This window comes from Clavelina lepadiformis, chromosome 6 (assembly GCF_947623445.1).
Source record: "Clavelina lepadiformis chromosome 6, kaClaLepa1.1, whole genome shotgun sequence".
Taxonomy (NCBI): domain Eukaryota; kingdom Metazoa; phylum Chordata; class Ascidiacea; order Aplousobranchia; family Clavelinidae; genus Clavelina; species Clavelina lepadiformis.
The window spans coordinates 3,684,483-3,800,607 of NC_135245.1; the positions used below are offsets into that span (position 1 = coordinate 3,684,483).

Below are 116,125 nucleotides of genomic sequence, written 5' to 3' on the forward strand. Positions count from 1 at the left end.
CGTGTTAGAACGCCACTTTCCATAACACCTGTACCAACTTACTTTAAGTGATGGTGCGTGCTTTATCGGCGCAGCTTTGTTGTGGTTTTCAAAGCTCATTAAGCGTCCTGAACCAGGCAACAATCTACACGACTGCAATCTACTTGCTTCACGAATATCCTGATTAGATTAGAACGATAAGTGCATTACGTGACCCTGTTTTGAAAACATCACAAATGGAAAATTGAGATTGAAAATAAAAGGAAACACAGAAAAATAACGTTTCTTTTAACGATTTAACACTAATTGTAATACTTCTCCTCTTTTCAAAACACAAAACACAGTTGTGATGTGAATGCTGAAAAACAACTCCCAACACCACGTGATGCAATCATTTCGTAAATCTATAGGCGATGAATGTGACTTCATTTTAACAAAGTCAGGCAGAAGTATCCAGGGAAGCATTCAAGTCGGCCAGTCGTTCCCAGAGATCGAAAATAGAGGAAATTTATCTCGATAGTCTAATTGCCCAAGATAACGTCCAACATGGCGGAAATGGCGACTGTCAAAACCAATTTCACGATGTTTGAGCAATTTCCTTTCTATCGTGTTATCTTATAGAATAAATCGTTGTTGTGGTCTTTGTTGTGCTTATATACAAGCAGGTTTCTTTTTTATATGTAGCACATAAATTTGGAATGCTTTTACGAATCAGCCTGGAATATGAAATAATCGTTATACGGATTAACTACTTGATCGCTTTACCAGCTGGTGGTTGTTGTTGAAATGTTTGCTGAAACATAGCTAATCCGTTTTCCAAATATAATGCCCAGCGAAGCTGCAAGGGCATTTCCTGGCAAGCTTTGAAAGGTTTTCTGTGGCCTCGTCGGCCAAAATCTTAAAAGTCCACGTTCGACCTCAAAGAGGAATTTGTGCTCGTACCTTATTGCCACATTACGCAGGGGACCTCACCCAAAGGGTTGGGTTAATTTTTATATATCATTGATCTTTTGTACTCTATTCGCAGTGGTATGGTCCATTAGGAATTTGTACGGAATATCTTGGCAGGAAAAAGTCATAGATATTGAGACAAAGGGGTCACAGTTTATTTCAAACACCCATCGCAATGGCGACTGGTTAAACATGGGTTCACTCCATGATCTACGTATATTGTAACATGCTTAGACGGCTGCAGTAAAGTGCATTGTACATTTCAACTATACCGATTTGCTTTCCAAATAAAATGTACAGCGTTAGGAGATTTTGTATTCAGAAAGAAAATGCGTTTGGTTATGACTCACTGACGTCATGTATTTGCTTCTTTCTCTTTGCTTGTCTCGCTTCTCTGCGACTTGAGAGAAAAAAGCAGCGCAGATTCCAGGCTGAGGGTACGCGCCGACTTTAATTCCGAAGGCTTTGTCCTGATTAAAATGATATTTTTAAATCCGGTCGTGCATGGAATACGGATTTCAGGGATCTAGCGATAACACGTCGAAAAGGCTGCGATACGTCATAATCAATAAAAGCCTTAGCAGGAAGCGGTTCGGTCTTATTCAATTAAGCGCTTCGTAAAAATCGTTCATCAAGGTATAATAGATCAGATAGAATTGTAGACACTTAACAGTAAATGCTTGTAGGAATCAACAACTTAAGTGAAGCAAATGTAGCGTAGATGTCCATGCATACTGAGTTGTGGTTATGTTTCGGAATGAGATGAAGTTCTGAAGAAATCTGGATTTATTTTCGCCGTTTATAGAGTGCAAAGAATTATGACATCATGAACCGGCGGATATACTTCTTAACAACAATCATTTTAATTTGGCTATTACCGTCAGGTACCTATTTGGATTTGTTAATTACTTTGTTTATTTTAAGCGATTTTGACATGATTTGAAATTGAAATATTTTTTTTGAAATTTCCTATAAGCTATTTTTCGTCGCAGTTGGATCCAGAAAAACGGTAAAGGTTGCCCATTGAATGTGGACGGGCTACCACGTATGAGTTTGCAAAACTTTTCTACTGAATGCTTTCGCGCTCACTAAAAACGTCATTTACAACTGTGTACGGCGCATACTGCATAGCAGTCGATACATGTGAGCATACAGTTGTTAATTTGTCAACTCGCTGTTGGCTAAACAACTCTGTCGTAAAACTCGGCGTACACAAATGACAGATATATGAAGCAGTTGTTCTTTGTGAAACAAGTCCGTATAAAGTTAATCATTAGCGCGCTACCTTTCAACAATGTTGAATATCACAGTATGCGAGAACGTGAACATTGGCGACAGTTAAAATCAGCGAGATGAGCTCTTTTTGAACCTTGTCGTTATACTTTGCTCCGATGAATGAATCCCGAATTCGATCGATCATACAGCGCTCTTTGAATGTGTTAAAAAGCCATATGGTGATTAACGCCCAGAAAGCTGATACGTAATCAATTAGCGGCAACCATAAAAGGTCAAAGATATATTTGCTGTCTTTTATAAGTCCCTTAACACCAATTTGACAAAGATTGAAGATCAACGGTGTACAACATGCGACTATAGTCATGTAATATAAACAGCACACATCTTCAAGTTTAAGTTTACAATAGCTGAAGGAAAAAAAATGCTTACTTCCATAAATGCGTCTTATAGCAAATACAACCATACCGTAATAGGTATGGTTATATTTCATGGCAGCTATACACGACAATCGCATTACGATATGGAGCTGAAAAGTCCATAAAACACAGCGTATATTGTGACAGGGCTGTTATTGATCCAAGCATTCTTTTGCACTACATCCATAAATTACTCTTATTTGCGTTGCTATTGTAGACACATTTTTAGCAAAATCCCTTATAAGTTCGAACATATAGTTAGCTCTTTCCGTTGGGTTAACTGTGACTATACACAGAGCTATGTGGGGTCCGTTACCTGACCAATATTTACTTTCCCGCGTTTTTTGCATAATTTATTGACGAAAACAAATGTTTTGCCTCTATTTCGACTTAACCGAGCGTTAATATATAGACAACTCTTATTAATATTTGATACGTTTTGAAAGCTCCACTGAAGAACTTACTGTTTTGTCAATCTCTTTATGAAACAATTGTACACAATATGGATACTAGTCATGCAAAATTAATTTCACCATTCGATCACGTATAGGTCTATAGCTAGTCTATTGCGACAAAGTGCTCTAACTTAAATGGAACCGTTGACTTGACAAATATTGGGCGATAGAAAATGATTTGAAGAGACTTTCAACGTAAATTGGATGCCACAAAGAAATTAGCGCCAATATTCAGTTAGTTTCACATTTCGGACAAGAATGCCCGAATTTTACTTCAATTTCCTTCTTCAAAACAATTTACCATATTGAATTTCAACGGGAATTACCGTTCAACCCGGTTTCGGCTTCACACTAGAGTGGTTTAAGTCGCTCGTAATTGCAGTTTGTAAATTGTTTCACTTTCAGGCATTTTTGTTTCATTTGTCCGCTAACTTTGCGGCTCCATGAATGCACTTACACCTATTTTAACATTTTGTGCTGGTCGTTTGTTATAAAGCAGCAGCAGGATTGTTCCTGCGGCAACCAGAGTCTTATGGAGATTCGGTCTAAGTCTAGATGCGCCGTAACCATCTGCACAGCTAAAGTCAAGTTAATATTACAATGTGGCGAGGTGCCATAAACACGTCAATATGCTTTTTTGGTTGTTGCTCTAATCAACCCTAGTTCGTTTGTGACGTCTACATTCCGCAATAATAACTCCCGGGGGAACACGGGCAGCGACTGGCTTTTCAGTGACGTTTGTACACTTTTAATTATGAAGTCATAAGCGTGAAACAATGTGTCATTTGAGAAACAAAACGTTTTCATGAACCTTCCTATCTTGTGCGAAGTTAGCGAACGTGTCGTGAAGTTTTTTCAATTCGAGTTAAAATTTATTGTTATAAGCTTAGATTTTACAAAGCGACAAACCCTTATACTATAACAACATTCAATTATTACATGATAAAGGTCTTGTGGCCCAGTGACAAGTGTTTGGACTTGCCGAGTGTGGTCTCGGAGGCGAATGTTTGCGAATAAAGGCGATTTATGACGCTGTATTAAACAAACGAATGAAAAGCGAGTAAATATTGGTTGCGATCTTCAGCTTACGTGCGCTCTTTTCAAGCACAGTACTACAAAAATGCTTCGTTTGCTTCTATATGTATAAAATCTACGTGTTAATATTTATAACAAAATATCTCGGCCATGGCTTATATAAAAGAAATCATGCTGCATCGAAGTTTTGTAAATTTCGACAAAGACATGAATATTAAACCTGATGAATTTCAATTTCCTTTTAAACAGAACAAACCAGCGATAGATACGACATGGTATATCATCAACAACCGGTTGATCGAAAAATTGTTTCAAATTTTTGCTCGGTACGTGTTCTTTTGCGCGGTACCCCACAGAAGTTAACTAATTGCTTTCTTAACTACAACAAGTGTGAGAGATTGCAGTTAAGCTTACACCTCCAGGTGGTCGTTGGAGTGTACTTGTTGTCGAGTTAACACGAATCCTTTTGTAAACCGTTTACTTGTGGTCGAGCAGTATCATTTTCGACACTGTACAACAGGTGCCGGGATTCTTTCGCCAACAATTGGTCTAAAGTGCTTGACAAGCTTTCACGTGGGTCTCAGACTCCATAAATGACTGATGTTGTCATTAGCTGGTTGGACCCTTTTGACTGGTCAGTGATGCGAGCTGAAGGGCGCTTGGCTTGGAATTGTAACAATTTCGTCTTCTTGTGGAAAAGAATAAGATTTCGCTTGAAAGTGTCTTTGACAAGTTTTCAAGTGGAACAAGGGCACATTTAACCTGAAATACACAGTTAACGCGAATCAACAATGATCTTTCCTGCAGCATGCGATTGCCTAGCCCTAACCAAGGGCGGGGAAACTTTCTTAAGTCGACTGCTGCATTTCAGTTCGTTGGGATCTTGTTAGCCCGCAACTTAAAAGTACGCAAGACAGAATATTATATAAAGCTCGTTTTTCAATAACACAATAACTACAATCAGACTGTTTCTTATCACGTTACGCTGCGATGTTTGGTTCCAGAATCGTTAATTTTAGGATAAATTGGTCCTTCAGATGAAAGTCCGTTAAAATTCGCTAGAAAACAAATATACTTGTCAACAAAGAAATAGTTAAAAGGCCATCTTTAAGGTGGCACTTTCCCCACCCCTGGTCCAGCCCCATATTGTACAAGGACGTTGTGGTATTTGCTGGCATTCCTTGGAACGCCCTGTGGTTTCAAGAAGACCGTTCGTAACTACTGTAACTTAACATAAATTGACATTTACTAATTCTAACTACATATCATTTTGAACATGGCATTGAGAAAGCTCGTTTCAAATAGGCAGAAGAGTTGAATAACTTGAGCGCAATAGTTCATAATAAAATTGAAACCACATCGATGGTATGCGGCGGAGAATAGAAATGATTGTTTGCGACCAAAATTGATTTTCTTTGATGTCGATATTGTTATAGAACGTCTTAGGAATCCCAACTGACGTATCCGTTTCCACACGTGCTGAGTATCGCTATATTTAACGCAATCTGGCAACGCGCCAGCTTCATCGCTTTATCAAAATATTTAGAAGTCATTGTGATAAACTTATTAGGGTCGCAGGTGCCCAGGATTTTACAGGTAACAACACCGTCGTAAATTTGTGTACATAAGCAATGTCTTGAAATTAGCTTCTTTTCAAAACATATGCTTGCCAGACTATTAATAGTCGTCGACGTATGACGCGTTTTCATTATGACGACACAATAGGTAAAGCAGGCGGGATTTTGATTCTATTTCAAAGCAACAAAGCAAAATTTGGAGTTAACAGAAACAGGAAAACGAATAGGAAACCAACATTAGTTCACATCATTGCACATTGACCATGTTTTTAAATCGAAAAATGTCCCAAATCTTACCGGTATTTCGCGCAGCTCGCCTAAAAGTAATGAGATTTACTCAAAGAAACAGAAATTGGTTAAATCGGTAACTCAGGTCCCAAATGTTGCCCATGATTACCGTTTATCGTAGAAATCTCATACACATTCCCGAGAACAGAGTGTTGGAAATCGCGGGCTATTCGAAGAGTAAATACGATATTAGATCCCTGAAATTACAATTCATTTTATTTACAGGGGTTTCGTGTTATACTATCGAGTATGAGTATAACTAAAAACAATTAAGCGAGTATTTTCGTCCGTAATCATTACAAGTGTAGTTTCACGATTACGAAACAATTAGGTTGGTCTGAAAGTTTTTGCTGCACTACGATGCTCTGTAACTTCGTGCAGAGCGACTTCATTACGCTATGACCATGCGCTACGAAGTGGTCTTACGTTTGATAAGTCTATTCCCAGGCGACAAAAATCGTAAATCCTATTTGCGATGTGGTAAGTACCTAAATAAAGCAGGCGGCACTGTGGCCTGCTTTGTAAAGCAGCGGGTTGATTGTTCGTGTGTGTAGTGGTAAATTTATGCGATCGAGTTACCAGGTAACTTGTAAATGAGTAAAAATTAGGTTTCCTTCTTGGTAAGCCTTTGAAAGGAAGCGATGTTAGAACGGAAAGACTTTACAATAGGAAGCTTGTTTGTCGGCGCTTTCGCTTTCTGAATCGTCATAACAGCCGTTTATGACGTCACATTCGGACGTTGGTATGGCGCGCTGAGGTCATCCATAGTAACTGATGTGTCGACAACAAACAATCCCAAAACTCTCACGCCTCTAATTCAACTTCTTATCCATAAACTTATCACCGGTGAAGACAGCCCGATATTCATTCAAAGATGTTTTGTAAAAAGGTCAATTTGTGACCCAAACATAAACAACTTAATTGGCGTTGCTCTTTAAGCTTACTCAAAAGCTTTAGCAATAATGCAAGTTCGTACCCGTTTTATGCTGCGTTTTTTGCTGACAGTTACAGGAAATAGATAGACCTTTATACGGAAACGAAACTGTTGCATTTTCTTAACCTTTAGTGTTACAATTTAATAAATTTCGCAATAGAAACTCGTTTTTGCCGTGTAATAGCGTTATAGGAATGAATGGGCAATGATATTTGCAAATGTAAAATATTTCAAGTACTGCAAAGTATCATATATTTTGACATTGTTGTAGTCCATGTTTAATACTAAGTTCGGTGGCGTTATACCACTGCAGCCATGCCTTGGAATAATAATATTTATGGATGGATCTACGTTCAAGAGGCATTGTTTTGGTCGCTTTTCCTTTGTTTATAAGCAAATATTGTAAATTTTTTCAGCTTCCGCGGACAAAATTATCTCGGTCGACGTCGGACATACAGCGTCATTGCCTTGCAATCATACGTACAAGGAACCGGTACCGCCACACGTCATTGAGGTGTTACGTGAGGGTAACGATCTTCCCGTTTATATCAAAATAGGGAAATCTCCGCCCCACATACATCCCTATTTTAAAAGTAAGTCGAAATATTATACGATTTACTACATACCTTACAGTGTTTGTCTAAAAATTGAAATTTTGCTAACTATCCCCACTGTTACACGCTGCTTCATAAGAAATAATGGGCAGGGGAATAGATGGTAAGATTTGTTGTAAGATGTTTTCCTATACTTTGCATTTACGTGCTGTAAAATTAAAATTTCGTTGTTTTAGGTATTGAAGTGTTTTCATTGTAGCAGAAAGATTTGCTTATTTTTGAAAGCGAAAAGCTTAAAATTTCTGGAAATTATTTTGTTCATATAAGCATAGTGATTAGCAAAATATCAGTCATACAACGAATTTATATTTTCATTTTTGAATATGCAGTGCGTGAATGTCCCTGTGTTGCGTTTTGCGTAAAACCTACTATAACTAATGACCAGTTCATTTCATATTTTTGCCTTCAAAAAATGCTGCTAATAATTTTACAATTTTCCATGTAGATAGAATATCATTGCTGCACTCTACTTTCACCGTGCGGATACGAAAAGTAAAACTGACAGATACTGGCTGGTACTTTTGTAGAATTATTTTTCTACTTAACACCCAATCAGATGACGACGAAATACAAAACGGGGATCGGACGAAGCTGGTTGTCACTGGTGAGCAATTTTTCTGCAAATAAAACTGCGCTTCCGATTGGGGTGTCCGCACTCAGGGAATCTCCCGTTAATACAGGGGGTACTCCGTACAAAACAGGAGTACAAAACGAATCAGGAAGCACTGCATCAAAGTATGCGGAAAGTTGAGAATTGCGGCTTAAATGATGTAGTATTGAAGAAAAGATAGATTTAAAAATCCACAACGCAACTACATTTTGGGGGAAAATGACCATTGTAACTGTCATTCTTTGGATAGTGATCTCGTGTATTATTACTTTCCAATCTTGTTGTGGGTTAAAATCATGTTCCGTTGATTTACGTTTTCCTTTGAGTACGTGATCAATGAATTGTCTGATGCATTGTTTTCCGGCAAAGAGCACATGTTGCATTTTACAAACAAAGAAGTACAGGATTTTTTTTCACGCATTCATGGTTTTTAGCGTAATGAATATCCTTTTTTATAGCTTGAAACTTATACAACTTTCTAAGCAGAAATGAAAGCTTTTTTGTTGTAAGTCTTTCTGTGATCAGTTTGCTGTAAATGTTTAAGAATTGGGTTCGTTTCGCATCTAAGCAAGCAAAGTGCCCTTAACAGAGAATTATCTCTTTTTGTTTATGGGTCGCCAAAGGTAAATACTACAACGATTCGTTCGCCATTTGTGCTCGACGATTAGAAACTTAAGCACGAATCGTTATGGATATCAAAACGTTCCCTCTCAACACAGTGCACTCGAGACGTCCACTTACACGTCTGTCGAGGGTCGTCGGGACAGAATAAGTACTCGAAATCGTCACACCCAGGTTGCAACCCTGGCAACTTTGCTGTTGTCTACCCTCCTTGGAAAACTTTCAATTTAACTTTGAGTTGTTTTGCAGCGCCTTGAAGTGTTTTTTTTTTATGTTTTTTTTATGCGCTTTTGAGAGAACAACATTCGGCGTTAAGCGCATTCTGATAAAGGCGTTTCATATTAGAAAGATCTCGTACTTTAAACAGAGACAGAAACTGCTTTTGTAGAATTTTCCAGTTCGTTGTGTTTGCCGCGACTGACAAGCGTAAGATTATTTATATGAGATACGGTCAAGTTTTCGAAGCTCTATGCGCTCGCTACATTTGACGGGTTGTTTGGATTATGAAGTTTTTAATGCGCTCATGAAGGAATGTAGGCCTTGAAGCCGTGACCAAAATAACTTGCCGTATAAAGCATTGAAACCATAAAGTCTACATATTTGAGGTGGAAAAAATATTTCCAAACAAGAGTCCGCCATTTAAAAGGCTGGAAACGTGGTTTTCACTTTAATTGTTAAAAATCTTATCTTTTGAAAAAGTGTCTTGCCTTGATGTGGTGTCGTGGTATCTACGATAAACATCAACAAGCACGCTTTGAATCATATGAGCGTCATCGTTGCAATGTTGCGAGTTAAAACGCATAAACATACCGGTATAATGTGCACATTGGAGATTTTTTGCTGTTTTTTTTTGTGGACAAACGGGCTTTACGAATAACAAAAAACTAAGATATCTCGTGGGAATGTTAAAATTTTTTGTTAACTTTTCTCGTGGGCTCGATATAAGGATTCTGCTTTGAATATTTCCTGGAAATGCACAAAAACGTTTCGAGAATTTTCTCATTGGCAGGCTTAAGACCAAGGCGTGTATACATTAAGACCTGCTGGATAAGGGCCACAGGTGAAAGTGTTAGCTGCAACTAAACGATTTTCTTAGAAGGTGGTTTTCTCAAGCCAACGTTCTTGTTTTATGTAAACTGGGCAAGATAAGGCGGCGAACATAACTGCATTTTCAATCGCTGCTTACCGCATGTTTAGAACTTGGCAAATATTAAAGACAAGGCTGTATATTATCTTGTATAAACCCAGCAATTTCAAATGTTTGTTTTCGCATTGCGTCTTTTTAATCGAATGGTGCAACGCTGTTATCGGATCGAATACATCGTCAATATCTAGCATCTGCCAGGTTATTGAAAATGAGCTTTATTTTAATACCTTGTAACCGCGCTGGCCTTAAACCTTCCAAACCTATAATATTTTCTAAATTAAATCTTAATAAAAATAAGTAAAAGATGCTTTGGCACCATTGCGCCCGATTGCACCTACGTAATATCGCGTCATAAGCTAGGATTACGATTTCATAATTAAAATTGCTATGGTGATGAATGCCACACCTTTCTCCCTTGTTACTTACTCGCTTGTTGTCGGTTGCGGTATGCGCATTTAATTTTTACCAAGGTAGGTCTAATCTTGTCTCAATGTGCTTTGGCAACGACGCGAAGGCTGCATTTTTGATCTTAGCATAAAACCAAGACGCAATAGAGCACATATATCTCGGTGCCAGAGCCAGAAAAAATAGATATTTGATGAATATTAATTTTGACGGTAAAGAGAGAAACTTCATGACTGTATAAAATATTCTATGCACTGAAGATGTGCGTGAAAGGTTGTGAAAGGTCAGCCATTGACAGTGTTTTGAAGATTTAAAAAAATTTCTCTTTACATAGCAGTGTGCTCAAATTTCCTATTAAACTAAATTGTGTTGAAGTAACTTATTACAGAAACCAAGCTTATGTTACCTTAATGCACGACCTATAGGAAAAGACACGGGTTTAAGAAAATATCTTTCAAAAAATTCGGCAAGAATTTGCCCAATGTTTTTGAGCATAATATCGGCTTTGGTGTAAATGTTGTATTTGGATAAATAAATAAACGAAGCTACAAGGTCAGATTAGGTATTAGTCGTTTGGTTTTAAGAGACTTTATTACCGTCTCACAGTGAAATGATTGCCACGGCGACTTTCATCCGTATAAGATTACATGTGGTGACGTCAGCAAAGACATGCTTTTCACAGCTTGCGTTAAGTCGATTTGAGATTTTCCAACTTTCTGCAATAGAATCTAAGCAGCGCGGCAAATTTTTTCGGCTTGTTTAAATACCGCAACACATAACTTTACACAACGTATAGTTTGATTATCTCATTATGATTTTGCCACATAACAAAAAAAGGTTATTGTTTGGGATAGCGGCATTATGTTATATTTTCGCGCTCGTTGATGTCGTATTTTTCCCCTGAAAAAAAAAACAGCTTCAATAACTAAGTTGTCTGCGAAACAAAGACGAAACGCTTTTAAATCTATTGGCTATTTTTTAAACTTAGACTTTATCCACAACATATACCATCTTTTTAGAAGGAACTAAAGAAAAGTAGTTCAGTGGTATTCTGTATCTTATAATAGCCAGGAAACTTTTAGATGAAAGATTGCGCATTCTTACAAAGCGAACATCGAATTTCTTTTAGTTGTGCCTTGACCAATCACGCAAACAAAACTAGCTATTAAATGACGAGTTGTAAAAGAGGATAGACCTCCTTCATCCGAGACTTGTAGAAGTTGTAGCACTCACGACCTTTCAAAAAACCAGCCTTAGTTGTTTGGAACTCTTTGTCTTCTATTCGAAGCCTTTCTTAATTATTCACTCGGGCAGTTACAAGGGAGAGTTGATTAGTCTGGTTTCCAGAGTTTCCAAACGCTCGGTTCCGACTAATAAGAACAAGAGTGATTGGACAACGCGATCTTTTCGAACCCGACTTGCTGAATGCAGAGATGAAGCGAGTTTAGTGACAGCGGCAATGCGTTCAGAGAGCCATCGTGTTTGAAGTCCTGTTAAGGCAATTATAGTAGAGAAGGTATTTAGCGAAGAACATAAGTAGTCGTTTGATTTCTAGCCAGGGTCTCGGCAGCATAAAACAGTTTTGATTTCATGCCGTTTTTTTTAAATGACTCGGCAAAATAATTCACAGTAAACTTCATAGCAATGTTTTCATCTTAAGATTTTTTTATAAATCGTAACCATCTTTTTTTCGACTAAAACATTTCTCGTAAAATGGATCAGATGACGATTATAAATTCTAAAAACTTGTACGGGGCAAATCCGCGTCAACAAAATCATAAAAATGACGTTACGAGGAAGTTTATAAAAAAACATGAAGAGTGCAGTGACAATAGAAACAACGCAACAATCAATTGCGAAAGTCGAAGGGTGAAATAATTAGAAATGGCGTAAACATGATTTGCGCATTAACTAATAAATTTTGAGTCATCATGTTTCGTCGATAATTATTTTTCTAATGTTTGGGACGCACGCAAATTTTGCCCTGTCGATCATGTGGCCATGGTGATGTAAGTTTGAGGGCATTGTGATAAAGTTAAAGTGATCTATGTGACGACAATATAGAAACAATGACCTTGATTCCCTCAATCCATTAAAATGGTCCTTGCGTATAATCCCAGCGTTTTAAACTGGACGGAAAAAGAGATTCCAATATCGATCTGGTGAACGATCATCATCAATATTTTCATTGGGCGCCATGACTTAAACGTAAACTCATATCCTGCCGGTGTGATATCATAATGGTGATTGCTATTTCATAAAACTGCAAACTGTTTGAATGAAGAAATCGTTTCCAAGTAAAATTGTGTTGTTTAGTTAAATAATTTGTCAGCACGCAGAGCAAAATTGGGAGCTGGTTGTTAGGTTTAGTTAGACCAGCTTTTCTTGAAGTTTTTGAGAAAAAGTAGATTTAGCAGGTGCACATTACTGTAAAGTGGTGGCTAGTCCAAAAACAAGTGGACCTTAAATTAACATTTTACCGTTAATAGTTGTCAGTTAGTCGGCCTATCCGAGAAGGAAGTTTTCAATATTTCTGGTGATTATTAAGCAGTTACCGATATTTGCCGAAATGTGTTGCATATTTGCTGTTACTTATGAATGAGGTGGCGTTGATTATGACGTTATAATGCTTGAACATCAACATGCTTGATGGCTGCCATTTGAATCAAGTATGGTAGTACCGGTAGGGTGACTAAACCGTTTGCATGGAAAATAACTGCGCTGGTATACCATTGGCTGCAGTTTGGATGTTTATTTAAAGCATAAAATGTCACACTTGACAGTACATGTAGTCTACTAGTGGTAGTGGAGCATTGATGTCTTCACTATACCGGTGCAGAACTAAGCTAGCGCCAACAGCCAAAACTAAGCTCAATGAACTTTCAGCTTATCATCTATCTTCATCAGTATAAATACAGTACACAAATTTTAAGTAAGGTTAGGGTTAATTAATCTAAGATCTTACTGTTTCACACTTAAATTGAGCGTCAAGTCTAAAAACAAGTTGATCTTATATGAAAGAACACTATTAACTAAACATTCTGGTAAAATATTTTTGAAAAATAATTTGTGGTTCGGTAGTAATTAGCAAAAGATAATAGCACAAAGTCTCCGTTTTTGGCCTTGTATGTGACGTAGATAAAGGCTTTTGTTATGTCATACATTAGTGAAGTTGCTTGATAATATCGTGCTGTTGCTTTCCTTGCAAGGTAGTCAACTGAAGTCAGAAGTGTAGGTGTTTAGCCTATGTCCAATTAGGCGTCATGTAAAGAAATTAGCAATGTAAAGCATTGTATTTGAATACGTTTGTTTTAAACATAAAAAATCCGGTAGCCCAATCATTTGCGTCCGTGAAATTATGCTAACCTATGAACCGCACACAGGCTACCCGTCAAACCGGTACCTTAGGCCTACCGGTTGCCATGGTTGGGCTATAGGCTGCCACCTATCAAGCTGTTGGTAGTTAGAGCCGTCTATACAGCTGTAACAGATGCATACGTGATATACAGTTGGAGTATTTGCTAAAGTTATGAATTAGCAAATGCTGTGTGTATTACTGATGACATCACAAGAACCTTGATCTACGTCACAATTAAGGCCAATTTCGTGATTTTCTTTTGCTTATAATTATCTGACCAAGAATTGTTTTACCAGAACATTCAATGAGTAGTGTGCTTTCGTATAAGGTAAACTTGTTTTTGGACTTGCCCTTCACTTTGCGTACGCTTATTAACCATACTTATTTTTTGTTGCCCAATGCCCAAACGAATCGTTTTATCTCAAACAGCTCCGTCATGAAAATTTTTCATTTTTGACGTCATAATTCCCTCCACGTTTGTGATAATTTGCACCAAATTTTTTTTGCGACACAGGTTTAGGAGCAATTGCTTTACCACTAAATTTTATAGAAAAATTATTTGTCCGACATTCCGTATTTGATAACGTCAACTAGTTTTTGCACTTTTCTTTCACTTTAGAAAAAAATAAGGTCTGGAAATAGTTTTCGGCAAATATCAAGACTACTTGTATATATGAAAGAAACACTTCTATTGAAGATTGAAGTAAAATTTTAAACAGGGCTAGCACCGGTACCGACATTGTAGTCTACATCGTTTGAGTTGCAGGATAGCCCGTGAAATGTATGCTTGCTTAAAGCATGCTCAAGTTAGGTAGATGCGTTTTATTTCATAAATATGGTTTCATTGTCACTTGGAATTATAAGCTTATGCGTTAGGTTATTTATATCTGTATTGATTTAAAGGAGTTTTTATTTTGATAAGATACAATAATCAGCCTTAATTGCAAGTAAACCATTTAAAAAGGGTTAAGCTTAAAAAAAACGCTAACTTTGCTCCAAGGGTGCAATTCCATCCATACAAAGAAACGATACAAAAAAGTTATGTTCAGTTTCAAAATTTATGCAATTAGTAGCGAAAACTTTTGTTGTCGCTACTGTTTGAACTTCCAAATAAAAGTCGCTAAGCCAATAACGAGCTTAGTTCAAACAAAGCCGCATTATTTATTAATGTTGATCGGTTACAAAAACTCCGTTTTTCTTCTGACGAAGAAACGTTAGCTGTGGCAAACACTCAATAAATATTACATTGGGTAAAGATGTGTTAGTGACAGTCTGTTTTGTCTAACAAGTAGGAGGCATATACAAACGTATAAGATAGATCTATTTCAGGTAAGGTAATGAACCTACGTCGTTAGTAAATTTGCAGAAAATATTGTGAAACATTTCATCGCGTACATTCATGCATATATACGTAATACACTATTCCCAAAGGCAAACACACCACGGACGTGAACGTCCGAAAAAAATCATAATCAGCAATTCTAACGGATCGAAAGTTTGCGCCTATGTGACATTGCAATCAATCGCTCACTCGTGCAAGGTACAACTTTGACGTAATTAACGTAATCCTGAAAGTCCTGATACTGTTGCCTTTCGCTTGAGTCAGACTAGCAAAGTTTGAAGCCAAGCCTGCTGCAACATTTTGAGTTCCAGCTTTCTATATTCAATATGGTCAGCTAGTTAGAAGTAGCATTAGCCATCAGGATTTGTGGCATCTAAACCACTGAATAATGAGGAACAGACAGTGGTTACATAGACTCGCTCTTTTTTGGAAAGTTTATCTCCGCTATACAGACCAATGTAGATTGATTTAAGCTAAATCTTACTGAGCTTATGGAATTCCTAACGTCCTTAAGCTGTTTGTCAGCGAGGATGTATATGTAACAATCTATTATGTTAATATGATACATATGTGTTGTTTGTATTTGAGGCAGCTGGATATAGGAACGGTTTGCATTTTGCTGTAATTCTTTTCCCTTAAAATATGTCATCCATGATCTCCATTTCAACATGACGTCATTATTACTTACACCACTAATTTTATTGTTGTTTTCATCGCTGGTTTTCGGGCAGGAAGGTAAATATCATGTTATTACAATGGATAAATAGGCTACATTCTTGTTTGATATACATTAAGCGTGTGATACGATTAAGTGCATACGCTACGTATCCGTAATTCGAAGAGACTATCATAAAACCTGGAATTGTGAAATTTTTAGAATATTTTATTTCTCTGTTTGGCTATCTTGTTTTCGTCTGGACGTTGTAAGTATGTAGCGATGAATGTGGATGAACCGTAGCCTATGCCTATGCAGGCCTGCACTTTCACTCAATTTTTTCTAACGCTCTTATACCTGCCATTTGTGCGACATAAGCGATGAAATTGTAAAGAGCTTACGTTCATGTTTCAAGTGGCTTGGTGTATTTGTTTTTGGTTGATTAATTATTCTTCAAGTGACATATGCTGGTTAAGATTCTTAGAAGGCTCTCGACAGAAACGTCCAGGCCTATTAAAATTTCTCTCGCAAATTTCATCAGCAAATGCTGATTTGCTTTGATACCGGTGTAGAGATTAGTCTTGGGTTGGATTTTTAATGCTGAAAATTATGAACTTGGAATTTTTAAACTAACACGTTTGCGTCAGCTACGATGTATACATCTACCGATCGTATTGTTGTCGTTGAAAAAATGTTTTTCGGCATTTCTAGTTTTGTTTAGCTCTTCATGCATCTTGTCAGGGTTGAATCCAGGGTAGTCCAGGATTCCATTTTACAAAAACTTCAATAGCTTTCATTGTTCTGCCAAAGTTAATTCATCATTGTTACATCATTCTGTTTTCTCCAGCTCCTCCTGCGATTCGCCTCTCTTCCCCGCCATCCGTGACAGGCAGAGTGGGAGAATCTCTACTGCTCCGATGCTCGATCACCGGAGAGCCAAAACCAGAGATAACCTGGAGGAAATTTGGTCGTCCAATCAGCAACACTGAGGTAAAGTTCCCCTGGGAAGTTAAGGACGCCAGTGCTAGAGGGATCACGTCAATTGACCGTGAACAAATTCACCGGCGACAATTGGTCGTGGTCAACTGACCGGCACCAAATTGGCCGGCGACACAAATCAACCGCTACGCATTTTATTTTTATTTTTTACGCAAATTAGCATTGTTGTTTATTCAAATTATATGATTTAAGTGATAATATGATTTAAGGTCAGTTGGTTCTAGGTAAATTTACGTCACGGTCAGTTGTCCCCGGTGAGTTTGTTCGCGGTCAATTTCCCACGGTTAATTGTCGTGGAACCAGTGCTAGATTATGAAGTGATTGATGTGGCATGCTGTTGCATTGGGCAATGTACAACTTATGGCAATAATATTTGTATACAGCTTATTAGAGTATCGGGAACTTGACTGCGTCTTTCCTCCTCCTTTCAGTGAAATAATTTTCTTCGGCTTTGTATCAGATATTGTTAAACTTCAGTTAGATCGTCTACAATCTACATTACTAACGCAGTTATTCCGCATCGAAAAAAAATGACTGCAAATTCATACAGAAAACATTCCCCAACAAAAATACATATAGATATATACATATAACCTTCAATATAATCCTCACTTTATAACATGAATTGAATTTTTGTGATGAACTATTGCATTTGACCACAGGAAGGAATTCGAGTGAGTGGGGGTGAACTGACCATTGCCTCATTAAGTACAGCCGATAGAGGGAGCTATGAATGCCAAGGTCGAAACTCGAGAGGTCAAGTCGAACACACAACTACCGTTCATGTGAAAGGTTAGCATTGTGGTATTGCAAACAGTCTCTGCTAATTAATATCTTAGGCCTATACATTAACAAAACGAATTTAAAGTCCGATTTACGGTTGCTGCTTTATTCTGTATTTTTTTCATATTATTTACAATGTATAAGGCCTACTGTTTTGGAAGTTTGATGACATTAAGCTTTTTTAAAACCTAGCGCCTCCCGAATTTCGAATATCCCCAAAAAACGTCACAGTGAAAGAGGGGCAAACTGCATTTTTCAGCTGCAAAGCAACAGGTTATCCCACGCCCATCCGGTACAGGTTAGTTGCTTAAGTTGTAAGTATATGTGTTGAAATTGGTAGTAACCGGCTACCGTTACGTATAATTGTTGCTTGTATGAACGATGTCAATTTTACGGTTTCAGCAGCGGATTTATGAATCCATTCATTGCATAATTTATCGAGGTAATTTTTTCTTAGTTGGCTGTACAACGGACAACCAGTTAGGAAAGCTGCGCCAATCCGTGGACGTTACAGTGCTCGTGGTGATGGGACGTTGGTCATACGTAAGATCAGGAAAGGCGACAAAGCCCAAGTCACGTGCAAGGCTGACAACGGTTTCGGGACAGCCCCAAACGCGTCAGCGTTTCTCATCGTTCAATGTAAGATTGTAAAATTATTTTTTTAAGAATATTTTCGGATACGTTTTTTGCATGCTGTAAATTGCATATACAAGCGCTCAAGGTTGCGAATGAGTTTTTTAACCGTCAATAACTAATTCGCAGTAATGAAAATGGGCGATTTTAAACGAATTTTTTTTGTTCTGCCGACATCGATTTGAATCGGTAGAACTATTCAACCTTAGAGTTCTTCCCACCTAGAAGTGTTTTCTCTGTGCAACCGCGTAATCCTTAGCACTTAATATACCATACAATGTCACAGCTTATTGAGTTAATCTATATATAACGGGTCGAAGCAAATTATGGCGAAACACTGGAACGCACGTCATTGACCGTTTTGCAACAAATTTATTTTGACGGCACAACGGCCACAGCGAATTCGAAAATTAAATAAGAGATCGGGCAGCGGGCGCTTGCAACGTGGAACGTGTTTAATGAAAGCATTTGCGCATGTTCTATTGTTTGTGTTGATTTGGTTGTAAACAAATGCAAATGGTTTTAATGCTTCGTCATACCAGTGCTATGCCCATGACGTAATCTGCTGATCGTTAGCAGTGAGCTGCGATAAATAAGGCTGAGTTCAATTAAATAAATTGTTTTCGATAAATTAAAAAATACATAATAATATCATCCGTATGAGGACAGACGATAAACACTTACCAAGTTTTTTGTCAATAAAATATCGGGCTGTATTATACAATTCTTTTAAACAGTACTTTATTTATAAGGCGTCATCTTCTATGCCATAACACGGTGAAGATAGCCTATAGCGTTCTATAATGCGAGTTAAATGTTACACCGTACAAACGGATTTCACAAACAATTTTAACCGTCAAATGTAATTAATTGAACTCTGTCATGGTCGACGTAGTGACATTTAACTGTTGTGTTCATAACACTCGCTCTATGCAGGCAACGACATTAATATTTTATGAGATAGCTCGCAGTAATAAGCGCCGTCAGAGTAATTTGCTCTGACGCAAATATGTTTATCCAGCATGTTCGAGTCAGTTTTGAACATTTATCCGTCTAATTCCGAAATAATAATTTGACAGATAACGTCTTTCGGTGGTTTTTGGCAAGCGACCTCACGATTAAATAATTCATAACAATTGTCAGCTTCTTTTGACCAATAACTAATGTTCGCCTTGTCCTTATTAATTTTTCATTGTTTTTGCTTTTATTGAAGACGCGGCGCGTGTGACCAATATACCGGCGATAGTTTATGGCGGTCTGGGCCTGTCCACCGCTATACCCTGTCCATCCGAAGCAGAACCACCCGTCAATACTGTGACTTGGAGGAAGAATCGTCAAGTAATTTTGCCGCAACAGGTACTTTCCTCTTCCGGATGGATATTGCTTGTAATCTTATTAAGTCGCTGGTCATCCTGATTTTCTAATTACTGTGTATGCACTATACATACAAAAAGTAATGCATGTTAATTGCTATCAATGCGTTCCATTCGTCAAAATGACAATTTTATTCAATTTCAGACGGACAGGATCCGTGTTGATGCCAACGGTAGCTTACATATCAGCAACATTCGCTTTAACGACAAAGGCCAGTACACCTGTACTCCATACAATATCTTGGGTAATCAAGCAGAATCGCCTGAAGTTCGATTGGATATCAGAGAGCCCCCACGATTCGCCCTTAGACCTCAATCGGTGTTTGAAGTGGAAATTGGAAGGCCTCTTACAGCTAATTGTATTGGAATTGGTGACCCCAAACCAACTATTCGATGGCAAAAGGTAAAGTTGAAAGAACATTAAGGAGAGTTTAATAACCAGTTACAACATGTAATATTTAAGTTACAACTATTTAGTTTTTTTAAGTCAATCAGTTGTTGTAGCTAGTTAATTTGCCAAATAACCGTTAATCGACTGTCTATGATTGTTAAAAGTTTGAATTTAGCGACCCGCTAAGAAATCTTAAGAGGCCATTACTTTTAAAGACTATCTGCTAGTTCTCTGCTGTGGTTGCACAAGTATAGATTTTGAGAGACCGTTGGAGATATTTAAGAGACCTTTTTCGTCTCCAAAATCATCTTTAAAAACACTGATTACGACTATTGAACAATCAGATTGGTGGCTACGGCGAACGCTTACCAAACAGCCGTGTTTTTTGGGAAATTGGCAACGTTACCTTCAACTCAATTACAAAAGAAGATCACGGACTGTGGCAGTGTGTCGTGTCTAATGCGGTCACGGAAATTACCAGTGACGTAAAGATTAACGTAAAATGTAAGCACGTATAAACACTTGTTTTCTTTGTATTTAATCCATCGTATGACTTGCCTATGATAAGTAAATGTTTATCAAATAGTTATACTTGTGACTTATCCGAGTGAAAGATAGCTATGACAAACAAGGTCGCGTCTGTTTTTAAGTCTGTTTGCGATGGATTTGCAGGAAATAACAAAGTTGTTTTCAGACACGACTCCCCACCAGATTTCCAACATCACAGTAACAACTTCTCACCAAAGCGCCGAAATAGCTTGGGAGCCAGGCTACGACGGAGGATATCCGCAGCATTTTATGATATGGTGAGGGTGGCCGACATATCCGACTTCATTTATACACGCATCGTATTCAGCCAATGTTAACAATGGCATTTTGTTTAGGCATAAACGAGCGGACAAGGACGACAGCGGGTGGAAATCAGATTCATTCCACGGTGGCCATAAGATGGCAGTAATTAAGAGATTAGAGCCCGAGACTGTTTATGAATTCGCAATCCTTCCTGAAAACGTTTTGGGAAGTGGAAGTTTCTCGAAAACTGTTACTGCCAAGACAAAAAGTGCGTCACTTATTCGATTGTTAGTACTGATACCGGCACTGAAGTTATAAAAGTTCTTTAAATTGTGCCCAAAGTTGAAAATACTCATACCGAGAAATAATAAACAAAGCTACATCAACTCTCAGATTGAAAACAAAAACAGCTGTTGAACGAGAAATGTCAAATTTGTCTTTACAGTGATGCCCACCGCTCCCCCACCCATTCACGTGAATGACGTCATTCCTCTGCCTCCACGTCATTTCTCCTACACTCGGAAACCCGATGGCATCATCGCTCTGTCGTGGGACCCTCCGCTCTTCATTCTCGCATCCGACCTCCTTGGATACCTAGTCGAGTACAGGATTGCTCCGGAAAACATAAGAAGACAGCATCCGGCTCCGTCATTCCAGAACGCAGCGGAGCGCCCGGCTTCCCGGCACAGACGCGGACTTTTGACCAGAGTTAAACGGCGTTTGGCCGGCCGAGACATTGACCCAACATCGGGGCGTTCTCGTGGCGCTCTCGTTCAGGAAATGTGGCATGTCTTGGCATCATACCTGCCTAATACCACCACCTGCGAAGTACCAAATGACAGGATATACCGCGACCAGGTGTATGAATTCCGTGTTTTGATTGCGACATCCAACACATACAGCCTTCCAAGCACATCGGTCTTTGTCGACACAAAAGGTTTGGTTTTTGCTACTTATTAGAATGACATTAATAAAGGTGCATGTATAAAAGCTGAACTAAACTCAAATAGTTTTTTTTGAAAAGTAGGTCACGCTTGCTGAAGCCTGCACTTGCAGTATAGTAATATTACACTGAAGAAATATTGTTTAGTATATGTCATTATTTCAAAGGTATGACGTCATACCCCGTTCCTGCAAACATTTCCTCCGGAAACAAGATGGCGACCGGTACGTGGGCGGGCATCATCGTAGGCGTGCTGTTGGTTATTGTTGCCTTCGTAGCTGCCGCAGTGTTTTGCTATTGTCAGAAGGGAAGCCACAGTGAGTGAGATAAATTTTGTGCCAATAGTATTCAAGATTTTGTGTCATGCATCTTGATAAACATATTTGATCCAATTGACATCGAAACGCAACTGTTTCGAAGTGAAACTCTAACGTTTCGGCAGATAACGCAACTAATCACAACAATACTTTACTATATTGCTTTCTACACCAAAGCTCTTTTCAAACCATCGTCTCATGCTTGTTTGTTTAAACCAACAGGGTTCCAGCGAGGCAATTATCTGAAAGAAGACGGCACTGAAAGGTGAGATTTACAAAGAAAAGTTGTTTACCAATTTCCATCTCGCTGTTTTCATGCTGTCTGTGTAAACAGAGGAGTCTTTACGTTGCATTATTCTGCTCAATGGCGGTCTAATTTGGTCCCCTGTCGCTAATTACGAACGCAACGTAATTAGCTTTCAATTCAAATCCCCTGGCCATGTGTTTGCTTTTTTCGTTAAAGGGCAAATTTCTTTGAGACTTTGAGAAGCATTTTTACTTAATTCTAAAGGGCAGTTAAGTAATTGTTACGTCATTCTGGCGTGGTAGCTTTGAGGTGTAATTCCAAACCCGAGAAGGGACCTTATTATTTACGTCATAAAAAGAAAAAGAAAAGAAGGCTTATAGTGATATCCCCAAAAGGGTCGTAGAGATCTCATAAAACATGTCATCTGGTTGGTAGATTAAGAAAATTGTTTATCGATTCGAAGATTGTTGCAGAGCTGAAAGCATCAGATTTGAGTCAGTTTTGTACTTCTAACAGGATGCGGTGGAAATAGGGTCGCTTGTACGAATAATGAAAGCGGTAAAAGTTACAATTTGTAAAAATTGTACAAAGTATAAGTCCTATATTGAGACAAGATTATTATTGGTGTACAAATTACCTAAAACCCACACAAGAGCAAACCCTTTGTTGTGAGAAATAACTTAATCCAACTTTGTAAAAGCGATATGTTTTGTTGTTTATGAGTTTGAAAAACCAACTGCGCTTATGACAGACCCTCTGTGTTTTTCATGTAAGTCTCACTTAGCAGTGTGCGCCGGATTGGATTACACTTATATAAAAGAATAGGAGTAAACTGCGACAAGTTAAAGTAGGTTAAGTAAACCTTGTTGAAAATTATTCTTCGATTTTCCCCAACCAGTTTCAAGACCCAAAGGTCCTTAGACCTGTTATTATATCTGCGCAAGCGATTTGTAATACAACGAGTTGAGTGAGTGGAGGCTCTGCATAAGCCACAGCAATGTCGTTTGTAGTTCGTAAACTTAAAAGGTACGTTTAGAAACTCCGGTAATTTATTATCAACCAAAAGGCCGTTTTTGACACTTGTGCTGTTGTAACTGGCTTTGCTTATCTTAACGCTGAACATTTTAATGTTTTCAAATGTGTTAATGCGTGACCTAACCGAAGGTTATATCTTACAGCTTTCTTTCGAGTCAAAAGTCAGACACCGGTTCTTTCAAGAAAACCAACCCTGCGCACTCGTCAGATCTACCGCCAGGTAAGGCTGTCGTCTGGTTTTGCTGACGACACTGAAAATGAATAATTTATGAGCAATTAAACTTGGCCAACAGCTGACAAACGTGACGTATGGTAAACAATCAGAAAAAGTGTTCATTATACAGTTCTGATACATTTTCTTTCAGTGACCTTCACTAAAAGAGACCTTGAAGACGAGGTGCTGGTATCGAATAAAAACGGAGTTTTGCAAAGGTTAAGAACAAAGTTTGACAAAAGCAGTCGCGATGCTGATACCCAAAAACATCTTCTACTAAAAAACAACCTAGTCAGGAGAAGTAAAAGCGCCTCGCAAGGTAAGAAATATTATTTTTCAAGGATCAAGTATTCGGATATAAAGCATAACTGTTGCAAGGAAAGTTAAACGTTTTTTATGAACGTTGTTTTTCGGGTTAGCAACTTCCAGCTTTGCTATATAGACCTACATTAGACCAAAAGCTGATGCGGAATTTTAGTTTTTAACTATACACAAAAAATACAAAAATATGATAAGTAAAGTTATTAAAATATAGAAATGTAAATGCTGTTACTTTTCCTGTAACTCAGCGACGTCAAACTCGCAAATTGCATCAATCACACGTTCATCGGATGGAAAGTTTCGAGTCACGGCCAGCAACAGCCACTCTTCACAGGACAAACTCTCACGACATAAGAAAACGCCGAAACATTACGCCGAATCGGACTCGGAAGAAATCAGGCGATCCTGTATGCGGAGGAAGATCCACGAAAGGAAGTTGCGACCGGTGAGCGACTCCTTCGTCAAACAGGATTCGGCGGAAAAAGATGAAGAGCAAAATCAGCGCTGGCCTCCTCACGTTCCGGAGAATACCATAATAGAACGGGAGGAGGAAAGAGGTCCGCGTCTGGAGATAGATTGCAGTCAGAGCGACATCGAAGTCCGCTACGTTCGTAGGGACAGCCACGACTTTCGCGGGAGTCACCAAAGTTCATCCTTGCAGCAACGACAACAAAAAGAATCTTTTTCAAAAAACGTACCTACAGACCGTAATCCAGATGCTTATCAGCGCGCTATGACGTCAAACGCGACGGAGAGTTTACCCAGGCGTCTTCCATCGTACGAGAAACGGAATAGTCGCGATGATGGTTTGCAACCTTTGTGCCCAAGCGCCGAGTACGTTTATTTAAGAGATATTGGACTCCCCTGCCCTGAAACGCCTTTTTCTGACGCAAGAGGATTCAGTCCGGATGTTGTGGACGCAAATTATCAGCAGAATGCCGTTGCAAGTCAAAGTTGTCATTCGTTGAACGAACCTATGACCGAACAGTTACTGCGATTCTCCCCGGAAGCAGGCTCACCAAAAACCTCATCATCAGGAAGATGGAGAAGACGAGGATCTTCTCCAGACGTTTCGTCAAAATCCATGTTGTCCGGAGGATATAACTCCTTTAACGGATCAAGAGGAGATCATAACTGGGCCTCCAGTTTGGATAGACGAAGAAAATACAGTTTAACCCTGCCGGTTGTTGAAGAAGGTGATTGTATAACATCTATTGAGGAAGAGGATTTATCAAGAAGAAACAGTCAACTGAGACAGTCTCTACAATGCGATTCCTCCAGAAAAAGTCAACCTCCGAGCGTAAAAACTGCCAGGAAATTTAACACGCATTCATGTTCGCTCCCTTCTTTATCGTTGAATAAATCTCCTCCGCCTGTCCGGCCGGAAGTCCTCACGGAGGCTCGCGAATCAATGTACCAGAGATCCTACTCGGAAGAGGCGATTCTAAAAAGCGATACGGACTCAGAGCAGAGGTGCAGCTTTACATCAGGAAGCACGAGCACTGTGAGACGACTACATTCCAGAGACAGTAACCTCTCTGAAGTTGGAAGAATAGGAACAGGCGAAAGTGAGGCAAAGGCGTGTTTATACGTGTTTATCAAATACAGAAATTTCTCACCCAACCTAACTCTACAACAAATTTTGTTGTTGTGATGTGACTTCGGGTCTACGGTTATTAAGCAGTGAAGCATGTTAAAGTTTTTAATTTATTTTTCTTTAGACCATCTGGGATCTTGCGTTAGCAATAGTGGGAAAATCGAAGTCCTACCAAATCTGCAATCACCGACTTCCGAGATTAGTAGCTCTTCCCTTACTCCTCCGCTACAACCGGGAGGAGCAGGTAGCACTAGCGGGTACGACAGTCATTGCACGTCATCAGATACGTCATACGAGCCTGGAACCCGTTGTTTCGACTACGGGGATTTTCCAACTCAGCAGTTTCACTACGGTGGTGTCAATAGTTCATCGGTTTATCACGAAAATCAATGTAGCAATCATGTGAATAGTCCATCACGTAGTGAGTACCGTGATCAGCGCATGACAAATCTTGGCGTTGGATGCAATTTGCCTGGAGTAAGATGCAGCAATGCTTCATCAAGCGAGTCTAGGTCAGCGAATCTGCATGTGCTTTGTTTCGTGTTCTCATGTGTTTTGTCCCTTAAGCTTAGTAATTCCTCGCTGACATCATCTCACTTTTGAGTGTTTAATTCATCATTTTTCTCTTCAACTAGATTTTTTTTCAACTTTTTTTACGAATTCTTCACAGATCTCGAAAAGACAATTCGTCAGTGGACGACAAATATGAGTGGGATTCAGAATCTGCGATGGAGTCTGAAATCCTGGACACTCTAAAAAATTTTGAATCTCCCAAACGGGACAGCGTCGCCACTAAGGTAAAGTTGAAACGTCATATCGCATAGAACTTAGCGATCGTCAATCTACTATTTACTCTCATTTTCCCAATTAACTCTCTGTTTTCTCTTGTCGCTTCTGCATTTCCATTTTCAATGTTTCCAATGATTGCAGGGCCTGGTCCAAGACCTTCGCAAGTTCAGCGTCGACCGTAACCTTCCACAAAATTCTTCAAATGAAGCGGCTTGCTTTGCGTCTGGTTACGACTCCCGTGAAGTAAGCACTTGTATTAAGCTATGATGGCAACTGGGTTTGAGCGTTGAATTTCTTGTGGTTCTCTTTGCCAAGTTGACCTTCACTGCTTAGGGTTGTTAATGAACAAGTATTAACAGTTACCGGAATGCTGTTGCCGATGTTAAAAAGTTTTGGGTTAATAATGAACTTGTTTTGGGTTAATAATGAACTTCTACTTGTATCAGGGACTCCACGATCAATTCCTGTCGTTATCGTCTGCCGAAGATAATTACTCAAGAGATAAAGAACGAATGGAAAGAAGGTTAAATATAAATTTCAAAAAAAGAACTTTGTTTAAAGCTTTACACATAATTATTTATTAAATATTCTGTACAATACAAGAGCGTTTGATTTAGTTAGTTATTCAACATTTAGATGCGCCGCTCTCAAAGAAGAATACCAGCGATATCAAAGACGGCATCGGATTCAATTTGACGAGAGCTTATCTTACGACAGTTCATGTTAAACCTTGCCAAGTGTTTGGTTTTTCTTTCTAGTGACGTATACATACTCATGCGTCGCGAACACTATGTATGCAATCTGACGTTGTTGTTATACGAGCGAATTTATTGTTTTTCTTCGTTTTATTTTGCTATTATAAGAAAATTCTCTGTTGAAGGTCCTGCGACTTGAAACAAAATATAAGCTTGTTCATTGAGTCTTTCTTGTCACATTAAACTTCATCGAACATAACGAGAAAAGTCGTAACTAGCAATATTTATCGGTTATTTTCAAAATCCGTTAGTTAGACGAAGTACACCTATAGGTACGCCATGCAGGCTGACGAACACCTATATGTTATTTGCAGTCACATGTCTTCTTGTTGCAGATTTAATTACAAGGTGGATTCCGATCAGATAAAAAGGTTTTTTAGTTGTGTTGGTCGGTTCTTACCATATAAAGATATTAGAATACCGGATAAGGTTTGCAAAATCTTTCTCAAAGTGCTAAAACGACCACAGATAGACCAAAAAATTACCGATAAGTGGCGAAGACGATGATGCTTCTATCACTTTTTTGAATTTTTAGCCTACAATAGCTCGAATGTTATAAACTTTTTAAAAACTAAGTGTCTGTTTCGCCGTAAGCAGGCCACGTAAACCGTTGTTGCGGATCGTTAGGAGAACAAAATATAAGTTAAGGAAGAAATCGAGAACTTAAAGGAAAATGTCCAAAGCATGACGCCAGCCGCCACACTACTTCGCCCCCAGATAAGGCTTTTGCTGTAGGCGTCCCAACACGTCCGTCGACACTTTGCTCCACGCTCTGTCTGGCATGTTGTGACTCATCATTGGTTCTTGGCATTGCTTGGTCAAGTGTTAGTTGCAAGACGAAAATTGTGAAATAAATTCTCTCATGTGAGTAGCCATGTTTGGCCAAAACAGAACATCTTCAGCTTTGTTTAACGGTTCTGCGCCTAAGTGACTACAATGAATTGCGTTTAACATTTCTCTCTTCATTGATGTAAGAAAGATTACTTTTTGTTCTTTAAATAGAATACAGTACCTTCGCTGTGTGCGATGGATTCGCGGTAAGGCCAAAACTGGCGAATGCTTACCTGACAATCTTTTTTGACATCTGTCCATCCGTGTAAGACCGTGTTCTGAAGTGCGGCGGCGTTCTTAACCGGCGGCAATGCTACTTCTCGGGCGGTTCGTTTGCCTGTTTTGCAGAGCGTGTGTAGAATAATCAGTGTTATCTTTAGATTCTGTTGTAATGTGACGTAGTTGCTTTTGCATGTGCTCGTAAGTACGACATATTGACATACACTTGTTAAGATTAAGCTGAAGGTCATTTAACAATGGACCCCGAATATCGTTTTTATTTATTTCGAGTACAATTCTGTCTTTAATCAAGCTATCGAGCAAATTTCCGATTTCACAAGAGTTTCTTAATCCCATCAGCCTGCTAACGTAGGCCTACTCATCAATCGCCTCATGATTTTCTTGATAACGCAAATTGAACACATACCTTTCGTAGGTAAGATTTATCTCCGGTTTAAAGTGTTCTTTAACACCGTCCTTTATTGCTTGGATGTCTTCTTGTCCTGTGTCAAGGAAAGCTTCTGGAAACGTGATAGCATTTTTACCTATGATGACCAAAAACGTTACCACTCGAACTTCCGCTGTCTTCTGTTTCAACCCAGATGCAATTTCATAATTGTCCCACTTCTCTTGTATGTACAATTTTAAACTTTTCCAGTCGTCAGCATCGCTGCAGGAACCGGTGAATTGCTTGCTATTTCGTATTCTCTCGGCGTGTCGCTCGCAAAAGCTTATCGAATCAACAGTTTCCAAAACTGGCGGTTACGTTGGAGGCACAAGCAAGGTCACATACAAATGCCACGTTACCATGATAACTGTCACTTAACTCCTAACATAGAAATGCACTGTGAAGCAATCAGACTAACAGGCAGCAGCACATCAAAGATGAGGGATCTTTTTAGTTGCAAGGCTCCACAAAATAATAAGCAATTATTTCATCCTTGTCGGACGTTGAGGTTACAGACAATCGGGAGATCCTGTCAAAGTGCAAACTGACTCGGCGTTAATTCCGCACGTTCGATAGTTCCCGAGCTCACCAGTGTGGCCACTCTAAAAGTGTGACAAACATCCCAATCTTTCATAACAACCTTGCTGGACAAAGTCTTGTAGTCGAATGAAGGAAGCCTGTTAACAAACAACAGATCGAAGGTCAGCGTTAAAGGAGTAAGCCCACAAATAAATAAATAAATAAATAAACAGATAAATAACTCAATAAGTTATAGAGTAGCGGGTTGCTACAGTGTTAACAAAACTATAAACTTCATTAAAATTTATTTACCTACCTCTCTGTCACTATAACAAGTTATCTAATATTGAAATCAGTTTATAAGCAACAGCTTTTGTAGTTTTAATTTCAGAAAAACTGCCGTTTCTGCTCTAGCCTTCCATTTACTTCCAGCAGTAAGCTACACAAAGTTGCAGGCAACTACTTTTGGCATGCAGATGTCATAATATTATGTCATGTAATTAATAAACGTAGGGGAAGTCTCTCTCTAGGGTCTCATGCTCTCCGAGGTGCCATAATTTTCCACTAAGTATGGCGTATTGCTGACGCATTTCGTCAAATTTATAAGCCATTGCGAGCCATCGCGTCATGTTGTAAGATTTTTATGAACACATCTGTTTAGGTGGTTCCCCTTTAATTGGGCAATTTCCTGGAAACCAGTTAAGCGAAACTCGTCTCCCATTGAATAGTTTATTTCGGTATTGTTTGATTGTGTTGCCTGTCAATGGTAGAGCGTCACTTATAAGTATTCAAGGAATTCTCGCCGTCAAGTGCCAATTGGTGTTATTTTTCTTAATATAGGGACTTACTCTATATTAATATTCAAAAAATTCTAGTAAAGCATTAACAGCATATAATTTTTTTTTCTGTATAGCATTCAGTTTGTTGTACTGCTTTAGGCCAGTTATTGTACCATGTTTATTGGTATACTTTACTTCCATTTAAAAAAGTAATTAAATTCTTAGATATTTTAAAGCATTTTTGGCTAGCTTTACCAGTTCTGCAGCCAGGACTGGTTGACAGCCCGGTTCAGCCAGGTATAGGCAGTTTCAATATCCTCGTACTGCTGAGGACTTCTGTGTTAAAAGTAATTAAAGTCAGCCCTGAAATGGCAACAACAGAAAAATTAGTAGGAAAGTGGTATCAGACCTTTAAGAAAGCAACAGACTTTGATTCTTGGGGACAGCTTGTTGAAGCTTCTGATGAGTATGTAAAGTAAGTTTTTTCTGATATGGTTTACCGGCTGAGTTGCTTGCTTAATACAGACTAGGCCTACATGCCAGATTGGAAAATTTGTCGTTTGAGGAAAGATCCTCAGTCCAACAAGGATAAAAACTATGTATTGAAATCGTGTATACATTTAAAGTTTTCTCTAGATTTGAAAAACTTTCCAATCTAGCCAAACATGTTTAACTTTAGTTTGTAAAATTTATGACAAAAATAGAATGTTTTCTGGAAATAAATTATGGCACATTTCATGCTATTACTAAACCACAACAAATGACTAAACCTGATCCATGAACATGTAGCTTATAAAGCTACTTTGCCTTTTGTGTGCACAAAGCGTATTCCTTTTTTTGTACTTAGCATTCCAGTACAAATAATATTATTTCTTATTTCAAGGTTTTCGAGGCAGATTCGTGTATCACTAAATAATATGGAATGGAATGAAGACCAAAAAGTAAGCCTTTTGCCAATTGTTTCATTTTATTACTTGCAGGTTGTTCTTAGAATAATAATGAGCAGTATTTCAAGTCCTGCTGGTATGGTAGATAGATAGCTTGGTCATGATTTCGTATTTGCAGTTATTAAACTTTAATGACTTATAGGTAATTGGATAAACATTTACAAAAGTTTAGATGCATTATGCAATTTCTCCTATGAGCTGTTTTAATTAATAATGTACAAATTTCGTTTAGAAAACTTTGTCTCGCATAGCATCGAGTGCCGAATGTCGGTCTAAAACTTTGCAATCTGTTGATGGCAAAGAGGATTTGAGATTGGAAGACATGCGTAGACTGCATGCAGGTTAAGTATATAGTATAGTAGCTTTACATTAAAAATTCATGAATTCTCATAGCCAGGTATTCATGAATAACTTATTACTAAACAGTGTCGAGGCTATGGCCATGGTTGGAAATTTTATAACACTTTTATCGTAATATGCATGCAATTTTTTTTAATTTATGAAAATTATCTACTTTTCTAGCGCAATCTATTTAGTAAACCATTTTGCAGTTTTTACTTTTCATCATTCAGTTTAAGATGTTTGATTTGTCAGTTTTCATCGATAAGTTGCTTTGTTTTCATGCACTTCAGTTAACAAGTATTCTGTTATTGAATTTTCAAAATGTGTGCTTTAGTTTTAAAAAGCATCGCGTCTGCAACAGTTGAGGTAATACCCACCGACGTGAACGCTCGTATTGAACGAATAAGGTGAGAAAAACAGAACGTGCATGTAGCATGCATTTTCTTTATGTTTCTTTTTACGCTCTTTTGACTGCAGCCTGCTTTATTTTCTCGGTTTGTCTCAGCTGTGTTGGTAACATCTTAGAAATTATTCTTTTTTATTCAACAGAAAACGCAATGCTATGACCACTCCGTCCCCTGAACTCACCCAGGTTGAAGATTTGGAAGATGAAGAAGTTACATTCACCAGCAAATGTTTGCATACAATTTCACTTAATTGTGAGCCAAACTTGCAACAATGCTATTAATTTTATTGTGTTTTAGTTAATACCCTACTGCCAAAGCTGCCAGCCATTCACGGGAAAAGCTTAGTGACTGTGAGCATTGTGAAAATAGGCATGAAAGATGCTGCTGACTACATAGACCCATATTTCGTCGTGTCGAGCAAGGGTAAGGTTTAGTGCAGTCTGCTAAGTCGACTAAACAATGATCGCGTTCTCTGACGTAATAATGCGTGCTAGACAAGAGTGGACTTGACTTATGCCCGGCGCAAAACACTCCCACATCCACGTCACGAGACGACACTTACCTATTCTTTAACGTCAACGTTGAGCTTCAACTTGCATTGGAAGATATGATACGAGGTGCTCACTTTTCAACAAACCTTGTGTGGTTGCTTGTTACGCCGACAGTGCGATTACTACGATTTCGTCTTTGATAGGCAGTGCCGTGTTTTTCGAGATGAGATACTTCAAACAAAAGCGTAAAACTACGGTAACCAAGTGTTTCGCGTTCATGGAGATTGATGAATTGAAGGCTGGGCCTTGCGTAATAGAACTGTAAGTGCATCATTGTCACCACAGTGACGAGCTGATTCTAACTAACCGTTTTACTACAGGTACAAGAAGCCACTGGATTACAGACGAAAGAAACTGACCTTGCTAACTTCAAAACCACTTTACTTACACCTTGGGATTATCATAACTTCTGAGTAATCGATTGCTTTTAGTGTTATTTTTGTAATTTTTTGCTGCACTAATTTCATCATTCTTACGAGCTTTGATGCACTTTTGACTTGAAGCAGTATTTTAATGAGATTTTGTAAATAAATAACAACATCCGCCTTTCGGCAGTTGCCAACCAATTTTGCTAATACAAGACCAAACAAACATTCTACAAATCTATGAAGTCCAGCATTACTATTCACCAGCGATGCATAAATACACCAAGACGCTATTGCACACATTAACTACAGCGCGATGCATTTCTCCTAATGGACTAAACAAAGCTTCAAAGGGCTGACTTTGAGATTGCACTGGTCTAACATAATATTCGACAAGAAAAAAAGAAAGATTTTCAACCAAAGAAATTGGCACATAACGATCATGGCATGCCATCTCTGGACGGATGTAGATCATATCCACTCCTGTTCGGATCATTAGGAAGATTGCCATGTAGGTTCATAGGGTGGCTTCGAGATGGTGGTGGTGGGCGCATAGACGGCTGTGAGAAAGCAGTGGCCTTTAGTATTACTTGAACCTTAATTGATTCTGAATTTAAACTGCAGGCTTACCATTGGTTGCTCCATATACGGTGAAGACGTCATTGGTCCATGACTAGAACCTACAAAGTAACAAGGTTTGTAATTTAGCAGCTGAGAACTAAATTATGCTGGACACAAACTGGTTCAAGGTCAACACTATTTCCAAAAATTGCAATATCCCAAAAATTGTAAACCTCAATTTTACGAGAGGATTTTGCTTATGGTTGGGGGCATGAATCCAACAGGTATTGTCACCAGGGGAAATTGGTTTCAAGAAACGGTGGGGGAAAGGGTTAAATGGCTAAGAGCTTACCTGATCTTTGCAACCTTGGACCATCACGATGTGGTGGTATGTCGAACATTGGTGGTGGGGGCCCATCACGAACAAAAGGTGGTTCCATTCGCATTGGTGGACCAGCAAACATTGGAGGTCGTGCTCCACCCATCCTTGGAGGTGGTGGCCTACCCCTAGTTGGCGGTGGACCGTCAGGCGGATACAGTGGTGGCCCTGGTCTGCGTGGAGGACCATCCTGCATGAAACTGGGCATATCTCGTACAGGTGGAGTTTCACCCCGACGCGGGACAGCACCACTGAGCGAAGGGGGCCCACTTCTTATTGGGGGAGGACGAAATATCTTCGGTGGAGGTCCTTCTCCAAAATCAATATTACGTGAGGGATGTGATGGAGGTCGATCTGAAAAACCATGGCTGGGAGGACAATCAGGACCCCGCATGTCATCATGGATGCTGCCCGTAGCACTTCTTCTTCCGCTCAAAGGTCGATCTCTTGGAGTAGGTGACATGTCACGAGGTAAAGGCCCGTTACGTATTGGAACAGGGCTGCTGTTGTCAAAAGGGTCTAAGAAAAGTGAACTAAAGTGAGTTTTATTTTATAAAACACGGACAGGGAATGGAGCCAGTTACAATCCCCGATACAACCTTCGTGTAAAACGAACAAAAAACTAACTTCACTTTCTGCTTTACCCAAAAAATTAAAACATGGCCATGCCCAACTCAATCACCACGGTTTGCTGCTGATTGATAAAGTCAAGAAAAGATGGCTTCAGCAGAATCAAAGTTTAAAAAGCTTACCATGGGGTGGCCTAAACGGAGCACCAGGTGGAAGTGGTCTGGGTCGGATGAGAAAAGGTTCCCGATGTTCAGCATTTCGTAGTAGCTCACTCATTTCACTCAAGCTATGGGAGAAATAGAATGTTTAAATACAATGTTTTTTGCATGTAGCTTAAGTGTCAGCACATACTCCATTCGCAGTTGATTTATTTCACTGTTTGCTTCATCCAGCTTTCGTTCCGCTTCACGACTTGCTAGCTATAGGTGCATGAAAAAGATCTTGTAAAACATCATTAAAAAAGTTACTTAAAATCCAAGGGCAGCTCACATACCCAGTTCTGATGAACTTTTTTTTCATATTTCTTGATTTCATTCTTTCGTTGTTTCTCGCTCTCTTCATACTCCTGTTTGGCTTCAGCGTTCATCTTCTGGTACATTTCCAGTTTATCACGTAATTCCTCAGTATGGTCTCCTTGTTCAAGAATTAATGATTCTTGCATTTCACGAGTTGTTTGTTCCTTTCCAAGTTTTCTAAAAATAAAGACTAATATTGCAGATTCTCAATTGCTGTGCTGTTAATCAAACTTCTTTGCCTGTCTTATAGCTTGTTGTTACATTACCCTTGCATTTCAACTTCACGCTTGGTATAAAAATCTTGAAGGACGTTGAGTTTCGCTTCATGGACTTGAAGGTCACGCTCAGCCTTGCTTTTCAATGCTCGTACATTTTCACATTCAGCTTCAAGTTCACCAATTCGAGCTGACAACAAAAAAGATTAGTATCTAGAAGGCCGATGACACTTATCTGCATAATCAGCGTAGTAACATTTTCAAGCAAGATTTTTTCTCACCTTCAGTGCCTTCTCTTGATTTTTTTTCAGCTTCTAATTCAAAGATGATTCTGTTCTTATCAGTTTCAATATGTTTTACTTTTCGCTGCATCTGTGCCACGTCTATTAATGCTCTTAACTTTTCTTTCTGTGAAACGCAACATCCCATTTCTTTAAAAAGCACAGAAATTTCAACATCCATGTGAAAGGAGAAAACATTAAGTGGTAATTCATTAAAAAACAAACATGTCACCAGAAATGTAATTATTTTTGACAAATATTTTACGTATTATACCTGTTTTTCAGTAACCTCATCATCATCAAGATCTTCATCTCCATCTTCACGTAGAGATTCTTGTACACCCTTTGTGTTAAACATAGCAAGCATTACGCCATCATCACAACAATACCATTATATGGTGTCACACACTTTTCCCAAGTTTCCTATTCTGATGGTAAGGTAGATTTGCTGTAAAAATCCAACTAAACATACTCGAAATTGCAATAAACAGTCTTTCAAAACATCAGCTTCTTGTCTTGAAGTTTCCTTCTCATTTGTGATTTCATTAATTGCATCTTTCAATGATTTAATTTCTTCTTTCATTTCTCCAGCTTGTTTTTCCCATTCCTGCAGCTTCCTTAAATTTTTTCCTTGATTTTTCTCCTCCTTTTTGAGTTGTGACTGAGAGAGAGGAAAATGAGTAGGGATTAACATTTAAAAAATAAATAGATGATGCCGATCATGTCACACAAGTCCTGTTTTGCCAGACAAACCGCTGAAGCGCTCCCTTTACCTGGTGGTTGCTTATGCTATCTTCCAGTCGTTTATTTAGTTTTTGACATTCTTTTAATTCTTTGCGGATTTGTGCCAATGTCTTTTCTGATTCAGAGTATGCAGAATTTTTATCTTCAAGATTCTTTTCGAAATTTTTTGCCTAATGAGAGTAAAAACTAGTTATCCAGCCCTAAAAATTGCAATGATAATACAAAAGAAAACTGTCAAGTACCTTATCCATCAATTCACTTTTCTCTTTCTCAATTTGCTTTAGTTTAGCAGTAAATTTCGACAAATCCTTTTCTTTTGTTTGGTTTTCTGTTTGAAGGTGATCCGCTCTTTCCTAAAGCATATTTCTAATTTTATTGTTGAAAACTACCTAGACAAGTTTTGGAAGTTGTAACTCATACGCAGAATGAACACTAGAGCCGAAACTACAACCATTATCAATATAATGAAGTTAATGCAATTTTTATTCATATGGTTGTAACTTGTAATGTGGAGTATTGCAAATATTGTATGGTTAACAAGTATTTCACTGTATTAACTCTAGTGTTTGTTTTGCATAGACAAGCTGTGTTGCATAACTATGATCAAATGTCATGAGGACATGAGGCGCAGTTAGCATGATCCCTAACATGCTTTATCTACCTGCAGTCGATTGATTTCTTCTTGAGATTCAGTTATAGTTGCTTTTTCTTCATTAAGATTGGAAAATACTGTTTGCAACTGCAAAGCAAAAAGGGGTATCTAATACCTAATAATGTAACACAACTTAACTGAAAATTTGAAAACAATGCAGTTTGTAACCTCCGTTTGCGTGTTTTTTAGTTCTCTTTCCTTTTCGAGTTTCTCAGCCATTATGGTCTCTAACTGCGCTTTTAGTTCCTGGCTCATGCTAACAAGATCACGTTCTCTTGATATCTGCCTGCCCACACTTGAACGCCACATAATGATCCAAATAAGAAAAAATCCACTGACAAGAGAGACAAGGATGACGGACCAAGGCACACCGTATACATTTTCTTGATATTCTTCAGGTAAAAGTGAAAGCCACTGAAACACAAAAATAACTTATCATACACTATAGAATGTGTTACAGGAATATAACCACCATATCTTATCAATCATCAGAAAACACCAACAAACTTTGTTTAATTTTGCCTAATAAACAGTTGAGAATTTTCAACTACCAAGAAACAAACTTTTCACAAATAGTTATTTATTGGGTAGAAAAAACTGTAAGTAAATGAAACCGGCCTTTATATTGCTTACTTACAAGGTTTACTTTTTCTCCTGCTCTACTGCAAGTCTCTTCAAGGGCACTGGTAAAACCAGTTTGCAGTCTAGTGTTCATTATTATCGATTTATGATTGCAGAAGTTTTATATACAAACTATTTACAGGTTAGGGAGCATTGTGCAACTTTTTAGTAAAAAATAAATGATTTTTAATGCAGCAAAAGTACAATATATCATGGTCACACTAAACAAGTTAACACTTTTTATTTCTAAATTTTTTGTTAGTAACTGGGGAGAGATCAACTAAAAAGCCTCCAGCTCTCTGAAAGCAAAATTTGCCAAGTTTGAGTGAAAAAAAACTCTTGTGCATTAGGACTCAAAAGCAAATTACAAAGAACCGGTAGTGTGTTGAATTAATAACTTTATTTATAAACTATGCAATGCATACGGTGAAGCAATTATCATTTAGGCTTGTGACGATTACGTCACGAATCATGAGTTGTTTTCGAGATGTTTGAAATTTAATTTGGGATCTTGTAATTCAGTTGTTTACCAGACTTGAGTTTTCCTTAATGACGTCAGATAAATTACCTCGCTTGAACTGGTGTGCCATATATATATATCGATGCAATGTTTACAATCTTCCTTTTTTACGTGATTGGTTTCACTGGTTACTACAGCGCTATGTAACATTCAGTAAGATTTGCCCGAAGGTGAAAACCTTTGTGTCTTATAATAAATAAAATGGAACTTCATAATTTAGTAATTTGTATAGACAGAATCAAGCAACTAACAGCATAGTCACGCAATTTGAGAGATGAAAACTCATATCACCGAAGCAGAAGTAAAACAAGTTATCAACCATACATCGTCCTCGCTCATATATTAACAATTACCGCCAACATACGCGGTCTTTATGACAGATGAGTTTGTTGTGTAATACTTCACAAAAGTAGTGCACAAGCGAACTATTTCTTTGTCATAGCTATCTGTGAAAAAAACTACACTTTTAAAATAATTAACACTTAATAAAGGTCTACTGCAAAACTGCCCCACCACAGTATTCATTGTACTTTATACTACAGTAGACCCCTGCTACTAAAATCGTGACGTCAATTGGTTGCGCACATCTGCACTGGACTGTCGATCTAATCTGGCATCCTGATATGGATATGGGAGTGCAAAAATAAAGGAGACTCAAAATTTTTCTGGTAAAACAGAGACAGATTCCGACAAGCGTTTGCAAAAATATATCCCTAGCAGCTAAGGCCATAAAGCCTACTGTGTCTGTGTCGGCTAAAGTGTAACCAAGTACCGTATGTAGAAAAAATGCTTACTACTGTATTACAGGGTAGCGTATGGTTACCTCTGCACTTTCACCGTTATTTAAGATCTCATTAAAACAGTAATACCGGCTACCTAACTGACACAATCAACTGACAAGGCCTATGCTCAGCCAACGTAGCCGCTTACTAAACTGCGTCATCAATAGTCGTTCCACTTGATGGTATCCGCGTGCTTCACTACGTCATTTTTAGGTTATTTTTCTTACAACCGATCGGGGAAAAATTCAGATCCAGGTGAAAGGAAAAGAATAAGAACTACGTGCAGTTTGTATGAGCTGCCCTCAAATTCAACCAAAACCTACTGTTTTCACATATGAAAAGTAAATCAATGCATAAAACGCTGAATTTCATTCACTTTCTGGTCTACGCAGGTACCATATTTCCTTACTTATAAACCACGGTTTGTATTTTCTTCTTGATCTAGTCTGTGCAGCTTACAATTACTTTTAACTTCTGCCTTGTAATCAAATCCAATACCAACTGACGACTGAGTATAAACGAGGGAGCTCCCTCTGCAATTATTATGGTCTTAAATAAAACTAGAGCACGCCTGAAAGCTGAGAGTTCTTGACTTCCCTAAAATTTCTTCATGCATCTGTTGATGTTTTAGATGTCTTTGTCGGGTAAAATTTTTAATGGCCGTTTCCTTTCACTTATGACCTAGGTCTATCATTTTGCAGAATTTTGTTCATATCTGCGTGACATAATGGATTTTCTCTCTGTGTGTTCTGCGCCAAAGCATGCAACCTTAATTGCTTTGTTCCATCAATGCAGCTTATCTGTGTAACATATCAAGCTGTGTGCAAGAGCATGACATGGGAAATGAAAGATTTATTGTTTTATCACAAAGAAAATCAAAAAGAGGTCTCCTTGATCTATATATGCCAAAGACAGACCTGTCATTTTATCCGTTGCCAAACAAAACCAAAAACTTAAGACATAAGAAAATATCCAGGTCGACAATCGCCAACCAACGCTCAGTACAAAGCTGCCATTGTTTTCAGTCAGTATGCAACCGTTCAATATCTCCGTTGGGAAAATCTTATCTCACGACGCTATTTCTAACACTTTTAATCAATTATACTCTGGCCTTGTTGTAGAGCTCTGTCTTGCATAAGCAATAATTAATCGCATCGTCAAAGATTAGTTAAAAAGAGCAGCTTGCCTTGTACCTTTGTTAAATTTGGCAAAAATAGCACGAAATGTTCATGTGTCATGGCCATCAGTGCGGCAAGTTAACGAACCTGGTAGGTAATGTTGTCAACAAAAGAAGCTTTGCTTTTAAGTGAAACAGCATAAATAATATTCTATTTGTACACAGTTGTTTAAAAACATGCAGTATTAAATTTGATTAATAAACAAAAAATAAGAACAAACTAAATAAATACCAACGAGTCACTGACAAACGTGAGCACCCGCAAATGACCTAGTGCGTGTGCGCGTAAAGAAATCAAAAATTTCGGGTAGAAAAATTGAAAATGCAGGTCCACGCAATTAAACCAGCGCGGTCGCGGGTAAGATCTTCGCGGGGAAGTGCGGGTGCGGGAAGAGAAATTTGGTCCGCGCAGGGCTCAATGGGGCCGTGCCAAACGTAATGCTTTGGTATTTGCATGAGGCAGTTTATTAACCCTTTTAAGGTCATAAATCAATATTTTCCCAAAAAAGTATAGTGCAAGTCGCTTGGTATGCAACCAGATATCCGCTAAATGCAAGGGAGGCAAAAAATAAGAAATAAAATATGCCCTATAGCAGGGGTGGCCAGACCTGCTTCATGCTCGAGCCGCATATAACAAATTCCAGTTTTAAAAGAGCCACAACACAAACACAAACACAATAAAAACCACGAATTTATTCACTCACAACGAAGTGTAGCTATTGATTAACATTAGTGGTGCATGGTGATACTATGAGTCTCTACCTGGGCTTCACCAACTCTTTTTGCAATTATTAGTATAACCGTAACCAAGACTTAAAACTAGGTCAGCCCTGACATACAGCTTCAATCTCACAGTTTACTTAACTACAGTGTACAAGTTAGCACACTTCTGTACAATAATGTCCTTTTTGGAGTGTAATTTGATTATTATTAACAATGAGTCCATTGTTACTACGTGTGATAGAACGCATTGTTTCATAATCTGATCAAACAACTCGTCTAGACCGGGAAAATTGCATGTCAAATTCAACAATGCAAATTCATTAAAGAGCCGCAATCAAAGGCTCAAAGAGCCGCAGTTTGGCCATCCCTGCCCTATAGAAAGAAATACGTACAAAGTCAAGTAAGCTCATGTGTAACCTGACGTTATGAAAATTGCAAATACAAAAATAATAATTTTTTTAATAGGTAGTTTCTGAAGGGGTTCATTAATAGGACTGCCAAGTTTCATAGCTCTACCTTAAGCAAACTAGGTATTTTAGAGGGGGCTCAAAAAACCCCATCATGTGTATTTTGAGCATCTTGGGCCGATTTGCACCCCAGCTTATCTACAGCACAGGCCACAACCAGGGTTGGCATCAAAGAGACCATTTCATCATTTGACAGGTGGCTAATCTGATATTTGAATGCATCTATATCCATAAATATCTGATACCGGTTGATAAGACACAATCACATGATTAAAGACTACTTTCCATGTTTTATTAAATCATTTTGTTCTGCCTTCTGTTCTGTCACCAACAGTTTCATGATTTAAACTTTTAAGAATGTAACAAAAACATTGCTGTGTAAGATTTAGCCTGATTTTTAAACTTTAAGTTTAAAAGTCATTGACGTTATGTGAGCTTCCAAATGTTTGTTGATCAACATTTTAGATCGAAAATCCGTTTTAGTTATAAGTACACTTACAAGATATGAAAGTTAATTTGTAGCTTTCCAAATGTCTGTTAATAAAAAATTTTCATCCAAAGTAAGTTTTACTTACCCAACCACCAAGTGGCATCAGTATGTACATAATATCACCGGGTAACTGGCAGATAAGAAGGAATATTTTCAGTATCACGCTGTCTGCATGCTCTGGTTTATCATCAACCTCCTAAATTGGCATCAAGGACAAAAAATCAATTTCAAAAGCCGAAGGAACGTTCTCTATATATTTTATGAAAGGAAAAAGTTATAAGCGATAAATTACTTTATGACCATCAGCGAACGGATCTTGGTGATCAGATGAATGTTGGGGGATTTCTTCATCTTTTTCAGCAAAATCTGACTCTGGAGAAGGTTTTTCTTCTTCAGGCGTTAGAGGTGAAACATCTATAAACAAAATCGGCTTACACATAAACAGTTCAGCGCATTCGTATGTATGTATGTATGTACAATATTATCATAGGTTACATATCGGTAATACATTTACAATAAAGACACATCGTAAAAGCTTGAAAATTTCCCAATGATTAGTAAAGGTAACCTGTAGTTCTATGATATTGGTCTTCGGAGCTATCAAGCTGCTGATGAGTGGTGGGAGGCACATCATCAGTCGAAGATTCTTCTGAAGTGGATGTTTCTTGAAGTTCTTCTGTATTCTCAGAGCCACTTGACTCGTTCTCCATCTCCACATCGCCCATCTCATGTTCGAGTACCTTTTCTTCATCAGTGGCATTCTTCTTACCAACTTCCTCATCTTTAGTTACAGTCTCTTCAAGTGTAACATTTGTTGTTTTCTTTACATGATCATCGAGAATAGTTGCAGTTTCATTTGTATCTTGGATTAGAAAATTTTAATGATATATGACAACATTAGATTCTTTGGAACAGACGTAATAACTTGATTGACATATGTCATTACTTAAGTTACCAAAAATTAATCATCAAAGTAGAAATAAAGCAATCACTACAAACTAAACCAAATATTTATCACCCCGACTTACGTTATAAAACATCTCACCATTATCAGCACCAATTTCTTCATCCCAAGAAGACTTCTCTTCTTTCTTTTCTTCAAAAGTCTCATCCCAGTCCACAACTTTGCCTTCATACAAGCTCTTGTATGAATCATGCTGAGCTGCTGCAGCTGTCTTTGCATCATTGTCTTGTCCATCGGTTGAACCACCTGTTTCTTCAAGAATATTTTCATTCAAGTTTAATTGTCTTGCTCTTTCCATTTGAACGTCTAAAAACAAAAAGTTGTTGTTATATTTGAAAAAGGTAAACGATGCAAAAAAACTTGACAGCAGTTAATAAAACACTTCATAAAGGTGTTTAACCAGAAAAGAACCATCAACCAAACTGCACTTACTGGAGTAAAAACAATCTGGAACATTTCGATCGGACTCTGGGGACCAACAACATTTCAACGCATCGCATAACTGTTTTGAGGCATGCGAGCTTCCACATCCTATTCTTTTATGAGGTGCCACCGCACATGCTAAATCCATTAACAACATTTTTAAATCAAAAATATATGTTACTTCTGTTCAATATATTAATCATAAGAAATTAAAATATTTTAAAAGTGAGTGCATTCGAAAAATATTGCTGTAGTGCTGAATTACTGGTAAAATTTGCAACAATGACGATTAAGAAACAGTAACGACATTGAAATGATGAAAAAATCAAAAAGCGAGCAAAAATATGACACAAACCATCATGCCATAAATAAAAGCAACCTCACCAAATTAAACTTCTCACTTACCTGTATTTTCATCGTTAATTTCAGGCACAGAATCTGTGACTTCATGCTGATGCTGGAGAAAATTCCCTGAAGTGCTTTCTGCTTTGCATTTCTGCTTGGATTTCATCAAAGTCCAAACATCTTTTAATACATCCTCATCATCTTTGATTTGATCCATTGCAACTTCCTTCAGAGCCAGGAGAAGGTCACTTCTGTCAACCTTTGCTGTTCTTTCTTCCTCTTTCTGGAGTTTCTCTTCCAAATCTTTAACTCGATCTAAGATGGCTTGAGATTTTACTACATCATTTAAGGCTTCTTCCTCATTATGAGTAAGCATCTTCAGTTCTTTTTCCAGTGAATCAATTCGTTGCTGTAATGCCTCTTCACGTCTTTGTGAGTCTTCGTTTATGTTTTCAGAATCTGCTCGCTTCTTCAATTCAGTTTCAACTGAATAAATGTGTAATTTTAACTTTTCTATCTCTTCAAGGTTTCCATCAAATTTTTCATCTTCCTTATTCTTGAGCAAGTCTTCCACTTTAAGAACCCTTTGCATAACTTGGCTTATTTCGTCCTGCGCTTTCAACACAGTTTCATTTTCAGCAGCTCTTTTTTCCCTCAATTCATTTTCAAGATCGGTAAATTTTTTGAGGAGTTTGGAATCCCTGCTTTCAACAACATTTTTCATTTCCGTATCTAAATTTTTAAATTTTTCCCTTAACGTAGCAGCCTCATGTTGCACGTTGTACATTGCATCTTCATTATCTTTGCGTCGATCAAGCTCTTCTTCCAAGCGCGTTATCCTTTCTTGTAGTTCCTCTTCTCTGAGTGTGGATGCTGCTTTTAGCTTCTGTTCATGTCTCTTTTTTTCATTCACTTCTTCTTCTAATGATGCCAAACGTGTTTTTAAATTTTCAGCTTCATGTTTCATAGTATCAACCTGATCTTTATGATCAAATCCATGTCCTTGTAACTGAGCCTCCAAATCGACCAATTTCTTTTGCAATATTTTTGTTTCTCGTTCCGTAGCCAACAACGCAATATCATCCTTCTTGCGTTGTTCTTCTACTTTGTGTGTCAAGGCTTTTTCTATTTCTATAAACCTTGAGTGCGGGGCACGCTTTTGATTTTTAATTTGTCTTTCTAACTTATCTATTTTTGCTTTTAAAGCAAGTCCCTCCTTTTGTGCTAGATGTAATTTATCTTCATGTTTGTTTCTGCTGACAAGATCCTGTTCTATTCTCCCGATCCAGTTTTCCAAATCTTCTTGCTTCTTTCTTTCGGCTTCATTGTGGTCTTTCTCTCTTTGCTTCCACTCATCCAAGTAGCTTTCAACGTCACTGAGTTGCATTTTTATTTCTCTTGCTTCATTTGTAGCCATACGAGCTGTAACGGCGTCAGACTTATCTTTTAAGGAGTTGAGGTCACCAATCACAGTGCTGAGTTTTGTTCGGACCTCCTTGGCAACTTCATATGCTTTGTTTGCTAAATAAGTTTCGTCATCTCGCTTTTCTTCAAATTCTTCCTCTAAAAAGTGAAGTTTTTTCTTTAACGCTTCATTGTTTTCGATGCTTCTTTGATTGTTCTGCAAACTGCTTTCTGACTGCTCAGATTGGGATGGTGGCAAAGTATTAAGTGCGTTATTGTCAGCTTCAGGTTCTTCTGCAGTATTAACAACAACACTTTCAGTATGTGAAGTATTTTGAGACGATTTGTCAGCCTTCAAAGTAGCGGAGATCTCTTCTATCTCAACTTGTTTTGATGATGTGCCAACATCTTCATCAGGACTGCTTGAAGCAGCAATTTCTGAGATACCTTTTGATTCATCTACATCTTCTACTGCATTTACAGAAGAACTACTAACTACAGGAGAAGCACCCTTTCTTGGATCATCAACTACACTTTCTTTTGCAGAAGACTCAGTATTATCACCATGTACTTCTGCAACTGAAACTTGTGACGATGTATCACTTCCTTCAACTGTATCAACAGACTGTGGAAGTGTTTGCGAAGTTTTCTCTGTGGAAGACAGATGTTCTATTTCATTTCTCTGTTTATCTGAACCATCAGATATGAAGTCTTTATCAGCTTTTTGATCTGCTAGCGCTGGATTTAAAGCAGTTTCTTGCATTAACTTTTCCTCATTTTTCTGTTCAACATTTAGCAATGCATCTTTTACAGGTGCTTCATGTGGTGATGCTTCATCTTGTTTCTCTGTTTCGTTCAGCAACGCGTCTACATCTGTTGATTCTTTTGCAAGAGTTTCAGCTTGAAGGCCTAATGTTTCATCATGCTTAAGTGCTTCTATAGCTACATTATTCACAGAGGTTGGATTTTGATTATCCGATGATGTTTCCACAGATGATGGTGCTGTTTTCTGATTTTCTTGTACAACCTTTACACTGCCATCTGAATCTATAGTGTCCAGTGTTGAAAATTTTTCTGGGTCTTCTATCTGTGACAAATTAATTGCATCTTGATTTTCTGCAAGCTGTTCCTTTGAAAATGAATCTAAACTTCCCTGTATGTTGTTTCCAGAATCCTCTATAGTGGAGGAATCAACTTTATTTGGAATCTGTTCAGGCACTAAGATTTGGTCAACTAGAAGAGTTTGGTTTTGCAGAAAACCTTCTTCTGCAGATAAATCCTGTGAAGTTGCATCATTATCTGCTTTTTCAATGACATCATTAGTTGATGAAATGTCTTCTTTTTCTTTTGACAAAACCAATTGTGATGAACTGTCGTTCAATTGATCCAAAACAGTATGATCTTGATCTATTGTAGTAGCTTCAACAGTTGGCAAAGAACTCTCTTCTTCATTATCATGGCTGGTGGATCCCTTTGAAGGTAAAATGTGATCATCTGCAACTACTTGCTTTGACAATAATGTTTCACTATCTTGTTTGGCATGATGTACTTCTTTAGAATCACCAGTTTTTCCTGCATCTACATCATTGTCATTTTTGGCATCATTTTTCTTGTCAATCACTTTATGACTAGATGATAATTGAATATTTGATTTGTCTGTGTCAATCTCCAGTCTATGTAGTTCATCATTTAATCCACTTCCAAGCTCTTCATGCACTGCAGTGTCATCAATGTTGTTTTCACCGTCATCTGCTGCCACAGGAGCCCGCTTATTTCTTATTTTAGTGTCTAGACCTTCATCTGTTGAATGACGATCCAAATCTGATGACTGTTCTGGGAAGGTATGTCCTTCTTCTATGGTTGTTGAAGTTTCTTTGACATTTGTTTCTTCTTGTGGAATTTTTTCATCTTGCAACACCTGATCTTTGGTGGAAATGTCTCTTTCGGTTGAAGTGTTGCTCTGATCATTAGTGATTTGTAAATCATCAGAACTTCCTGAAATTCCTCTTTCAGTGTCTTTATCTTGCTCATCTTTGCTCCTGTAGCTTTTGTCAGTTGAGTCTGCAGCTATTTCTTCTTCAGCGTCGATCACTTCATCATCAGTGATCAAATCATCTTCCACTACAACTTCCTCTACCAGCTCCATGCTAAAGTAATCATTATATTCATCTTCATCTTGCTCAGAACCATCTTTTGCTTCCAAGTCAATGTGCGACAACAATTCATCATTTTCATTTTTGTTATCAAGGGATGCAGCATGAAGAACATCGCTCGACTCATCGGTTTTATCGAAAGCATCAACATGATTCATATTGTTCTTGTCATTCAGTTCAATGTCAGTTTTATTAGCTTCAACAGCAGAAATTTTCTGGTTAGAGTCACCACTTTGTACCAGGTTGTCAGGTGTTGAGGTCAGGTGAACATCTGCCATAGCATTCCTTGCTTCTTCATCTTGCTTCAAGTTTTCCGTTGTTGTTTGCAATACTTTGGGTTTCTGATCGCTGAACTCTACATCTAGGGAAGAAGATCCATCCATTTGTGTTGAGCCGTCATCATCTTGTGTTGAAGCCTCTTTTCTGTTTTGATCAAGTTCATCCTCAGACAAAAATTCAAGATTCTCTTTATCTAAAGCTTCTGCATTTTCCAAAGAAGCTTTTCGAATAACATCATTAATATTTTCATCATCCATTTTACCATCTCCATGATAGTTTATGTTAAGTGCGATATCATCTGAGATTACATTATCAGAACTCTCAGAATCAACTTGTCCATAATTACTTGTGATCAACTCATTATCACTGCCATCATTTGGATCTGTATTACTGCTAAGGTCTTCATTATCTTCATTTTTTCCTAAGGCATTTTTTGACAAATTTGTATCTGATTCTGTTTCAACTGGTTGCTGCTCAGAATCGGTAGGTGATGAGCCTGGTGAGTGCTCCAACTTGGATACAAAATCTTCTGTATCGCTTTCGATATCTTCTTCGTGTAAAACAGATGTTGAGCTTTTCGCATTTAACGCATTGATTCTACTTCCGGCATCTATATACCATTTCAAAAGATGATTCTCTGCCCAATAGCTAAAATTACTTTTACCACCAAGAAAAACATCATGCGTGGATTCATGCAAACAGAAATTAACAGCATGCAAATTAGGAAGATGATCACTCATAACAATCGTACCTTGGACTTCTTGTTCTTGTCCAGTTGGAGCAGCATTGTCTAAGTGCTTGCTAGTTGAAGATTCTGTCTGAGGATGTTCACCGGAAATAGAATCCTCATCCTTAGGTTTATCATCAAAAGAGTCAGTATTTCGAGTATCCGTTTGACCGTTTTCAACATCAACACCTGAGCTCGAAGAATACGGTTCATTTGGTTCCTCAGATGTTTTAGTAGGAATCTCTTCTACTGCTTTGTGGGAAGAATCAACATCACCAGCATTATGATCATTAGAAGCAGGTTCTGAAGCATTACTGTCCACCAAGGTTGTCACTTTGGATAGTTTCAAATTTTGTGGAGTCTCCTGACTTACATGATCACTTTCAGACTGTGAAAGTTCAGTTACATGGTCAAATGATGGGCTTTGATTGTTTGTTTTCTTTTCATCTGAAGTTGCATCGGTTGAATCATTTTCATCTTTAGAGTTACTGTGATCTTCTTTGTTTTCCGAAGGATCAGATTCTGCAATGTTGTCTGTTGAAATTATTTTCTGAGTTGGATCTGAATTGGTTGTCTGATCACTTAGTTTGCTTGGTGGATTAGAATTCAAATCCTGATCAACCTGTTCTTTCTCCACAGCAAGAGGTAGATCTCTTGTTTCAGATGATGGACTTGAAATTTGGATTTGCTCCAAGTGATTAATTTGTTGGGAGTTGTTTTGTTTTGTATTTATATTGTCCATCTCTTGGTTGCTTGTCTTGTCATCATCCACATTACTGGTTGTATTTGCTTCATCACCAGCAGCAAAATCTTTAGGGGACAACTTCTCTTCATCTTTGTTGAGATGATCTTTATGTGGACTTTCTCTAGAAGGTTCTTCATCATCAGATTTGTTGTCACTAACCTCCAGAGGAATAGCTTTAGAACTTTCTGAAGCATTTGTACTGTTTGCTTTCTTGAGATCACGTAAGCCTTCATCTGTGCTATTTTTCTCATCGTTCGCTGGAGGTGGCATTTCACCATCTTCTACTTGATTATGCTTGTTTGAATTCTCAGTATCGCCAATAATAATATTTTCAGTTGTTTCAGGCAATGATTTTGTCCCGATGGCTGTTGAAGTGTGCGATTTATCTTCTTTCTGTTCACGATTAAGTTTAAAACTTAGTTCTGCTGAATCCAATCTCTGCTCGCTCATAGTCTCACTTGCGCCATATTCAGGAGAGTTATTGGCAGTTTCACCATCATTAGAATTTTTTATTGTTTGCTCATTTATTTCAGTATTTGCCTTAACGACTTCTTGCTCTGTTTCAATAATTGATGCAGTTTCAGGCATCTTTTGGTCTTCACCAATGTCTTTCCTGTTATCAGCACCTTTAGTGGACTCTTCATTGATTGAGTCAGTCTGAGAATTTGCGTCATTATCTACTTGGTGATCTAAATCATTTGAGGAATCAGGTGAGTCAACTGTGACAACAGCCTGAGCTGATTCGTCATTTATTTCATCAACGGAAGACGATGCTGGTGGGGATGGCTCAGCAACACCATCAACCTGCATAAAACTGTCTACTGTGGTAGCAACACTGTCATCGCCTTCAATTTCATCCTTTTTTCGCTCTATTACAAGCTTCTGAAAGTGACAATTGAAACATTTACAAAAAATTACGGCAAAAATTGTTGTACACAGATTCTTCAAAAAAATATTTTAAGAGTAAAATATCTGAACAATCATTTCTAAAAATGAGTAGATCTATGCAAATATATACGTAAGACAGACTTGACATGAAATTGTTTGTTACCGGATCAATCAATGCTAAATTTGGTTTTTCCTCATCTTCACCATTCTTGTTCAGAAAGTCCTGAATAATAATTTTGTAGAAAAATTAAACAATTTGAAGAAAATTTTGCAGCCAAAATACTTCTATAGCTAGTGGGGATGTGAAAGTCAAATCTGAGAAATGATTTTATTCTAATCTTAAAGTAATTAATTGAATTTAATCTTATACCAGTACGCAGAGTTCAATATCGCACTAACACCCATCCACTCAAATACATTGAAATCCACTACACCCAAACGCTCCCATTTCTAGAACTCAAGTCAAGAAAAATTGCAACTCATCGTTTTTATCTAATCTTTGTTACACCATTGCTTCTCTTTCAAGAAAATCAGAGGCAAATGTTTATTTTCTACAATTATATACCTTCTATCTGTAATTATTGTGCCAAATACCTATACATGGTGATTTGTTAACATGGCATTCTGTGCGTTGAATAACATTGCAACTTTCAAATGCAAGTGTGCTGTGCATTAATATGTGGCGTGGTTTTCCTACAGTAAGTAGGTGAAATAGAAAAATGATGGTGAAATCAATTATTTAAGGTCTGTGCACTTCTGCAGAAGCACAAAGTAAGCATGTTTATTTAATGCGTTGCACAAAACAGCTGTTTATCTCGCTTGAAGCAATATTAGATGTTTGTGTAGAGTCGGAAAAGAAATCAAATTTATTCTTTAAGGCACTGATACTCAATCACACTAGAACCACATCTCTAATAGTAAGTGGGGAAATTGTTGGACAGACAGTTACATGTTTAAGGCTATTATGGGAAACAAACCCCATACTAAGCTCGGTGAATTTTAATCCTTGTTTCGCTTGTGTAAACTGTATACCAACAAAATCACCAATTTATTGACAACAAAACAAAAAACAACAATGTGGATTGTTGAATTTATACAGAAACTCGCCATATTTAATCCTTAGAATGTTATTTAACCATTATCTTAACATTTTCCAATATTTAGTTTCTTAAAAATATTAATGGTTGCACATAAAAAACATAGAATACCTGTTTGACATTATATGCAGTTTTTAAGACGAATGTGCCAAATCAGAGAAAATTCTGACTTTTTTTGCAAAAATTGTCCAATTTTTAAGCTTTTATGTTCAAATATCAAAATTTGCAAATACGAAACAAATTCTTTACAGTTGCAGAAAGTAATGAAATGGCAAAAAGTATGTTTGAAACTTTTTATTTGTATGATTAAGATTAACCTTAAATAAGGTCGAATGGATAAAACAAAAGCAATTTGGTTAGTTTGTACAAGCAAAGACAGGCCACTTTGCTATGAATTACAGCAGCAGCGCTACTGCAAATTGTATTTAAAGTGCATAACTATCAAAAGTTATATATTGTTATTCTGAAAAAATTGAATCTTTGTCTGCTAGGCACATCCCTAATAGCAGCTCTTTGTTTACAAAAAAAATTGGTAACAATGTTTAGAATTATTTCTTTTGAAAAGTCTATGAGAACCACATTATGTTAATATTGAATAATGAAAATTACATGATGGGTTATGACAATGATGTTAATGTCAAACAGTAACATGTTAATAAGTATGGCTAAGTACTCTAACTAACGATAATGTTAGTCAAGCATGTTAGTAGGCTGTGTGAGTTTACTCTAAAGCAGGGGTGGGCAAACTTTTTGTACTGAGGGCCACATTTGAAAAACTGTTGCTGCCGGGGAGCCGCACACTCTCATTACAAAGTAGGAAAACTTACCCGGTGTGTAAATAAACGCATATTCATATTAAACACAATTTTTGTATTTCACATTCAGTTACGTTTAAAGCTATGCAATCATCATCACAAAAGTTAATGAGACTTGTGCAACTGTTCACTGTTTAATTAACCTTTTTAATTAAAACAATAAGTGATGAGTAGGAGTTTCTGCAAGTGCCGACGGGCCGCATAAAATGGACCTTCGGGCCGCATGCGGCCCGCGGGCCATAGTTTGCCCACCCCTGCTCTAAAGTCTAAGCAGTATACAAGTTTTCGTAACAAGTATCAACTTTCACAAACAGAATTCTGACACAGTTTTCAAATATGGTATGCAAATCAATAATGACTTTGAAACAAGCAGAACTACTTTTAAAATTTTTATTGTAACCACTTAAAGGAGGTTTTCTGATTAGAAAGTAGGATATTATTGGTACAAGTCTATCAAAATCTCTGGAATTAAACACCATAATAGCTAACAGGTATATCAACTTGAACAACACCATTAACTTTAAAAGGCTCTTCAACAGTCTACCATTAAACTAATTTGTTAGTTTGCAGTTTAAGTGGTCTAATGTCAAATCCAACCAATCTAGCTACTACAAGGCAATGACAAGTTCAAAGCTGAAACATATGCACTATAATGCACCCCCAATGCTGTTCTGTTGGTTATTTGTAGCAAAGCCACACATGAAATAACCACAGCTTTTGCAAATATCTTCACCTTAATATTTACGAGTACAGAAGGCTTGTGATGAAATACAATATATTCTTTGACAAAAGTACCAGGAAAGAAACCAAATCGCTCACTTCCAAGGACCTAATGCAAGTTAAATTACTTTAAAAAGCCAAATGCAACATTTTCCATTAACGCCAAAAAACACATAACCATATATGCACAAAACATATATTAATTCCTACTATATGCATGAAACATATATTCTTTTTGCATGAAAAAAACAGTGAACTTACACTAAGTGGAGCACTAATTTAGTCAACTAGAATAGTCACATTACAAATTTCTTCAAATATATACATGTTTGTAACTTAGGCAGCAATTGTCCAAAAGCAAAAAAATTGTTATACATCTAAATAAACAAGGTCAATCTATCGATCAAAGACAGAAAGTCTAATAATTCCATGTTCAATCAGTAAATATATGAATAAGCTACCCATCAAAAAAATATCATTTAACATAAATTTACACAATTAGTGTCATATGTATGATATTATATGTAAAATTTTGTTTACGATTGTTTATGATCTTACCTGTCCACCCCAAAGATCTGTTTTTGTGCCAGCTTTTTTCCCTTTGACCAGGACAACATCACCCTTTCTTAAATTGAGAAACTTTTTATCTCTTGGTTGATATGCAAGCTTAGCTGTTCCTTCGGAAATAGAGTCTAATACAAACAAGCTTAGGTTATACGTGTGTAATATTTTATTTGGTGTGTTTTGTGTGATAAGTATAGAGTATGTTTTTTGCTACACTGACAGGCAAATGGGAATTGATAATTCGTATTCAAATTTTTAAATACTATTAATTACTTATAAAAACATTTTTTAGATCAAACCTTGTGTATAATTTTTATTTTTTGTCTGTTTTCCTTTAAAAATTTTGTGGTGACAGAGTTTATGGCAAAATCATGCAAAATTAATTTGAAATTCACTGAAAATTGAAACAAATAGCAACTGTAACAACTTTACCAGCACAATCTTCATCAGTGCATCGCATCGTTTCACCAAGCTGCGCATATCCATCAACGATTGCAAATACAATAGTAAGTGCTACCAGATTGAGAAAAAGTTTCATCTCTTGTTTGCTTATGTCACTTTAGATTCACAGTGAGACATACACCAAGGATATAGTGAATGCAAATTAAATTGCCAGTACAATTAGCAGGTTTTAATGTTATTGTGACACATATATAGGCGTATATATACCTGCACCAAAATCATGCATAACATCAATCTAAAAATCAGAAATTTAACTGAGACGATAAACGGATATAGGTTATACATTCTGACATTCCTAAAATCAGCAGAAAATTAGAAGTTTTGTTTAGATAGTTTTTTTAGAAACTGGTAGTTTAGTTTTGTTATTTCTAGTTGAGGTAGTTTAGTAAGTGTATCAAGGCCTATGCAGTTTAATTCTCAAATAACTAAAATCAACTGTTCATAAACAACAAAAGGCTAGCCTTTTTCGTAAAATAACAAGCTATCTATAACAATGGATCAGATACCATGTCCATTCTCGTTTTTCGCCTGACTTGGGACTTTTGAGCTTTGGCCCAATTTATAATAAATAGGCCTATATATATACAGAAGATTCCAGTTTAACATTTATATAAGATTTAAGTTTTTAGATTAAAATCTATAATATTTAAGGTAGAAAAAGATTTAAGCCTTCAGTGCACAATAAAATTTGCGTCTTCGCATGCACGATTTCTTTTTAAAAACTGCCGTGCTTTCGAGTAGTGCATAGTTTTAAAAACTATTTGGGAGCTTTTGAGCTACTCTTACATTTACCTCATCATGGTCATGGTCCTCACAGACAGTTTTTGTATTCTGCATACCATAGGCTTATACATCTTTTCTTGGTTTTCAATCCAGCCTCCTTGTAACTTTATTTTTTATTACAAAACTGCTTTTCACGATAACATTTTTCAACAGTTTAATTTTTCAAGAAATTTCCGTTACCGTGACACCGTCATTGACGAAACCGCTTTTTCTGGCGTACCGTTCTAGAAGAGTATGCTACAAGACTATGGTTACCTTACTGCGTAGTGTATCGGACTTCTATTACAGTAGCATCTTATAACAGTGAGCCTACAAAACCAATGACATACTGGCATATGCCTTTATGGATTACTTTTAGCTCGTAAATCGATTTGTATCCGGCATCGTAAGCACTGTTACGCATGAGTGCTTACAATTCTGCGTCATACATAAGCTGGAATCATGACTACAGTCTTTCTAAAAATTGGACGGGATAATATTTGAATACACAGACTTAAAAAAACACTTTTATGAAATATTTTTCCACTAATTCATGAACATGATATAATAAAAAAAACTTGTCTGTAAAGAAGAACAAGAAACAAGCTTGGAGACGTGATACTCTAATAAGAAAGTGAGGGGACGGCAATATAGCCACCCCATTCGTCAAGGATTAGCCCATAGGAAAGGGAAAAAGGAATCCACGGATTAGCCATTCGTATGAGCGGAAAGGAATAATTCCATCTTTTAGTAATAGCTCTTTCGATTTAAAGCTGATTATTATTCGATAGCCACAGGTCACACACACAACTAAAAATCCTTTTAATTTAATTATTCTGTTTTCTTCAGAAATACTTTTTCTGCTGAATATAACTCCACACAACACGATTCCATAGTTTTATTGTAAAAATCATGACTCCAAGTGTGCAATGCTAAAGCCTTGGGTGCTGTCACAAAACAAAAGGCTCAAAGTATTACTTTGGTGCAATGCCCAAGTATTACTACTTTTAAAACATAAAACTTACTCGAGCAAAAAGGCTTTTGGCAGTAAAAGGTGTGTTAACCTAATGAGAAAACATTGATTTGTAGTAACCATAATTGAAACAACACATAGTTTTTGTAAACATGCGTGACTGCCTGTGACCAAGTGTAGTATCATTTCCTTCTTCAAACTTAAACAAAAATGTAACTTTCACATTTAGGTATCAAACGTTGATGACTATTTCTTTGCAAAGGTAACTTTCATTGCATGGGTGGGTGATATTCTGAATCCCTGCAGAGGTTCCTTTGCATCTGATGCTTGGACTTCAGACTCAAATTCCACAAAAGCGATGTCATGACGACCTGGCACCAATCGAACCTCTTTGAATCCAGGATATCTAAGAAACAAGATTTCATGGCATTATTAACCACTTGCACAAAAATAAAAATGTCCCCACAATAATATTTAAAAATGTCTAAACCTGTTAAAAAGCACTGTAAGCATTCCTTCTTGCGTCTCTGGGGGCAAATTGTTCAAAAACAGAATATGATTGGGCGGATTGTCACTGCCATCATCATCCACTATTTTTGACGGTGGCCCACCTGTTATTCAAGAAAAATTTGGGTCAATATATTAAAAAACATTGACCATGCTTTGAATGAAACCACTTTTCAATTTTTTACCTGGCATATTCCCTTGATTCGTTGGAGCAGTCTTTGGCTAAAAACAATATTCAATTTTAAATAAATTCAAATTTTGAAATAAAGTCATTGAAACATCATGAACACTTTGACATACTTTCTTAGGTTCCTTCTTTTTCTTTTTCTTTTCTTTCACTCTCTCTTGGTACGTTCCTTTGATTTTGGCAATACAATCAGAGTCTTTCTTCGAATATGCTAATCTCTGAAAAACGAAAACAGTTGCTCTGCATTAACGATCAACAAGTGAAAACCATACATAACACATCATTGAAAATAGGCATAATAGTGATACATTTAACTTGTAGTTATAAAACTGGAAAATCTTAACATGCTATTTGGTCATAAATCAGCAACTTGGCAAATATGAGCTACCATGGGTTTGTCATAGAATGGGAAACCCTGCATAGAGCGCAATGCATTTGTTGCACTGTTAATATCTTTGAAAATAACGAACGCCTGTCCTCTCATCTTCAGTGTCTTCATTGCCACAATGTCCAAGATCTGGCCAAATTGCGAAAATATCGCATACAAGGATTTCTTCAGTTCTGCAGACAAAATATAAAAATTAGACATAACTTTCAGTAAAAATTTTGTAAAATTTCAAAACCACATGGAATTTTAAAATACTTTACCTTCCTTTTTGATCTTTTCGTTTAGGTTGTTCACATAAACGGTATGATTAGGTCTAATATCCATAGTTCTTGAGTAAAGCAACAAAAAACCTAGACAACCTTCATTGTAAATGAGATATATATTAAAGTTTATTAGTAACACAGACAACCAAAAGTTAGGAAAAAGCAAAATTAAATTAGTAAGTGAATAATTGAAAAGAGAATTAACAAGAAATGTTACTACAACACCACAAACAAAATAAAAACACAATATTAAACTTGGTAATATTTATCGGTTTACAGCAACCATTCAAACAACCTACACTTGACAAGGTTGGATAGTAAAGAAAGGAATACTGTGAATCAGTGATAGATGATAATTAACTGCAAGCATAGCACTGCATTGCAAATTTGGTAACCGTTAGGCCATAAATTTTACTTATCAAATTGTTAATTCATAGATTTGGGATGGTTGTAATAAAACACAAATCTGAACAAATATCAACCATTTTTGTTGTTTTTGGGGATCGGAAGCTTGTGTATTTGGGTTAAATCCTTCGTTTTGCACTAACTAATAAACCAACAGCAAACTGTTACAAGTTTTCGGTTGTGGGATCAACAATCGAATGATCACTATAACTTTTAATTATTTCATAAAAGCAAAAAAGATCGATTTCTTTCCATTACTAGCAACATAACAAGTTTGAGTAAAACTTACTTGCTCATTTAGAATACACTTATAATAAAAGCTAAATGAGCAAATTTCGCTTTTGACTTGGACAAATGTCATAGTAAACTATTTCTATTCTTATCAGAATCTTTTTCTATTTGGTACATCCTTGGCTTGGATTACTTATAAGAATACATTAGTTTAGGCTCAAAGTCTCTATTCAAATGTAAGTTTTTCAGATGGCAGATGTCCAGAATCTCCCAAACATTTAATTGAAACCCGCCCACTTGGCCGTATAGATAGGTGTGTGATGCTTGCATGCCGCAAGCTCATTCTAAGCCATGCCTCCGGTGGCAACTGCAAAGCACGACATACAAAATAACGTATTACATTGCCATGACACACAATCAGCTCATAAGACTCTTGCTCCTGGTCTGGGTCAGCCCGATGAATGTAGCGGCGAAAAGCATGTTCAATTCTTGAACCATCTAGGAAAAAAGTTTTTGGACTTGGGCTCCAATGCTCAACAGATGGTTCAGGTTCAATAGGAGCACCTTCTCGAAGAAGATCCGAGCTTTCTACTGGAATAGTGTTGTTGTCCAATTGTTTATATATTAAGTCACAAGTTTCATGAGCTCGAGTCATGGTTGACTCAACTATCAGATTTAGTTTCTTATCTAGTCCCAAATCTTTCAATCGCATACCAGTGTGCACTGCTTGTTCTCTCCCTAGTTCTGTAAGACGTTTTTCTTCCTGAGATTTTCCATCCATATGGTATTGTCCATGTCTAACCAAGATAATATTTCTTGTACACTTAGATTTTTCACTGGCTCTTTTATCCCAATCATCATTCCAAACAGAAGAAGTTGCAGGGAATACAGTTGCTGCCAGAGCAGTGCTGCGAGACTGAGGTCCTACATCTGCTAAATTTCCTTTCAGCAACACCAAAGCACCACCGGTACTCGCAAAAACAACACCAGTTTTTAAAAGACTGGAATACCTCATTTTTCTAAAATAAATAAAATTTAAAAATCAATTGAAATAAAATGCACTATCACAATGAAACCAGTTGCACTGACCAGATACTTCATACAAGCAAGTAAATATTTTAGTAGGAAGTGTTTTAGTGGTCGTTAAATTTCATTCAAAATTTCCTTTTAGGTTGGAAAATCATGCTTTACTGAGGTAAGTGGCTGATGCAATAGAAATTGAAAACTATTGTACATAGAGACGTGAAATTTGGCATACAGTTAGAAAAAGAATCATGCTTACTATGCCAGCAAAAACTTCATGAAATTGCACCAAAAATTAATATTAAAATAGCAATTTTTTGGAAATATTCTGACCCCGGTTACTTTCATAATTTATACATTGGCTACCAGACCTTATTGCATATTTTTATTTTGAAGTGACTATGTTACCAGCATCTGTTCACTAAAGTTGCAGAATTACAATACAGTGACTGGTAGATTTTTACTTATAAGTTTATCACTCTCATTTCAGAAAGCGAGAAGAAGGCATTGCGATAGTGTGGTGGTTAACATTGAGGCTTGCATGCAAGAGGTGTTGGATTTGATTCTTGGCGTTGGTTTATTTCTTTTTATTTTGTTCAAATTTATTTTCAGTTTAATTTAGGCTTAGTCATGAGAGGTAGAACTTTGGGTCGGAGGTGATTAGTTTTAAATTAATTTAGACTTTGGAAAAAATTGTGATTTTTAGTTGAAAAATAGCGTTTATTTCAATTTGAAGGCTATAGCTTAGCAATTTAATCAAAAGAAGGCTGAGAAGTGAGAGTTTGAATGAGAGGGGTTGGCCTTAGGTTAATTTACACTTTGGACAAAGTAGTACGTGGTTCTCAATTGAAATTAACATACATTTTAATTCATTGATTTAACAACTTAACTTAACTGCAACTTCCTAACTATAACTAACTTAACTCGCAACTTAACTGCCATTAACCGTATTTTCCTACTTCATTAACGGCGCCGGTAAAATAAGTGCCTACTTCACCGGCCGCCATTTACCGAAGTAAAGAAGTATCAATTGTGCAACTGACAAGTCGTTTATCGACGTAGCCTTTTTCAAATTCGGTAACCGGCTGTAAATGAAATATACGCTGCCTTTTAATTTGTGAAATCAATTTTGGAGTCATCTTTGTATTTCAATTAACTTTTCGCTCATCACGTGGAGCCAAAAAGTAAACCACACACAAAACAGTTACAAATTCAGCTAGCCTAGCCTACACAAAGCCAACATTAATTTTTTTAAGCCAAGTCGCCATTCATGCTTTTCACTGACAGTTTGAGAAACAGAATCAGCAATTTCAGCATGGCGTTTCCCTTCGCCAACATAAATAGACATCTTACTGAAAGTTAGCTATTGCAAGGAATAGAAAGGAACGTTGTTTCTTTTTTATTATTTTTGATTACTGTAGTAAACAAATGACCTACAACATAGGATAAGCACATCTATGTATAACATGAACGTGTCCTAACGCGTGGAATTTTTTCGTAAAACCAGTTTGTTAGTGACGACCAATCATAACACATATTTAATGTGAAATGTTATTCATATTTGATAATTTGAAACATTTTTGAAACACAACTAATGTTCGGTAATTTCTTTTTTCCCCACAGCCCAACCGCCATACTTATAAACCTCATTGTACAGTTTGCAATGCATTGATAATGGTCCTAGTGTCGACCAAAATATCTGATTAATAAAATATTTTCTCCTTTCTTGAATCTAGTGTTCGTTTTACATATAACTTGAAATGATTGTTGATATATGTAAGACTATAGGCTATTTAAGATCCTAATTTTTTATGAGAATTAGGTCTTAAACCTGAAAAGGATAAACAGCGAAAGAAACGCTTCTTACTTAGTTTTGAGAGCGAAAGGCTGCGACCCCAAGACAAGGTTATGGTTTCTTTTCCACTACTTTACGCACTAAACGTTCAATTTTAGCATGATGTGAGCGGTGCATTTCTTTAAGCGTTTAGGCACAATGGTCGCACATTTTATTTTTATTGTACCATGTTTTCTAAATACATAGTTGGTCCTATTATACCGAGATTGAGTCAGAAGCTGATAACCCAATGACTGTGTTATAATCCGTATTCTTTAGATTTGACTCCAGACTCCAAAGGTTGTTGTTTACATGCTCGCTTATATACTAAATAAAATATAATCTTATTTGTGCTTTATTAAAGACTAGTGCCTTGAAAACTTACTACGTAGTTTACAATCGTTGAATGAATTGAAATGCGAAGTGCAGCGTTTTTAGAACACAGACTATATGTTTTCTTTTTCTTTATTATTTTCGAGAAGAAGTGTCAAAACAACAACAACACAAATAGTAAAGTAGTACAAAGGAAAGTACGTACAAAATGGAAATAGTGATTACCAAGGACTTTATCAAAATTAGAGGCAAGACTATTTCTTGAGATTGATTGCTTTGTTCATATCCAATTTCAGTGTTGAGTGAAGTGAAAGGTAAGCTGACACCAACTTTATTGTAAGCAAGTTTTGTTGTAAAAAAACCTAATGAAAAAAGCTTCAGATCTTTTGTATTATTGGAGACAGAATGTAGTTGACGCTGACGCGTTTAACATTAAAACGTGAATTATCACAGAAGCAACCTGCCTGAGCCAAGTATATTAAAAAGAAATTAAAGGGACTTTAACACAAAACAGAGGCAATATTGAAGAAGATTTTAGTTGTGATAACTTATTTTATAAGGTTTAACCAAGGTTTACTGAAACAAAATACAACTTTGCAAGATGAGTCCCATCGCTAGCACTTGATTAACAGTGTCATGTAGGCCTATAAGCGACTGAACATTGCAACTAGCCTAAGTAGGCTACACTAAACCATGCAACCATAACCATAGACAGCTTCTGTATTCTTTGTTTTTGTTAAAGCACAGCATAGCATAGCAGTAGTTTCGACTTTGGAATATACTGTATGCAGCATGAAGCACTCACGAGAATGGTTGCTGTTTATGGCGGGTTTAATAACTAGTTTTGGATGTATATTATTATGGACTGGTTTTGCTATGATACCTGTTCCTCATCAGATTGGACCGAACATGCAAGGTTTTGAAAAAGCCATGCAAAACCGTGAGAAAGTTACGCAAAGCAAGATTAATATCAAACTTACAAATGAAGTGCTAAGCAAGACCAGACTAGCTGTAGAACGGGATGCTGACCTCATAAAAACTAAACACCGAACATATAATTCTAGGACGAACTCTTCAAGTAAAGGAAATAGGTCGTCCCACAAGAAAGCGAACAGCTACCAAAATGCATCTAAATTCTACAACAACGTAAAGAAAAACACCGGCACTAAAAACGCAACCAACGGAGTACTGTCAGCAAAACATTCATCAAGGATGGTCTTCAACGCCTCAAAGAAACTTATTTGCTCGATTCTCGTTTGGGTGGACAACGAGAAAAGGATGGACGAAGAATGGCCAGCGGAAGGCCTTGAGTTGCCTGGAAAATGCCAAATCACTTACCGACATAAAGCTCTACACACTGCTGACATTGTTGTTATCCATCAAAGAAATTTAAATGGAACACTGCCGTGGAAACACACCAGGTGTAGGCTCAATAAATATAATGATAACAAGTATTTTTATAAAATTTACAAAACAAGTTTTTTGCAAAGCAATTTCAGCAAGTAGTAGTTAGTAGTCAAGTAGTTCAACTTAGTCGTAACAGTTACCTTCCGTTTATGTATATTTGATTTCAAAACGTTCAGGTACGACCACCAGATATTTGTTTGGTGGTCAGATCAAAATCCTTGGTATATAAAGTACATTTCCAATCAAAGCTTAACGGAATACAACAACTTCTTTAACTGGACAATGACGTATAGACGAGACTCAGATGTGTACTTTCCTTTGTGGAGAAAAAGTTCTTTGTACAGTAACTTAGCCGGTGGTAGAGACAATGTCCGGAACGTTATAGACAAAAAGACCAAGTCAGCGGTGAGTCTGAAAATTCAAGTTGAATTTTATTTGAAATCTCTTTCAGGATAGAAATGTTTATCCGAATATTACACAAATTATAGGATACTTACAGTAGTACCAATGTAAAAAAAACCTCAAATCCCAATATACAACCTAGATAAAAGCAACCGTACAAGCATATTGAAAAATTTAGGTGTGGATCTTGAACAATTGCAAACAATCAATTGCAAACAAGCAACGTATGCGACTTGCTGTCCAGCTGGTACAAGGAAAACTGAAGGTGGATTTTATTGGAAATTGCTTTTTCTACAAAAACAAGAGGCTAGAAAGAGGAGAAATATTTAAGTATCGCTTTTATCTTAGCTTCGACGACAGCTTCAATTGTGCTGATTATATAAACCACGAGTTTTGGCTGTCGTTAAGATCCGGTATTGTTCCGGTTGTGTTTGGACCAAGTCTGGAAGACGTTGTGAATGTGGCGCCGTACAATTCGTTTATTCACGTATCACAGTTTGCGTCACCTGTGCAGCTTGCAAGGTATCTGCTTCATCTCGAGAATAATGTGACTGCATACCGGCAATACTTTCGTTGGCGAGAACTTCACAGCTTGGACATTGATGACGAAATGATTAAACTGAAATATCCAAAAGTGAGACTTGTGCCTCACGACACCGCTTCAGGCTGGTCTAGGCTCTGCGAGAAGTTCAGGGTTACCGAAGCGAAACAACGAAGTTTTGTGGTCAAGTCTTTGGCAGAATTTGTTTTTGAAAGCGAAAATGCGGACTGCATGAAAACAAAAAACAAGAAACCTAATGTGTAATTGTGGAAATAGAAGTTTATCACATTACCATACCACAATTTGGACGAAGTACAACACCAGTACCAACATAGAAAATGACCAATGTTGCATGATTGTGACCACTTTTGCAAGAATTGGTTTCCTGGTTGGTGATGTTGTGCAGAAATTTTAGTTTTCGGTCTGCGAAAATATTTTTAATCTCGAAAAAAAGTTCTCGTATACGTGTCGTGTGTGTCTTTACGTGCCTTCTCTAAACACATCTATTTATCTTTAAGTTATTGGTTAGTGAGATATTTTATCTAATTACTTCAGGGGACTTAGGCTACTATAGCCTATACTTAACCGTGAACTTCACAAAAACACCCTACGCAATTTGCTCTCTTTTAATGTTGCGATTCGAACACACCTTGTCCTTTGCAGTAAACTAAATTGTTCAGCATAAGCAATCAGAATTCGTTCCGTTTGAATACCCCATAACAGCTGAGGTTTTTACTTATTCGTAAAGTAATTGACACGATTTAGTTTACTGCCAGCAAAACTTGGATTTGATTGATAATTTAATTAACTATCTATCAATTAGTCTATTACACGTTACCAAATAAGTTTTGTTGCCTAATTTTTGCCTTAAACGTATAGGTAAGTTTTCAGCGCTCGGGGACAGAGGTTAGATTCTTTTTGCGCTCTCACTTGTCAAGACCAATGAGAAAAACAAACACCGAAGACGCGGACTAAAGAGCAAGGCTCAATGCACTGGTTAATAGTGTGAGCAGCATTATGCAACCTGAAGGTCTTTATTGATCAACTACAACAGATGTCAACCAATCGAATAAAACCAAATCATAATTACGTCAGAATCAACAGAAATCTTAAATTTAACTTTTACATTGTCGGCACCTGAAAATTGCTACCATATTAGAGAATCAAACTTCATTGCCACCAACACGTAGCCTATGCTATTTTGTAAGTATTGTGAAAAGTTCCGATCCCTTTTTATTCCCTCATAAGGCGGCGCCCGGGGACAGATGTTTCCACTTGCCCCACCTCCTGGCTTATTAATTTTTATTGGCCTACCTGTCTGCTGGAACTGTTCAGTTGACTGATGGATGGAAAGTTGGAAACTTTTCAACCCAGACATCAATTGAACAATTTCTGCCCGGTGTGGAGATATTCACAAGATCGCTGCTGGCAGGTTATGTTGACGAATGACTTCCTTTAGATCAGGAGGTCGACTGGTCGAGTGTAAATTTTGTAGCAAGAGCCGAAAGAAGAAAGATTACACTGTACTGCCTATACCAAGGGTGCCCGACCTTTACTAACCCTATGTCTATTTTACAAGTAGCTAACCTCCAGCGGTCTACCAATCCAGTGTGAACATCGCAAATTCAAACACGTCATTTCCGGTGTTTCATACTGGTTAATTTCAAACATTTTCAAGTCTCCCGACATAACTTTGCACTTAATGTAAAATGCATTGTGGTGTCGAAAGGAAATTTATATTTCAAACTTGACTCGGACGCAAATCCAAACGAACGAAAATGCGCTCAAAATGTTAAAAGAAAAGGTTAAATTTCTTTATGAAACAATGACAGGTTTAGCGTAGCCTATTTAAAATATGCAATCACCGCGTTAGTGGTTTAGCGGGAAAATAGATTTTATTATTAAAACGACATGGTCGGAGAAGCGATAAAATTGAAATACTCCCCATTACCATGTTGGCGCTCTTGCATTGAATTTCTTTCCGAAAATGAAATCTCTCCATTGATGCAGGTAGACATCACATCACAAACTTAACTTCTCTCAAGTACTGTACATACATACAGAAAATCTTCTATAAACAGAGTTAAGGTGATTTGTTTTTCGTAAAGTGTAAGTTATTCGATCGTTAGCATTTTTGGTAATCAAGCTTTATACGAATAAATTAATCAGGATTCGTCATTGGAAGTCGGTTGAATACCAAAGACATAGTAATCGGTTGATTATTCAATTTTAATGTTAAGTACAGTAGTTTTGTGTTTGACACAGTAACTAATAAAAAGTTGTGTTGGTCACACCGTCAAATAGTAACAATAGTAACGTACTGTAACACTAGTCCACAACGGCTATGAAAAGCTGAATAAAACAAATTATTTAAGTCTTGTTTAAGTCTCGATTTTTTTGTAGGCGTATAGTTGTCCCAAGTCACAAAATAAACTGTTACACATAAACAACTTTATTTTTTCTAATGGCCTCGCGGTCGACTTGAAATTTGCCCGCGGACCACTGGTAGACCGCGAACGACTGGTTGGGCACTCCTAGTCTATACTGTACATGTGTCTGTGGTTTTGTGTTAAAAATAATACCATATAAGGTTATCCCCCAACATGGAGATTACGGTTTCATCTCATCTGCAAGTGATACCAATTGTGAAGACTAAGATGGATACCATTAAAATCTTAAAGAAAGTAGACTGCCACTAACCTATAATTGATAAAATCCGGAGGCCTAGACTTTTACGGAAGTACGTCTAGATATGCCGGTACACGCATACGCGCTTTTATTGTGAACCAATAAAGAAATTCGTAGAGCGCGCTGCACGCCCAAAGGCCCAAGTTTTGCGGCATTGACAGTTGACGGATCAATCAACAAGGCAGCAAGGGGGCATTGAAATGCGCTTTTCACGACGTTCAGCAACGAACTTTAAGGGAAAATACTAATGTACAGAAGTAACAAAACTAATCGTCCATTATGCTAGATTAGACTATCAACTGATAGCCTATATACGCCATTTTTCAACATGAGGTGTCATAGTCTAAAAGTTTTCCCAATCCTAAATTAGTCTAAAACTGATCCCCACGGACCCAAAGTCTCTTCCTGTAACTTTATTTTTTACTTTTTTTACAAAATTGCTTTTCACAACAACATTTTGCAATAGTCCATGACAATGTTTAATTTTTTGATGAATTTCCATTTGCCCTTTTCCATTACTGTGACACTGCATAGGCATGGCTCATTGTTATTGAATATTTAACCTGGTGCAACAAGGTAGTTTAAAAATTATAGCAAGCACACTGTAGTTTACTTTATTTACTAAAAGTAATTGTTCAAAATGTGATCTGACACGTGTGGTAAGCTGAATAGTCTTGGTATGTTGGTTAGTTAACGCATAAATTTTAAGTTGCATTTTGAAAGGTTGACTAGTATTGGCATCCAGGTTGAATTCTTGTTGTGTTGTTTAACATGAAACAGATGAGAAATATGCAGAATTTTTGAGATCCAAATTTTTCAGTAATGCCACAACTATGCGAAACAGAAAATTAATCAGCCGTGTTTTACTTGGACAAAGTCTCAGAGCTAGTAGTAAAATAATCCAAAAATTGCATTTGATATATGGCTGGCATGTTTAGGGATTTAAAATAACAGTATATGTTGTTTTCCATTTACAGATAACATGACACCAAATAACCCATATTCATTTACTAAAAACTCTCTCTGATTTTGTGGGCCCTGTAAGATGATCGAATCAGCCAACAGATGTTCACTAATTTTGTCATCAAAGTGGATGAAAAAAAAAATTGAAGTACATAAAATTCTGCTTGGAATCTATATTCCATTGTTGATATTATTACAGTAACTAGTGCTTGTTACACTGATTAATTAATTAATAACAATCAGTTTTATGATTGAAGACATTTATATACACAAGCTGTTCAACTAAGAGAAAATTTTATGTGTGACATCACTCCACCCGATGGTAGAACATGATTTTTCATCACAACTTAACACGCTTTCAATCAGAAAGTGGTTAATGATGAATAAAATCTCATCTAATTTAATAATAAACCGTAATATCTAAAATTTTAAAATATTAAAATATTTGCGTCTGACTGATAAATTCTGAAATGTTGTCATAGCAAAATTAAAGAAAAGTGTTTTGTTGATTGACAGTGTCTACCGGTAATTATAAGGTTGAACAGAACATGACTCCAGAGAATTCAATTTTGCTAAAAAAGAGTTCCCTCATTTTATCTGCACTTTATGATGATCAAGTTAACCAACACTTGTTCACTGATTTTGTCATCAAAGTGGAGGAGAAAGAATTTAAAGTACATAAAAATCTCCTTGGATGTCTGTCTAACTACTTCAAAACTATGTTTTTGGCTGAAATGAAAGAAAAACAACAGAATGAAGCAACCATTGAAGGAGTCAGCGGAGGAATAATGGAAGTGATTATCAAATTTATTTACTCTAATGAAGATGTTATTAACATGGAAAATGTTTATGATCTGATGGATGCTGCTGATTATTTTCAAATCAAACTTCTGCAAGATTCTTGTGATAAATATTTGGCAGATAATGTCTCCCTCGACAATGTTGTATCTGCTTGGCAATATGCTGTTAAATATGGGACACCAACACTTCTGAATGAAACTGAAGTCTACATTGCTGTAAATTTCAATGATCTTGTCAAGAATGATTTGTTGTTACTTGTTGACATAAATGAAATATCACAAATAATCAAGCTCAGCAAAACTGACATTGCACCTGAATACATTTGCCAATGTATTATTCGTTGGGTAAGCCATGCTAAACTGGAGCGAGAACAATATGTTAGCCAGCTTATCAAGCATATTAACTTGAACTTGGTACCAGTAAAAGTCATGAACAAGATTGTGAAGAAGAATGATCTTCTACTTCAGGTGCCCCATTTTATTAAAAGAGTTTTAAGTATTTCAAATATTCAACTTTGTCCCGCTTGTACGCCTGATACACCACATCAGTGTGTGGTAATAGAAAATAAAGACAATAAGACCCATATTAGAATATTCAATGCCATGAATAAGCTTTTCACTGGCTTACCTGTGGTTTCTGTTCCTGAAATGCATTCAAGTGTGTGTGACAAGGTAAAAGAAGCCACTAAGAAAATTAGTTACAACACATATTCAAGAAATGTTTGTGCACAGTTTTGCAAACCTCCCAAATTTGTTGGGGTTGTTTTTGGAGATGAAATAATTAATGCGCTGTATGATAACTTACAAAAACACAACAATATCCATTGGAAAAACCATAATTCATCTTGGAGTGAAACTGGGGACAGGTGGTGTTCGCATGAATGGAGATCTGATTTTGCTTGTGTTGCTATGAAGGGTTTTATGTATGTAACTGGCGGATGGACAAATGAGAACAATCCTGGAAGTACCCTGTTATGTGATTGCCAGAGAAAAGTATTATCTACAGCAAAGCAATGTAACTTGGATTATAGCAGTTGGGAGATGATAGAAAACATGACTTCAGCTAGGTATCATCATGCCCTAGTAGTTTTGGGTGAAAAGCTGTACGCTATTGGTGGTATAACATCTAGCTGCAATGCAACTGAATCAGTTGAGTGCTTTGAAGACGAAATTTGGAAAAAAGTTACTCCTATGAAAGAATGTCGATCTTGTTTTGCTGCTGTTGTATTGTATGGCCAGATTTATGCCATTGGTGGAGTCACTAGCAACAGAAAGGCCACTGCATCTGTGGAACGCTTTGATCCATCAACAGACACTTGGTGTCGTGTTGCATCTATGACCAAGCCCAGAAGTGGTCATACTGCTTGTGTGTATGATGGGAAAATTTATGTGGTTGATGGTGATGAGGTGGAAGTCTATGATGCATTTAACTGTGGATGGAAATGTATGGATGATGATGGCAGATCTTCTGATGCGTCATTAGAATCTGAATAAGCATACACCAAAGATGAAGATTGGTGATGTAATGTTATCTGATTGGTTTCTTGGCTCTATTGCCAACATTATTTTACATATACACTTCAGGAAGTTTATTTTGAGATATCATAAAACTGTCAAAATGTTCGAATTTGTTAAATAATTTAAATTGTGGTTGCTGAAGTAAACGTTTCTGTTGTTTGCTTTTAGTAGACTACATGTCCAGTTAAAAACTTCTTGTTAATCATTCGTGGTTGAGAATAAATCATATTTCAATTCTTATATGGTATATAAATATATTCAAGTTTATTTGCTGAGTACTACATTTAAAAAAATATTGTTGTGTTTTTTTTCATTTTTCTTGATTTTAGTTTTCATGTTTGAATTCTAATTTCAATATAGTGAAAAAAAGTTTTTTAGTTTTCATAGAAGCACAGTGTTGGGAGTTACAACTCGTATGTAGAAGTTTATAATCGACTAGTCGGTTAGGTTTATAAACCTTGTCGTGTGGTTGGTTTCCCATTATATTGATCATGTAATTAACGTAATTCGCTTGCATGCTTACTCTTAACAAAGTATTGTATGGACTGATGTGTCGTATTTTTTTGCTGTGGTAGTTCTGTTTTTAGCTTTTTATTGCAAAATTGTATTAGTGTTTATTCGGCAAAAGATCACTTACAAATGCATCATGTATAAATCCCCAACAAAATTTTTCATTAGTAAGAGGAATACATCATTAAGGTTCTAACATTTCGTTAATCTCAAATTAATCAGTGGTAATTTGAAAAAAAATGAGATATTGATAAAGCTTACTTATAACAAACACTTTGCCAGAACAGTTCCAAAAGTTTACAACTGCAGCTTTGCAAGCAAAGAAGTCAACTTACTTTAAACATAGCACATCATAAAAAGTTTAACTGCGTACCATTGCCAAAGCTCAAATACACACTAGTTACTACTTTGGAAAAGATGTTACAAGTATTGTGCATTCGTTGGTTTCTATTGGTTTAGTTTTAAAGAAACATCAATGCAATTATATACCTTAATAGGTTTTTTGTTAACTTTTATTTTAGTTTATATACCAACCTAACATCAACACCAGCAATGTCAACACCCTAAAAGGATTTTTTAAACCATTATGTTCAAATCCAACGTTTTCATAAAAGTCGTAATTTTTAAGGAATGACTGGTCTTGAACGAAGAAGGACAAAGATCAATCATTTATAATTCAGTTGACCATTCTATTAATTAGAATTACATAATTTTTATTGTGCAAAATATATACAATCAAAATGTCTTTAGTAAGAGCATTAGTGCATTAAGATATATATGCGAAATGTTAAAATTGCATAGCCTATATTCAACAACGGGCTACGGCTGGCCTGTAGCAATACCGGTATAAAAGAAACGGGAGTAATTACTGGTAGGCCTACAATGAGCTAAATTACAGATGAAACAGTGCAAACTGGAACTAAAAGATTAAAAATAGGAAGGTAATGCTGATATAACATTAACGGCAGTAAAGCTAAAGATAACAGTTTTGAGGGTAGTTATTCCACAGGGGATTTTGTTTGTAAATGCTGCAGACGACTTTCAACGGCTGCCACCAAAGCGGCTCCGCGTCCACTGCCATCAGTGGAAAGTTTAAAGGAAATGTCAAGATCCGGTGCAAGTTGCTTCGTTTTTGACAACAAGATCTTCTTGAATCTGTACATCATAACCATGATTTGACGTCATTCTTACTTTCAAGTAGTAATAAGTTAATATTTATGCATATGCGACCGAACTAATATTTGAAAAAGACGTTTACGAATAATATTTGGGTCCCCTCTGTTGGAAATGATTAAAGTTATACAAAAGTAACAAAATTTAGCGTATTGCGTAAAAAACGGTATTCTTGTATTATTAATTGAAAATTTTGAGATTTCTTTTGAAAATAATTAATTTTATAATTGTATTGGAATGATGTATCTACCGCAATATGCACGCTGGCACAGACTTGTTATATGGTGCTCATAACCTATGTTACTCCATAGCTGTAAGGACTAGTCCACCAAAAAAATACCGTAGTAAACATATAGTGATATAGACAGCAACTTACGTTGGATGACGACGATAAACTGACCCATCAACACCGACCGTCGGCGCTTTCGTGCCGCGATTCTGCGCTATTCTTTTCGCCACAGCGACTACGCCGACCGCACACAAATGAGCGGCTCGGGAAGAAACTACTTCACATATCTACATAATACGAAAAAACTTAGTTGTTTGTACTTTTGCTTTATGGAAGTTATGAATTTCGCGAATGATAATGCAAAGTACAAACCCTTTTTAACAAGTTGCAGTCGTTTTCGTTTGCTTTTACGCCGAAGCCAGTGAGATATTGTTGAATCTGTGTTGTGCCAAAACCAGGACTGCAAATCATCAAAATACTTCGTTCATTTCACATAACATTTATCCCCAGTGAAAATACTTGCAAAACACGTAGAATGATTGACAATGACAGACATATTTTACACTTACATATCGTAATATGGCGCGTAAAACAAGAACTGACACATGCACTTACTGCAAAACTTGAGATACGAAGGCGGTAGAAAGACCGCAACTCAACAAAACGCTGTTTGGATCTATCGATTCAAAGAGTTCCTTGTCTTTATGGAGGTCGACGATGATTCGTCTCACAATCTCGCCCATGTACATTCCACTGATCATTTTCTCGTACCTGCGAAAACAGTGTTTGGTAAGATGGTTACTGATTAAGAAACGTTCTGATAGTAAATATACGCCACCGCGAAGTTTATGGCATGATGCTACGGCAAGAAAAATTACGCAGGCGAATGCTTATATAAGCATTTCACAATATCAAAAAAATGGTGTGAAATAACGTTAGTTCGAAAAGAATAAGACTAAATAGCTAGTATCTTCACATGGCTAAACATCTAGTTAATCATCAAGGGAACCAATACAAAACACATGCGGACCTTCAAGTCTATAATAAAGCTCCCAAGTTATTAACGAGCTAATTGACGCGTAAGTTATACTGCACACGATTGCGGAGCGTCGTACACTTTTGTGACACAAGTTTGTGTCCAAATTACTCAATATTAAGGCGGCATTATACGCATGTGCCAAATACATTTTTCACATGCTAGCTATAGAATGCCAACCGAAAACAAGATAAACTCTGTGTGTCAAATGGGATTAACTCAAACGAAAAAAACGGTTCCTAGGTTTCAGAAAAATGGGTAAATTGGGTTCGAATATTTTATAATAAATCTTCAAGGATTTCTTATTTATTCTATAATATGCATCCCTACTCACTACATACACATGCTGTCCTTTGTTGGGAGATTCAGAGTCCACGATTTCATCGTAAAAAGTTTTCACCGATTCCAAGGCACCGCTGTTGTCTCCAAACGCTCCCCACTCGGTGTTGATGCACATTTCGCTTCCGTCGTTGGGGTCGCCGTCATCAATCGTGCCAATGTTCTTTTGAAGCTCCATATAACACATGTTCGTGCCCGTTCCTGCGCAGCAGTGTTCATAACTTACATATTGTTGTGTGGTGCGACCGTTTCTATTTGGCGTTTTGTTATTTTAAGTTTTCGTGCAGTGTGAAAGGTTCGTTCAGGTAGCTGGCAGTTTCAAAGTTACTTTCGCGTTATTTGTTCGGTAAATTAAAGTTTAATTTAGTACCTAAACGTTTTTCAAAGTCAAGGTGGCAGATTAAACACCAAAATTGCTTACCACAACAACATACAAATTGTAAAACCAATTATTTGTTAACCACCACACATTTTGTTGTCATCATAAGTTGTTATGTATGCTAAGTCAGAACTGGAACAATTTACAATGATTAAGGCGCTCACCCGCGACAATAAGAACAAAAAAACGCGTTAACTCACCCACGATGAGTCCCATGCAGGTGTCGTGATGATCGTAAGCGCACGACACCATTGTACCGACTGTATCATTGACAACAGTCACATGATCTTTAAGTCGAAGTTCTGCGAATGTACAGACTTTAAGATGTGAACTACCACGACAGAAATTACAAGTTAAACTGCGTCAAATTCATTCAACCGTCTCACCAGGCAACGAATTTTAAACCTTCTGTTGATGGCATCGTTCAACAAGGCACCGATGTCCTCTCCCACCACACCAGACGCGGTATAACCCTTGGTCCAGCTCACAAGAATTGTCTGAAATGGAGAAGTTGATTGTCGGTGTGGTTGACATACGACGTAAGACGTTCAAGTTCTGTATTTACGTCTAGCAGTAAAGTCAATAAATTGCTTAAGAAATTTCACTACGGGCGTTTCCGTCAATACTACAATTAACTACAACTCATGCGAGCAACTTTTGGTTTGAGAACTTTCGTGGGTGATAACTGATAACCTTTCGAGCAATAAATATAAAAGAAAAATGAATTGAAAAATTAACATAAAACCAAATATAGTGAGCAAAATTTTGTGTGTTACAACCCATGCACTGTACGAATAAAAAGGCCTATACAATAGAAAACGTTTATTTGCAGACATTACATGATACAATGATTTTATTATCGACTAAAATCATCTGCAAATAAATACGTTTAGGCGGACTATGAACATTTTCTTTTGCAACAACTTCTGAACGAAGTCTATATAATTCTCAGTATGTTTTGTCGTATCTATTTAAAAATGATAGAGGTCAAAAGTACGTACGAAATTATTCAACTTATATAAAATCACGTCTCTGCCTGCACTTGTACTACTTTAGCAACTCTTTGTTTGTGAAAACACAACTTTACGTTTTGAAAATGTTGTGAACAGGGGTAAGGTGAGATGACAAACCGTAGCTGACGTTATTAAAATGTGCATCAGGAAACGAGAGATAATAAAAAAACAAACGGAAAACAAACGTGAGAACTTTCCCAGCTACGCGTTTCCTCTCCCCAGTGAAATCATGTTGCGAATAGAAACAACAGATTAGCACGTCTATACGTCACACTTTGCTTATGATGCGGTCACCAACTGCGCCAGTTTTAGTTGGTAAAAACTAAACACTTATCGTATGTACACGCAAAACGCGCGTTATGCTATTTATTGTCTACGTTTCTTATTATGCCATGTGTTTTATGTCATTCATGGTTTCAACACAACGTATCGCGTTGTACTTACATGATAAGGCGTGGCAAGATATTTCAGTTGTGTAAACTGTTTGCTTACAAAACAGAGCAGAGTAATGATGACGATGTACTTTAATATCAGACAGTCTTTTAGCAAATTTCTGATTGTGATTAACTTATAATTTTTTAAACTTGTTTTTGTAAAAATAAAATTATCAAGAAATTTAGCAACATACGTGCAAGAATACATGGTCCTGCTACTAGAAACAAAATTGAGTGCGACAAATCAATTCAATAAAATTCCTTTTTCAAATCCTTATAATCTTCAAAATATGCTTAAAGGTTATCGTTATATACGTGCAAATAAAATTTGGAACACTTTAGCAAAATGAAACGGATTAAAATAAATTTTTCAAAGTTATTTTCATACTTACAACAAATCTTACATCAATTTGTTGTTAAGACTGGCTAACGCCTGTTTCAGTGCTTTATTCCTTATTAAGCTAATGACAATGCAAAGGGCATTGAAATTGCACTGATGTGTGACAACTCAATAAAAAAATAAGTCTAAATGTCTTTATGGATGAATTGTTTTCACCAACACTACATTTTCCAGTTTTGCTACCATTGAGAATTTCATGCACCGCTAACCTTCTTAATGCCTGTCTGTCATCTGTCATAATGACCGCGTATGCTGGCGACTATTGTTGGAATATGAGCGAGGACGATTGATGGTTGATAAGGTTCCACGACATATGACCGCGGGAAAATGACCGCGAACAAACTCACCGGGGACAACTGAACGTGACGTAAATTGACCGCGAACAAACTGACTGTGATGTAAATTGACCGCGAACAAACTAACCGGGAACAGACTTACCGGAATGAAAATTGACCGGGAGGTAAATTGACCGTGCAAGTGCTGAATTATTGTGTTTAAGTTGATGGTAATATATGATATGTAAAGTAAATATTTGTTTGTAACTATTTCCTTTGTTTTTAACAAATTTTTTTTTTTATTTCAATACACATTGAAACATTTATTGAAATAAACAGAAATATTTCCGGAAATACGAGTAACAACATTAAAAGACGTTCACTGCAAAACACATATGACACTACATAATAAGGGCACTAAAATTTACACAAACTGTTATTTGACGGGAATAGTGTGGGAATAGTGACGGGAATAGTGACGGGAATACGGGAAATAGTGACTAGATAGCGACTAGATAGTGAATTAGAATTTTGACCTTTTGACGGCCAATTTGTCGCCGGTTAATTTGATCGCCGGCCAATTTATCGACGGTTAATTTCATCGCCGGCCAATTTACGTCACGGTTAATTTGATCGCCGGCCAATTTGTTGCCGGTCAGTTGTCCACTACCAGTTGTCGCCGGTGAGTTTGTTCACGGTCACTTCTCGTGATCCCGGTTGATAACTTGTTTTACTTCTGCTTCGATGATTTGAGTTCTCATTACTCAAACGGCGTGATTATGCTGTTAGTTGCTTAAATTCTGTTTATGCATATTACTAAATAATAATTTTCCATTTTATTTATTATGAGACACGAAGGCTTTCACCTTCGGGCAAAGCTTACTGAATGTTACATAGCGCTGTAGTAACCAGTGAATTCAATCACTTAAAAAGGAAAGATTGTAAACATTACATCGGTATACATATGTGACACAACAGTTCAATTGAAGAAATTATCTGACGTCATTAAGGAGAATTCAAGTCCGGTCAACAACTGCATTGCAAGATCTCAAAAATAAAATTCAAGCATTTCGAAAAACAACTCGTGACTCGTGACGTAACCGTCACAGTGTTAAAAAAACAATCCCTGGTAAGGTTATCCCCCGACATGGAGATTAAGGTTTCATCCCATCTGCAAGCGATGCCAATTGCCAAGACTAAGGTATAATTAAAACCTTAAAGAAAGTAGACTGCCACTAACCTATAGTTAATAAAATCCGGAGGCCTGGATTTTTACGGAAGTAAGTCTAGATATGCCGGTACACGCGTACGCGCTTTTATTGTCAACCAGCAAAGAAATTCACAGAACGCGCTGCACCCCCAAAAGGACCAAGTCTTGCGGCATTGACAATTGAAGGATCAATCAACAAGGCAGCAAGGGTGCATTGAAATGCGCTTTTCACGACGTTCATCAGCGAACTTTAAGGGAAAATACTAATCTACAGAAGTAACAAAACTAATCGGCCATTATGCTAGGCTGTGAATTGATATATATTTATGCCATTTTTCAACATAAGATGTCATAGGCTAAAAGTTTTCCCAACCTTAAATCAGTCTAAAACTGATCCCCACAGACCCAAAGTTTCTTCCTTGTAACTTTATTTTTTACTTTTTTTACAAAATTGCTTTTGACAATAACATTTTGCAATAGTCCATGGCAATGTTTATGTTTATTTTTTTGATAAATTTCCATTCGCCATTTTCCATTACTTTGACACTGCGTTGGCATGGCTCATTGTCATTGAGTATGTAATGTTGTGCAGCACGGTCGTTTAAAAATTAAAGCAAGCACACTGTAGTTTACTTTATTTGCTAAAAGTAATTGTTCAAAATGTGATCTGACACATGTGGTAAGCTGAATAGTCTTGGTATGTTGGTTAGTTAACGCATAGATTTTAAGTTGCATTTTGAAATGTTGACTAGTATTGGCATCCAGGTTGAATTCTTGTTGTGTTGTTTAACATGAAACAGATGAGAAACATGCAGAATTTTTGAGATCCAAGTTTTTCACTAATGCCACAACTATAGCGAAACAGAAAATCAGCCGTGTTTTACTTGGACAACGTCTCAGAGCTAGTAGTAAAATAATCCAAAAATTGCATTTGATATATGGCATGTTTAGGGATTTAAAATAATAGTATATGTTGTTTTCCTTTTAAAGATAACATGGCACCAACTAACCCAAATTCATTTACTAAAAATTCTCTCTGATTTTATGGGCCCTGCAAGATGATCGAATCCACCAACAGATGTTCACTAATTCTGTCATCAAAGTAAATGAAAAAAAATTGAAGTACATAAAAATCTGCTTGGAATCTATATTCCATTGTTGATATTATTACAGTAACTAGTGCTTGTTACACTGATTAATTAATTATTAACAATCAGTTTTATGATTGAAGACATTTATATACACTGGCTGTTCAACTAAGAGAAAATTTTATGTGTGACATCACTCCACTCGATGTTAGAACATGACTTTTCATCACGACTTAACACGTTTTCAATCAGGAAGTGGTTAATGATGAATAAAATCTCATCTAATTTAATAATAAACCATAATATCTAAAATTTTAAAATATTAAAATATTTGCGTCTGACTGATAAATTCTAATTGTTGTCATAGCAGAATTAAAGAGAAGTGTTTTGTTGATTGACAGTGTCTACCGGTAATTATAAGGTTGAGCAGAACATGACTCTAGAGAATTCAATTTTGCTAAAAAAGAGTTCCCTCATTTTATCTGCACTTTATGATGATCAAGTTAACCAACACATATTCACTGATTTTGTTATCAAAGTGGAGGAGAAAGAATTTAAAGTACATAAAAATCTGCTTGGATGTCTGTCTAACTACTTCAAAACTATGTTTTTGTCTGAAATGAAAGAAAAACAACAGAATGAAGCAACCATTGAAAGAGTCAGCGGAGGAATAATGGAAGTGATTATCAAATTTATTTACACTAATGAAGATGTTATTAATATTGAAAATGTTTATGATCTGATGGATGCTGCTGATTATTTTCAAATCAAACTTCTGCAAGATTCTTGTAATAAATATTTGGCAGATAATCTTTCCCTCGACAATGTTGTATCTGCCTGGCAATATGCTGTTAAATATGGGACACCAACACTTCTGAATGAAACTGAAATCTACATTGCTGCAAATTTCAATGATCTTGTCAAGAATGATTTGTTGTTACTTGTTGGCATAAATGAAATTACACAAATAATTAAGCTCAGCAAAACTGACGTTGCACCTGAGTACATTTGCCAATGTATTATTCGTTGGGTAAGCCATGCTAAACTGGAGCGAGAAAAATATGTTAGCCAGCTTATCAAGCATATTAACTTGAACTTGGCACCAGCAAAAGTCATGAACAAGATTGTGAAGAAGAATGATCTTCTACTTCAAGTACCCCATTTTATTAAAAGAGTTTTAAGTACTTCAAACATTCAACTTTGTTCCGCTTGCTCGCTTGATACATCACATCAGTGTGTGGTAATAGAAAACAAAGGCAATGAGACCCATATTAGAATATTCGATGCCATGAATAAGCTTTTCACTGGCTTACCTGTGGTTTCTGTTCCCAAAATGCATTCAACGGTGTGTGACGAGGTAAAAGAAGCCACTAAGAAAAGTAGTTACAACACATATTCAAGAAATGTTTGTGCACAGTTTTGCAAACCTCCCAAATTTGTTGGGGTTGTTTTTGGAGATGAAATAATTAATGCGCTGTATGATAAATCACAAAAACACAACAAGATCCATTGGAAAAACCATAATTCATCTTGGAGTGAAACTGAGTGCTATTCGCATGAATGGAGATCTGATTTTGCTTGTGTTGCTATGAAGGGTTTTATGTATGTAACTGGCGGATTGACAAATGAGAAAAATCCTGGAAGTACCCTGTTATGTGATTGCCAGAGAAAAGTATTATCTACAGCAAAACGATGTAAATTGAATTATGGAAGTTGGAATGTGATAGAAAACATGACTTCATCTAGGTATCATCATGCCCTAGTAGTTTTGGGTGAAAAGCTGTACGCTATTGGTGGTATAACATCTAGCTGCAATGCAACTGAATCAGTTGAGTGCTTTGACGACAAAATTTGGAAAAAAGTTACTCATATGAAAGAATGTCGATCTTGTTTTGCTGCTGTTGTATTGTATGGCCAGATTTATGCCATTGGTGGGGTCTCTAGCAACAGAAAGGCCACTGCATCTGTGGAACGCTTTGATCCATCAACAGACACTTGGTGTCGTGTTGCATCTATGACCAAGCCCAGAAGTGGTCATACTGCTTGTGTGTATGATGGGAAAATTTATGTGGTTGATGGTGATGAGGTGGAAGTCTATGATGCATTTAACTGTGGATGGAAATGTATGGATGATGATGGCAGATCTTCTGATGCGTCATTAGAATCTGAATAAGCATACACCAAAGATGAAGATTGGTGATGTAATGTTATCTGATTGGTTTCTTGGCTCTATTGCCAACATTATTTTACATATACACTTCAGGAAGTTTATTTTGAGATATCATAAAACTGTCAAAATGTTCGAATTTGTTAAATAATTTAAATTGTGGTTGCTGAAGTAAACGTTTCTGTTGTTTGCTATTAGTAGATTACATGTCCTGTTAAAAACTTCTTGTTAATCATTCGTGGTTGAGAATAAATCATATTTCAATTCTTATGTGATATATAAATATATTCAAGTTTATTTGCTGAGTACTACATTTTAAAAAATATTGTTGTTTTTTTTATTTTAGTTTTCATATTTGAATTCTAATTTCGATATAGTGAAAAAAAGTTTTACAGTTTTCATAGAAGCACAGTGTTGGGAGTTACAACTCATATGTAGAAGTTTATAATCGACTACTCGGTGAGGCTTATAAACCTTGTCGTGTGGTTGGTTTTCCATCATATTGATCATGTAATTAACGTAATTCGCTTGCATGCTTACTCTTAACAAAGTATTGTATGGACTGATGTGTCGTATTTTTTTTTCTGTGGTAGTTTTGTTTTTAGCTTTTATTGCAAAATTGTATTAGTGTTTATTCGGCAAAAGATCACTTACAAATATATCATGTATTATAAATCCCCAACAAAATTTTTCATTAGTAAAAGGAATACATCATTAAGGTTCCAACATTTTGTTATTCTCCAATTAATCAATCAGTGGCGATTTGCAAGAAAAATGGGTTATTTATAAAGCTTACAGACAAAAAACACTTTGCCGGAACATTTCCGAAACTTTACGGCTGCAGCTTTGCAGTGATCAGCAAGCAAATAAGTCAATTTACTTTAAACATAGCACATCATAAAAACTTTAACTGCATACCATTGCTAAAGCTCAAATACAAATACACACTAGTTACTACTTTGGAAAAAATGTTACAAGTATTGTGCATTCATTGGTTTCTATTGCTTTAGTTTTAAAGAAACATCAATGCAATTATATCTCTTTATAGGTATTTTTGTTAACTTTTATTTTAGTTTTATATACCAACCTAAAATCAACACCAGCAATGTCAACCCCTGAAAAGGATTTTTTAAACCATTATGTTCAAATCTAACGTTTTCATAAAAGTCGTAATTTTTAAGGAATGATTGGTCTTGAACGCATATTAAGGACAAAGATCAATCATTTATAATTCAGTTGACTATTTTATTAATTAGAATTACATAATTTTTATTGTGCAAAATATTTACAATCAAAATGTATTTAGTAAGAGCATTAGTGCATTAAGATATACATGCTAAATGTTAAAATTGCATAGCCTATATTCAACAACGAGCTACGGTTGGCCTGTAGCAATACCGGTATAAAAGAAACGGGAGTAATTACTCGTAGCGTAGGCCTACAATGTGCTAAATTACAGATGAAACTGTGCAAACTGGAACTAAAAGATTAAAATAGGAAGGTAATGCTGATATAACATTAACGGCAGTAAAGCTAAAGATATCAGTTTTGAGGGTAGTTATTCCACAGGGGATTTTGTTTGTAAATGCTGCAGACGGCTTTCAACGGCTGCCACCAAAGCGGCTCCGCGTCCACTGCCATCAGTGGAAAGTTCAAAGGAAATGTCAAGATCCGGTGCAAGTTGCTTCGTTTTTGACAACAAGATCTTCTTGAATCTGTACATCATAAAAAATGATTTGACGTCATTCTTACTTTCAAGTAGTAATAAGTTAAAATTTATGCATATGCGACCGAACTCATATTTGAAAAAGACGTTTGCGAATAATATTTGGGTCCCCTCCGTCGGAAATGATTAAAGTTATACGAAAGTAAAAAAATTTAGCGTATTGCGTAAAAAACGGTATTCTTGTATTATTAATTGAAAATTTTGAGATTTCTTTTGAAAATAATTAATTTTATAATTGTATTGGAATGATGTATCTACCGCAATATGCACGCTGGCACAGACTTGTTATATGGTGCTCATAACCTATGTTACTCCATAGCTGTAAAGACTATTATACAAAAAAATACCGTAGTAAACATATAGTGACATAGAGGGCAACTTACGTTGGATGACGACGATAAACTGACCCGTCAACACCGACCGTCGGCGCTTTCGTGCCGCGATTCTGCGCTATTCTTTTCGCCACAGCTACTACGCCGACCGCACACAAATGAGCGGCTCGGGAAGAAACTACTTCACATATCTACATAATACGAAAAAACTTGGTTGTTTGCACTTTTGCTTTATGGAAGTTATGAATTTCGCGTATGATAATGCAAGGTACAAACCCTTTTTAATAAGTTGCAGTCGTTTTCGTTTGCTTTTACGCCGAAGCCAGTGAGATATTGTTGAATCTGTGTGGTGTCAAATCCTGGACTGCAAATCATCAAAATACTTCGTTCATTTCACATAACATTTATCCCCAGTGAAAATACTTGCAAAACACGTAGAATGATTGACAATGACAGACATATTTTACACTTAAACATCGTAATATGGCGCGTAAAACAAGAACTGACACATGCACTTACTGCAAAACTTGAGATACGAAGGCGGTAGAAAGACCGCAACTCAACAAAACGCTGTTTGGATCTATCGATTCAAAGAGTTCCTTGTCTTTATGGAGGTCGACGATGATTCGTCTCACAATCTCGCCCATGTACATTCCACTGATCATTTTCTCGTATCTGCGAAAACAGTGTTTGGTAAGATGGTTACTGATTAAGAAACGTTCTGATAGTAAATATACGCCGCCGCGAAGTTTATGGCATGATGCTACGGCAAGAAAAATTACGCAGGCGAATGCTTATATAAGCATTTCACAATATCAAAAAAATGGTGTGAAATAACGTTAGTTCGAAAAGAATAAGACTAAATAGCTAGTATCTTCACATGGCTAAACATCTAGTTAATCATCAAGGGAACCAATACAAAACACATGCGGACCTTCAAGTCTATAATAAAGCTCCCAAGTTATTAACGAGCTAATTGACGCGTAAGTTATACTGCACACGATTGCGGAGCGTCGTACACTTTTGTGACACAAGTTTGTGTCCAAATTACTCAATATTAAGGCGGCACTATACGCATGTGCCAAATACGCATGTACATGCTAGCTATAGAACGCCAACCGAAAACAAGATAAACTCTGTGTGTCAAATGGGATTAACTCAAACGAAAAAAACGGTTCCTAGGTTTCAGAAAAATGGGTAAATTGGGTTCGAATATTTTATAATAAATCTTCAAGGATTTCTTATTTATTCTATAATATGCATCCCTACTCACTACATACACATGCTGTCCTTTGTTGGGAGATTCAGAGTCCACGATTTCATCGTAAAAAGTTTTCACCGAATCCAAGGCACCGCTGTTGTCTCCAAACGCTCCCCACTCGGTGTTGATGCACATTTCGCTTCCGTCGTTGGGGTCGCCATCATCAATCGTGCCAATGTTCTTTTGAAGCTCCATATAACACATATTGGTGCCCGTTCCTGCGCAGCAGTGTTAATAACTTGAATATTGTTGTGTAGTGCGACCGTTTCTATTTGGCGTTTTGTTATTTTAAGTTTTCGTGCAGTGTGAAAGGTTCGTTCAGGTAGCTGGCAGTTTCAAAGTTACTTTCGCGTTATTTGTTTGGTAAATTAAATTAAATTTGGTACCTAAACGTTTTTCAAAGTCAAGGTGGCAGATTAAACACCAAAATTGCTTACCACAACAACATACAAATTGTAAAACCAATTATTTGTTAACCACCACACATTTTGTTGTAATCATAAGTTGTTATGTATGCTAAGTCAGAACTGGAACAATTTACAATGATTAAGGCGCTCAGCCGCGACAACAAGAACAAAAAAACGCGTTAACTCACCCACAATGAGTCCCATGCAGGTGTCGTGATGATCGTAAGCGCACGACACCATTGTACCGACTGTATCATTGACAACAGTCGACATGATCTTTAAGTCGAAGTTCTGCGAATGTACAGACTTTAAGATGTGAACTACCATGACAGAAATTACAAGTTAAACTGCGTCAAATTCATTCAACCGTCTCACCAGGCAACGAATTTTAAACCTTCTGTTGATGGCGTCGTTCAACAAGGCACCGATGTCCTCTCCCACCACACCAGACGCGGTATAACCCTTGGTCCAGCTCACAAGAATTGTCTGAAATGGAGAAGTTGATTGTCGGTGGACATATGATGTAAGACGTTCGAGTTCTATATTTACGTCTAGCAGTAAAGTCAATAAATTGCTTAAGAAATTTCACTACGGGCGTTTCCGTCAATACTACAATTAATTACAACTCATGCAAGCAACTTTTGCATTGAGAACTTTCGTGGGTGATAACCTTTCGAGCAATAAATATAAAAGAAAAATGCATTGAAAAATTAACATAAAACCAAATATAGTGAGCAAAATTTTGGGTGTTACAACCCATGCACTGTACGAATAAAAAGGCCTAAACAATAGAAAACGTTTATTTGCAGACATTACATGATACAATGAATCTTTTATTATCGACTAAAATCATCTGCAAATAAATACGTTTAGGCGGACTATGAACATTTTCTTTTGCAACAACTTCTGAACGAAGTCTATATAATTCTCAGTATGTTTTGTCGTATCTATTTAAAAATGATAGAGGTCAAAAGTACGCACGAAATTATTCAACTTATATAAAATCACGTTTCTGCCTGCACTTGTACTACTTTAGCAAGCTCATTGTTTGTGAAAACACAACTTTACGTTTTGAAAATGTTGTCCACAGGGGTAAGGTGAGATGACAAACCGTAGCTGACGTTATTAACATGTGCATCAGGAAACGAGAGATAATAAAAAAACAAACGGAAAACAAACGTGAGAACTTTCCCAGCTACGCGTTTCCTCTCCCCAGTGAAATCATGTTGCGAATAGAAACAACAGACTAGCACGTCTATACGTCACACTTTGCTTATGATGCGATCACCAACTGCGCCAGTTTTAATTGGTAAAAACTAAACACTTATCTTTTGTACACACAAAACGCGCGTTATGTAATTTATTGTCTACGTTTCTTATTATGCCATGTGTTTTATGTGTATGGTTTCAACACATCCTACATTTCTTGTTATGCCATGTGTTTTATGTGTATGGTTTCAACTCATCATACGTATCGCGTTGTACTTACATGATAAGGCGTGGCAAGGTATTTCAGCTGTGTAAACTGTTTGCTTACAAAACAGAGCAGAGTAATGGTGACGATGTACTTTAATATCAGACAGTCTTTTAGCAAATTTCTGATTGAGATTAACTTATAGTTTTTTAAACTTGTTTTTGTAAAAATAAAATTATCAAGAAATTTAGCAACATACATGCAAGAATACATGGTCCTGCTACTAAAAACAAAATTAAGTGCGACAAATCAATTCAATAAAATTCCTTTTTCAAATCCTTCTAATCTTCGAAATATGCGTAAAGGTTACCGTTATATACGTGCAAATAAAATTTGGAACACTTTAGCTAAACGAAATGGATTGAAATAAATCTTTCAAAGTTATTTTCATACTTACAACAAATCTTACATCAATTTGTTGTAAAGATTGGCTAACGCCTGTATCAGTGCTTTATTCCTTAATAAGCTAATGACAATGCAAAGGGCATTGAAATTGCACTGATGTGTGACAACTCAATAAGAAAATAAGTCAAAATGTCTTCATGGATGAATTGATTTCACCAACACTACATTTTCCATTTTTTGCTACCATTGAGAATTTCATGCATCGCTTACCTTCTTAATGCCTAAATGCTTAGTTGGGAAGGAAAACGTAAATCCGATAGGAAGCAACTGGCACATCATATCACGTTGAACAAGAAAATCCCACAAACATTTCACTAAATGGTCAAACAACTGTAAAATGGCAATAAAAGACGATTAGTAGAGTAAATGAATGAGTTTTTAAGTTTCTTCACATAGCGAAAAAAGCAGCTAACTGTTGATAAATCAAGGGCAAAAATAGCTTTCGTTAACATGGTATCAATACACAATTTGTATATATATATATATATATGTATATGTATATATTTGTATATATAAATACTCATAATTTATGGGAAAACAAAATTTAATATACACAGAAACATTGCAAATGCATAACTACACTGCTCAAGGTTTTCAAACCTGTGTTCCAGTTCCAGTCATAAGCTCATTTGAGATTGGGTAGAGTTGATTATCCATTTCTATTTTGACATCATTTCCAGAAGAAATTTTGACAAGAAGAACTCGGAAATTTGTACCACCAAGGTCAAGAGCAAGATAATCTCCTTCCTCTGCAATTAACCATAACATTTGTGGAATTGAAAAGTTCGAGCTGAAATTATACAACACCTTCCTGCATTTACAGCTTACAACAGTGAAATACAAGGGGATTAATCTAAAAATCTCATGCACAATCACAAAATTTGTGATAAGTGAAATTTTATTTAACATAATTTCTTTAATTCATAATTTAACAGAAACAGGGCACAATTGTTATGATTTAAATCATTTACTTGACTCAAGTCGATAGAAACCAGATTTTCTAATGACTTGCTTCGTTTCAAATCAAGTTAGAGTAATTGTGACCATTTAAAAATTGGTGCTTTATTATTAAAAACAACACTTCCATGACAAAGTATACATCATTTAAACAAATTGTACACCTGGCTAAAGTTAAAATAAAGCCAACCAACGATGACCAATTTGGCGCCATGAACGGTGTGATAACAGCAAACGTTTTGATGTAGATAGCTTACTTGACTCCAGCCAAAATTTATGTTGACTTTACTTCAAGTCAAACGGCTATTTGACTTTAAAGCTAACTTGAGCCAAACAGTTATTTCGCTGAATTCGTCTTGCGTTAGAAACAACTGTTTTAGTTATAACTTCGTACATAGCAAATAAATTATTATCAATGACATAATAAAAATCAGAGTCTCTTTTACTTTTGCACGCCCATATCAACATCGAGTATTGAGGAATTATTACGTCATAATTTCTTTTCTATTACCTCATAACTCCTTCCCATTCAGGCCTTCAAGTCAGAGTGCAAAAGTATAAGAGGTCAAAAAACTGAACTATTAACATAGAAAAATTAAATATAAATAAAACATATCAAATCTATGGGTTATAAAGGGAAAAGTAACCATAATCATGCCATATATAAAGTTTAGTCTTTTTACCAGTTCCATCTGGTGTGCTAGTAACATAAGATGGCAACATCTTGATTTCTGCCTCATCATTTGTTGCTTTATCCAAACCCTTTTCCAGTTCATGTCCCATCATTGCAATTAATTGCGTTAGCTTGTCATCGCTAATTTCAAACGATTTTATTATCTCGTCGGCCTAAATTTACGAACATTAAGTTAGGACTAAAAATCTTCACAACAATTTAATGGAATGTCAAACTGTTTTAATTCAAATCTGTCAAAGGTTAAACTAGTCATACCACAAACATTTTTCAAATAAAAATTAAGGTATACCATACCTTCATTGTCTAATGTGATCGCCAGCAAAAAATTACAGAGTTGTACGAGTTGGTCCCTGTTTCTCGACTTAAATAATAACCGAAATTCTTGCTCTTCTTTACGCAGCTTGCAAAACGGAGAGAGGCAATCTGCAACGATCGATATGAGTTGTGTTGGTGTGGCAGCGCCACTTTCCTGTTTACAATTTTACGGTTCAATAGATTTGCGTAATACAAAAAGTATGACTACCGTGAGACAGTAAAAGTATAACTAAACGCAAAAGTCGTCAGTACATCGTGCAAAAAAGTTATACAACATTTGTGACATTGGCACACTCTTTATTATTATGCAAAGTTTTTTTTGAGTAAATTAGTTGGCAATCGCAAGTAATGATAAACCACATAGTGCCCAAGTAGCTTGACGTAATTTCATGCTTCATTGCATTTGGCTGGTAAAGCTATTATTTTTTACGCCAAGACCTTTCTTGGGAAATGAGATATGAATAGTGAATAATAGTCGTTACTTCTATTTCTATTACACTTATACCGCAAAGAAGACATTACACTACTCATACATTCACTGTTACCGCCCATGTATAAGCTATGTGTTGTTGTAGGGTCATCAAATTGACTGAAAATGTATGGCATTTTTGACAGTCGTATATAATTTAAATTTCAAATGCATTGCATGCTATGTTGCTGTTTCTCATGACTTCGGCTAACTTGGATTTAATTTTGTTGAACCCACAACATGTAGCGGAGCACCGGCATAACCTGAGGCGGGCGAAACGTTTCCGAAAAGCGTTTGTCAGCCTCCACGTTTAAAAAAAACGAATTACCATTAATTGTACTAACATACCTTAACAGGCCTAACTTTTTGTTAAATAAATGAGCCGTCTAGTCTTTGTCTAGCCCTAGTGGACAGAATGGCCAACGCTACTCACTTGGTCACTTAAAGCAGTGTTTCTCAAACTTGTATTTTTTCGGTGGCCCTATTGAAACATTATGAGGTTTATCATCAACTCATGAAAAGAATGATTTACATGTATTGTTTCGTAAAGGGAGTTTCGGACACGCTTTTAAACACTTGGTACTTTTGAACGTGCGCGTGTTGACCCTTGAAAATTTAACTTCGAAACACAACCTACTTAATAAATTCGTCAAGCTAGCAATTCTGGCTTCGCAATACCAAGAATTTCACAATGTTGACAAAGCGGGTCATAATAGCTGCAGACTTTATTTCAGTACAGTAGGCTATGTTTCGTTGGGTCTAGTGTTGAAGTGCGCTACTGAAGTTACAGACTCAGGGCTAGGCCTATACAATTAATAATCCATGCCTTGAAATTGATGTTTCATGTTTCAGACACCACGCATGATGTTGATATTGGTTTTGAAGACTTTCTATGGCTATGTGTTGAGTAGATTTTTCTGCATGGTAACATCTAAGCTAGTCGACTATGTGATGTTTTTGAAATCTGAGCTAGGGTCAAGTGCACAGCCGCAGGATGCATTTGTAATCTAGACCAGTGGTTCTCAACCGCTGGGCCGCGTCAACTTTCCTGCCGGTCCGCCAAATATTTTAAAATTTTATATCTTAATTGCAAAATGCAAGATGTTGAAGGCTTGTCCATTGATTAAAGAAATAAAACATCAAATTTTTAACTGATTTAGAGCTTCGCCAGTTCTGTAATTTGCCGCATTGTGACGTAACATAGAGTTCATCGTCTACCTTGGACTTTATCATACGTCACAATGCTGCAACTGTTGTGTCCGACTGTTTAAAAGTACGCTACAACTCGTTTAAGACCAGTTGTATATGAAAGCTAAGAAGACTTTTAAACAAAATTTAACGAAATTATACAGTATAATTTAGCGAAAACAACTTTTGAGCGGCATACTTTTGCCGTAATTACATTTTTGTTTGATTTTTGAAGGTCCACCGGTCGGCAAAATTGGTTTTGAAATTTTACCGGGCCGCAAGCAAAAAAAGGTTGAGAACCACTGATCTAGACTCCAGCTATACTCAAATTGCAACATCATCTGGTTGTGCACCTCTGCACTAAACCGCCCAGCTAGATATGCCTGTTATAATTTTGGACTCCGACTTGAAGGTATGAACGGGAAGGGGTTATACCGCAATAGAAAATAAATTATGACACGTTAATTCCTTAATTGCCTACTCGATCTTGATAATGATACGAGAGTGCAAAAGTAAGAGATCCTACTGTTTCACTCCACAACATTTTGGATTAATATTTGTATCTTTTCTTTAAGGAAACCCACACAAAGTGATACAGGTTATCACTTACTAGTAAGCCTATATACCTCGTTGTAGACTGGTCAAACAAGAAATACACTCACAAACAATCAATGAACGGGAAAATTGGCAAAGCCCTAAGGACTTAAATTGTGCAAAAAGTAAATTATCGTGGTGCTACAACTGTGGAAGGTTAGCACAGCCACTAAACCCAGACATGTTAAGCTAAAACTAAACGCTAACAATATAAAAAGGTTTGCCAGAATATAAAACTGTTTACCAAGTCCATTGAACAAGAGCTGGCATCGTTAATACGTTGCCATAGCCCTAGGGCCTTACAACAGTAGGCGTTTGGGCATCGAACACGGAACACATGCAACATTATTGCAAATCTAACGCTCTAACCATTCGGCTACCAAGCCGGCTGCAGCATTTAACTGAGTTTTTATAGACTTGTGGTCGTACGCTTTTTTCTTTCTCAATTTAGGAACAGAAACTACACTAAACTAATTGTCTGTTTACTTTGAACTTGTACACAAATGGCTGAATTGTAGCTGGATTTTTGCTTGCTCTTTTCACCTCTTATAAGGTTGGGAAATACACCAAAGAATCAGTCCATATTTTGGAGTTTTACACTTTTAACAACGGATATTTCATTATTAGGGGAACAATTGGCCTCTTGAGAATGAACAAAAAATATCATAATTGCATATTTTTCTTTCTGCACTCAAACCATCACAAACTTTTATCTAACTCTACAAATTTTACCGTTCACTTGTTTTCTTCCAAACCAGCTGCTGGTCTCAATAATTCGTGAAATAGTTACAGTGTCAATCTAAAGTCTTTTTATCCGGTATTGTGTGAAATATTGGTATTTCAGGAATATTGTTTTAGTTGTTAACTACGTGCATGTTGTTTCATTGCCTTTTAATAATTCAATCCACTAAAAGGGATAAGTTTACTAGGTTGCATTATTGAACCAGAAACTGGACATATATACATATATGAATGTTGGTGGATAATGCAAGACCAGAGCACAGATGACAAAAACAATTCAAGCAGTGTTGATTTAGAAGTATCAGAAGCTACATCAGTAGATCAAACAAGTCAACAACAACAAGCGCCAACCATGAGTGGGAGGACTGTAATACTGAAACAGGCTGCACCTCTTTTATTGCTGATAGTACTCAACTTATTTTATGAACATGCCATGTCTATTATGCTCTTTCTGTCACTTATTTTAGTATTTGATCATGGAAATGATGTAGTGGTACATCAGACTATTTTAAAAAAAAGTAAATTGTCCAGTGTGCATTTATGTTTTATAATTATTTTTTCTGTACTTTCTATTGCACTTCTTGTACCACTGTTGGAGAAATTTTGGTTATTTAATTTAGACTCAATGAATGATTGGTGGTCTGTACAAACAACAAAATCGATTTGGTCGGTTTTGTTTCATGTAGCCCTGATGGACTTCATTATCAAATTTGCAACCATTGCAGTTAAATGTTGGTTGATTTTGATGACTAAATGGTACATTTTCACCACACGTTGCAAAGATCTGTTTGCATTCATTGAAGCTTTGTCACAATTGCTTCGTTGCATATCTCCCGCTCTTGAATGGATAAAATATTTTGCAAAGTTACCATCTTGTATTGCTTACGTTGTTTGCTGGTTATGCATTACATTTTACTGTGTATTGAAAGCTTCTGCAATTTTTTCGAAGCTGAGATCATTGAAGCATGGCTGGAAATGCTATAAAAATCCACATTCTATTGGAATTTCTGTCAATGAAGCAAATCATCCAACCCTATGCCCAATTTGCCATGGCACAATTAAAAATCCAGTCCAGGTGGGTTGCGGTCATAATTTTTGTCAGCCATGTTGTCAGTTGTGGTTTGATAGGGACACTCGCTGCCCTGTTTGTTGTTCCAATGCCGTGTTTTTAATGGTAATGGAACCAGGAAAAATAAAGTCATTACCACCAGAAGTTGCTCCAAAATCAGCACTATGGAAAACTGGCACTACTGAGTACATGGTCCAGTTTTTTTAGACTCAAAGTTGTTTTGGTAGAAGATGTTATCACAGTTGTTTTAGTAGAAAACATTAATTTATTTTAAGCATTGTCCTTAGTGCCTTAAAGTAGTAATACGTACATTTTTCTTTACTTGTGTTATATAAATTACATACATTGCACAAGTATTTCTTGGCATTTAGAATAAACTTTTACATTGTGTTAGGTTAATGCTATATCTTGGTGTCAACATTATTTTTGTTTGTGTGCCTGTCTCAATGCTTATTGTAAAACAACCGGTAATGGGTATTGTGTTTATCTTTATCATGCAGGAAACTTTCAGTGCCTTTGTGTTGATTGCCAGGAGAGCTGCTTGATTTTGTTACACTACTTTGAATTTCTTACAGTTAGATTTTAATATAAGATTGAAGTTCCTTGCTATTTTATTAGTTTGTTTAGATTTACTTTATATGAAATATGTGTGACATTCGTCTTGTTTTTACATATATGTACATGCTGAAGGTCGGAAAGTAGGCCCAAATATTTCACTGTATCAAAAAAACCTTGTGATTAGTTTCGTTACAATGGATAAAATCGAAGAACTACTGCAACAGCAAGTTCAGTTCTTGCAGAATCAAAGAAAACTTCTACAAAACAACAACAACACCTCTTCATCAACCGACTTAATTGATCTGCCATTGTAAGTTTCCTAACTGAAATTGTTACAGTACTAGTATTGTAGAATTTTACAACTGCAGTGTGTCAGCGGCACGATTTACTTGTTGTCAGTTACAAGACTATTCTACCATTGCAAGAAACATGCGACTACCAAGAACGTTTTCTTTTTGAGTTGGAAGACCAAATAAGGAGAAGAAAGCAAGAAAAAGAACTCCATGAAATGCACAAAGTCTGACTCATTAAATTCTATCCTGTGGTTTTTGTCCCGCATATTTTCATCACCACGTTTTTATGCATATTTATAAGTGAGGTAAACTAAGGTGGCTAACATAAAATGTACAGCTAATATAATTTGAATAGCAGATAAATTAGTAGATATTATAGAGCTTACTCTTGCTGTGTGCAGGCACTTGCATCAGTAAAGCAAAAATCTCTACGACAGAACGAAAACCCTTTAACCCGTTGGTATCATGAGATGCTAGAATATGACAGAAAATGGGTTGGTAAGTGTATCAGTCTAATAATTGTAGTGATTTTTTTTTACTAGCCCAGAATTTGCCCAACAAAACATCCTCATAAAAAACTGGTTTTTGCAGTAAAATCCAAAATTGATGAAATGCCGGCATACCAAAGAAATCGTATTTTCTTTAACATACGATATTCAAAGGAGGAAAGCAGTGCTTTTAACACATATAGTTTAAGTTTTGGAACACGTTACTGTGGAAGATGTCTGAGGTTGAATATAACTGTGAAAGCAAGCGAGTAAGTGTCCACAAAAGCTTCTATAATTGTTGTGGAAGTACATTGAAATCTTTTACCTGGTACCCAAGTATTGTAATCACAGAATAGACCGATTCTAAATGATATCTATATATAGCATAATTGTAAATTCATTTTACACAGAGATTCTACAAATGTTGATGAAGTAAGCTTTGCTGATTCATTAGGCATAGATGGTGTGGATTCTTCCTATGTTAAGGAGGCATTGTCGGAGAGTGGAACTGCTGAATCCTTTGTTTGTGAAACTGTTTGGAAAGGAATTCAGACTCTGATAGATTATTCTTTATTTGTGAACTAAACCGTTAACATTCACTGGTTATACTGGTTTTTGTAATGCTTCCAAACAGGGGAATATATATATTCCAAAAAGTAACAAGAATTATTTCAAGCCAAATATCTCCGGTATCAATCAACTTTAGTCCAAACAAATCTCCCTGCTTATTGTTGTAGCAAACAATCATATTTTTACCTAAACTTTAATTGAAGTTTTGCTGAAGGAAGATGGATTATGTCTTCACATTTTGATGCAAAGTTTTATACGAAAATAAAAGTGCAAATTCAATATTGATTTTAGCAAGATTTATTAATGCCATTGTAATTTCAGCATTTGGTCTCCAGTTTACAGAAGTACATAGATTTAATTGCAATTAGTTATAACCCAATGCGCAGTGATTGGCTTAAAGTTTGGATTTTTTATCAAAACATTGGTGTGGTTGTACTGTGCTTCTCAAATACCGGTAAAAATATTATGGTATTACACAAGGAGTAAGCTTAAAAAACAACAAAGTTTTGCAGCTAGCTATTTACATCACTCTTTAAAATACTGATAAACCAAGGTATTTTCGGCGAAAACAAATGTTGTATAATTTCCAGTGTTAACCACAACAATATCAATTCGCTTTGCGTCAGGGCTGTCCAGTCTTCTTAACTCCCGGTAACTTAGATGGCAAAGAACCTGAAGCTTCTACAGTTTTATATTCAAAATACTCGGTAAGACTTGCCACGGTCTCTCTACGGTCGTCCATATCAATCATTGAAGGCTTTATGAAAAGGTTTTCAACAAAAGCCTCTTCATCTTCCATTTCACTCTGACCATAAGCTGGTACATGCTGAAGTGAGTGTGCAGTGGGAATGGTATCAGATGAAATTGAGTTGCGTTTTGACTCAAACGTGTTTGATTCTGCAGAAACAACCATATTGCCCTCTGATGATGATGTTTTGCGGCTTTCATTTTGCTCGCTTAATTCCTCCTCGATCTCGGATGATCCTTGTTTTTCCAAGTGTCTGGCTTCATACTGCTCGATCTCAGCCACCCATGACTCCTTTAGAAGATGTCGACCATTTTCCACACTTTCGGATGTAAGAGGATTCGCTGTGTCATTATCATCAATAGACTCACATCTATTTCCATCAGATGCTGATGGTGATTCTGATATACTTGCAAGACTTTTGTCTGGACTTTTAGCAGGTGATTCTTCAATAGATTCATCTTCAGTAGAAGATGCATTACTTTTTCCTTCGCTTTCGGAAACTGAATATTTTTCCACAACATTTTCACCTTGTTCATCAAATATTGCAGTTTTAACTTCGGCACTTGCCAATATATTTTCATTGGCAATATTTTTCACTTCATCAAATCCTGGGCCCTCAGAGTTTGTTTCTTCACTTGCGTACACTGTTAGAGGTTTATGGGGAGATTGATGAGCATCAAAGTCCTTTTCTCCATTATCACGTTTTTCCTCCAAGAGGTTGTCATCAGATGGATTGGTTTGGTTCTTTTTGTCATTCACTAACCCGGCTGGTTGTTCTAAAGGGAAATAAAGTTATTATTAACCCAAATACACATGTATAAAGCCAGAGTCTTACTTATAACCAAGAACTACTAATAATCCCACAATAATCACAAAAAAGTTGATTTGAAAACTGAACCAAGAACTACTAATAATCCTACAATAATCACAAACAAGTTGATTTGAAAACTGATCGTTCACACCGGTAATGTTTACGCCTGCGTTTCCAAACTTAGCGTTCACAACGGCAAGAATTTAAGATCAAATTTGAAAAAGCGTCGTCCAAATCCGGCTAAAGTTATCACAACGTTGCGTTCACAAAGAACCTGTTTTGAGTGGATTTTTTTGAAATAGTTTGAAACATTTAGTCCTATTTGAACACAAAACGCGAGAAGTTTCCAAGGCAACAAGCGTGACAAGCTTGGGTCGCAGGTTGCCGAACTGCGTAAATGCACGAAAAAGCCTGCAATGTCCGGCTATAACAGCTTTGTTGACAAAAATATACCAGCCTACGCACGGAACATATACTGTAGATCTACGCATAATAGCAGGCCAATTGAAGACATAATTACCTTTATCACCTTTTCAATGAACATTGGAGCACTTAAACACTGTGAATGCATTAGGTGGGATATACCAACCTAGTTTGTCGAATTTATTTTGTCGTACTGTTGTCATGGTTTTGTAAACAATTTATTTAGTAATTTCGTGAGGTAAGTCGCCGTACTGGCTAGCGGTGGTCGCTTTCTTTAATGTCTATTATTCTTTACACTCCATCATTTGTTTTAAATTATGTTACGCATGGTATGAAAAGTGCCAGGAATTTCTGGGCTTTAGCGCGTATAGCTATCTGCTATAGCCTAAACGTGGTACTATGCGCGTACGTTATTGCCAGATCGTGTTAATTGTAGACAAGTGTGTTTTTAAACCATAAATTGACTCACAAACCGAACTGAAACTTGGCGTCCAAATACAGTTTTAACATCAAATGTTTTGAAATCATCACTGTTCACATCGACGCGCAAAAACACTTTTCTTCCAACTTAGAGGTGCAAAACCTAGATAGTGAAAGGCTAATATTGCGATCACAGCCTTACTTTGACTTTTTTCATCCACAGCAGTTCCATCTTTGTCAGTTACAGCTATTAGCATATCGCTGCTTTGATGTACAACTGTAGTGACGTCATCAGCGATTTTTTCGAATGGTTTTGCGTCCTCTTTCCTGCGTTGGTAAGAGAAGTAAAACGAATTTGCGGGGAACTGTGTAAGCAAGTCTGTCTTCACCAGCTGCGGACACTCGTTTGGCTCCAGAGCGTGAGGAATGCCGTTCACAACAATGTGCAGGTAGTAGTCCTGGAAGATATTTCACTTTATATCTTTCTTGCGTATTTATATCGTATATGTAAAATATATGGTTGAATGTACATTACTATGCTGATTGCAGTTATTGCTGAAATATCTATTATTCATTAAATAAATGACAAACCTCCGGTGTTACAACATTAAACTTCTTTGAAATCATAAGACATAAGCTTCGGCACGTCATAGTGGGTGGAACATGAAGCGTTTTATGGAAAATGCAGTCGTCGCTGGTTGAAAACAAATCACTTTCTTTTGCTTTACTCGGTGAACGACTGTCTTTTGAGCATATACCAACTTTGAGGAAGCCCTAGAAAATAGAGATAGAAAATAACAGCAAAAAATGTAAAAAATCGAGATGGTATGAATTCTATGGCTAACAAGGAAGAACTGAGGTTGTTGCAATTCTTTTCGCTTTAGAAAGCAAAGACGGTTTAAATGAACCTATGTTTAGACAAAATATAGAATTTACACGCATCTAAAGCAAAACGCAATACGGTACGGTCGAAACACTCTTAAACTCTAACAACTTGAAATCCAAATTGTCTTTTTTTTGAGAAAACTGTGCCCTAGAAGACAAATTGTTTTGAAATTTAAACGTCATCAACAATTATATTTACTGCACATGCGCAGTAAGCACGACATCCTTTCATTCAGAATGGAGTTGCAAGCATAACTTTCAGCATTTTCTTTGTGTTTCGTCTTTCTTACACTTCTGCATATTTTCTATTACTGTTATTGTTCAAGTTAACATTGATATCTTGGTAATCTGGGAATGTATTAATTCACTTTATATTGTTTAATATGATAAGCATTGCTTTGGAAGCTGGACATTTTACATCTCAAACGGCCTCTTTCAACAAATAAAGTTCGAGTGTTAGAATCAGTTATTACTGCATTTTGCATAACTGATAAAAATTAAACCTACTTGTAAATCAGTTATGTTGGGAAGAGCAGTTTCTTTGCGCTTCATACTAAGTAGAACTTGAATTGCACTGATCAACGTGGTGAGGTAATAACCACCCTCCCCAACCAGCAGATTAGGATCAAGAAGACCTGAAAATCACTCAATTATGTTATTTTAATGTGTTCACACCGGTCTGTAGTCAAATTAAAAAAAATATCACATAGACATCTTCAGATTAACAATGCGATAGTAAAATACAGTTGCTGTGCATCTAGCTGCACGAATTTAAAAGAAATTCTATGAGATGACTATTCTCACCATCAATGTACTGAGTCTCAATATCAGCGGCCAAAAAGTCACAGTGAGTTATTGAATATACCAGGAGTGGCAGAAAATCATCAGCCCCTATTCTGGATGCACTGTGGTCATCGGTGTTGAGATCTTTGGCTGAAAAAGCATTAAAAATTTTTTTTACACTTTGCAAACACGATATGTTGTGTCACAACAAAATGTTGAATTTATGAAAACGGTTTTACAAAGTAATTTAACATATAAATAAAAGCTCATAGAATTACAATATGACAATGTGAGAAATGTAAAATACAGATGATAAAATAACGTAACGTAAAATACTGTAAATGTGGACACAGCAAGTGGAACAATTAAACCTACTGCTTCGGTAGATTTTTGTCACTGCAGCCAATAGTTCCTTTAGTTTGAAATATGGAGAGTAAGTTCTTTGAAGTTGACTGAAATGACTACTAATCACTTCCAAGCTTTCTTCATCAGGAGGTATTAAAGTGTCGCGAATTCCAAGCTCCTTGTTCGACTTATTCTTTGCTACCTTTAAAGTAATTTGAGTTTTTCATCACAATCGCAAAACTGTTGAAATATTTAAATATGATGCCAGTTGAAGAAACAAAATTGGTGAGAATGGTAACAACAATTTACCTTGCATCAAGGATAGTGGATCAGTTTATTTAAACGAGCGTTAATTATTTATAAGTGGATGAAAGTTGAACTCAATGGAGAAACAATTAAAATTTGCATAAAATAAACTAACGTTTGTGCCAGGTTAAGGGCAAGAGAAATATGCAGAAAATTGAAAGCCATCATTTAAATTAATTTAATTACAGCACTGCTGGCACCTTTAAAGATTCCTGCATTATTGTCAGCTTTCCAGATGCTGTGTAGCTGGCAACCATGCATCGATATACGACATCGTGCAAAGGATATAGGACAAGTCTGTCCAAAGCATCATCCACTGCTCCCTCTGAGGAGGAATAGATTGCGTTACGATTTGCTAGCAAATCGAGGAATAGATTTTGCTAGCATAACAACTTAAAAATTCTACCACATTCTTACTTTAAAATAAACTTGCATCATTGCAAACAAAAAGGATAAAATCTATCACAACTTTCTTCACTCAGTTATGCTAAGACAACCTGTCTTAATCTTGAGTACCAATTTTTGCTGATAGTAGCAATTTAAGCTACCAACTAAACCTAAGCTAAACTACCACTAACCAATATCCATAGTAGTGCAATCGACAACAATTCTTTGAATCTTCTTGACGAGGCCGATATGGGGATTTGATATCACATAGCGCTTAATATCAGTCAAAAAGCTTCTGATATCATGTAGTAGCACCAAAGGTCTGGTTTCCTTGATTTTTCTGTGCAAAACCACGATTTTAACAAAATACACTGTACTTAGTATCCAGTATATTTTTTAAACTTGAATATTTTCTACGACCATAGTAACAAGTCTCGAGTAAATTTGCTAGAGAGGTTCTTACTTCGTTTGTGAAACAAATTGAATGACTGCATAGCCGAGCGCATTGTTTTCATTGGTTCCCATTTTTTGCAAGAAAGCTCGAACTTTTGAGCTCTGCGTGCGGCGAAGTTTAGGTGCCGGGGGAAGAAATGATGATAAAGTGATAAATGCACTCTCACGCTTGCCAGAACCTGAAAAAATTTGTTTATTGTTTGATTTCTTAAGCAAGCTGCCTAGAAGCAAGTTTTTACATGCAAGTTACTCTCATGTGTTGGCTGTGAAGTTAACATGACTTTTACAGATTAAAACAAATTAATTAGTAGCTCAATTAGTTGATTGACTGTTTTCTAGTTTAAACGACACATTATTTCACAATTTAACTTTATTTATAAAATAAATTCTTCTAAATATTTCAAAGGAACTCTTTAACACTAAAACATTTTTAAATTGAGATATATTTCACCTGTTTTTTGTGCGGGTTGATTCTGGCCTTCAGAGTTTCTTTTTCCCTCCTTACGTCCGTAAAATACTTCTAAAGGTATAGAGTGTATAAAACAAACCTACGTTATTTGAATGAGTTATATTTTGACCTTAAATAATTAGCTGTGAATAACCGCACAAACCATCATAATGAAAAAAGCACTAATTGCAAAATTTACCTGAGTTTTCTGCATCATCAGCCATTCCGAAACTTGTAGTTTGCTGAGATGGTGTGTTAGACCTGGAGCCACTGTCCACCTAAATGAAGTTATAAACAACACTACTAAAGAATGTCGCACAGTTTAGTTAGAGCATAGATATTATTGACACAATGTTAAACAATTAATATAGTTTGGTACTTATTATGGTAAATCTGTTTTCAAACATCATTAACTAATTTTATTTCCATGTCAACCATCCTGACTACAGTTAAGTCTTTAATGAGATTATACCAATACAGATAAAGTAAAATTGTTGTGAGTTAAATATAAACTAAACAGTAGATATACTGTGTCAGGTTGCAAATTAATGGTCAAACAGATGAATTAGAAATGCAGTTACCTTCACAAGTCGTTCTTTAACGGCAGATGTGATTGATTCAACTTCTTGGTTTGGAGACAAGGCATCATCAAATGCTAAGCCCCTTTGCAGTCGTTTCTGCTTACGTGTAAACTCACGTATTAAGTTGGGGGCTTTACGATTGCCAGTCCATCTTAAAGTTTTGTTTCTGGTTAGGAGATGTTCATTTTCTTCAAATTTGTCTGTTGAGGCAGTACTTGCTTCATCAGACACTGGTTCTGATTCTTCGTATGACATCTCAGTGATGACATCAGCCATAGTCCTTACTTGGGGTTCATGAGATTGTGAGCCGATTGAAGACAACGAAGCAACAGACTCTGCTGATCCAAAACTTCCTGATTTCTTTGCTACAGATTGGTTGTCTAAAGTTGATACATTCCCGGAAACGTCGTTCATCGATGCCGACATGGTGGAAGTCATTTTATCATGGGCAATATTTTGTGGTGATATCGGAGAGCTTTTGCTTTTCAGCCTCGGAGCTGGCACAGGTCTAGGAGATTCTAATTCATTATCGACATAAGATAATGATGATGAAGAGTCCCTTTGAACATTCTTAGAAACGTGTGACGATCTTGGAGATTTGGGTGGGGCTTTTCGTTTTGCTTGACCTGACTGTTGTGACAAATTGGTGGAGTTGTTACTTCTTGATTCATAGTTTGTTTCTAGTGGCTTGTTTGGTTGGGATGGGGTCACTGAATTTGACAGATCTTGGACATCTCCATCAACAATGGAAGGCTGTGACGAATGCCTTTGAATTCCGGCTAAAAATTATGATATTTAAAGTTTATACAGTACTACAGGGATGCCAGCAACAACCCTTTTTATTGTGTTATGATGTGTTGTATTACCGTGAAACATCAAGTTGCATTGTATGTAATGATTATAGTTTTGTAAAGATTGTAACGATTATTATAGATTATCTTGTTCAATAACTTTACTTACATGTGATTTTTGCAATAATGCCATGGTTGCTATTGTGACCTTTCTTGTCTTTTTTATTGTACTTGCGTTGGTATTTGACATCATTAGGACCAGGACCATTTAGTTGACTGAGTGGAATAAGGTTAGGTCGCTTTACCTGCCTCCAAAAGAAAAGACACTGAGTACAAAAAAACTGAAAATCACAATTTTTGAGAAATTAGTAAGCAAAGATATGATTTCTTTTGCATACCAATCCAATGTAGAAAATGTAGTTAAAAGCTACAAAAATGGGAATCACTATAAAATTTGGTTCACGTAATGCTTCTAAAGTTTTATAATGTCAACTATACACTTAAACAATTAGAGTTTTCCTGGGATAGAATATTGTTTACGGCAGCCACTTATTTTCCTATTTCATTTGTGCACACAGATCAGGTTTCATTGTAAAAATTCAATGAGCAAATATACAGATAATGAAAAGGTTATTTCCGAAATGCAAATATGTACTTAAATTAATTTAAATAAAACCATTGCATGCTTAACGATAGCCCCAAAATGGTTTGAATGGTAGGAAGTCTAGTGATTAAGTCACACTTCCTGTTAATCTGTATGACACTAGCTATACAGCTACTAATATATATAGAGGCTACAAAAGTCTACACGGAAATAATATCATCCAGACATAGAGCTGCATTAATAACTCACGCCTTATAGCAAATTATAAGCTTAAGTTTCTTTTTATTTAATATAAACATACATGCACATACACAAACGATGAAACCTTAATCTATTTCTGTTACAAGTAGTATCAAAACCAAATAAAAAATTTAAGAAATACAGCTATATATATATATGTATATATATATGTAAACTTTGCTTATTAGCACAACCACTAAGGTAATACCTACAATCTTACATGAAGTGTATATGAAGCTTGTAATGAACACAGTTAATATGAATGTAATAGTAATTACCTGTTTGCTAGCAGCATCTGGGTGCAACAGGCTAAAAACAGGATTGAAGAAAAACAAAGGCTTGGCCATCCTTTTACCGAGGTCATCCATAATATTGCCGCTATTATGAAGTTTAGGTTTTATTAAACTTAAAAGAAAACCAATGATAAACCTTCGCTAATTTTAACGTTAACTTTGCTAATTTCATAAAATCAATAGCTTCTACAACAATAAAATACCACTGCACTGTATGAACGACCATTTAACACCTAGCCGGAGTACACAATTAGCTATAAAGCATCAGCATCCATTTATGTTCCTGTTCAAATGATGATTCACCGCCATTTTCCTTATTGTTATACGCCCACATGCAATCTATATACGCATAGCCTATTGAATAAAAATAGACTACAATACAATTTTGTTAGTTTGATATCATCAAATGGCGTCAAAATAAACCGGGTTATAAATAAATGACAAGCGTAACTTCCTCAATTCTTTGATTGAACTTTTGCATAACTTCAAGAAAGCCCTTTTAAGCTTTTAGTATCATAATCATTAGTACTTAGACTTGTCACAGTGCATGCCAGAAGCAAACATCGAGAAAAATAATGTCTAATTATAAATCAAATAAGCAAAATATGGTACAGAAATATGATTGCAGATTTAGCGAAGCGAGAAAGCCATGTTTATATACCTTCCATAATCTTCATTTGGCTGATAAGAATCCCAATTTGAAGCAAGTTCATCAAGTGTGGAGCCAATTTCACTGGCAAAGTTTTCAAACAACTAGAAACGAACAAAATAAAAATTAGGAAAATAGTTAACCAACAAAACAAAAAATAAATTACAATGAATGGTTCTAGTGTGTTTGACACAAAGTGCACGAAAAAAGCAATATTATAGTCAGAAGAAGCAAAAAAGGAATGAGCTATATAATACTAAACAATTTTGGGTGAATTTTAGGAGAATAATTGGACCGTAAGATCATTTCCAGATGACTTAAGAAGGAGTAAGAATATGGGCAAAGCCTAATTAATTCTGATTTGTAAAATTTACGGGGTAGGGTCCAATCCTTAGGTGTCATGTTGTTGCACTGCATCTACAATGATGTTTGGACTTTTTGTTCAGAAAAGGTGATATTTCACAAACGATCCCTTATTATAACCTCCAACTCAAAATATCAAAATCATCCATACATATGCAATGAAAATACTTTCATTACGAGTACATGTAGCCCAGTAAAAAACAAATATTAGCAACAGAATTCACTCTTTTCCTTTATAAATATTAAATACAATTAACTTTATCTGGCATAACGTATAAAAAATCACCTTTTTTTCCATTGTTAATAAAGATATTTCAGTTTTTAAAGCTTTCTAAACTGGATGATGCCTCAAATAAACTCACTATTAAATTAACTTTCATTACCAAACATCAACTTACTGAAAAATAAGCTTCAGCATTTTTATCAAAGCTATCCATCTTCATAAATACATTTATACACTTTGAGAGACTTTTTCTTCATTGACATGACATTTCTTTCTGCATATAAATAGCACTTTCATTAAAAGCTACATAAATGGCATTTAAGAACATCTATTTATGACAAACAGCGTTTCGCGCACAAGACATGCACCAGGCTGTTTCTATGTTAAGTCTAAGCATGACCTGATTCAACAATTGCATGCAATAAACCTGTCATAGAAAGCAAGCCAAAACATGTTGCTGTGCTAAAAGCTGAAACTAAGGGAAAACAACTCACCAGGAAAACGTGAGTACATGGGGGAAAGGAGGTCGCGAACAGGAAACGTGATGTGACATAACTTTTCTGAAATTTCTATACAGAGGCAGACACGATGGAAGCAATTGGACACCATTTACTACGCCTGGCATCAAGATCAGTGACATAGAGTTGGGTTAATCGCGATACAACACCGGAAGTGTCTGTATATATATAAAACAATATAAAACTGTTACAGGTTAGTTAAACATGCAATATTATATACTCAATAACCCAGACATACACGCAATTTATATGTGACATAAAGTTTGTTTTAATTTAAGTAAAAAGAACATAATCTAGATTAAATTATTAAATATCATACAATAAACAAACAATAGACAAAACAGTTATATATTCATGTAAATTGCAATTAAATAATATAAATTGCTTCACTTAAATCACATTACAAGTTTCAATAAAAGTACATTTACACATGATTACTCATCTAAGTCTTTTTTGTGTTATATAGCAACCTTTAAATAAACCTGCCGTGTGTATAAAATGCCAATCACTTCTAAGCTATTGGACAAGTTTTCATAAAAGCAGGCTGTGGCAAATAATTTTTATGACAAAAATGCTCTGATTAATATACGAGAAAGTTTTGCCACTTATTACTATTACGTTTTAGACAACGAGCACTCAAAACAGAAAGTTATACTCTGGATTTCATAATCTCCTTTTCAAATAATTTCATAGTTTTTCAAAGGTTTTATCTTTGATGCTTTTGTTTTAATGTTCTATTTGCACTACACTACAATAATTTTAATGGAACTACACCAGTATATATTGTAATCTATTCACCAACTTTTGAAAATTACTAATGTAGTCGAGTTCTATTGTGCAATATATTTATAATAAAATATGATAATGAAATACTAGCTTAATTGATATGCCACCAATAGATCTACAAATTGCCTTGTGAGGGTGCATTTAAAAGTTTTCAATTAACAAAGTGCAAAATATTGCAGAGCATTGTTATACTACTTGCAGATTGTTAACAAATTTACTTAAATAAGCAGTGTTTAGACAAAGAGTCGTAGTCATGGAGCATCTAGAGGAGTATTAAAAAACTAGAAACTTTTTCAATTGATCTATATAACTGACTAATTTCAGAGTTAACAATACCAATCGGTATGTTACGATAACAGTGCTTTACAATTGCTCAAAATGACATATATATAATTACAACCAACCTAACTAACCGGTATTGGTAAACATAAAATATTTGGAGGTTATTGCACTCTATTCATTTTCAGCTGGTTTATTATCTTTATTCCTTTGCTGATGTAGAGCAAAACAATTATATCAGTTACCAGGGTATATGAAAGAATAACCGTAAGAATACTATGTACAGTAAGCTACCAATTTGGGTATTTAGTTCTAATTTTAAGTAATCTAGTACAGCAGTGTTAATACTGAACTTGTTACAGAATAAAATTTATTAAGTTTTTATTTTTATGGCTTATTTTGCCTAAAGGTTGTTTCTTGTTCTCGATATTTATTTTATAAAACCAAACAGTATCGAGTTTACTTGTGTCATTGTTCAATAGAGTATCATTTATGTTGTCGTACTGCATTTCTGTCTGTTCTGACAGGTCATGGGCAAAATACTCTTACAAAACATTTGGAAAAAATGTATGATACGATAACATATGTTTACAAAGATAAATGATGTAGGTATTGATTTTGAAATGTGCGTAATAACAGACTTGCTCTCTTTGGGGACCAACATATTTATTGTTTTTGTGCAAATAGCTAGAAAATCTTTGTCATCTACACAGAAAAACTTTAACCAATAACAATATTTATTCAATAAGTGCAGGAAACTTTATTGTAATAGACTCTTCTTACCTTCTTCTATGTATGCATAGTAGGCTAATTAAAGAACTACCAGGGCTACTAACTCGAACTAGTGCTCAATCAATTTTTTGAACTTAAACTCAAAAAATTCCTGAACTCAAACAGAAAAACTTAAACTTTTGATGAAATCGAACAAAAATGATTCTGCCGAACTTGAATAATTGTAAATGCAAAATTCTGATTTGTGAAACCTTTGTGAAATTAACTCAAATAAAAAGCAATCGAGTTTACAGCCCTGCAAACCAAGACTGAAAAGTTTGTCAGCTTTCATGAAATCATGCGTGCAAAAACGCAAACTTTGACGTGATGGCGTGCACCATAGCCTCAATTATTTTTTGTTTATAATAAATAAACGTTCAAACAACCAGCTTTTCTTTGTTTATTATAAATCGGTGAGAAGATAAAAAATTTTGGCATGCACATTGATGAACCTACACAGCTGATGATGATGCTACACTAAAACAATCCATAACGATCAAATCTTGAAATATGCTACTTTCTTATAGCTCCATTGAAAAAAGAGCCATCAAAAGTTTGCATGTCTTATAAAATAACCAAAGAATATAATCATATAAGCATATATCTACTTCTTTACTATTCATCTTAGTATTTTGTCTAGTTAACCTAGCATATCCCTTGCCTAACCCACTGGATTTGGAATTATTTTAAAAGAAATTGTTGCAGCAAGATTTTAGGAAATCTTTTTAATAGGTGCATTTCCAGTATATGTTGATTAATTATAAATCGTCATAATATTTTAAATATTAAATATTATAAAAATAGTCTCGAGCGTCGTGGCTCGTGTGGAACACTTTTCACAATGAAATTAGGGGGAGCATCGCCGTGGCAGTGGAAAAGGGTGTAGGTTAATTGAGAAATGGTGTTTTAGGCCAACAATACATTAAAAGTACGTTACTATTTCATAACCATTCAGCCATCTATTTTTCTTCAAGCTTTCCCTGGTCCATTGAATGGTATGACCGTCACTTCCAATGAAAGAGCGTGTTTACACTGAAGCTTGCTCATGCGGAACTTGAGTAGATGCTATTAGCATAAACATCTTACACATTAAACAATATTAGCACGCTTTAGATCCTACTTTTGGTTTCTACTGTACCGTGGTCTACAGTCTACACTGGTGACTTTGGAAGAGTCGTAGAAAAACTACAGGAGCGCCCGTGTTAATTTCAGGCAATAAATTGGATCAACACTGAAACAAAGCTAAAAGTATTGGTTTTCCTTTAGCTTTGCGCTCTCATATCGGGCTCTGGTATTCAGGGTTTAATAAGGAATTCTGATTACGTCATAACTTTTTTGTATTATCTCATAAGTTTTTCATATCCCATTCCCATTCAGGTCTTCGTTGAAGTAAAAATTTTGAGACCCAAATATATTGGAATAAAATATTGTAATGAAGGGGGTATATTTTACCTTAACCTGTAAGGTTTACCCACCTACACTACAAAGTCTGTTTCCTTGTGTATTACTTAACAGTGAACTTTGATAGACTTCAGCAATAATGACACAGGAATGACTACTGTATAATCTGATTATATTTGAAGCTTCTTTGAACGAATACATCAAGATAGAACATTATAACAGCAACAGCACAGAGACATGTTGCGGCGTTGAACGTACGACTGAAAGAGGCTGAATGAATCGATTTGCACGCACAAGGGAACAATCGATTACGTCACGTTATGCTTCACTGATTCCATAGATGAGAATTCTATGTTGTACACAATTTCATATTACATTAGGTGATATATTTATCACAATATTATAAAGATCACAGCAGTGTACCTGGCATATGCCAGTTACTTGACCTGTTGTCTTCAACATTCCCACTCAAGTGGCTGCTCAGTGTGACGGTCATTTTAACTCAACTTAAGCAGTCAATCTAATGTGCAACATTTAAAGTGCATACGCCTTCTGTTTAGAGTTTAGACCTATAATATACAAAATTTTGTGTTTTGATTTATTAAAATTGAAGGTAAACCTGCTGTTTTCAAACTGTAAAAATGTTTTCATGGCTTTTCCATCATAATCAAAATTTGAAGTGAAGCATTCATGCTTGCTAGCCAAATGATTTTTGACAAACAGACAGGCGTTTTTGTTATTTGATAATAACTAGTTTGTAATTAATGTGATTTTTGCAACAAGTTATATATGCAAACGAAATGCGGAAAAGAACTATATACTACCAAATTAGTAAAAATAATCGATCATTATATATATACATATGAACGCAATAGTCAAGTTTGTATAGGCCTATAAGTACTAAATTTGTATGTGGAATGGTATTATAATTAATTAATCTTTACCCTGAGAAAAGTCTTTGTGCAATTAAACCCGGCAATGATTCCTCATCGCTTGAGACTCGGTTACAAATCTAGGGTTTCTGCAAGTTCTGATTACAAGTCATATGTTTTTGTTTTAGTTTTTATGTAGTATTGCCCGAATTTAGAACTCTCCACCAGGCCCACTGAACAGGAGCAAGTGTCGCTAATGCCTTGCCTAGGAGCATTACAAAGGTACTGTATACCGCCACTAGGTGTCAAAGACAGAACACAAGCCAAATTTATTGGGACCCCAGTGCTTGAACCTCTCGGCTACCGAGCCGACATACGTGCTTATATTTATTTGTAATAAACAAAAAAAACTAAGAAGGAAGCAGATGCTGTCTTGCCAGAATTTTGCTTCCGCACTTCCAATTTTGTATTGAAAGCTGCCATGCTTTCCAGTGTGATTACAAAATATATTTATACAGTTTATTAGGGTAATCTCATGAACATATTTCTATTTTTTCGAGGTATTTTTATGCTTCTGATATATACAGATAAGTTGTTTATTTGTAGCTTATAATTTTACTGATACAAATCGATAATTTTTAAAAACAGGTTTTGATAGGAACTTGTTGCATTTTTTCGCTGTATGTATTTGCTTTTTAAATGGCTGATGATGAAAATATTTGCAATAAGGCCGATGGAGTGGAAGGTAATTCTATCCAAAATTCTTCCAATCCTGAGAGAAACTCAGACTTAGACACAAGTACTGTGCCGTCATCAATCATAGCACACAATGTCACTGAAATTCAAAATAAAGAAACTGACCCCAATGAAGGTGACAAAGTGGATAAACTTACCAGCAGCCAAGAAGAAGATTCCATTAAAACAGAGATACAAGCTTCCAGTTCCAATGCTTCAAAACCCAAGATTGTTTTACAGCGGCATCCATCTGCATCTGTAGAGCCTCGAACTTTGTCAAAAGTCAACTGCAATGAAAAAATTGTATGTTATTATGATGTATTAAGACCTGTTCTTATGAGTCTAGCTATGATAATTTAATTATATACATTTTGGGGCCCTAAAATTGTATAAATTGTCAAATTATTATTGGTTGCTAAAAACATTCTGTTCTGCTTTACTATCCAAAAAATACACTATCCTACCATTTTTTCACCATAATTCAATCACCAAAATAATGGTTTCATTCCAGTATAACCAGAAAAGTTGATTGTTTTATGAGTTTTATTCTGATTTGATAACATCAATTTGTGACATATGGAAATAGTCCAATTTATTTGTAGTGTGAAACAATAGTAGTTTATTTGCTTGAAAGTTTTATGTCATATCATTATTATCATATGATATCTGATACATCCCATAAAAGTTGACCAGTTATCAGTAATTAATTGAACAATTTTGAACTTAAAACCTGTGGTTAATAATTTTAACTTAAGCCTTAAATGATATGTGAAGTTGTAGAGCACAATTTACAAAATAGGAACATTTTCCATTAAAATGCTCGCTGTTCTCTGTCTGGTTATTTTTCATAAACAAATTTTCATTTTTTTTTTATAAATTTACTTACTATAAATTTTTTAATTTTCGCCTTTGGTTGGTTGTGGGTAATTCAGAAAGGCGTTAACCAGTAACACGCACAGAAAGATAAAGGCAAAGCTGTAAGGCTAAGACATGCAAGATAGTAATAATAAAGGTGGTACAAAGGGTGGTTGGTTAGCACAGCCACCAAACTAAAAAAATTTGGCATTTTTGATTTTTCCTGGAAGTTTATGCCAGTATACAGTGACATGCATTGTACATTTTCTCTATGTAGATATTATGCGTCGATCATTCTGCTACCATGTTTGACAGCCAATTCAAAAGAACAATTCAATCGATCAAGCAATCATCAGTGTTTCACAAGATGATTGGAGCCATTCAGCAGTTTGTTCTTACCAAGTCACACATTGATAAGCGACATGAGTTTTCTCTAATAATGATGAATGATGATACACAGCTGGTATGACATAAAAAACTATTAAACACAGTGGAATAAATATAACCTAAAATCTTTGTGTGACCTATTATGATACCACATGTCTGTATACCTTTTGAGTTGAAGAACTTTCTTCAATTCAGTGTTGAGGATATATTCTTGAAATAAATTGGATCATTTCTGATGTAGACTGTATAAGCTTTGTGTGTGGTCCAACTTTTGCTTTGCCTTCGAAAATATCTTTCCTTCAGTCTAAATGAATTAATTACCCCAGACATACACTTTTTAATGTAATTTTTTTTTCTAAAATAGATTACGGACTTTAGCAACCAGGGTAGCGAGGTTCTTTTTGTGTTGCAAGACATAGCAAATGACTCTCAATCTCACATGGATGACTCCTTGGAAATTTCAAAAGACTTCGATCTTTCTAATCTCTTTGACCTTATCAGTCGACATTTTAGTTTGCCACCAAGGCCACAATCAGCAATGATACCACCTCCATATACCATCAGAGTGATATTTGTGTATGGAAGGTCCCACGGCAAGCTTTCTTTCTGCAACAAGCAGGTAAGACATTAGGCACCTGCGATACATTTGCAATACAATGATTTTGCATCTTTTGTTTTGTCAGTAAAATTTGTGGTAACATGCAGTTACATTGTTTGTTTTTAGTATTCTTCAATCGTATATTTATTAATTACTTTCTTTAGTAAAATAGTTAGCCATGGTTATCATTATGTGTATGATCTTGTTAGACAGCTGTTTTTGTTGACCAAATTTAACTCGTTTAATGGTGACATTTTTGACAGGCATTTAGTAAACTCACGGCAAATCCCTACTTTTTTGTTGATTCAATTTACATACACGAGGAACCAGATGAAAGCAATAATGTCACGGTATTCTTCTCACTACGTAGTTATTACTGACAGAACTATGAGCAAATTGCAAACTTTATGTGTTTTGTAGGATATATTTTCTTGCATATGTGAGCTAGACACAGATGGATCGTCCTACATTCTTGAAGTTGGCCTTGATGGAAGCATGTCTGCTTTGTATAATGCTTTTGCTAAACTTCTTGCCCACCCTCTGCAGAGACAAAAGCAGATCGGAAATTTTGATTTCATTATTTCAGAATGATCTTAAAATTACATCTTTCTATTTTTAACTGTTGTGCAACGAACCTATTGTTAGATGAGGGTTATTCCTTATATTTAAAATAAATCATTGAATTATATTATGTAGCATTTTACTGTTTTTTAATATTTTCCTATTTCTTAAAAGAGAAAGAAAAAATGGTTAAAGACTAACTGTATCTATGACCAACTACAAACAGAGTTTAGAAGGTTTAAAGGCGCCGTATGTTGTAATTTTGCGATTTCCATGAAAATGTTGGACGTTCCACATAATGGTTACGTGAAGTGTGTTAGACCAATCAGAGGCCAGCATGGCTGGTGTTGTTTTTTAGTGTGGGGATTACCCTAGCAAATGCCAGATTAAAAACTTGAAAGTTACGTGTTTAGATTAGCCTAAATTGTAGGTGAAAATTGATGAAATTTGACTTTTTTGGCCCAAAATGGTCTTGATCTTTTGGTTTTAAACATTCTATTGCAGGAGTTATAGATATGTGATTGTTATAAGATTTCATGAAATAATAGCCTAAGGCATACTAAAGTGACAAACAAAATTTCAGGGAGCCCCATGTGGGATTTTTTGATTAATTGCATTTTTTCGCTCTAAAAAAAATAATTTAAGCCTTTTTACAAGCATATACGGGGCCTTTAAACGTTTTCACTGGAAAATTGCACTTCTTGAAATGTTTGGCCAGAGCCAGTTTAAACAATTAGAATTACATTTACAAAGTTTTGTAATTGTTTGTTTCCAGTCTGCCATTACACAAAACACTTTTAATTGGTGGTGCCAAAAAGAATTTAACTTTTACATAACATCTTGAAAACCAAACAAAGTTGTTGCTACCTCAGCAGAAGTGACTGTAATGTTCAGACAACACCAAGTGATTAATATCAGTTAAAATAATGCAGTTTAAATTGTTTGTAGTAAAGTTTTTTGCATGCTAGGCACTTAAGGCTGATTGTAATCACAACAGCACATTCTTGAAGAAATGTATGAATGTGTACCATTAAATTTATGCTATTAATCTTGCTGCGAACTATGTGACAGCATCTAGTGTTGCCTGGACCAATAACCTCGTTCCACTGCTTGAAAGCAATGCTATTTTAGGGTAATACTTTAAAGCAATACCAGTTGGGAGAAGTGCGAATTTCCTTGCTAATTTAATTACCTAGTGAAATTTTTAAAATATCATTAAGTGGAAAAATTCTCCATCGGGCTCCCTGAAATTTTGCATAAGGATTTAGTAATAGTAAACCTTTAAAATGCCAACAAAATAACATATCTTACACTAATGCAGTGACTTGCTAAACTCAAGACTAGAATTTTGAGTCAACACACATTTTACTAAGTTTCAAGCATGTTTTTGCCAAATTATGTGTGTGATCTGGAAGTTTTTAATACATTACCTGCCTGGGTAACTCCCAGGCTAAAAAACGTCAACACTACTGGACCCCGATTCGGTCCGACAGATAAAAATCATTTCAGCATGATACTAAATGTCCAAAACCGCAATTTTGATTGAGACTTTATGGCATACGTTTCTCATCACTCGGGTTTGCAATAATGTCTGATTCTGCTTTCCACCATTTAATATTGTGATATATTTTGTAATGCAACTATAATTTAAAAAAATACAATCTGATTGGAATTGAAAAAGCACAGTCAATACGACTAAATAGTCCTTTTAATATGTTGGTATTTCTAACACAGTGTTTAATAGACATCATAAGTGGATGGAATTGGTAGGCCTTGTTCCATTGCATGGCGTACTTCCCAGCGAAGTGCAGATCGCTTTTTGCTCGTTGGCACAACATACGTGTTTGGCACATAAACCCTTTGTGGTTTCTGTATTAAAAGATTCCGTGAATACCAAAGGTTTATGTAACGCTTAGTTGCACAGTAATTATGTCACTTCTAAATACTTACAGGAGCTGGTTCTTCTTTATACATCATCTGAGCCTTGACTTCCCACCTCAGTGATTTGTGAGATTTTTCTCCTGGTGCCTTGACCACATTCCAGAAATCTCTGTACTGGTGAAATCTATGAAGGTCATAGAAAAAATAATCTATATAAGGAAAACGTTCCAAAACTGATGGCAAAATGTTGCGATTGCCTTTACCTGTTCACAGGGTCAGTTTTCTTTATATTCCTTGTATGAGGATGTGAAGTGTTTGGCCGAATGTCTAAAAACAATTTGAACTCAACTGAGTATTTACGACAAAAATATGGAAAAAAAATTAAGGTAAAATCTTACATGATGGTGGTTGGTCTGCAGTAACGAAACTATTAAAATCAGGAGTCTTCTTCCACTAAAAAGCAAAACATAAAGTACAGTATGTAAGTTGAGCAGAGCGATTTGTATTTCTGTGATACAGAGTTGATTTCTTACCAGCATTGGTCTTGCCGAATGTGGTCTAGGAGGCAGCTGCTGCTTCTGGGTGACCCGAGACAGACGTGGGTCAGAATCATCAACTGACACATCATGAATCCTGTAGGTTCCTCTGCTGGGATCCTCCATGAGTGACTCATCAAAGACCCTTGGTGTTCCGTCGCTTTGTTTTCTATTATAAAGGATGCTATCAATAACAAGGAATACGCTTTCTTTAACATGCTGGCTGCCAAAGATAGGCAGCAGATAATCTGGTTTTGGATGCCAACTTTTAAAAGGCAAAAACAACTTGTCAGTGAGACATTTGATGTTTCTTCATGATGCCAAGGAAAAATGATTTCCTTCTAAAAACGTCGAGCAAGAAAATATTTATAGCTCCAACGGCGAAACGGCATTAACAAGAACAGTAATTGGCAATCGACAGCAGAGAACAATAAATCTGCTTTTCACATGAAAAACTCTTGTTGGCAATCAGCATATTAAAAAAACAACTGGGTTTTTCTTGACATGTGAGCATGAACCTTTACCTTAAAACTTTTCGCTTTCTGATAACTTTTAACTGGCCATTTGGTGGCGGTGTTGGTGTGGAAGTTCGATCACTTTCGTTTTCTTCATCGTCATAACTAGATTGTTGAATGTTCAAAGCAGTATCCGTCCATTGTGATTGTTCAGTGAACTTAGTTGTCCCATTTGTCAAAGTTAAAGACTTGAATGCATCCAAGTCTTTCGTTTGCTAAAAGTATGTAAGCTCATTAGGATACTTTTGCATATTCTCAGGTTTTAGCGGTAACACCAATTAGCCTTCATACGAATTTGCCATTGATGATGAATAATAATACTTCTAATAAGACTAATTAAACATTTTAATTGGATAACTTACTTCTGTAATTGGATTATAAAATGCAGTTGGGGCTACATCTGTGTCAGTATGACTTGGTGATTGGGTAGTATCATATTTTGCCATCCATGATGGTTCACTTTGTAATGTTGAATCCGTTTCATGCATAGTTCGTTGAGATGGGCACTAAAGCACAAAGCGTAAAAAACTGGAAAAGTTCTTATTGGCTGATTTTTACGTAGGAGTGCAGGCACTTACTTTGACATGAGGTTGAAATCTTGATAAGGATGGCGCCTGGGGTTGTCTGCCTAAGCTATCACTAATGTCTAAAAGCAGAAGAAAAGTATGTAGGCTGTATTATATATAGTTTAACATGAGTAACCCTTACTATATGATAGATAAACATGTCGCGATAAATAACATTAGTGTTATAGTGTTACAAAAAACCATATTGTTCTAACCGAACGCTTGACTGAATGTAAGTTAGACCTACTTCGACAATGTGAATGTTACAGTATATGTTAAGCAGTGTTAGCTGCATTTTATGGTCCTACAGCACCTGAATTGGAGCTAGGAGAAGAAACACCAGTAAACCATGAGGAACTGCCACTGGTAGAACGATCATGCTCTATAAGTTTGTGCAAATCTGCGAAAACAGGACAAGTGTTTGAACGAGTTTGGTTTTCACTCATTTTATTGATTCTGCCATCGAGCTAAACTTATGGTGATAGTTTGGCATCTTGGTATTTAATACGAAAAAGACTCACACTAAGGGCCGGCAAAAGTGAAGCGTTTTTCTATCATAAATTAGGCAATCACAATGTTTTTAGTTGCTGGGAACTCATTCTTTACAGTTTAAAAGGTCAAAATAAAGTCAAAATTTTTGATCAAGTCAAAATTTACAAGTAGGCCAAAATCTGTCACTATTTGTAGTTTTGTACTATCATTATGAGATTATCATGCAAATAAATATCATTTTATAAACGAAAAACTACATGACAATTAATTTAAAAACCATGTCAACATGTATCGACAGGAAAATTGTCACAATGCCCACTTAGATTACAATAGCTTTACCACAAATTGTTCCTTATTAGTAAATAGAAATCATTTGTTATACAACTTAAGTAATTCGTAATAACTTAATCTCCACAAATCAACTGAATTCTTTGGCTAAAAAAGTCAAAATTTAATAAAAATAAAGTCAATAAATATTTAATAGCTGAAAAAATGGCCCAATTCATAAAACAGTACCTTTTCGAAACTGCTTCATTCTAGCTTCGGTAATATTAAAATAACCAAGTTCTGCAAGCTGTCGTTTAATTTCTTCATCACTAAATTCTAGTGACTCCATTGCTTTAATCAAAATACTACAGAAACAATACTCTTAGCTTAAAGCTTCACAGTACGCATAAATTAACATTAGAAAAAGATGCATAACTCGGGTTTATAAAACTAGGTTCTCCAGTAGTGTTTTATATTTTTTCATGCTAAACGCCATAATAGAGTGTAACTAAAAAAAGGGGGAAGCTCAATTGACCTGGAATATCTATATATTATTGTTATATGTATTCACTTAGATGGCTTCCAAATAGATTACCTGCAACTTCATTTGTAACATACTGATAATTGTAATAGGATAAAACATACTGTAGTAGGATTTCAGTACACCTTTATTTGTAGTTTTGCCAGTTTTTACATGATGCTCTAATCTCTATTACTTTTAAAAATGAGTAAATGGAATTTTAAAAAGTCACAGGGTCGGAAATTTGGTTTTCTAAGGTTTGATAAAATTATACAAAACAGAATGAATACAAAACGGAATACTTACGGCATACAGATAAAACAATACAGAACATAAGAAATGTGCTATACGGAATAATTGATTATTCTATAATAGCTTAAATGCTAAAATACTCGGTTTTGCGATGCGAAATCAAAACTGACTGTGTGTGCCAATGAACACATTCAATAATGAAAGGAAACTGGTTCCTATAGTTAAAAGTTGGTTTCGTGTAGAAAAATACAGTAGAACTCTCCTGATTTGGCAGTCAGTTTCCTCAGTTTGTCATATTTTTGTTGGCTGCTGGCAGAATTGCTTAACGTTTGCTAGTACTTTTAATACGGTTTTGCATAATTTGATATTTGAAGCACTTCGATAACATCCTTTTTTCCACAAGAAGTATTTCGTTTGTTTAATTAGAAATTTTGTCAGGAATTATGGAAAACTGTGAGTTAATTTATAATGTAGGTCTAATAGATCTTAATTTAAGCTTTTTAGTTGTTTGAATGTGCAAATCTGTAGTTAACACTGAAACAACTATAGGGTTGTAAAAGATTATATTAAACAAAGTTGGTTGGCGAAACGTTTATTTATTATAGGCCTATAAAAAATGTGACTATTTCACCAGCGTTCTTTCACCAAAGTTGCAGAATCAAATACGGTAACCGGGGATTTTCGCTAATGGGTTTATGACTAATGGCGTTGTGATGGGAATTGGCATAGTGGCTAACGTTGGGGCTTGTATGCTAGAAGTTTCTGGTTCGATTCTTGCCGTTGTTTTACTTCTTTTTTCTGTTCTAACCTATTTTTAATCTTATTTAGGCCTACTCATGAGAGCTGAGAGCTTGGGTCAGAAGGGAATAATTTAAACTTTGAAAAAAATGTGATTTTTATTTGAAAAATAGCATCTATATTAATTTGCAGGCTAGCTTAGTTAATTAATCATGAGAAGTGAGAGTTTGGGTCAGAGGGGATTAGTTTTAGGCTAATTTAGTTAGTTAGGAAATATTATTGCTTGGTTGTCAGTTGAAATTATTGTAAAGTTCAATTCACTGACTAGCGTAATTGCCATTTACCATATTTTCCTAATTCGGTAACCGGCTTTTAGTGAAATATAGCCTACTTGCCTAAAAAAATGCCAAACTTTGTAGGCAAGCATGGAAGATTTGTGCTTGTGGGAAAAGCATAGGCCTACCAGGCATATAGGAGCACTTATACACACGACTCGAAACTAATATGCTATTTAAGCCTAACTGAGTGAAATCTTTACAATCCAATGCTTAAAACGCTTGCAATTTAAAGAACATCAAAGTGAGCTGATAATTTCCATGTTTTATTAAACCTGAAAATTACGGTATGCCTATAACTTTTGGGTCTAGTATACTAGTGCACAATCACAGGATGCTTTTGTATACTACACCCAATTTACAATCTCAGTGTAGTCCAATGCCCAGCAGGTCGGTTAAAAGGTTTCAAACGAAAATGTTTTACTAGAAACTAATCAAGCATAGCGGGAATCCTTTATTTATCGTCATAGATATCCCAACAAAAGTTCAATTAGCGATACGAAAAATTCCAATACATAAAAATTGGAATTTTGCAAACATGATAAAAAAAAATTTGAAAAAAAATATGCCAGAAATTGATAAACCGATTTAGTGCCAAATATTGACTCCTTGAGTGACGTAATAAACTCATTGTCGGACTCTCAGAAAACGTGCCCCTATTCAGTGAATAGTACGATACCGTAAATTTTGCGAGTACACGTATACTTGCAAACAAAATACCGTATACAAGCACAGGTGTTTGTCTACGTCTGTCTGTAAGTTCTGTAGGTTACTTGTGTAGTAGCGCTTATTGCGTATTGAATGAATTAGTTTATTACATCACAAAGGAGGGTCACTATTTGGCACGACGTCGGCATCGAAACTATCCAAACCATAAACGCAATAACTTGCGCATTAATATAAAACGTTTTGTAATTCCAACCATGACACTTTTTCCAGTTCACTGGCGAATGCTTATAAAAACTGACTTGATTTTTTCGTCCCA

General features: G+C 36.2%; 14 protein-coding genes across 21 annotated transcripts; 8 read left to right on the plus strand and 6 right to left on the minus strand.

The window, feature by feature from the left end:
- Nucleotides 1-1,598: 1,598 nt before the first annotated feature.
- LOC143462683 (uncharacterized) lies at nucleotides 1,599-26,977 on the plus strand. Of its 2 annotated transcripts, XM_076960926.1 has the most exons (23): nucleotides 1,599-1,814; nucleotides 7,288-7,464; nucleotides 7,931-8,089; nucleotides 16,471-16,613; nucleotides 17,285-17,414; nucleotides 17,598-17,703; nucleotides 17,863-18,044; nucleotides 19,252-19,394; nucleotides 19,557-19,814; nucleotides 20,147-20,306; nucleotides 20,497-20,608; nucleotides 20,687-20,862; nucleotides 21,040-21,531; nucleotides 21,705-21,854; nucleotides 22,077-22,119; nucleotides 23,280-23,356; nucleotides 23,502-23,669; nucleotides 23,920-25,239; nucleotides 25,393-25,780; nucleotides 25,939-26,065; nucleotides 26,199-26,300; nucleotides 26,504-26,580; nucleotides 26,694-26,977. In XM_076960926.1, exons 1-23 carry the CDS (start codon nucleotides 1,757-1,759, stop codon nucleotides 26,782-26,784), a joined length of 4,839 nt encoding a protein of 1,612 aa, XP_076817041.1. In that variant the 5' UTR covers nucleotides 1,599-1,756; the 3' UTR covers nucleotides 26,785-26,977. The 2 variants fall into 2 exon arrangements, with proteins under 2 accessions (XP_076817041.1, XP_076817042.1); XM_076960927.1 differs by lacking the exons at nucleotides 1,599-1,814; nucleotides 7,288-7,464; nucleotides 7,931-8,089 and adding an exon at nucleotides 15,565-15,703.
- A 2,591-nt stretch (nucleotides 26,978-29,568) lies between these two features.
- On the plus strand, nucleotides 29,569-32,404 carry LOC143462684 (axin interactor, dorsalization-associated protein-like). Its single transcript, XM_076960928.1, has 9 exons — nucleotides 29,569-30,083; nucleotides 30,492-30,549; nucleotides 30,788-30,896; nucleotides 31,232-31,304; nucleotides 31,447-31,532; nucleotides 31,602-31,727; nucleotides 31,799-31,921; nucleotides 31,999-32,116; nucleotides 32,176-32,404. Exons 1-9 carry the CDS (start codon nucleotides 29,977-29,979, stop codon nucleotides 32,270-32,272), a joined length of 897 nt encoding a protein of 298 aa, XP_076817043.1. The 5' UTR covers nucleotides 29,569-29,976; the 3' UTR covers nucleotides 32,273-32,404.
- On the minus strand, nucleotides 32,346-52,734 carry LOC143462682 (uncharacterized). 2 transcript variants are annotated; one of them, XM_076960924.1, is made up of 25 exons: nucleotides 52,474-52,734; nucleotides 52,036-52,169; nucleotides 51,491-51,586; nucleotides 49,009-49,068; nucleotides 47,237-48,839; nucleotides 42,710-47,095; nucleotides 42,314-42,442; nucleotides 41,963-42,187; nucleotides 41,486-41,779; nucleotides 41,210-41,331; nucleotides 41,003-41,113; nucleotides 36,306-36,551; nucleotides 36,147-36,224; nucleotides 35,728-35,838; nucleotides 35,515-35,655; nucleotides 35,214-35,402; nucleotides 35,016-35,084; nucleotides 34,742-34,868; nucleotides 34,512-34,650; nucleotides 34,224-34,422; nucleotides 34,082-34,149; nucleotides 33,913-34,016; nucleotides 33,134-33,679; nucleotides 32,851-32,900; nucleotides 32,346-32,780 (listed from the first exon to the last, which is right to left on the minus strand). In XM_076960924.1, the coding sequence occupies exons 1-25, from the start codon at nucleotides 52,577-52,579 to the stop codon at nucleotides 32,661-32,663; spliced, it is 9,453 nt and encodes a 3,150-aa protein (XP_076817039.1). In that variant the 5' UTR covers nucleotides 52,580-52,734; the 3' UTR covers nucleotides 32,346-32,660. The 2 variants fall into 2 exon arrangements, with proteins under 2 accessions (XP_076817039.1, XP_076817040.1); XM_076960925.1 differs by lacking the exon at nucleotides 51,491-51,586.
- A 1,414-nt stretch (nucleotides 52,735-54,148) lies between these two features.
- Nucleotides 54,149-55,700, minus strand: LOC143462854 (U1 small nuclear ribonucleoprotein A-like). The gene is made up of 6 exons (XM_076961154.1): nucleotides 55,581-55,700; nucleotides 55,321-55,493; nucleotides 55,046-55,150; nucleotides 54,931-54,967; nucleotides 54,729-54,849; nucleotides 54,149-54,644 (listed from the first exon to the last, which is right to left on the minus strand). The coding sequence occupies exons 1-6, from the start codon at nucleotides 55,642-55,644 to the stop codon at nucleotides 54,485-54,487; spliced, it is 660 nt and encodes a 219-aa protein (XP_076817269.1). The 5' UTR covers nucleotides 55,645-55,700; the 3' UTR covers nucleotides 54,149-54,484.
- On the minus strand, nucleotides 55,680-57,264 carry LOC143462853 (serine/threonine-protein phosphatase PGAM5, mitochondrial-like). Its single transcript, XM_076961153.1, has one exon. It carries the CDS (start codon nucleotides 57,232-57,234, stop codon nucleotides 56,446-56,448), a length of 789 nt encoding a protein of 262 aa, XP_076817268.1. The 5' UTR covers nucleotides 57,235-57,264; the 3' UTR covers nucleotides 55,680-56,445.
- Nucleotides 57,265-59,761: 2,497 nt separating this feature from the next.
- Nucleotides 59,762-62,228, plus strand: LOC143463524 (4-galactosyl-N-acetylglucosaminide 3-alpha-L-fucosyltransferase 9-like). 2 transcript variants are annotated; one of them, XM_076962032.1, is made up of 4 exons: nucleotides 59,762-60,830; nucleotides 60,993-61,221; nucleotides 61,397-61,483; nucleotides 61,567-61,694. In XM_076962032.1, the coding sequence occupies exons 1-4, from the start codon at nucleotides 60,202-60,204 to the stop codon at nucleotides 61,591-61,593; spliced, it is 972 nt and encodes a 323-aa protein (XP_076818147.1). In that variant the 5' UTR covers nucleotides 59,762-60,201; the 3' UTR covers nucleotides 61,594-61,694. The 2 variants fall into 2 exon arrangements, with proteins under 2 accessions (XP_076818147.1, XP_076818146.1); XM_076962031.1 differs by having other exon boundaries at nucleotides 59,763-60,830; nucleotides 61,397-62,228.
- A 3,203-nt stretch (nucleotides 62,229-65,431) lies between these two features.
- LOC143461891 (kelch-like protein 26) lies at nucleotides 65,432-68,385 on the plus strand. The gene has a single exon (XM_076959822.1). The coding sequence runs from the start codon at nucleotides 65,959-65,961 to the stop codon at nucleotides 67,702-67,704; it is 1,746 nt and encodes a 581-aa protein (XP_076815937.1). The 5' UTR covers nucleotides 65,432-65,958; the 3' UTR covers nucleotides 67,705-68,385.
- A 528-nt stretch (nucleotides 68,386-68,913) lies between these two features.
- LOC143461893 (hexokinase-4-like) lies at nucleotides 68,914-86,330 on the minus strand. 2 transcript variants are annotated; one of them, XM_076959826.1, is made up of 11 exons: nucleotides 85,532-86,330; nucleotides 85,227-85,389; nucleotides 84,187-84,335; nucleotides 83,797-83,916; nucleotides 82,083-82,193; nucleotides 81,896-81,998; nucleotides 71,018-71,216; nucleotides 70,256-70,411; nucleotides 70,013-70,100; nucleotides 69,788-69,927; nucleotides 68,914-69,393 (listed from the first exon to the last, which is right to left on the minus strand). In XM_076959826.1, the coding sequence occupies exons 1-11, from the start codon at nucleotides 85,535-85,537 to the stop codon at nucleotides 69,237-69,239; spliced, it is 1,392 nt and encodes a 463-aa protein (XP_076815941.1). In that variant the 5' UTR covers nucleotides 85,538-86,330; the 3' UTR covers nucleotides 68,914-69,236. The 2 variants fall into 2 exon arrangements, with proteins under 2 accessions (XP_076815941.1, XP_076815939.1); XM_076959824.1 differs by lacking the exons at nucleotides 68,914-69,393; nucleotides 69,788-69,927; nucleotides 70,013-70,100; nucleotides 70,256-70,411; nucleotides 71,018-71,216 and adding exons at nucleotides 78,628-79,696; nucleotides 80,091-80,230; nucleotides 80,316-80,403; nucleotides 80,559-80,714; nucleotides 81,320-81,518.
- On the plus strand, nucleotides 74,690-78,707 carry LOC143461892 (kelch-like protein 41a). Its single transcript, XM_076959823.1, has one exon. It carries the CDS (start codon nucleotides 76,248-76,250, stop codon nucleotides 77,985-77,987), a length of 1,740 nt encoding a protein of 579 aa, XP_076815938.1. The 5' UTR covers nucleotides 74,690-76,247; the 3' UTR covers nucleotides 77,988-78,707.
- Nucleotides 86,331-86,767: 437 nt separating the features above from the next.
- On the plus strand, nucleotides 86,768-90,303 carry LOC143461894 (E3 ubiquitin-protein ligase RNFT1-like). The gene is made up of 2 exons (XM_076959827.1): nucleotides 86,768-87,621; nucleotides 88,733-90,303. Exon 2 carries the CDS (start codon nucleotides 88,789-88,791, stop codon nucleotides 89,818-89,820), a length of 1,032 nt encoding a protein of 343 aa, XP_076815942.1. The 5' UTR covers nucleotides 86,768-87,621; nucleotides 88,733-88,788; the 3' UTR covers nucleotides 89,821-90,303.
- LOC143461895 (uncharacterized) lies at nucleotides 89,848-91,807 on the plus strand. Its single transcript, XM_076959828.1, has 5 exons — nucleotides 89,848-90,481; nucleotides 90,571-90,688; nucleotides 90,866-90,962; nucleotides 91,056-91,221; nucleotides 91,363-91,807. Exons 1-5 carry the CDS (start codon nucleotides 90,366-90,368, stop codon nucleotides 91,535-91,537), a joined length of 672 nt encoding a protein of 223 aa, XP_076815943.1. The 5' UTR covers nucleotides 89,848-90,365; the 3' UTR covers nucleotides 91,538-91,807.
- On the minus strand, nucleotides 91,804-104,638 carry LOC143461889 (uncharacterized). Of its 4 annotated transcripts, none has more exons than XM_076959820.1 (18): nucleotides 104,578-104,638; nucleotides 101,770-101,951; nucleotides 101,451-101,549; nucleotides 100,702-100,793; nucleotides 100,026-100,125; nucleotides 99,073-99,212; nucleotides 98,113-98,891; nucleotides 97,731-97,809; nucleotides 97,535-97,603; nucleotides 97,094-97,262; nucleotides 96,822-96,970; nucleotides 96,444-96,568; nucleotides 95,968-96,139; nucleotides 95,614-95,742; nucleotides 95,317-95,444; nucleotides 94,516-94,698; nucleotides 94,127-94,382; nucleotides 91,804-93,046 (listed from the first exon to the last, which is right to left on the minus strand). In XM_076959820.1, exons 3-18 carry the CDS (start codon nucleotides 101,468-101,470, stop codon nucleotides 92,145-92,147), a joined length of 3,492 nt encoding a protein of 1,163 aa, XP_076815935.1. In that variant the 5' UTR covers nucleotides 101,471-101,549; nucleotides 101,770-101,951; nucleotides 104,578-104,638; the 3' UTR covers nucleotides 91,804-92,144. The 4 variants fall into 4 exon arrangements, with proteins under 4 accessions (XP_076815935.1, XP_076815934.1, XP_076815933.1 ...); XM_076959819.1 differs by having other exon boundaries at nucleotides 103,642-104,638; XM_076959818.1 differs by having other exon boundaries at nucleotides 101,770-104,638.
- Nucleotides 104,639-106,530: 1,892 nt separating this feature from the next.
- Nucleotides 106,531-109,168, plus strand: LOC143462887 (BRISC and BRCA1-A complex member 1-like). Its single transcript, XM_076961191.1, has 5 exons — nucleotides 106,531-106,940; nucleotides 107,770-107,955; nucleotides 108,244-108,498; nucleotides 108,741-108,827; nucleotides 108,898-109,168. Exons 1-5 carry the CDS (start codon nucleotides 106,602-106,604, stop codon nucleotides 109,066-109,068), a joined length of 1,038 nt encoding a protein of 345 aa, XP_076817306.1. The 5' UTR covers nucleotides 106,531-106,601; the 3' UTR covers nucleotides 109,069-109,168.
- Nucleotides 109,169-110,655: 1,487 nt separating this feature from the next.
- LOC143462886 (uncharacterized) lies at nucleotides 110,656-113,707 on the minus strand. Its single transcript, XM_076961190.1, has 10 exons — nucleotides 113,545-113,707; nucleotides 112,850-112,936; nucleotides 112,549-112,616; nucleotides 112,333-112,476; nucleotides 111,980-112,185; nucleotides 111,453-111,624; nucleotides 111,318-111,372; nucleotides 111,183-111,246; nucleotides 110,989-111,103; nucleotides 110,656-110,907 (listed from the first exon to the last, which is right to left on the minus strand). Exons 1-10 carry the CDS (start codon nucleotides 113,642-113,644, stop codon nucleotides 110,776-110,778), a joined length of 1,143 nt encoding a protein of 380 aa, XP_076817305.1. The 5' UTR covers nucleotides 113,645-113,707; the 3' UTR covers nucleotides 110,656-110,775.
- Between the last annotated feature and the right edge of the window lie 2,418 nt (nucleotides 113,708-116,125).

Coding starts and splice junctions, on each gene's coding strand:
- LOC143462853 (XM_076961153.1), bottom strand. CDS start 57,234: ATGAGGTATTCCAGTCTTTTAAAAACTGGTGTTGTTTTTGCGAGTACC.
- LOC143462887 (XM_076961191.1), top strand. CDS start 106,602: ATGGCTGATGATGAAAATATTTGCAATAAGGCCGATGGAGTGGAAGGT. Junction 106,941..107,769: donor TCAACTGCAATGAAAAAATT/GTATGTTATTAT, acceptor TTCTCTATGTAG/ATATTATGCGTCGATCATTC. Junction 107,956..108,243: donor TGAATGATGATACACAGCTG/GTATGACATAAA, acceptor TTTCTAAAATAG/ATTACGGACTTTAGCAACCA.
- LOC143462854 (XM_076961154.1), bottom strand. CDS start 55,644: ATGGATATTAGACCTAATCATACCGTTTATGTGAACAACCTAAACGAA. Junction 54,968..55,045: donor AAAAGAAGGAACCTAAGAAA/GTATGTCAAAGT, acceptor TATTGTTTTTAG/CCAAAGACTGCTCCAACGAA. Junction 54,850..54,930: donor GAATCAAGGGAATATGCCAG/GTAAAAAATTGA, acceptor CTTGAATAACAG/GTGGGCCACCGTCAAAAATA.
- LOC143461892 (XM_076959823.1), top strand. CDS start 76,248: ATGACTCTAGAGAATTCAATTTTGCTAAAAAAGAGTTCCCTCATTTTA.
- LOC143462683 (XM_076960926.1), top strand. CDS start 1,757: ATGAACCGGCGGATATACTTCTTAACAACAATCATTTTAATTTGGCTA. Junction 8,090..16,470: donor GACGAAGCTGGTTGTCACTG/GTGAGCAATTTT, acceptor TGTTTTCTCCAG/CTCCTCCTGCGATTCGCCTC. Junction 25,781..25,938: donor GCTTCATCAAGCGAGTCTAG/GTCAGCGAATCT, acceptor AATTCTTCACAG/ATCTCGAAAAGACAATTCGT.
- LOC143462684 (XM_076960928.1), top strand. CDS start 29,977: ATGGCAACAACAGAAAAATTAGTAGGAAAGTGGTATCAGACCTTTAAG. Junction 30,084..30,491: donor GCTTCTGATGAGTATGTAAA/GTAAGTTTTTTC, acceptor TCTTATTTCAAG/GTTTTCGAGGCAGATTCGTG. Junction 31,728..31,798: donor TTTCGTCGTGTCGAGCAAGG/GTAAGGTTTAGT, acceptor AATGCGTGCTAG/ACAAGAGTGGACTTGACTTA.
- LOC143461889 (XM_076959820.1), bottom strand. CDS start 101,470: ATGCTGAAGCTTATTTTTCA. Junction 100,126..100,701: donor CCAAATGAAGATTATGGAAG/GTATATAAACAT, acceptor ACTTCATAATAG/CGGCAATATTATGGATGACC. Junction 94,383..94,515: donor TTAATGTTGTAACACCGGAG/GTTTGTCATTTA, acceptor AATATCTTCCAG/GACTACTACCTGCACATTGT.
- LOC143462886 (XM_076961190.1), bottom strand. CDS start 113,644: ATGGAGTCACTAGAATTTAGTGATGAAGAAATTAAACGACAGCTTGCA. Junction 111,625..111,979: donor AGAAAGCGAAAAGTTTTAAG/GTAAAGGTTCAT, acceptor CCTTTATAATAG/AAAACAAAGCGACGGAACAC. Junction 111,373..111,452: donor ATTCGGCAAGACCAATGCTG/GTAAGAAATCAA, acceptor TTTGCTTTTTAG/TGGAAGAAGACTCCTGATTT.
- LOC143462682 (XM_076960924.1), bottom strand. CDS start 52,579: ATGAAACTTTTTCTCAATCTGGTAGCACTTACTATTGTATTTGCAATC. Junction 49,069..51,490: donor CTGTACTCGTAAATATTAAG/GTGAAGATATTT, acceptor ATTATTATTCAG/GACTTTCTGAACAAGAATGG. Junction 34,423..34,511: donor CGTGAAGTTGAAATGCAAGG/GTAATGTAACAA, acceptor CTTTATTTTTAG/AAAACTTGGAAAGGAACAAA.
- LOC143463524 (XM_076962031.1), top strand. CDS start 60,202: ATGAAGCACTCACGAGAATGGTTGCTGTTTATGGCGGGTTTAATAACT. Junction 60,831..60,992: donor CTGCCGTGGAAACACACCAG/GTGTAGGCTCAA, acceptor CAAAACGTTCAG/GTACGACCACCAGATATTTG. Junction 61,222..61,396: donor ACAAAAAGACCAAGTCAGCG/GTGAGTCTGAAA, acceptor TGAAAAATTTAG/GTGTGGATCTTGAACAATTG.
- LOC143461891 (XM_076959822.1), top strand. CDS start 65,959: ATGACTCCAGAGAATTCAATTTTGCTAAAAAAGAGTTCCCTCATTTTA.
- LOC143461894 (XM_076959827.1), top strand. CDS start 88,789: ATGCAAGACCAGAGCACAGATGACAAAAACAATTCAAGCAGTGTTGAT.
- LOC143461895 (XM_076959828.1), top strand. CDS start 90,366: ATGGATAAAATCGAAGAACTACTGCAACAGCAAGTTCAGTTCTTGCAG. Junction 90,482..90,570: donor GACTTAATTGATCTGCCATT/GTAAGTTTCCTA, acceptor ACTTGTTGTCAG/TTACAAGACTATTCTACCAT. Junction 90,689..90,865: donor AACTCCATGAAATGCACAAA/GTCTGACTCATT, acceptor TGCTGTGTGCAG/GCACTTGCATCAGTAAAGCA.
- LOC143461893 (XM_076959826.1), bottom strand. Junction 83,917..84,186: donor TGACTGGAACTGGAACACAG/GTTTGAAAACCT, acceptor GCCATTTTACAG/TTGTTTGACCATTTAGTGAA. Junction 82,194..83,796: donor AGCATTTAGGCATTAAGAAG/GTAAGCGATGCA, acceptor TCTCCATTTCAG/ACAATTCTTGTGAGCTGGAC.